The 144,179-nt window shown below is 40.9% G+C and overlaps 5 protein-coding genes across 8 annotated transcripts; 4 read left to right on the top strand and 1 right to left on the bottom strand.

Moving 5' to 3' along the window:
- Positions 1–21,148: 21,148 nt before the first annotated feature.
- On the top strand, positions 21,149–43,562 carry LOC135478069 (uncharacterized). The gene is made up of 3 exons (XM_064758335.1): positions 21,149–21,306; positions 32,511–32,728; positions 43,512–43,562. Exons 1-3 carry the CDS (start codon positions 21,258–21,260, stop codon positions 43,545–43,547), a joined length of 303 nt encoding a protein of 100 aa, XP_064614405.1. The 5' UTR covers positions 21,149–21,257; the 3' UTR covers positions 43,548–43,562.
- Positions 43,563–46,886: 3,324 nt separating this feature from the next.
- Positions 46,887–74,654, bottom strand: LOC135478055 (transformer-2 protein homolog alpha-like). 3 transcript variants are annotated; one of them, XR_010445253.1, is made up of 11 exons: positions 74,550–74,654; positions 71,131–71,303; positions 70,631–70,723; positions 69,626–69,640; positions 68,928–69,033; positions 67,842–67,970; positions 65,119–65,178; positions 64,354–64,469; positions 63,331–63,410; positions 57,963–58,260; positions 46,887–46,994 (listed from the first exon to the last, which is right to left on the bottom strand). XR_010445253.1 is itself a non-coding variant. In XM_064758321.1 (10 exons), the coding sequence occupies exons 1-10, from the start codon at positions 74,562–74,564 to the stop codon at positions 58,223–58,225; spliced, it is 825 nt and encodes a 274-aa protein (XP_064614391.1). In that variant the 5' UTR covers positions 74,565–74,654; the 3' UTR covers positions 54,829–58,222. The 3 variants fall into 3 exon arrangements, 1 of the variants encoding a protein (XP_064614391.1); XR_010445252.1 differs by lacking the exon at positions 46,887–46,994 and adding an exon at positions 54,829–56,277; XM_064758321.1 differs by lacking the exon at positions 46,887–46,994 and having other exon boundaries at positions 54,829–58,260.
- Positions 74,655–74,944: 290 nt separating this feature from the next.
- LOC135478321 (little elongation complex subunit 2-like) lies at positions 74,945–86,788 on the top strand. Its single transcript, XM_064758597.1, has 9 exons — positions 74,945–74,999; positions 76,920–77,207; positions 78,481–78,635; positions 79,496–79,615; positions 81,022–81,159; positions 82,367–82,504; positions 84,850–85,009; positions 86,228–86,742; positions 86,780–86,788. The coding sequence occupies exons 2-9, from the start codon at positions 77,099–77,101 to the stop codon at positions 86,786–86,788; spliced, it is 1,344 nt and encodes a 447-aa protein (XP_064614667.1). The 5' UTR covers positions 74,945–74,999; positions 76,920–77,098.
- Positions 86,789–86,849: 61 nt separating this feature from the next.
- Positions 86,850–97,634, top strand: LOC135477670 (uncharacterized). Of its 2 annotated transcripts, none has more exons than XM_064757853.1 (5): positions 86,850–88,169; positions 90,393–90,808; positions 91,261–91,883; positions 92,559–92,687; positions 97,550–97,634. In XM_064757853.1, the coding sequence occupies exons 1-4, from the start codon at positions 86,866–86,868 to the stop codon at positions 92,679–92,681; spliced, it is 2,466 nt and encodes an 821-aa protein (XP_064613923.1). In that variant the 5' UTR covers positions 86,850–86,865; the 3' UTR covers positions 92,682–92,687; positions 97,550–97,634. The 2 variants fall into 2 exon arrangements, with proteins under 2 accessions (XP_064613923.1, XP_064613924.1); XM_064757854.1 differs by lacking the exon at positions 97,550–97,634 and adding an exon at positions 97,265–97,314.
- LOC135477671 (uncharacterized) lies at positions 96,480–103,457 on the top strand. The gene is made up of 5 exons (XM_064757855.1): positions 96,480–97,634; positions 99,021–99,071; positions 100,189–100,272; positions 102,133–102,284; positions 103,275–103,457. Exons 1-5 carry the CDS (start codon positions 96,913–96,915, stop codon positions 103,397–103,399), a joined length of 1,134 nt encoding a protein of 377 aa, XP_064613925.1. The 5' UTR covers positions 96,480–96,912; the 3' UTR covers positions 103,400–103,457.
- Positions 103,458–144,179: the final 40,722 nt, after the last annotated feature.

Below are 144,179 nucleotides of genomic sequence, written 5' to 3' on the forward strand. Positions count from 1 at the left end.
TTTGGTGTCTTCGGCATGATTACTTCCGTGTTCAATTGATGATTGTTCAATTGATTGATCAGAATGGCCTGAATTCACTTCCATGTCTCCTTGCGTCCGACTCCTCAAAGATATTTCTGACTTCAGTCAAAATTTGAAATGTAACCTTAACGCTCTTTTTACGGCTTCAGAAAAGAAAATTTTGTCCACCTTATCAATATTATCTTAGGACAAATGTGTCCAAATTTCAACTCCCACTACCAAATGTTAAGCGCTGTGAAGAGGTTTTAAATTTTGACTAAAATCAGGCATGGCTTTGTGGAATTGGTCCCTGGTCCTCCAGTATGACACTGACGAAAGGCACGTGAAGTGGTGTCTTGAGTCCTATACCTTACTTTGTATTGGGTTTCCTCCACATGTCGTTTCACTGAGGCGTCACAATAAAGATGGTGACATAAGGACTGTTGTGGTTGTTGACGATATAGTAAAAATTACGGAGCCTGCTGGCTAGGTTCTTATTCCTCTTTTTTATTATACACAAATGATCTTCTCTATGATTATGTTAATAAACTTCGTTTGTTTGCCGACAACACATGTCTGTATGCAATATCTGATAACTTGCACGATCCTGCTGTACAGTATGATTTGAATCAAGATTCTCCAAGAATTGAGCAGTAGTCTTAAGAGTGGCTCGTCGACTTTAATGCTGCCAAAACAAAAGCTATACTTGTTTCTAGGCAAAGGTGTGCGTGAGTCATGGTACAGTCGTGCAAAGCTGCAAATATCAAAACCCATACCTTATCCCATAAACATGTTGGCGTTACGTTTTCGCGTGAAGGGTCGTGCAATAATATTTAGAAAATATAATAGCTATACAACCACAAAAATGTCATCAATCTTTTCTGCTCGCAAGCACAAATTCGACGTAAGGCGTCCAGAAATAATGTATAGGACTTCTGTAAGACATTCAAATATGCAAATGTGGTATAGGATAACCTCATATGCTTGACAAAATTATTCGATCCCACCGTACTCATGGCTTATTCCACAGACTTCTACCATTAACATCTACACGTAATCATTCATTCCCACCGTAGCCTTCTCACGGGTTATTCCACAAACTTCTACCTTTAACACCTACACGTAATCATTCATTCCCACCGTAGCCTACTCACGGCTCGTTCCACAGACTTCCACGTATAACATCTACACGTAATCATTCATTCCCACCGTACACATGGTATGTTCCACAGACTTCTACTTTCAACATCTACACGTAACCATTCATTCCTACCGTATACACGGTTTGTTCCACAGACTTTTACCTTCAACAGCTAGACGTAATCATTCATTCCCACGGCACACACGGCTTGTTCCATAGACTTCTACCTTTAACATCTACATGCAATCCCTATCGGATAACAATATTACTCTACTTCTCTGCCGCACAGGCTTTTTTCATAAAAGTAATAGAATAAAATGGGTTTCCTGCCAATATAAAATGTGTACGACACTTAAACGGATTTACCAGAAAAATGACTACCGTCTGTTGCTCGACACCCACCCGCAAACCTCATATCCATGGTAGGCCTACTACAGCGGATCGTGCAGGCTTGCGAGTATTATACGCCTACTCACCCTGCTTCGCAACGGCTGCAGTTCCCTGAACGGGCATCTACTTTATCATTTTCGAAAAGAGAACCTAAAATACAGATGTTGCCACAATAATGCCTTCTTCATTTATCCTTATGCACAAACCAACGACAGCTTCACTTGGGCCCAAACTGAGATTTACCTCCTAACTGAAGAGTGAAAGCGCTCTGATTGGAGGAAACTGGCATACATTTTAGGCTGTTGATACACCGTAAATTTCTACTCGGTTATTTTGCGTTAGTTTTAGCTAAAATATGTCAAAATTGTGTCTCTTTGGATAGAGCTGAAAACTTTCTGCCCAGTGTTACTGACCAATCCCCTGGAGGTTACCAAGGTGAAAAAAACGGGTGGTCATGCTGAGATGATTTTTGATACGTTGTAGAGAACAGTACAAGCTGCTTGTGGTCGCATAAATGGTATCACGGAAACGTTAACGTATACATCGTTTTGGAATTGAAGTTGACTAATTTACTACAAAAATAGTCAGGAAAATCAATGCACTCGTGTAATCTACTATCCCAACAGCCCAACAGGCGAAGGTCCAGCCCATTCCCCAGAAGCTTTGGTCTATCAGATATCCAGAGACTTTAGACGATTTCTGGCGACTACAAAGGCTATGAGAGGAACCTAGTATAAACTGTAATTCGTTTTGTTTTTTTTTTCATATTATTACCTTTTACTTTAATTATTAAAACTGATGACTGGCGTCGAGCGTTTTTTGTTATCTCCTTGTCTATTATGACATTCATCAGAATCAGTGTCTCCAAACGTAGAGGCCTCGCTGCGGGAAGCTGTAAATATCTTCTAGGGACAAAATGTTCTCATCGAAAAAGCATACAGTGTATCTCTTTATGTGACAGATCACGTTGGTGGCAGAATGGTTAGAGCGTCCACCTCGAAGTTTGGAGACCTGGAAGCAAACCTTGCTCCGGTCATACCAAAAATGACACAGGGAATGCCAAGGAAACAGGACTTGTTAGCCTGGTGTTAATATAATGTGACTGTCGTGTGTCCGGTGTCTCCAGCATGATACTTCAGTTGCTATAGCAATTTGGTGGCATGAACTCGACGTGCCATAAAAAGACACAATATATTTTATTTATTTAATTGGTGCTATATACGCCCTACGAGAAGAGTATTTCTCTTATGCGACGGGGGCCAGCATTATGGTGGGAGGAAGCCAGCAGAGCTTCCTACGTACGGCCGGAGAATGACTCTTCGTCGTCATATGACTGATATGAAATTGTTAAATATGGTATTAAAAAAAACCAAACACAGACAGGCTACATAATTACTGTTACGGTATTGACCATAAGATCGGGACTAAAACCTGGGTTAAATCCCGGACCTCCTGAACATGAAGTTCTAGTCAGTTCGCCCTCAGCATATCGGACAGCTCACGGTTTTCTTTGATTCCTCTTGTTTCTCTCCCACTCCCTCTCTCTCTTTCATTCTCCTTTATTTTTTGCTCACCGAAAAATGATGATTCTTCGGACCTGGCGACCCCGAATTTCCCGCCTTTGTATATAATATTATTTAAATATATAATTTAAATAATTAGCTACAGCATCGCTCTGCATCAACAGTGTCAACAAAATGAAATGTCTACCAAACAATGTCTACAGGGTCGGCAAGGATATGTTTGAGATGCTACATTTTTGAAGTACATATGGAACCCAATCGAGGAGAAAATTATGTTTCCAAAGAGAAAGAGCTTACCTGTTCACCCAGACACGTGCGAGTTGCATTTCAGTCGATTTTTTTAACACCAGGATAGATGTTTCTTCTTTTCAGTTCAAAAGAGGCCTCGTGGGGATAAACAAGACAATGCAGAATCTTTGACAAGTTCCACATACAGTATTGGCATACATATAGCGATGGCAATATATTACACTCGCCCATAAATGCAACAGTTAACTGACAACTTGATAGTGATTTAATATAAAGGGTATTGACTATAAAACGCTAATACTTCATGACCTACGTGGTCTAGTGGTTAGCGTGCTAGCACAGAACAATGATCCAGGAGCCTCTCACCAATGCGATCGTGGCAGAGCGTCCGCTTCGGGAGCGGTAGATCCAGGAGTCACACCTAAGACTTTAAAAGAGGAAGTTGTGGCTTCCTCGCTTGTCGTTCAGCAGGGAGGGGATAGTGCAACGACTGGTAGACCGGTATCAGTATAATGGCTGGGGCGATTTACTTGCCTTCGGTAAGTCGTTTCAGTAAAGCAGCACTAGATAAAAGAGCGGTGGAAATCCGTCCTGCAACAAGGAGGTACATTACATACAGCCTAAGGATTCCTTCGTCGTCATATGACTGAAAAATTGTTGAGCACGCTGTTATACCCCAATCACTCACTCACTCACCCAATGCGATCGCTGTGAGTTCAAATCCAGCTCGTGCTGGCTTCTTCTTCGCTCGTACGTGAAATGGTCCTGCAGCAACCTGTGGATGGTCGTGGGTTTCTTCTGGGCTTCCTGGTTTCCTCTCAGCAAAATGCTGAAAGCCGTCATGTCTGTGAAATGTTCTTGAGTACTGCTTAAAACACTAATCAGATAAATAAAGAAATACATTTTTATTTTCTCACCGATTTCCATATTTTCCTATAAGATTCTCTGCACCCTCACTGTTTCTAGATTCTCTGCACCTCACTGTTTCTAGATTCTCTGCAACCTCACTGTTTCTAGATTTCCACCGCTCTGTTTGTTTGTAGAGCCGCCACACTGATCCGATTGTTTCCACATTCCATACCCAGTAAGGATCTCTTTGCTTCTAGATTCAGCCCCCGCGCCCGTTTTAGTTTTCAGACCCCCCAGTTTTTATTGTCCTGCCACTGCCACTGTGTTTAGATTCCATCGCTCTCACTGTTCCTAGACTCCCCAGTCTTATTTTTTCTAGGTTTCCCTGCTCTCATTGTTTCTATACTCGTCCGCTCTCATTGTTTCTAGAATCACCCGCTCTCATTGTTTCTAGACTCCCACGCTCTCATTGTTTCTAGGTTCGCCCGTGCCTATTGTTTCTAGACTGGTCCTATCTCATTGTTTCTAGACTGGCCCGCTCTCATTCTTTCTAGACTGGTCCTCTCTCATCGTTCCTAGACTCGCCCGATCTAATTTTTCTAGTCTGGCCCTCTTTCATTATCTCTAGACTCGTCCACTCTCATTGTTTCTAGATTCGTCTGCTCTCATTGTTTCCAATCTGGCCCGCTCTCATTGTATCTAGACCGGCCCATTCTTATTGTTTCTAGACTCGACCGCTCTCATTGTTTCTAGACTGGCCCGCTCTCATTTTATTTAGACTGGCCCTCTTTCAATGTTTCTAGATTCGTCCGCTCTCATTGTTTTCAGACTGGTGCCCTCTCATTGTTTCTAGACTCGTCCGCTCTCACTGTTTCTAGACTCGACCGCTCTCATTGTTTCTAGACTCGTCCACTCTCATTGTTTCTAGTCTGGTCCGCTCTCACTGTTTCTAGACTGGCCCGCTCTCATTGTTTCTAGACTCGTCCACTCTCATTGTTTCTAGTCTGGTCCGCTCTCACTGTTTCTAGACTGGCCCGCTCTCATTGTTTCTAGGCTGGTCCGCCCTCATTGTTTCTAGACTGGCCCGCTCTCATTTTCTAGACTGGCCCTCTTTCAATGTTTTCAGATTCGTCCGCTGTCATTGTTTCTAGACTCGTCTGTTTTCATTGTTTCTAGTCTGGCCCGGTCTCATTGTTTCTAGACTTGACCGCTCTCATTGTTTCTAGACTAGCCGGCTCTCATTGTTTCTACACTCGCCCGCTCACATTGTTTCTACAATGGATCGCTCTCATTGTTCCTTGACTGGCCCGCTCTCATTGTTTCTAGATTTCCCCGCTTTCAATGTTTCTACACTCCTATGCTCTCATTGTTTCTAGATCTCCCCTCTCTCATTGTTTCTAGGGTCGTCTACTCTCATTGTTTCTAAACTCTCTCGGTCTCATTGTTTCTAGACTGGCCCGCTCTCATTGTTTCTACAATCGCCCTCTCACGCTTTTTCTAGAATCGATCGCTCTCATTGTTCCTTGACTGGCCCGCTCTCATTGTTTCTAGATTTCCCCGCTGTCATTGTTTCTAGCCTCACGCGCGCGCATTGTTTCTGCAGTCGATCGCTCTCATTGTTTCTATAATCGCCCGCTCCCTTTGTTTCTAGATTTCTTCGCTCTAGTTGTTTCTACACTCCCATGCTCTCATTGTTTCCAGACTCCCACGCTCCCATTGTTTCTAAACTCTCTCGGTCTCATTGTTTCTAGACTGGGCCTGTCTAATTGTTTCTAGGCTTCCCCGCTCACATTGTTTCTAGACTAGCCCGTTCTCATTTTTTCTAGACTGTCATGCTTGTTTCTAGGCTCGCCCCCTCACATTGTTTCCAGATTCTCCCCGCTATTGCGTAATCTTATAATCATTGAAGATTACATAATTGTCTTCCGCTATTACAGTGTGCAGTCTGAACAGGACTAATGAGAAGTTTCGCCAGTTTAGATTATTGTGATTCCTGACCTGGAGCGCCCATATTGGTTGACGGCTGGTACACGAATGTCTGTTTCGACGCATAGATCCCCCATTTATAAACTAACCGCTGTGGTATATTTCAAACATTGACTATGACTTTAAAGAACATTCAAATCAATATCCTGTGCAGTTTTAGAGCTGTATCGTGGAGATATAGTTTTCGTGCGAATGGATAGTTGGGTGAGTATGACTATATACTATAACCATCAACAAAAACAACACTGTTGTGACAATATATTTGTGTGTTATGTGACTGGGTTGGCATTGTCAGTGTCAGGTCTGGTATCAGTGTACTGTGACTGGGTGGGGTGTCATGTCTGGTGTCAATGTAATGTTACTGGGTGGGTGTCGTGTCTGGTGTCAGTGTAATGTGATTGGGTGGGATGTCGTGTCTGGTGTCAGTGTAATGTGACAAAGTGTGGAGTCATGCCTGGTGTCAGTGTAATGCGACTGGGTGGGTTTCATGTCTGTTTTTTTTGAATGAATGAATGAATGGATGAAAGGATACGGGAATTTCGTCACGTTAGCAATACTTTACTTGCGCATTGTCTGCGCATGTGCATGTGGTTATAAGCTGCAATCCTCAGTTCAAGCTAACCTTTTATATAAATTGTTTTCCATATATGCGAGGATCCAAAGTCGCTGAATAAAGTCAGTCGGTGTCTGAATAAATATAAATATCGAGTGAAATCCACCAGAGCCGTAAATTGGCTAAACACTTTCTAACACGAAGTGAGAAGTTAAACATCAGCAATTACTGTGTACCAAAAAGTAAACAAATAACACCAGAGGCACTCTGCCTGATTTCTCTGTAGACACGTGGACAAGAAGAAATCGGATTTATTGAAATTTCATGTATGCCCATAAAAGCAATAGATTCCCTACGCGCTCACTAACAAGCCGGTGCCTTTCGCACTCTCTTCTACAGCAGTCGCAGATCTCCATGTGCACTGCTCGTTTTAACATAATCTTTACATTAACCTTTTGATGCTTCCATTTTTGTAACTGTTACTGTAAAAGCCGTTAAACCAACATGTGTTAAGACTTGTGAAATGATGTGTGCGGATTCCATGTAAAATACTTTTATGATTTAAATAAACAAAAAAGGTATGCATAAGCTATATCTGTTTATTTTTGGTGTTAATTGTTTGACACATGACCACAGTCCCGATCTCTTCAATTAGCCCCGGCCGTGTCTACTGTACGATAGTAAGTGAATCAACCCAGGAAACATGTTCGGAAAGTTCGGAAACATGTTTTTTCCATTGTGGATTTTAACACGAAGCGATGAGCGATGAATTCATGAAAGCTAATCATTATCCAACACAACATAGTTCTGAACTTTGGGCATCTCGTAGAAGTTCTGCTACGGTATCTAACGTGTCTTCTTCGCAGATCACCAGTTAATGAGGTCATGTGGTCGGAGGTTCGATACCTAGGTTAAGAAGTACTCTTATGGCGCTCTCATGGATTGATTGGTTTATTTATTTATATATTTGATTGATGATTAACGCCGTACTCAAGAACATTTCCACTTATACGACGGTCGGCAGCATTATGGTGCGAGAAAACCTGGCAAAGCCCGTGGGGATCCCACACCCATCGCAGGTTGTCACACCTTTTCAGGTGTGTCCGGAGAGGAAGCCAGCATGAGCTAGATTTGAACCCACAGCGACCGCATTGGTGGGAGGCTCCTGGGTCATGGCGCTCCCATTGATGGATTGGACTTTCATTAGTCCTATGCAATTATACTCAAAATCCATAAAATATTATACATGACTAGATATGAGTATAATAAAATATGCATGGAAGTTGAGTCAGGGACATCATTTCACGTTTTTGCAATTACTCAGGAGCTCACGGGGATTCCTCTCCAGTCAAAAATTGGAAGGTCCGTCAGCAGTCTTGTGATAGTCGTGGGTTTCCCCAGATCTCTGTTCGTTCTCCTCCCACCATAATGCTCGCAGTCGTCTTCATTAAATAAAACACCAAATAAATAAATAAATAGGTGCCAGATATGTCCCTAGATGGCTCATAAATATGAGGCGTCCTCGCTGGAGACCACAGATTCACTTCACTAATATGGTGAGCTGGAATGCCTCTGATTTCGTCTACCTGTTCATACATGGTCATAGTCATCCAAGTGAAATGATATTAACCGCATGGGTGAGCATTAGGACGCGTGAGATTAACCGAGATTAACCGAGACTAGTAGCTGTAAGGCATGCTGTGTTTTGTGTGATCACAACAGTTGTATTAGGCGTCCAGTAAGCTGTGCGTATGGGTATGTGGGTATGTGGGTGTGTGGGTGTGTGGAGGGCTGGAGGTGTTTCTTACACGGTGATGCCTCTTTAGGGCGTTGACCATAAAGGGTGAAGTTTTCCTGTGTTCAGAAAAGACAGAGATAGAGTCGGATGCCGCTTCAATCGGCTTGGATGTGATACAGGGATGTCATACACGTTATATCAATAACTCCATTTATTTATTTGCAGCCTCTGAGTCGAACCAATTAACGTGTTATTGATATACTAGAATTGGAATGCATCGAAAACTATTGATTGATTATTTAAAATCAAACACAAATAAATTCACTATGGTTGACTGTGCCTACGACGTTAAAAGATCTTGTCATATTTACCTCCTACAAACAATGAAATGTCTAAGCATTTGGTTATGTGAGTACATACCGTGATACTGCATGGGTTGGAGAAGCTTGATCTGTTCGACACTACGTTCCAGTGATACGGTACTATAAATATGTCGGCATTGCGACCGGTTTATTGCAGTCGGACTGACATATGTAACTGACTGTATTTTAAATGTGATGACAACACAGCATGTTGTGTAATTCTAAACGAGCGACGTCTGATAAATTTCAATTAACATCACTGCATTTTTTTACCTAATTTTTATTTTACTTTCTTCTCAAGCCATGGTTCTAGGGGGTGGGGGTGGGGGTGGGGGTGGGGGGTGGATGGCGTTTTGGGGTCATAAATCACTATTTATACATTTACATGAGCAGCTAAAATAAAACTCTGACAGAGGTAAATTGACAAACGGTCGTATTTCACCGGTTTGGTCTTTCCTAGCCCTCACACTGTCGACATTGATCTGCCTTTACTCTCCATATGCTGTATGTCTTTAATTATGCATTATGCTAAAGCGAAATTAAACAAAAGACATACAAATTCAGGTAAGAAGTCTTTACAAAATTGACCAGGTAACAGTGTAGTTTTAATTCTATGCGCTGATGTTTGTCAGAAAACCTTTGGCTAACTCAACAGTAAAATAGGAACGTGTGTGAATACGGCCTAAGGAAATCAAACGGGCCGAGCTCATATCCTTAAAGTGCATAAACCGGTCATTAAAGTCACAGAAAGGGCATTCATTATTTCATGACAAAGGGTTTGAAATGCTTATACCTTCCACTACATTAATTTCGAGATTATGTTTCAAACTGAACATTTGTCCCCGAGAATAACGCGGGAAAAGCTCCAGTAGAAGGCCCTCTGTATGGCTTATTACTAACCAATACCATCAGGCAGTAAATGTCGAATGCGTGCAGAGGTTTGCCTTCGTCTTTGTAGATTATCCAACATGACTGGATTAAAGGTGTTTGAAGTAGATTCGTTGGCGTGGAATATAGGTTCCTTTCATAGTTGAAAAGGAATAGTTGGTTTCACAAGACGATTGATTTCAGCTTCGATCTAATACGTACTTAGAAAGTCACTCACTAGGTTATATATTTTTTAAGGTTCTGAAAGTGTTTTTGGAATTTGGGTTCCCGGTATTATTGATTTGAAAACCAGATATTAAATATCGGAGATCCATGAAATAGCCAATGTTAGATTATTCGTAATCGAATTACAATATTCAATAAAACGTTATTCATGCTTGTCATTCACGTTACTTCGTACTTTTTCTTCCAAGAAAAGATCGCCACGATATGGCCGAGGCATTGTGGTGTTAAGCCATAAACATTCATTCCAATGAAAGAGGTTAAAGAACTTCGCTGTGGACGTCTTATACTTAGGGGGTAAGGAGAGGTGCCGTTAGTATGACTGCAGGGAAGTGTGCAGACATGTTTTCTGAAAATCGTTTTTCCTGATTTGCCCCTAATTTTGGTCTCCAAAGACACAAGAATAAAAAATCATGGCCCATTTTTATCAAATGTCTTAACAATCAAGTATAAAATTCAAACACAGCTACAATAAAACTATTTTTTTCCAAGGAAGTCTGAAACTTGTACACTAATTCTTTGTATAAACACAATGTATAAAGTAAAATTTTAGTTCTTTCCTGTTCCTTCCTAGAGTAAAGAATTTCATCCGCGGCCGCACGTGGAAAAGTCTTCCAGCAACCTGCGCATGGTCGTAGGTTTCCTCCTGTACTCTCCTGCCATCATAATGCCGGCGTATAAGTGAAATATTCTGGAGTACGGTGTAAAATACCAATGAAATAATTCAAATAATAAAAAAAAAACATTTATTTCGTGGCAGTGTTTGAATCATACCACATTTGATAAGAAAGTGGACCCTGACACCCTTAAGTAAGTTTGTTCTGATTGTGTTTTTTAATGTTATCATTCTCATGTCTAAAGTCATTAGTTTCCTGGTTCTCACATACTCTCGCCAACATCGAGAAACACTTCCCATCTGTCGTTAAACCTTGTGATCATTCATTTATTTCTATCTGAGTTGACGTCAGCGGGCTTGTGCGCTGATCTTGTTGGTGTTATGGCGCCAACTGAGAACGGGTTGTTACATCTACAGAACCGACATACAGGTTCGACCTGGCGTGATTAGCCGGGGCTTATCCCTGTCGCCCGCGAAGGTGAGAAGGATAAACAGACGTCGATATTTCCACCAACAGTTCCTTTATTGATGGCTGGCAGTTATTTCGCATCGGGAACTCTCAATGTACCCGCAAGATCTCCCCGAGGATAGATGGCAGGCAAGCTCTCTCTACCTCTCTACCCAGACTCTTTCACAAAGCGGCTTATATCTATCCCATCCGCTGGAATACGAATTTTGGAATGTTCACTGTGCGGCCAATCTTACCTTCTAGGCATTAAAACAAATAGCAATGTTTTCGATACATGTACTACCAATCCATTGTCCCCAAGCCATCTACCAAAAACAGTACAGTTCTTCATGTAAACTAGTTCGGGTGACATGCATCATTGTTTGACTTAAGGCACGCAGCCCGAGCGAGAGTGGCATTTTCAGAATTGACAGCAAACAACGAACCGAGCGTTTGTATGTTTACAAACATAGCGAGGCATGCAATGAACGTTATGCAGCTATAACAATCGCCATACATTTACAGATAAAACATAAGGGATTGAAGTGACACGTAATCCACTTGTAGCTTCTACTGTCCAGACTCGTAAAGCAGTGTTTGTTGTACGTCGTTAGTGAACGTTGGCCTTGGGCATACCTACACTTCTACTTTTTACTGCCCAAACTCTGTTTACACGTAAAGCAGTCTTTGTTGTACGCCGTTGGTGAACGTTGGCCTTAGGCATACCTACACTTATACCCTCTACTGCCCAGACCCTGTTTACACGTAAAGCAGTGCTTGTTGTACGGCGTTAGTGAATGTTGGCCTTGGGCATACCTACACTTGTACCTTCTACTGCCCAGACTCTGTTTACACGTAAAGCAGTGTTTGTTGTACGGTGTTAGTGAATGTTGGCCTTGAACATACCTACACTTGTACCTTCTACTGCCCAGGCTCTGTTTACACGTAAAGCAGTGTTTGTTGTACGCCGTTAGTGAACGTTGGCCTTGGGCATACCTACACTTGTACCTTCTACTGCCCAGACTCTGTTTACACGTAAAGCAGTGTTTGTTGTACGGCGTTAGTAAATGTTGGCCTTGGATATACCTACACTTGTATCTTCTACTGCCCAGGCTCTGTTTACACGTAAAGCAGTGCTTGTTGTACGGCGTTAGTAAATGTTGGCCTTGGTTATACCTACACTTGTATCTTCTACTGCCCAGGCTCTGTTTACACGTAAAGCAGTGTTTGTTGTACGGCGTTAGTGAATGTTGGCCTTGAACATACCTACACTTGTACCTTCTACTGCCCAGGCTCTGTTTACACGTAAAGCAGTGTTTGTTGTACGCCGTTAGTGAACGTTGGCCTTGGGCATACCTACACTTGTACCTTCTACTGCCCAGACTCTGTTTACACGTAAAGCAGTGTTTGTTGTACGGCGTTAGTGAATGTTGGCCTTGGATATACCTACACTTGTATCTTCTACTGCCCAGGCTCTGTTTACACGTAAAGCAGTGTTTGTTGTACGCCGTTAGTGAACGTTGGCCTTGGGCATACCTACACTTGTACCTTCTACTGCCCAGACTCTGTTTACACGTAAAGCAGTGTTTGTTGTACGGCGTTAGTAAATGTTGGCCTTGGATATACCTACACTTGTACCTTCTACTGCCCAGGCTCTGTTTACACGTAAAGCAGTGTTTGTTGTACGCCGTTAGTGAACGTTGGCCTTGGGCATACCTACACTTGTATCTTCTACTGTCCAGACTCTGTTTACACGTAAAGCAGTGCTTGTTGTACGGCGTTAGTAAATGTTGGCCTTGGACAAACTTACATATGTTCCTTCTTCTGCCCAGACTATCTGTCTACAGGTGAAGCAGTGTTTGTTGTACGACGTTAGTGAATGTTGGCCTTAGGCATACCTACACTTGTACCTTCTACTGCCCAAACTCTGTTTACACGTAAAGCAGTGTTTGTTGTACGGCGTTAGTGAATGTTGGCCTTGGATATACCTACACTTGTATCTTCTAATGCCCAGGCTCTGTTTACACGTAAAGCAGTGCTTGTTGTACGGCGTTAGTGAATGTTGGCCTTAGGCATACCTACACTTGTATCTTCTACTGCCCAGACTCTGTTTACACGTAAAGCAGTGTTTGTTGTACGGCGTTAGTGAACGTTTGCCTTGGGCATACCTACACTTGTACCTCCGACTGCCAAGATTCTGTTTACACGTAAAGCAGTGTTTGTTGTACGGCGTCAGTGAACCGACGCCTCCAGTTTTCTTTGTCTCTCTATAACTATAAGTTTGTTACATAACTCTTGCATTATTGAATACATGATGAAGACTTAATACCATAGCGGCAATTACCAACCATTGAAACCGTAATTAAACCGTTTGTATGCTTGCAGCAGAATAGATAGGTCCACTCGGGATTCGGCTTGGGAACCTCTCAAGAATTTGGTCGCTGGGATTTTAAGTCCAGCGTATGTTGGCTTCCCCTCCCGCCGTACGTGGGAAGGCCTCTCAGCAAACTGCGGATGATTGTGTGTTTCTGGCAATACAGCGTAAAATATCAGTCAAATGAAACAAGTAATTAAAGTATGTCGGAGGCGTAATATTAATAATTACTTGTGGTATTTTGATTGAATATATGGTGCTCGGAGTCCTGGAACAGAAAAAATACGTTTTTACCCATGTCCAGTTTCTTTGTTGAGTTAGTATAGGTTAGGGGATTTGGGGCAGGAGAAGGACTGGATGGAATTCCACCATTGAGGTTAGGTGTTCGAATCTCCATCTGGCTTATTTAAGTGATCACGTTTCAACACCCGGGATGTTAATGTTGTTATGTATAGTCTAAAATATAAATAAAAATGTTTTCTATCACAGCTTTTAAATGTCTGTCAAATATTCTAACATATGTGCCATGTACTCAGCATTTTACAGCTGTGGCAGATAAAGGCATAGAAACTCCAACATTTTATGGAAGAACGGCCAAAGTATTAACTGGAACCATAACCATAGACGACATCTCTGTAGCCATTCCCACATGTGTCTGATGCAAAGTAGTGAAACACATACGAGCTCCTTGATTTGCTGTGTGTTGAGCCGTATGTTCAGGCTTATTCTTGGGTAGAGGAAAGCTGAGTGTCTGGAGTAAACAACCGATATTAGGAACCTGACAAACCTCCAGACTTAAAGTCACAACCAAAACGTCGAGAGCTGGTTTCGATCACGCGACCTCACTGGTTAAACGTCTCATGCTACCACCGGTGCTAGCAACGCAATCCAACCATAGTGTCGTAAGCTCTTGTACGTGCTAAAATAACGACACGACTGAACTAAAATCGACGCCAGTTGTACTCAATCGTAGTATTCTGACAATGTCAGAAATCTAAGACTCGGTCCAACTGAGTCGAGTCGGGTTCTAACCACACACATCCGTCAGTTTTCAGTTGGAAGGAATGCACCGAGTCGGTATTCAATGTTTGGTCACGTGACACTTCATCAAAATAACAAGGGCCGAGAAGCTTTGATGCTTAACTATATGGAACTGGAAAGACAACGTTGCTTTCATGAATCTCCAGGTGTTTGGTGTATGCAAATTCCATCTTAAAGTCGTATGATCATAAGTGACTGATTGGGACCATCTCTTTGTACGACCAGTTGAAATGATTTAAGTCAGGATGGGTTGCATCTTTTGCGCTCATGTATGTGGAGATTTATTCAGACTATACCACTGAGATACCTGTCAAAGGGTTGTGGTTTAACTTTCCCGCATCCCGCAAACCACCTGAGCGCCATCGTGTAAACCCGAGACGGAAATCAGGTAAATAAGTAGTTAACTACGTAAAACGTATGACCTATGACATCAAACAAAAAGCAATCTACAGGTAACGGCTTCATACATGGCTTCCACCAGCCCGGATGCGTTACTATTTACGCTATGTAGGATGTCTGGCCTTTGTAAGTGGGGGTAAAGATTGTATGGGTTATTTGAAAACACAAAAAATTAACAAAGAATTAAAACTGTATCTTAAAGTACTGTGGCTTATTTTCTGTTAAGATTTTTTTCAATGATTTATGTATGTTAAAGCTGGTGGGTCTGAGTAATCTTCTCTACGCTTTAATGTTCTGAATAAAATTCAGGTGAATGTTTTTTTTTTTTTTTTGATTGGTGTTTTACGCCATACTCTAGAATATTTCACTTATACGACGGCGGCCAGCATTATGGTGGGTGGAAACCGGGCAGAGCCCGGCGGAAACCCACGACCATCCGCAGGTTGCTGTCAGACCTTCCCACAGTGTGATAGACGTACGGCATAGAGAGAAAGACCAGATCAGTTACGACAGTGTGACAGGCTTACAGCGTAGACAGTAAAACTAGAGCATCGATGACAGTGTGATAGACGTACGGCATAGAGAGTAAGACCAGACTAGCGACGACAGTGTGACAGACTTCTAGCGTGTAGAGTAAGACTCGAGCAAGGACGAAAGTGTGAAAGACATACAGCATAGAGAGTAAGACCTGACCAGTGACGGCAGCGTGATAACGTTCAAATGGTCATGACTGATGAAACAGGGTCTCTTGTCAATTTACCTCACGCAGGGTTTTAATGTAACTCTTTATGTAAATGCATAATTAGTAATGAATTAACCCCCCCCCCCTAGCATCATGACCTAAGCAAGAATTATTTATACGTGGATAAAAATGAACTAAATGCAATTCATAAGACGTCACTGGTGTAGAATTCCTCGAGATGCTGTGTTGTCCTCACATTTAACAAACAATAACATTACATACAATCCCAATCACAACGAATAGGACAGACCTATTTTAGAGCCAGAGAAAAGTCGGTGACATGCCATGAACTGGATTTATTAGGAATATGGTCTCAAAAGCTAAAACATCTGATTCTTTTATTCAGTGAAAAAGAAATGGGTATGAGAAACACTTTTCAATAAACTTTCTCACGATTTTCACTTCATTTTTTCGCTGTTTTTTTCCTTTCAAGTAAATGTACCGTTTATTAGTTTTTGTATGTGATTCAGTTTCAATCGGGGGGATTTGTATTATGGAATATATAATGCCCGACGACGATTAACTTATGCCTTGCATGCAATATCCAGGTGACATCTGGTCGAGGTCTGACCATTGTATATAGTTAGAATAGCTAATAAGTCTCATGATTGAAAATTTTTCACCTGAAAAATAACGGTCGACACTCGACACCCATTGTCTGAGGCGGACGGTCATTAACTTTCCAGTTTGGAGACTCGAGTATCAGCGCGGGCACATGCGGAGTCTAAACAATAGGCAAATTTCAAATTACAATGTTGAATTTCATTCTGTCTGTATATTTCTGTGTTGTTCGTGTTTTATAGTTTGAAATGATCACAGTGAGACAAGACATGCTTGTGTGGGCTAGCTGTTGTATTCGCCACCCCACCGTGGTACGAGGTTATCCCTGCCTTAATATAACCCGTTGCTGGCTCCTCGGGATTTTAATCGTGAACTTCTATTGTTTTCGCAGTAATATAACAGGACATTATCAAGGCAGACAGGGTTGGGTTTGATATCTAAGTATCAGCTGTCCTCAATTACTGTATATGCGTGTCAGTCACTTATTAAACTGTGTAAATGTGATGTCAGAATTCCTCGTTATTCAACTAAAAATAAATGCCGTGTCATTGTTTTATTTTTTATTACAAGCGGCCCGGCATCACGGCTGGCATCTTCAAGCTGGTGTAGCCTGTATGCCTGGGGCGTAGCAGAACGATTTCAAGTGTGTGTAATCTCCCGTGCAGATGCCCAATCCTCCTATACCCTGGCTCCTAAACCCCGTACTCCTTATAGCGCATGCTTCGCGCTCTATCTTTCGCTTTACATCACTGACATCACTAGTAAATTTGGTACGGAAGTCTTGAACAACGAAGGGGTCACTGGGGTCATGGTGATGAGGCTGGCAGTGATGTCAGAAAACACAAACAATCCGTCTCAACCTTTGTCTTTAACAATACGCTATACACATGCATTTTTTTTATCTAGAGTATGTAGCACATGATTCTAACCAAAGCCTTAACAATTTTATTGATGAATGCTGATAAAATAGTTCCGCGGGATGACACACATGATGAGGCTAAGCCTAAACAAGCCTATGTGTGGCTCCAAAGGTCAACCTAGTCTAGTTGTGGCAGTGATGTAAAGCGAAAGGTAGAGAGCGACGCATGCGCTGTACGGAATATGCCACAACGCTTGCAAACAATTTCTGAGTCTAGCATATAAGCGATAATTCTGTCTGCGTTTCTTAATTTATTAGACGTTATGACATTTTAACGGAAGTTGAACAGAAAAAATGTCGCTCCTCCGGGTACCTTCGGATAACATCCGTGTGTGTGACATTCTGCTTGTTTGGCAGGATGTACAAACACAAGATAACCTATCAATTGGTTACATTGTTTTCATGAAAACACATTGAAGAACCGCAGCTATTTGATAAGGGTAACAACAGCTCGGGAGTCTGAGCGCGGGTAGGGTGAAGCTAAGGACGGGGAAGATTTTGGGGATGTGGTTGGGCTGTGTCTCAGCGCAGATAGGGTGAGGCTAAGGACGGGGAATGGGTTTTGGGGGGGGGGGAGCTCAAGTCATCACTGTTTTCAGATAGCACCACACCCTACATGAATGACATGCTAACAATATAACCAGAAGCGCTTCATGACTGAGCTGACATGCTCATATAACTCAGTTTTATTAGCTCGATTGTATAACTCAGATTTGTTAGTCAGTTGACCCAAACTTTTCTCCCAGTATAAAGGCTGGTGTTAAACCCGCACCCATTCCGTCAAAGGTAACTCTTTTAATCACTACACCAGACTCGCTCCCTTTTGGAAACAACGTTCCAATGAACATTGGGGTCACGCCAGGGCACTGGTGACGCGCCAGGAACATTGATGACACCAGAATTGTGGTGGCACGCCAGTACACTGGGGACACGACAGGGAACTGGTGACACGCCAGGAACATTGGCGACACGCGGGCATCATTGATGAGACGCCAGGACACTGGTGACACGCCAGGACAACGGTAACACGCCAAGAACATTAATGACACGCAAGGACATTGATGACATGCCAGGACACTGATAACACGCCAGGAACATTGGTGACACACCAGGACATGGGTGACACGCCAGGAACATTGGTGACACACCAGGAACATTGATGACACGCCAGAACACTGGTGACACGCCAGGAACATTGGTGACACACCAGGACATGGGTGACACGCCAGTAACATTGGTGACACGCCAGTAACATTGGTGACACTCCAGGACACTGGTGACACGCCAGGAACATTGGTGACACGCCAGGACATGGGTGACACGCCAGGAACATTGGTGACACGCCAGAACATTGGTGACACGTCAGGAACATTGGTGACACGCCAGGACATTGGTGACACGCCAGGACATTGTTGGAATTGCGCATATTATCCTTAGATCCTCACAGTAAATGTGAGAACTAATCCCAGATCCACACATAACTTCACTTCACCGTTAAACCATCCTTACCCTCTACTCATACACACATTCTATAACGATCTGTTAGTTGTGCCATTTACCGGTTACTAGGAAAAGCCGTTTTGTATAATTTCTGCTGATAAAAGGATGGGTATGCAAAATTAATACAGTAGACGACACTGATGGAGAGGTAGACGCCGAGTTACAAATCATCTTTTAGGTTTATCAATTCTCAGAGGGTATATTGTTCACGGTACACTGCCGTATTGGCGCGGTTTTAGGGCCTGCTATACCCATGGAGATAGCTGATTTGCGAAAAATATTATGTCCGTAGGAGTTTTTTTTTTGGTTTAATCACATACAAATTAATGCAGCTGATAGGTTTATACTCGTGAACCACAATAATGAGACTTTTCTCTTCTGATCAGTACCGAACTGTTTGATTTTCATATCTCCATTCGCAATTACCGGTCGATATCGTATATGAAAAGTAGTACTTGATATTACGTATGTATGTATGCTTACCTTTAACGCCGTTTAAACGTCGTACTTAACGTTTAACGTCGATAACTGCTCTAGTTTTACTATTTATGCACTAATCTTTTATATCATATTCTGTTCACTTTTCTGCCACAGAGATTCATAATGTACGTATAAAACAGCACACAAATAAATAAATCAATCAATCAATCTTACAACTGAAGTCTTATAAAGAACCTCTAATCTAACATACTGGCAGGACGAGATGGACAAATGAAAGCATTTAAAATGTTGGGTTACCAGTTAGTTATAATTTTACTCATTTAACATTTTACAGCATTTAACATGTTGTATCATTTAACACGTGGAAAATGTTAAGATTTTAAGAATGACGTTTCAAGAGAATATCCCTACGCTAGTATGGACTTTGGACGAGTTACATGCAAAAGGTGTTAAAATGTGTAATAGCATATAACGCGTGTATAGAGGCGGACTGACCCTTGTAAGGTGTCAAACAATAACATATTCAACAATTGTTCTCTCACATAAAGATTCTGCTCATTAATAGATTGGCTTCCACATCTCGCGAGGATGGCGCATCAATGACTTGATTTGTCAGCAGGGACAACGAGCTCATTCCGATAAAGGCAATGACTAATTATTGGCCATATCTGATGAAAGGTCAATCGGCGGTACTCGTCCATGGTTGGCAGCCATGTTTGCTGTTGGGAAAGTTCAAGGATCGCTAATGTAACACATATAATACAATCTATCAGTCATAGGCGTCTGTCGGTGTCAGTCTGTATACTGGGCACAGGCACACGTTGTCCAGAATTATAAGGTAGGAAACCCGCCATTTTGCAATGCAAACAACGTTTAGAAGAAATTGTAGTCTTCGAAAATATACTCTGCACCTGTCGATACAGTTGTGTAAACAGTACTCATGTCTTTGGTTAAGTGTTTTGCCGTCATATGGCTACCAAGTATTTTGATCAACTCAGACACGCACATTTAAGAAAGAAGCCAGTACATATATTTAAGAAGGAAACCAGTACATATATTCAAGAAGGAAACCAGTGCATATATTCAAGAAGGAAACCAGTACAAATATTCAAGAAGGAAACCAGTGCACATATTTAAGAAAGAAACCAGTATATACATTTAAGAAGGAAACCAGTGCATATGTTTAAGCAAGAATCCAGTAAATATATTTAAGTATGAAAAGAGTACATATATTTAGGTAAAAAAAACAGCACATATGTTTAAGTAGAAAGACAGTAGATATAATAAAGTAAAAAAGCAGTAGATATATTTAAGTAAGAAATCAGTTCATGTATTTAAGTAAGAAAGCAGTGAATATATTAAGAAAAAAAGCGACCAAACCATTTACAAATGTATTTGCTGATCGCGAATGTCAAGAGTACATTTATAACACTGGTGTAAATTTTCATGCAATTGTCAAGGTACAGGTCAATTCACATTTAATAGGGAGAAAATGGTGCACGTGTTCTTTGAGAAACAGAAGGACCTATAACCGCATAGTTATATGGACTTTTATTGTCATGGGGGGAATCGCTTTGTCCATCATTTACGCTAACAACCATTTGAAAACTCTATCGGGTCGTTTCAAGTGTAAAACCATTTGTACAATTACCGTAATCCAATGCTATTGATGAAAAATGCATGTATTTAATTTCCTGTCTACCCTGCCTCCGGCCACGAGAACCCTGCGGAGGGTGACTTGTAAAACCCTTTATGATGTACCCGATGTGGTGTGGAGCCCATAAGTACATATGTCCTTATTAGCAATGCATACGGCATCCCACGGGGTACATGTACAGGGTAGGCCTTAGGGATGTTGACTGTACAGTGGAATGCTATTACACCTTCATGAGGATCGTAACTTTAGTCGATATACCACGATATTCTAACAAAGCCCCTTCCACCCCTACCCCCGCTCTTGGTGGTTTATCTCGACACAGGCTCTTAGTCTAAAGCCAACATTACAGTTTAATGTACATTAATAATGAATCTAACAGCCGTGGATATTGCTATCCAATCTGCGCAGTCAGCGGACGCTGATTGGCTGTCCTAATAATCCGAAGGCTATATGATTGGACAAACGGGCTGCGCTAATCGCTGGAGGATTGGATTCAAGATGGTATAACAACTATAGCTGACCATCATATAGTGAAGGCCACATCATTTTATAAGCAGAAGCCGTGTTCCATTGTGTGTAGTCTGTACAGCTTACTCGCAGTAACTCACCCAGCTCACCTTCCACGATCCGCCCCGAGTCTCCTAACCAGTCCTACACGATGCTGAAGGTGGCCTTTCTAGTTTCTCTACTAGTAATCGTCCTAGCTGGTAAGTAGTTTGAATTTCTTTTTATTTGTAAAATATGATTTATTTCATTTCGTACAGACGTAGATCTAAATTTCCGAACTTTTTTTTTTTACAAAATAACTAAAACAATATGACTTCCTTTATCTCAAAACCTCACTGAGAAAGTTTTAAGAAAAATGAAGAAAACCAAAATGACACCATTGCGATTCGATCTCACTATTCTGGACAATCCAGGGGCGTGGCATGGTTTGCTGTTCATATTTCATACATAGATCAGACATAGCCGCAGAGCACTCTGTCTAAATTTCTAAAACGTCAATCTAAAACGATAAACAGTAAATAGGGTTAATACTGAACGTACACCTGACATCGTTTTTCTCATCTTTCATCATCATTACTTGGATATAATTTCGGAAATCTAGAAAAGTACTCAACGAAGTGCTCCTGTGTTATTTCAGATTAAATAATGTATGACATGAATCTACAGGGTTAAGTTATATCTGCCTATAATAACCATGTGTCCCAGACAAATTTGTTTCAATTGACTAGTCTTTAGAGACTACTCCCCTACAATCAGATCCCCGCATCGGCATCGGGCGGTCCGAGCCTTCAGAAATACATCAAATCAATATACAAATCTTTTTTAACGTCAGCCACAATGATATCCCATATACATGTTGAGATATAAGATTATTTTTGCTCTCCTTTTGAATTTTTTTTGTTTTGTTTTTAACACCACCAAACCAACTGTATGTGACAACTGCGTTCTGTTACAAACTATGTATTAGGTTTATTCAGAGTATACGTATTACGTTTCTCTGAGAACATATATGTTAGGATTCTCAGAAAAGACATGTATTAGGTATTAGGTATTAGGTAATCGAACACTTTCGTTAGGTTTACCTGAGAACCTTTGTATTGAGTTTCCCCGATAACACATTTATCATATTCCTTTGAGGGCAACTTTATTAGCCTAATGTTTGTCAGTTTAAGAGGCAGAGTACTTAAGCGCCGTCTGAACTCTTTCATGCCGAGTAAAATAAGGTCTCATTCAGAAAGTCGAGCATCACTGAGCCACATTTACCGCCCAAATTCACTGTCCATATTGTGTCAGATACTATTTATATTATATTAGTGATAATGATAACTTTTAATTGTTAAGGTTTCTCCAAGATAACAGCTCGCTACCACTCTAAGATTTGCAATGTTTGTCTTCATAACAGTTTAACAAATACATAAATAGAAATTTCCCGGCTGGTGGAGACTTTGTGATAATGTCGACGACGCTTGTGTGACCGTATGCACAAATCGTGTATAAATTCTTCTTTTTTGCTCATTTTGCAGTTAAACATTTGGCTCAATTTTACTAACAAAAATAGAATCAGCGATAAGACAACAGTTTTTTTTACTGTTCTTGTCATTATAATGTAAAACTATCTCACTGATGTCTATCATGGTTGATATCACTTTTCACACACACGTGAATATCAATTAAACACACACGTGAATATCAATTGCACACACATGAATATCAATTGCACACACACACGTGAATATTAATTGCACACACACACACACACACATGTGAATATCAATTGCACACACAAGTAAATATCATTTACACACACACGTGAATATCAATTGCACACACACGGGAATATCAATTGCACACACACACGTCAATATCAATTGCACAAACACACGTGAATATCATTTGCACACACACATGTGGATATCAATTGCACACAAACACGTGAGTATCAATTGCACACATACACGTGAAAATTAATTGCACACACACGTGAAAGGTGCGTTTACAACGGTTTGCACATCACATAGATCGCACAAGGTGAGGGCGCATCGGTATACAAAATCGTATATAACTGACGTTGCGAAACCACTCTGATACATGAGTGTAACAATTCCGTCACAAAAAAACTCCATACCTTTTTCTCGATCTGCTTTTCGTCCAGATTCAGTTAGCACTGTATAATTCACAGCACATTACTCAGCATCGGCTTTCAGTATACAACTGCAATGTGGCAATAGCATTAGGCAATTGTACTCGATTTATCTTGGACTGAAAAAATAATCTGTTACTTTTAACAGAAAATCTCTTGTTTGAGTGATGCTAGAATGTATTCTGTTATTGCAGCAGATTGTTCTGTTAAATATGACACACGTATTCTATTAACTTGACATAAATATTCTATTAGACTTACAGGATGTTATGTTGAATATGGCAGAATATTGTGTTAAGAATAACAGAATAGATTCTAGCATCACTCAGACAACAGACTTTCTGCTAAAAGTAACACATTCATTTTTTCAGTGTGCCACTGCATTAAGCTGGATTGTACGGTAATCCAGTAGCGAACGCGTTGTTACAGCTGCCTTTGCCAGAGTCTATGGTTGCGGTGTTTGAAGTAAAACCGTACCAGTGTAGGCTGGTATATTGCGGCGTTTTGTGGTAAAGTTTATAATACGCGATTTGCGATCTGACAGAGTATAGGTTGCACAATTTCAGCAGTTAATACTATATGCCGCAGTTCGGTCTTCAGGGGCCACATCAATTATAGTTATCAGGTGGCGACAACATAAGAAGTACTGATAATTGATCAAAGTGTCCATACCGCAAACCAGGCCGGAAAATGCTGAAATGAATGAATGGTTTATTTGATTCATTTGATTGATGTTTTACGCCGGATTCAACAATATCTCTCTTGTACAAGGGCGACCGTCATTATAGCGGGATAAACCCGGACCGGGCCTGGGGGAAACCCACGACCAATCGCATGTTGCTGGCATCTCTTCCCACGTGCGACAGACACAAAATTAGCCAGCACGAGGCTAGACTTTATGAACTCGCAGCAATAGGATTGGTGACAGGTTTCTGGGTCATTCTTCTGCGCCAGCACGCTAACCACTCGACCAAAGAGGCCCCGAATGAATTAATGAATGAATGATTATGGCTTTACTACCAGCAATATGTGTCATTGCCACATGGCAATATTACAACCATTGGCACATGGCCATATTACAGTCCTTCCCACATGGGAATATTACAGCCATCGCCACATGGGAATATTACAGTCCTTCCCACAGGGCAATATTACAGCCATTGGCACATGGCAATATTATAGTCCTTCCCACATGGCAATATTACAGCCATTGCCACATGACAACATTACAGTCATTCCCATACGGCAGTATTACAGCCATTGCCACATGGGAATATTACAGCCATTGTCACATGGCAATATTACAGCCATTGTCACATGGCAATATTATAGTCCTTCCCACATGGCAATATTGCAGCCATTGCCACATGACAACATTACAGGCATTCCCATACGGCAGTATTACAGCCATTGCCACATGAGAATATTACAGCCATTGTCACATGGCAATATTACAGCCATTGTCACATGGCAATATTATAGTCCTTCCCACATGGCAATATTGCAGCCATTGCCACATGATAATATTACAGTCATATTATGGTGAGAACAACCGCAGGAAAATAAGAAGGGTTTAAATTATCAGTTTCATAAAAACAATTACATCAAAGTCTCCAGCGATTCGATGGGAAACTATGTATGTGAAAGACGGGGCAGTCAACAGTTTCATTATTGTCTCACAGTCATTTTGGTAACGTCTTTAAATCCGATTCCAGTGGTTGTTAACAATATAGAGGGATAGACAGTCAACTGGACGGACTGATTTGTTGTAAACCCGAATAGTGATGACCCACCACAGATTTCGGTATAACAACATATGATTGTGCCATGATTCCGAGATTACTTACAAAACATCCCCTAAACAATGAAACTTAAATATAGGATGAACTAATACCTTTGGCCATTTCATCAACAAAACGCTCCGTCCAGGATTCTCGTGATCAAAAGACAATTTTGGGTAATTATTATGTGAAGCACAGGGTCGTTATTAGTGTTTATTTTACTACACTATGATCCCTAATCAGGTAGAATAAGGGAATTAACACCTACACCACGCATCCACTATTCTGACTAAAAGTTTCTATGACAAACATGACTCATAAGAATATATTCACCCATGTTCGTAGAAACGCCGCTATATGCAAATGTCATGGATAAATACACCTATACACGGCCATCAGTGATATTGTTGTTCATGAGGTGTTTATTAATCATATCCAAACGATCTTCAATATCCTTTACGTATGACCTCTGCAATTTGAACCAAATGATTAACGTCCCTTACATGGGCTATTTCAATAGTCCTTAATACTTCATTGTACATATGCAATGGGGTTTGTGCCACTATGGAACACATGCACCACCGATCAATAAAGCATTTTTAGACTGAAAACGACATTAATGGTTAATTGTCCAGAGTGCTTGGAATTTGATGGGAAGGATAATTTCTTGACTCCAAAATATCTACACTCATGCAAGCAGTAAATTTATATAGAGCTGTGTTTTTTAACCATTAACGCGCATTTCAGAATTTATGATTGTCTGTTGTAAATACTCTCTCACGATTGACTTTTATACCACGTCTGTCTAACTGACTAAAAAAAAAACTTGATATCACATACAATAAAAGCCCGTCGTGTGATTCAGGTAACTTTTGCAAACGTTCGTTCCTCTTCGAGATAATATATTGGTTTCAAATGTTGAAATAAATGTTTTGAGAGGAATATAAGGGTTGAGCAATTAGTCGTACTCTTGAAGGCAGTTGGTGATTTGTAAGTTCTCTTTACATTTGAAAGCCGTTATAAGAAGTTTGCTTCCACACAACAGCTGTGAAACTGTGTATTTAGATGTTTCATTTGTCCCTCCCGCCAATGAGTTTACCAGACTTTCTGTCCAGTCATCAAATTATAAGCTTTTAGTCGTAATGCATTTCCAAACGTTGTCATAAGATCCGAGTTTTAACACAGCTGCGGAACTGGGGACAACATGGAGTGGACGAGAGCTTGGACAGTGCGGTGAGAGTTGGGGCAAATGGGGACCAGATGCAAAGATGGCATTAATGAAAAGCTGCTTTTGTACAATTCCACTCTTTACTTTAGCTAATAGACCGATCGACGTAAAAGAAAATGAAAATGGAGTCCGGCATTCCTCCCAAAGGGAGTCCGTCCTGCCGAAATAACAGTTTGCCGACAACCTCGGGGAGTGTGTGTAAGAGACAATGTTAATGGACCCGTCATTTGTGTATGTCGTCTCAGTAAGTGTCAACATTTGGCGAGGAAACGTCAGTGACTGAACTACCTGCTTCTGCATTCAACCAGAAATGTCTCCGTGGAGACGACAGAGGGCGCCTCAGTTCGAGTCGTCTACGCCGTTCGCGCGTCCCTTGCGCCCTCTTTGTCTAAAAGCCTGTATATAGTGCTCTTCGTTCGAGCTTTCTTGTAATCCACGTACATTGAAACATACATCTTCATCTTATATCATATACGGACAGCATAATCCAGCGATAATCAAAATAACAGAGGGATTATCCCGGACACCCTGATTCATGTAGTCCCCCAGTCCCCAAATCTAAAAGATTCACATATCAGCTTCCCTTGACGGATCCCAAAATCACCGACTTTTACACTTATGGCTAATCATGATGTGTCATTATTGTAAAAACTGTTGCCCAAATCGAGTTATTGTTTCTAAAAGGCAGTTGGCTCTAGGCTAAATGACGCTATTTGATCACGTTTATGTGCCTGCTAGGTAGTGCAGCGACGGTCTTAACTGACCGTTATCCATTGCCCTAGCAATTCATGTCATCAAGCTGAAATATACTTGAACCTCACTAGACGATGTAATATAGCTTTACCAGTGAAATAAATAAATAAATAATGACATCACTTTGTCAATCCTTTTTGACAATGTTTTCGTTTATAACCATGACAGAAGTTGATGATAATTGTCGATCAACATTCTGCTAGACCATGTGATGAATACAACGTTCCTCAACCATTAGAATGAGGATCAGCTGGCCGTTGTTTCAGTCCGTCGCTTCAACTTACAGTCTAACAGGAATGTATCACGCGATAATGTTCCTTCGTTTTAAAATACGATGGATAGAGATATCTTGCGAGAAAGAAGGCGTGTCTTTTAAACTTCATCAGTTACTATGGTCTATAAATCTGACCGCCCCCCAAATAACTCAAATAATCTTTAAGTCCGCGTAAAAAGGAAATGAAGAAAGAAAGAATCGAAAATAAAGACATTTCTATATTCCTGTGAAATAGATAACTATTGAAAGATTTCAGAAAACAACATAATAGGACTGTCTCGCTTTTCTTTTTAAAACAGAATCTGTTTGAATCGAATATAAGATTCACAGAAAACCCAAACTGTCATAGACACAGTGTCCGACAACGTGAAATATCTTCCTGCCTTTTCCTATCTCAAGTCGCACTATCCCGCAATACGTCACACGCCTGTGTCCCATATACCATTCAATACAAAAAACACCTGGCTTCACAACATGCCACCCAGTGATTTATTGTGCTTTGGACGCCTTTGCGAATACTTACGTACTCTTCTTAAGTAAGTACCAAGGGTCATTCATCCGCGTTGAATTTAAATGAAACACCACGCGCAGACATTTCCATTTTTTTAAGTTTCATTTTCGCTTTAAGCGTTGTATATGTTTTTTTCGTAGCACCAAGCGAGGAAATACCAAAACTGCGTATTTTATAACATATAAAATTTATACCGACTCTAGCTTCGATAGGGGATTTCTGCTTACGGTCGAGCGAAAGCCGTAAACAACAATAGCCTGTGGCTAATTCGATGTACCAACGGGTTTTCATGTTTCATGAGAATACAGAATAGTTCCATTGGCCTATTGTAATGTGGATGTACCTGTGCATGGTGCGTGTAAGCTGATGTCACATAACGTCTTTATCGGTGACTGCAATGTGAAGCCGTTAATATATACAAGGACACTTCATGAGGTTAAATTGGGTTAATGAGCGCATAACTTCAGCTGCTTGATAAATACGAGTCATGGGATTAATTCTATAGAGATAATCACTGCTATATAACACATTAGGTTAAATGGTGTTAATGTACACATAATGAACAGTTCATTATGTTAAACGGTGTTAACGGGACCGATAGTTGTACGACGAACATTAGAACATGCGGCTATAAGAAGGACAAAGCCTGTTTTTTGCGGCACATGGATTTGAAGACTGGGTGATTAACAGCTTTTGGCTTGTAAATGACTATGTTGGAACACGGGTGGTCCCGCGGGCGAAAGAATACAATAATGAAAAGTGGGCATTAATGAGATAGCCTCGAACACAGGTCTTCTCACCTGACGCTGTTAACAAATGCTGTTGACTTTTGTCAGTCATAGAGCAAGTACATAACTATTTATAGACTTATCATCCGCCCTTCTGAATTGTTCTAAAGATGCAGTTTTCATTTCCATTCATTCGTCCCGACACGCCAACTGGATAACTCGCTGCATAAAGTTGCATTAAGGCATGCGATTATACATTATTTAGTTATATGAATGGTGTTTCGTTATTTATTTATTTATCTGTTTGCTCGTTGCTTACCGCCATGCGCAAGATCTATTCACTTATAGAATAGCGGTCGGACGTCAGAGTGGAGGAAACAGGCGAGTTGGAAGTAAACCACCGACCTTTAGCAAGTCATTGCCGAACTTCCCTACCTGTGACGTTCATATTGGTGAAAGAGACGTGGCTTTCAACAAACGCGACGGTGTGAATATGTCCCCACGAGGGCCTTGTACCTCGTTGTTTGAGCTACGCCCCGCTCCTCATTCTAAGGAATTCAGAAAGGCCTACACTAATTTTCATTTACATTTTCACCGCATTGTTTGTTTTAAAGAAAAGGTAACAAATGATACAACCTTAGTTATTTCGGTTTGGAGGGATGGAAACAGACCTGTGATGATATCTTTCATTAATATTCATGAATACTCCACACCTACCTGGAGAAAGGCTTGGAATCTTACCGCAACCGAATCACTCGTACATTGTACTCACATGGCTAAACGGCAAAACAGTGTCCGTGTTACGACAGCGGAAACGGGTGCGTCCACAGATTACAGACATAAGTAGTGCATGGTTGGTTAAAATTGAAAACATCGCTTCCCTTTGATTTTCTAAATGTGTATGATTTTGCTTTTTTATACTGTGATATGTCGGTTATGCAACATCACCAAAAAATAAGAAAATTATGGCTATTAAACTTAATGTGGGATATTTTATCGATGCATGTATAAATTTGGTCTAGCATTGTCTTTTCGTTTTAAAGATTACATATCCGCACAAGCTTGTACACGCGTTTTTGAGTGCCCTGGACACCAATTCCACAACGATCACTGTTACGAAGAGGTGAAGGGACTCTAGGCGTAATATTCAAATCAATACACTTACGATGCGTGTACAAGTTTGCAGAAGTCAGGCTATGAAACGGTTGCCGGCATTCTGTATATAACAGACTTACGCTTGTCAAGTATTTGTGTATCAGGTGCTGGAAAAATGATGTAGATTATGGATTTCGGTGCCACAAGGGGAAATACAATTGGCCACAGACTATGCACCGTACAACTAACGTTCGGTATATTGAATTATCGCTGTGCTTAATACATGTAGCTTACTACTCCACTTTCACGCTCTTAGGCCTATATATACTATACACATTCTTATATCTTTAACATATTCATAAATATTATCATAACTCAGACTAAATACATGTGTTTGAATATGAACAGCAAATTTACATTAAAATAAATATATGAGACGTGCATCATATCCTTACATAGAACATTATTATGCAACCAAAATAAAGACTTAGATGGTAATCTCAAATAACCACCATGGAAAATAATTTCTCTGACCCTTTTTTCCTGACAGGAAAATTCGAACAAAAAATAAAGACCATATTAGCAAATAAGTTTTTGATATCATTTTTATGTTGACACCACTTTCCTTAGGGAACAGCTCAAGTTCACAAAAGTTTGTCTTCTCAGTTTTTCCATCGTTCAACTATACTGCAAATTATTTTTCGTGAAACTGTTTTCAGACACCCGTATTATAGTAAATGTGATGTAATTGGCCAGGACACATGATACTGTAGGACTTTAATACCTTTAATAGCGATAAAAGAATATTTAAGAACTCGAAAATTCAGGATTGTCAGCTGGAGAGAAGTGATGCTCAGCGTGTGCAGAGCAGGAGTTTAACGTCACTTGTTTTATGATACGGAAAAACAGTGTACCTACACCTTCAGTTGGTACTTCAAATCGTTTTTGAAATTTGTGTCCATACAGGAGTGAGAGATTGTCCAGTAGATGCCAGAGAGCAAACAAAGGGAAATAACTGCAGTATAGACGAGATCGTTGAATATTAGGGGGAGATCGCTGGTTATTAGAGTTAGATCGCTGGCTATTTCCTCGTGAACATGAGATATTACTTGAGCGTGAACTTGCTTTGCTCGATCGCGTTATCATTGTACATCCTGTTTTAAAGAATATCTTGCGATCGCATAGTGACCAATAGAAACCAAGAATAACTCTATGAGGTATCACATTAAATGTTTATTAAAGGCTGCGTTATATATTTATATGATGATGATCTTTACAGCGCATGCGCCGCTCTCTAGGCACAATTTAAACTACTGCATCCACTTGACAAGTGTGACCTCTTCAGGCTTAGGACGTCTTCAGGCTTAGCCTCACTACTTATATCCTTGCGCGAAACAATAGCAACATTGTTTTGGGTTTCCATTGGAATGATAATGTGCGTGTTTGAGATAAAGAGAATTCATATTTATTACTAGAAATAAAGGTCGATGCTCTTTATCTGACCTCACATCCTGCGTCACCACCATGGTCTCAATGAACTTTGTGTCGTTCAAAATGTCTGCACAGAATTAGCTAGTATGCTTCATGGCTGTGTTGTAGAGCGAGGGTAGAGAGCGGCGCATGCGCTGTAAGGGCTACCCTGGCGGCAATGACACGGCCTTCGGAAATATCGTCGTCACATGATCGAAATAGTATGCTACTGAAAGCGACGCAAACATATCAAGCTGTCAGAGACCCTATTTTTGTGTATATTGCCAGCTCTGAGACTTGGGGTTGGGAAACGTCTAAAGGTATTTCTCCATGAAATACTTACCACAAAAAGACGAAACAGTTGTACAAATGCTGTATTTCCCGTATGCACAATCCTTCGGTGTGCACGCGAACTGAGCTACCTATTTGGTTTGGTAAAAGTGATGCGGCGACCCTTAAATACATCAAGCAGACAATGAAAATAAATACCGTATGCATGAAGAGAATGTACAGACATGTTCTACAAAGTGGATGATATTGCACAAAAGGAAACATTTCATTCTTGTGAGGTTACGAAAAAAACAAAAAAACGTCTGGGGGAAATCAGAACTTTTTGTCGAGAAAGCTGCGAGTATTTAGAGGCTAGAGCCAGATTTTAGGGAGAAATGCAAATTAACAGTCCTGCGGGATGAGCGCAAATGTCGATCGTATAAGCCAGTGAGATGATAATGATCTAGTCATGTCGGGTAGAGTCTAGTGAGAACGTGACCACGACGAAACTGGTCCGGTGTGCATATGGAGGGTGTCAACGTGACATAGCCAATCCAAGGACCTCGCCATGTTAAGCACGTAATTAACTGGCTACTGGGAAGGGAAAATATCATCTGACACCTGAAAACGACAAACGCTTGTCTAGGAGTGTCCAATTCGCCACACAGATCAGAAGCTGAATTAGCAGATGTGCACTCAACAATGACGAAGAAACAGAATTAGCTGCAGTCAACAATTTGTGTGACGAAGAAGGTGAATTAGCTGGTGTGCACTCAACTTTCACGAAGAAGCTGAATTAGCTGATGTGCACTCAACAATGACGAAGAAGCTGAATTAGCTGGTGTGCACTCAACTGTCATGAAGAAGCTGAATGTGCATGCCTTGTCCAAAATGTTAGACAACTAGATTTTGATCACATTGACTATAACATGTGCGTCAGAAAAGTTTCATAAAAAGTAATTTAGACTAGACAAATATGGAGAAAACTGAGGTGTTGAACGTTTGTCAGCTTGAAAAGTTCCTTAAGGAAAGAGGTGTCATTCGTGCCTGTTTGGTCCGTGGTTTGAAATCATAATACGTTAAGAAAAGTTTATTTCCATTTCCTTGAGCAAAACACCAACCAAATAAAATAATATTTGCATTTCCCGTTACAGTGCTCTCAGAGGCGTACTTTGACCCGGAAGACAACGAGCTGGAGGACAAGGAGCGAGAAATCCAGACAATGCACAAGATAGACAATCCATTCCCCGCTATTCGGGACTACAGAGTCTGGAGATCAGATACGGAAAGACCTCGACCCATGAAGAGAACGTTTTGTCCACGCGGATTTGTCCATAATCCCGTCACTGCAGGCTGTGTACCTTCCCTTGGCGTAAGTATAGATCATTTATTGCAAAACCCCGGCCATTTATTATCAGGCCATTTAGCATGTACCATACAAAATGTCGACTCCGGTACAAGCTGGACTAAGTTTGTTGTGTTGTAATACACGAGTACCATACGTTGAGAGTTTCCCGCAAATCGTCATTACAAAGGCAGCAACGAGCAAATAGTCTACACAGCTTTGGTCCGAAAGAGTTTAAGGATGAAACGTTCGCCATTGTTGGATCCACCCTCCAACGAGTTGATTATCGACATGGGTACCCTATAATGACGGACGGGAGTCTGCAGGACGTAGAAATTATAGTGCTCCAGTAATTGGAACAGGATGTTTCCAATTTAAGAGGATCTTTCAAAATGGAAGAATTACTTCGTATACCGGTAAACCCAAAGTTACCGAGGTATAGCACATTCATGGCACAGGGCCTCCATGCTATATGAGAGTTGTGTGCGCCGTTAAGATGCCTCTGTATCCATGTCCCAATCCATCAGACACCGATTGTGTGTGCTATCCTTAATACACAACTCCATGTCCCAATCCATCAGACACCGATTGTGTGTGCTATCCTTAATACACAACCCCATGTCCCAACCGATCACACCGACCTACGTGTGTAAAGCTTAATACACAACTCCATGTCCCAACCGATCAGGCCCACCTGTGTGTATGGAAACCTATCCTTAATACACAACCCCATGTCCCAACCGATCACACCGACCTACGTGTGTAAAGCTTAATACACAACTCCATTTCCCAACCGATCAGCCCCACCTGTGTGTGTGGAAACCTATCCTTAATACACAACTCCATGTCCCAACCGATCACACCGACCTACGTGTGTAAAGCTTAATACACAACTCCATGTCCCAACCGATCACACCTACCTGTGTGTGTAGAAACCTATCCTTAATACACAACTCCATGTCCCAACCGATCATGCCCAACTGTGTGTGTATCAAGCTATCCTTAATAGACAACTCCATGTCCCAACCGATCAGGCCCAACTGTGTGTGTATCAAGCTATCCTTAATAGACAACTCCATGTCCCAACCGATCACACCTACCTGTGTGTGTAGAAACCTATCCTTAATACACAACTCCATGTCCCAACCGATCAGGCCCAACTGTGTGTGTATCAAGCTATCCTTAATAGACGACTCCATGTCCCAACCGATCAGGCCCAACTGTGCGTGTATCAAGCTATCCTTAATAGACAACTCCATGTCCCAACCGATCACACCTACCTGTGTGTGTAGAAACCTATCCTTAATACACAACTCCATGTCCCAACCGATCATGCCCAACTGTGTGTGTATCAAGCTATCCTTAATACACAACTCCATGTTCAATCAATTAGACCCAACTGTGTGTGTATGAAGCTGTCCTAAATACACAACTCCATGTCCCAATCTATTAGATCCAATGATATGTGTATAAAGCAATGCTAAATACACATTTCACTGATTGACTATATCTGTTAAGAGAGGCCATTCACGATGTCATCGTCGTTTTGTCACAGCTAAGGCGTAGTTGACGTTTTGCAGAATGTCACAGCTAAGGTGTAGTTGACGTTTTGCGGAATGTCACAGCTAAGGTGTAGTTGACGTTTTGCGGAATGTCACAGCTAAGGTGTAGTTGACGTTTTGCGGAATGTCACAGCTAAGGTGTAGTTGACGTTTTGCGGAATGTCACAGCTAAGGTGTAGTTGACGTTTTGCGGAATGTCACAGCTAAGGCCTAGTTGACGTTTTGCAGAATGTCACAGCTAAGGCGTAGTTGACGTTTTTCGGAATGTTGACGTTTTGCGGAATGTCACAGCTAAGGCGTAGTTGACGTTTTGCGGGATGTCACAGCTAAGGCGTAGTTGACGTTTTGCGGAATGTCACAGCTAAGGTGTAGTTGACGTTTTGCGGAATGTCACAGCTAAGGTGTAGTTGACGTTTTGCAGAATGTCACAGCTAAGGCGTAGCTGACGTTTTGCGGAATGTCACAGCTAAGGCGTAGTTGACGTTTTGCGGAATGTCACAGCTAAGGCGTAGTTGACGTTTTGCGGAATGTCACAGCTAAGGTGTAGTTGACGTTTTGCGGAATGTCACAGCTAAGGTGTAGTTGACGTTTTGCCGGATGTCACAGCTAAGGCGTAGTTGACGTTTTGCGGGATGTCACACCTAAGGCGTAGTTGACGTTTTGCGGAATGTCGCACCTAAGGCGTAGTTGACGTTTTGCGGAATGTCACAGCTAAGGTGTAGTTGACGTTTTGCCGGATGTCACAGGTAAGGCATAGTTGACGTTTTGCGGAATGTCACAGCTAAGGCGTAGTTGACGTTTTGCGGAATGTCGCAGCTAAGGTGTAGTTGACCTTGTTTGGAGAAAAGGAAGCTGATATGTTCCAAGCATAAAATCGACACGATTTATCTCAGCCTAGTGTGCATGGTACTCTCAGTTTGAATCAATAGATAAAACGCTGAACCACGCAGTGAACACTTTCTGTAACAGTTTCATAAAACCGACAAACACGAAGCTAACACGAAGCCAACATGAAGCAAACGCGAAGCCAAAACGTTACTGGAGGTTGTCATGCTTCATTCTCCACGACAAACAGACGTCCCACTTGAAATATTATCTCCTTTGCCGAAATAAACCCAGGGGGATGTCTAAGCATTTCAAACCCATCACCAAGCCTTCATCAAATCTTCTCGATTTGAACCTTGGGGTATTTGCCTTGAGAAATCACAAATGCTGTTTAGATGATAATATATACTGGAAGGCGCAATGGGGATAGACAAGAGTGAAAACCTGAGCACGGTGACCTCTGCTGGTTTCATTTCCCACGTATTCTCGCCAACATTCCTCCATAGATCATATATCTATTATGCTCTACGTTCCTGTTTTCTCATATATATGAAAACTCCAGGAGAGCCAATATATGATTATTACCAGTGTATGGCACCGCTTCTGCGTATATACACACTCAAGTTTCCCGACAGACAAAAGGCTGTGGAATGAAAACCAGATCGCAGATTTTGTGGATGATATTTATGATTTACCTTGTTTTGTCATATCACGAAGTGCCTCCTTGTAGCTTTATGACGATTACTAAGCCATACAACAGGCGTCGACTAATACAACGTTTAATGGTTTACACCTGTGACTTTCCTAAGCAAACGCAGTACTCCCGGGTGGCGGGGCTATCAACCCGTGTTACACATCAAACATCCTGATTAAAGTGGACACCACTTTATCTAAATTATGCTCATCCCATAAACGACTCACCGTCACATTAGTGATCAATATGGTATTATAAGGCCCCATCAGATTTCCATCGGGTGTTGTCACATGTATAATAAATAACTGCAGTTACCTTTATTTCTAGTGGTATATTATTACACACCGGTATTACTGGCTAAGTGGTATAATAGGTCCGCCCTACAAGAGGCCTTGTGCATTAAGACTACCAGATCATCATTCCAGCTGCACAAAATGAGCCCTTGCACGGCACGTCTGTAAATTAGCGGTGCCGTTCCCTTCTGTCACTAATTAGTTAATATTAATCCCTGGCTTTATAATAGGCCCTTTTAAACCGTTTCACTATGTTATTATCGCCTGACTTTATCAGTGGGTCGGTCACAGCCAGTCAATCACAAAGTGTTAATGCATAAAACAGGATTAAGACTTGGGATGAAGTCTTTATGGCCCTTTGTGGCCCCGTATATGGCGTGCTACATATATTATGAAGGGTTTAGAATGCACCGGTGGGCCCTCTGGGATCAAATATTGGTGACCCGTTGTTTTATCACACCATTATAATAGAGGGGGGGGTCACAAGCCCCACTTGTCGCAATGGAAAGCAATTTATTTCGCCCATGTCTTATCATTAAAAATTCTAACACACCTCTGAGAACTTTAACATTTAAACCAATTATGAGCGAGAGGTGCTCAAGTCTCATCACGGTTTAGACGATGCCATTTCGCATTTACGACGAGGGATTTTGATTGTGACTTGTGGACAACTGCTGTATTTAAAACTGACATTAAACATTTTTCGGATTGAAAAATAAAATTTTGATACTGATCACCCGGTTAGATTCAAAGACTAATGTTTTACGATCACTATCCCTTTTCCTGTGTATCACATATCGTGACAGGGTATAAAAACATGAAGGTTTGCGGATCTATTTTTGCCTAAAATCATGACGATAAAACCCTAGAACTAGTAAAACGAGCCTTTGTTTTCGGCACAGCCAATTTTAAATTTCGCTATCCGAAGTCCCCAATATTTCCTGATAATATGCGAGAATAGAAATGAATGTAGCTTGCACCTGTGTACTCGGTGGCATGCGACCCCTCATTCTCAACCTGTGGACAGTTTCAGTTTGCTGTGCGTTATGTTGGTGATTTGGACCTGGGATTAAGAAATCTTGGAACCTGGCAAATGCTTTAAGGTGCTTGCCGTTCATTTGCATGGAGGAGCGGGTTAAAACTCGGGCTTGTAAAGGGCATTGGTGGATTTCACTGCTCAAACTGTGTGGGGCTTTGGTGACAAAGAGCCGTTCACGACGCTGCAGTGACTGTTTACGCAATCAGACGTTCATTAAAGACAATTTATCTTCAATCAATACGCGTGGATATCTGTTCGTCATATGTAGGAAACGCACATAAGCAGCATACCAAAGGTCAATGGTTTATACCGGGCATTCTGGCTTCCTTATAAAATTGACGTCCATCGTGTATGTGAAAATTCCTAAGGGACGTTAAACGATGGTTAACTAAATAAATAAAAGAATGGGCACGTTTTATATATTTAAATAGACTTAATTTGTTTCTTGCCGAAAATGTATTTTTATGCGACCAATTATAAAAATAACAACTGTTTTTGAAGTAACAGCTCATGTGTGTACAAGGGTTATATAGACTGTACCGTGTCGAGCAGTTTACGCCGCACTTTAGGTCACTGACATTACCCCGATTCTCAATGTCCCGATCAATTGATCAGGTTGTTTTGAGCACGGTGTGTCGGACAGAAGGCTTTTGATTGATTGATTGATTGATTGATTGATTGCTGGATCCTATACCATCAAAGACGTTATCTTAGCTACCAATTCAGGCGTATGTGCTATTCAATTTGAACAGGAGCCTCAGGGGAATTCAGCGGCTTTCTAGGCGGAAGTGATGGCTGCGTTTCACTTAATCAATGGTGAAAGAGGCTTTTATCAAGCGCTATTGCTCAACAGAAAATTTTGTGAAATCTGTCCCCCCTCTCGAATCAGAGAAACGGTTACAACTAATAGTTACAGCGTTATGCCGTAAATACTGAACTCTCTGTTAAATGCTAAACAATATTTGAGTGATGAATTTATTTATATTTCATTGTGATTCAGGAATTCACACGAATTCAAGGATGGTGACCATTTTTATTGGTGGCGGACATGTGAGCATGTGAGCTACTAACGAACTTCCCCACGTGTATCGTAATACATACAAATACCATATTGGCGGGAGACAAGTTTTCTGCAACGAACTTTAGACTGTGCAAATGGCAGTCTACAGTGAGACAGAAGAATCTGCAAAATCCTTGACCGTGGCCGGGTTTGAACCCTCACCTTAACTGTGTGTCCTAATTAAGAACTCACAGGCAGTATATAGTACCTGTGGGTTCGGATGAGTCTTAAAGCGGTTTGTTAGTTGTACCCGATGAAGACTGGTAGTTTGCTGGCGACATTCCTGGATTTTGTTTATTTGATTGATGTTTTACGGCGTACTCCACTTATAATATTCCACTTATACCGTGGCGGCCAGCATTATGGTGGGAGGAACCAATCAGAGCCAGGAGGAAACTCACCACCATTTGCAGGTTGCCGCCAGTTCTTCTCAAGCACGATCATAGAGGAAGTCAGCATGAGCTGGACTTGAACTCACAGCGATCGCATTGGTGAGAGTCATTGTGCTAAGCCCCCATTCTAAGCCCTAGGTCACGAAGAAGTTGAACTCCACCTCCTCGTGTTATGCTATGTATTTACACTAAAATAAAAACGGTTAAATTTAACGTCTCTTGTCAGCATTGGTGATGCGAGAATGTATTCTGTTACTATAACACAATAGTGTATAATATTAAACATCCTGTTGGTCTAATATAATTTTTATGTTCAACTGCTAAATTTAACAGAATAATCTGCTGGAATAATAATACATTCTAACCTCACTCAAACAGCAGACTTTCTGTTATATTTAACAGAATAACCTGGTGGAATAATAATACATTCTAACCTCACTCAAACAACAAGACTTTCTGTTATATTTAACAGAATAATCTGCTGGAATAAAAATACATTCTAGCCTCACTCAAACAGCAGACTTTCTGTTATATTTAACAGAATAACCTGCTGGAATAACAATACATTCTAGCCTCACTCAAACAACAAGACTTTCTGTTATATTTAACAGAATAATCTGCTGGAATAACAATACATTCTAGCCTCACTCAAACAGCAGACTTTCTCTTATATTTAACAGAATAACCTGCTGGAATAACAATACATTCTAACCTCACTCAAACAACAAGACTTTCTGTTATATTTAACAGAATAATCTGCTGGAATAAAAATACATTCTAGCCTCACTCAAACAGCAGACTTTCTGTTATATTTAACAGAATAACCTGCTGGAATAAAAATACATTCTAGCCTCACTCAAACAGCAGACTTTCTGTTATATTTAACAGAATAACCTGCTGGAATAACAATACATTCTAACCTCACTCAAACAACAAGACTTTCTGTTATATTTAACAGAATAATCTGCTGGAATAAAAATACATTCTAGCCTCACTCAAACAGCAGACTTTCTGTTATATTTAACAGAATAACCTACTGGAATAACAATACATTCTAACCTCACTCAAACAACAAGACTTTCTGTTATATTTAACAGAATAATCTGCTGGAATAACAATACATTCTAGCCTCACTCAAACAGCAGACTTTCTGTTATATTTAACAGAATAACCTGCTGGAATAACAATACATTCTAACCTCATTCAAACAACAAGACTTTCTGTTATATTTAACAGAATAATCTGCTGGAATAACAATACATTCTAGCCTCACTCAAACAGCAGACTTTCTGTTATATTTAACAGAATAACCCGCTGGAATAACAATACATTCTAACCTCACTCAAACAACAAGACTTTCTGTTATATTTAACAGAATAATCTGCTGGAATAAAAATACATTCTAGCCTCACTCAGACAGCAGACTTTCTGTTATATTTAACAGAATAACCTGCTGGAATAAAAATACATTCTAGCCTCACTCAAACAGCAGACTTTCTGTTATATTTAACAGAATAACCTGCTGGAATAACAATACATTCTAACCTCACTCAAACAGCAGACTTTCTGTTATACTTAACAGAATAACCTGCTGGAATAACAATACATTCTAACCTCACTCAAACAACAAGACTTTCTGTTATATTTAACAGAATAATCTGCTGGAATAAAAATACATTCTAACCTCACTCAAACAGCAGACTTTCTCTTATATTTAACAGAATAACCTGCTGGAATAATAATACATTCTAGCCTCACTCAAACAACAAGACTTTCTGTTATATTTAACAGAATAATCTGCTGGAATAAAAATACATTCTAGCCTCACTCAAACAGCAGACTTTCTGTTATATTTAACAGAATAACCTGCTGGAATAACAATACATTCTAGCCTCACTCAAACAACAAGACTTTCTGTTATATTTAACAGAATAATCTGCTGGAATAAAAATACATTCTAGCCTCACTCAAACAGCAGACTTTCTCTTATATTTAACAGAATAACCTGCTGGAATAAAAATACATTCTAGCCTCACTCAAACAGCAGACTTTCTGTTATATTTAACAGAATAACCTGCTGGAATAACAATACATTCTAACCTCACTCAAACAACAAGACTTTCTGTTATATTTAACAGAATAATCTGCTGGAATAACAATACATTCTAGCCTCACTCAAACAGCAGACTTTCTGTTATATTTAACAGAATAACCTGCTGGAATAACAATACATTCTAACCTCACTCAAACAACAAGACTTTCTGTTATATTTAACAGAATAATCTGCTGGAATAACAATACATTCTAGCCTCACTCAAACAAGAGATTTTCTGTTATATCCAACAGATTATTTCTTGAGAGTATATGTGTACGGCCTGAATATGCGACATGTTTGAGACTGACACCTATCTGTTCCTCCGAGATGTCTTTGAAGAGGATAACATGTAGTGGATGTTCAAACCATATACCTAGAATCACAATGGAGTGAAGTAGTTCCATAAAAGCCTAGTGCGATATCACAAACGTTTGTGAGCGAAGGGAGTTGAAATTGACTTGCTACTACAGTGATTACATACCCTAGGCTCGGCCGAGAATTAAATATGCATGCATGTGACTCGAGACTCGAATCCCTTTGCGAAATATCGTGTGCAACAATATTTAATATCGATCGTCCTCATCAATCACATATCAGTGATAATACTGAAATTTGAGGGATTGGCCATCATTTACATTGTGTTTTGACCTTGAACAATTTTCAAAATTAACCCAGAGCTGTCAATTTTGTTATACCAGTTAAGTCCCATGGTTCGAGATGGCTCCCAATATCAGCAGAGGCGCTATCTCCATTCAGCCATTCCTAATTATAGTGTGCGATTATATCAGAACGACACATTGGGACCCCTGAACAAAATAGCAATACCGGTACATAAATACGCTGGAAGTGCTCCCGTAGTTAATGAAAACCGAATTAACCAGAAAACTTTTAATTATTTACCAGTGTAAAATTTACAGATAATATTTTCAAAAAAAAGACAAGACACGTCTACTGAACTGCAAACGTTAGGAAAAAATATCAACGTTAGCTGGTTAGTTTATGTCGGAGGCGAGAGTGTAGGCTGTTTAATTTGCAGATTGCTATTATCAATATTAGCTTATCAAGCAAACATACAAAAGAGTCAATTGTACCTCATCATTTATTTAAGAACTGCCTCAGGAAGGCAGGATTCCGTGAATCTTTGTTCTCCATAGATGTGGATTTCAATGAGATTCCGTTAGTACTCTAAGCGATAATCCTCTTTAGCCGCTAGAATAAGTTCTCCAGAGGATTATTCAAGCAAAATCCAAGTCTCTTCTACGGTAAGGCTATGGGGATTGTTTGAAGTCTACAGTAGAGCTTCATTGTTTCATGTAGAGGCTCAGATTTGCTCTGTGCATTGACATCGTAGACTCATTCTGATCGACCACCATTGTCACAGACACATTTCTGGGCAAATGTATTTCTCTGCTATAGATGAAAAAAGAAGTGGAACAAGTTTCTCCGCGGTCAGGGGCCTTGTGTAACGTTTAGGTGGTTATTGAGGATGGCTCTGTACTAAGTGGTTATTAGGCCCGTTCACGTATTAGGTGATTATTAGGAGCGTTTATGCATTAAGTGGTTATTGAGGATGGCTCTGTACTAAGTGGTTATTAGGCCCGTTCACGTATTAGGTGATTATTAGGAGCGTTTATGCATTAAGTGGTTATTGAGGATGGCTCTGTACTAAGTGGTTATTGGGGCACGTTATGTATTAAGTGGTTATTGGGGCACGTTATGTATTAAGTGATTATTGGGGCGGTTTATGCATTAAGTGGTTATTGAGGATGTTTCTGTATTAAGTGGCTATTGGGGCACGTTATGTATTAAGTGGTTATTGGGGCACGTTATGTATTAAGTGATTATTGGGGCGGTTTATGTATTAAGTGGTTATTGGGGTACGTTATGTATTAAGTGGTTATTGGGGCGGATTATGTATTAAGTGGTTATTGGGGCACGTATTGTATTAGGTGGTTATTGAAGATGAATTTGAAGATGAACAACCAAGTTGTTATAGAAATACTCTTTCCCTTTTCTCACACAGGATAAACTGCTCGAACTCCGGCGCTGATTCCAAACACCTTTGTTCTGTCAATCATTGCTAGATATACACACAGATGTGCACAAGCGCGTGGTTGTGACAAACGTATAATATTATGTTTTCTGAACGATACTTAATAAATTATGTTATTGCACTGCAACATACATGTAATAATAACCTATTAGATTATAACAATAACAATCTACTCAGCCATCACACATTTCATACGTAGGCCTATTTATATGTACCTGTACGTTTGTATGCTTTGGCGTTTAGCGTGGTACTTAGCAATTTTCCGGTACTACGACGACGAGGAACCATTAGGGATGTGCACATATGGTCTTCTTGTGGCAGGTCGAGTCCATGCCGCCAAAGTGCTTCCGCCACTGAAGTATCATGCCAAAGACATCAGACACGACAACAGTCACACCCAGTCACATTATACTCACACCGGGCCAACCAGTCCTTTTTCATTGCTCTAACCTCTGTTATGAGGCAGCAACAAGCACCATTTTTGAAGTCTAGCACATGTACTTGTATGACCGGACCCGAGTTTGATCCCTGATCTCCCGACTTTGAGGCGGACGCTCTGGCCATTAAGCCACAAAAGCGGTTTTCATATGTTAGCACATTAGGTTTTACCCCGCCACATCTGATCTGGCGCCAACATAGATACTTGTAAAAGCTTGTGTACAAGATGGTGTCAAGGTGGTAACATTTGTGTATGACTGAAAAACATCTCCCGAATATAGCACCAAGTGCGCTGGACATATGTATGAAATAAAAAACTGAGTGATTCATAAAAATTACTTTTCTTCCCTTTGTTTCAGTTCATGAAAGGTCAGAGACGCTGGAGTAGAAGGTGATTGGACTGTAGATGAAAAGCTCTACGGAGTAGGACAACGTAACCCACAATACTATAGCAGAATAATGATTGTACGTCGGACAAAGACAGAGAAAAAAATCATCAAATCAGTATACCAGTATCCAACTTTAAGTTCATAGCCACTGTATGCCATGCCAAAAGAGAATTAATTTGTGGGGTTTGCTCACAAAAAACCTGCACGGAGTGTCAACGAATAAAGATATGATGAGAAATCATGTTCCACATGAGCAAGCATGATATTTGGGTAGTCCAACACTCCACACTTCACGCAGGCATGTAGTCCTACATTTGTTCCCGTTGTTAACCTCAGACCAATGTAACAATTAAGTTTAACTTACCATACTTTAGTTGAGTTAGTGGTCACTTAGTTAACAGTACCAATATGCCAACTCCTTTCCTGGTTCAGTCAGAAGATGTCACTCCCACAAGTCTTGTCAGGTGTCATTTAGTAATAAAATCTGTCGAAACTTACTGTCTTATTTGTTTCCTTTATGATACATTCATTTGTTTATTTCATTGGTGTTTTACGCCGTATTCGGGAATATTTCTGTTATACGACGGCGGCCAGCATTGTGGTGGGAGGAAACCGGATAGTCTGGAGGAAATCCGTGACCATCTGCAGGTTGCTGGAGACCTTCCCACGCACAGGAGGACAGCATGAGCCGTTTCTTTTATAATAGTGTGGGGAAGATCACTCAATCTGTTTTTTTGCTGTCTGCGACGTAAACCGAAGTGCCAAGTTTAAATCTCTGCATCTTTGGTGTTTGCTCATACAGTTGAACGAGTTTTAACACTGAGACAGTACATATACAGGCTTGTCATTTCACCAATTCTCAGCTTTAAAGGTGATGGTTGACTGTCACGTGACTTGCAAATATCAGAAAAAATTAAACTGTTCCGGCTTGATCGCAATGTCCAACAAAAGTATGCACCATTTTAAGAGAATCATGCGCAAGGTTATTTGCTACCGGTTTTCAATTACCAGTATGCCCGATCTTTATCAGCAACTTTTCCCCATCGGTAAATTTGTCAACAGTTCTGAATTATCAACTTCAACCGAAGTTTGCGTACAGTTTCCAAACATCAGGTAAACGGACATAGCAATTAACAAAATAGTTTTCCATCTTCAGATACACTCGATCAGTTGCAATTAGTTTTGCACGAAAGGGGTACGATACACCTGGTAATTGCCGCCAGTTTTCCAATATCACGTATACGTAGTAACAACTTCCAGTCATCAAGTAAACTGGGACTTGCAAACATCTTTCCGACATCAAGTAAAACTGGGACTTGCAAACGGCTTTCCGACATCAAGTAAAACTGGGACTTGCAAACGGCTTTCCGACATCAAGTAAAACTGGGACTTGCAAACGGCTTTACGACATTAAGTAAAACTGGGACTTGCAAACGGCTTTACGACATCAAGTAAAACTGAGGCTTGCAAACGGCTTTACGACATCAAGTAAAACTGAGGCTTGCAAACGGCTTTACGACATCAAGTAAAAATGAGGCTTGCAAACGGCTTTCCGACATCAAGTAAAACTGGGACTTGCAAACATCTTTCCGACATCAAGTAAAACTGGGACTTGCAAACGGCTTTCCGACATCAAGTAAAACTGGGACTTGCAAACGGCTTTCCGACATCAAGTAAAACTGGGACTTGCAAACGGCTTTACGATATCAAGTAAAACTGAAGCTTGCAAAAAGCTTTCTGTCCTCAAGTAAACCTGGGACTTGCATACAGCTTTCCGTCATCAAATAAAGCTGGGGCTTACAAACATATATCCCTCATCAGGTATATACAGCTGATAGTTTGCCAACATTTTGCCAATTTGGTGCAAAAATGGACGAGTTTCAAACGCCAGGTCACCTGATAATTTGCCATTAGATTTTGATCATCAGGTACACCATCACAACATACTAACAAATTTGGTAAACATAACCATGTGTAAACAGCTTTCCATCTTCATGTAAATCCGGGGCCTCCGTGACTCAGTTGGTTAGCGCGCTAGCGCAGCGTAATGACCCAGGAGTCTCTCACCAATGCGGTCGCTGTGAGTTCAAGTCCAGCTCATGCTGGCTTCCACTCCGGCCGTAAGTGGGAAGGTCTTTCAGGAACCTGCGGATGGTCGTGCGTATCCCCCGGGCTCTGTCCGATTTCCTCCCACCATAATGCTGGCCGCTGTCGTATAAGTGAAATATTCTTGAGTACGGCGTAAAACACCAATCAAACAAATAAATAAACAGAGTGATGATAGAATCCTGCACAAAATTTTCACTGCCGCAATATTTAATATATCATCGCCGAATGTACGCGTGGGTTAAATTTATCCAACTATGGCCTTCGTGAACAGACTCTCATTGAATGGCTTCATTTTACATCTGCACGCGAATTTGTTATACCAGAATATTTGTTAAATGAGGCTTTCAATATGTAAAACTGAACTGATTCCTATTTGTTTGAGATTACATGCTTGTGTCTGGTGTCAGATTGCTTGGACCATGACGTGTATTAGAGGAGTCAGTTTTATTTCATCTGCGGCTGAGTTTGGCTTGTTGTCAGCAGGTTATTGTGGATCACAGACTCGTAAAAAGCACGTGGCTTATTCTCTTTATTATCTACATGTACTAACGACAGGCCTAACTCAACAACAGGTGGAAAATAAGGGACAGGTATAATATACCACGTGGTCCACACTGGTTCACCACAGGCCTAACTCAACAGGTGGAAAATAACGGACACGTGGTCCACACCGGTTCACTCCCTTTATCTACAACCTACATGTACTAACGACAGGCCTTACTCAACAACACGAGGAATAACATAATAGAATTTCTCATCTTTCTTCATGGGCTAAAAATGACATTATAGATTTCCCCAAGACTGCAACGATCAGTCCAAAAATTTAGTAGCCAGCTCTGATGACGTCGTGACGATGATGTCAGAGGAAAAAATCTCCAAATGCATTGCGAAGTCATATCGCTAAAGAGAACGTGACGTGTTTTCACGTCGTGCCAGTCTCGTCAGGGCATAATACGTTCATGTGATCAGGTTCATAACCCATACTCCTCACAGCGCATGTGCCGCTCTTCATGTTCACTTAATATCTCTGCCGCCACTATAAAAAGACTGACCTTCGTAGCATGTCCAACTCACCACTTTTGTCCTCGCGCGGAATCAGTATTCATCAAGACGGCATGAGTGGTGGTGGTGGTGGTGTGTGTGTGTGTTGGGGGGGGGGGGGGGGGAGGGAGATGCAGTTACCAATGCGATCGCAGTGAGTTCAAGGCCAGCCATGTGCCGTGAGTTCATGTTCGCTCCCCCCTCCCTACACACACACTTTTCCGGTTGCAGCAACCTAGCTGCGGATAGTCGTGGGTTTCCCCCATCGATTATAAGTGAAATATTCCTGAGTGCGGCATAAACCTGCGATGAAATAAATAAATAAATAAATATTTTCCATTAGCTATGAAGTAATGTAGCGGGCAGCAAGTACCCGAGATTTCTGATGTACAAAATATTCTCCTCAGATTACTGGATGACATTTACCAACATTGGCGGCCATGGCACTCATTTCGCTATAGACTATAGATCTGCTATTCCGGTCCGCTACGCAGTAAAATTTCCTCCCCATAAAACAGTGCGATGATACAAGTTGACAAAATACTGAGCTAAACATGTATGCTTCACGAGGAACATATCCATTATGGCCGTTTGGGAATTGAAACTATATCAGTTCTAAAGACAGAGAGAGGGAGAGAGAGAGAGAGAGAAATTGCGCCAACAAATCAACGGCAATGCCCAATAGCCAATCCAATGCTTCAGACAATTGATTTTCAATTGGCGGACATCACGTGAGCATTCCCTTTTCTCCGTGGGCCGTCTACTGTTTCAGCGCCAAACCATTCCATGAATAAATTTCGTCACGCCTTGATGTAGGAGGGACCCAATTCGTCCCTGGGGTGAGGATATATGGCAAGTATATAATTCACGATAGAATTCTGAAAACTAAGAGATACACACTCGCGTAATTGAATGTTCACTTGTATAATCAATCAGTATATACCTTCGTTCCTGACAGGCTGCTGCGTAATGCAATGATGCATGCAAGCCCATTAATTCAAAATGCCATCAAACCACCATAAATTCTACTGGTCAAAATACAAAAATCATCTGGTTAACTTCCTATTAGTATAGATAAATTTGATCAAAAGCAACCTACATATTCCAACCTTTTACAAGACAGAAGGCTAATGGCCATTGATACATTAATTACATATTGTCAGACCTTAAATCACTGTGATAATGGTATACAGTTAATTGCCATTACACCTTAAATGGGGATCTATTCCAATAAAACTAACAGCGTAGAATTCTACTATTTAATATAACTTGCTAATAAGTACTCCAAAAATGATTGCCTGAGAATCGCTTAAAATTCCATTATAGCCAAAATGAGGACGTCGCCCCGTGGTTACATTAATCTTCTTATACTTCCCAATTCTGTGTAGTCATGTACCGTTTACAATTCCATTATAGCCAAAATGAGGACGTCACCGCGTCGTTACATTAGTCTTCTTACACGTCCCAACTCTGTGTAGTCATGTACCGTTTACAATTCCATTATAGCCAAACTGAGGACGTTACCTTGTCGTTACATTACTCTTCTTACACGTCCCAATTCTGTGTAGGCATCTACCATTTGCAATTCCATAATAGCCAAACTAAGGACGTTACCTCGTCGTTATATTAATCTCCTTACACGTCCCAATTCTGTGTAGTCATGTACCGTTTACAATTCCATTATAGCCAAACTGAGGACGTTACCTTGTCGTTACATTAATCTTCTTACACGTCCCAATTCTGTGTAGTCATCTACCATTTACAATTCCATAATAGCCAAACTAAGGACGTTACCTCGTCGTTATATTAATCTTCTTACACGTCCCAACTCTGTGTAGTCATCTACCATTTACAATTCCATTATAGCCAAACTGAGGACGTTACCTTGTCGTTACATTAGTCTTCTTACACGTCCCAACTCTGTGTAGTCATGTACCATTTACAATTCCATTATAGCCAAAATGAGGGCGTCGCCCGGTCGTTACATTAGTCTTCTTACACGTCCCAATTCTGTGTAGCCTTGTACCGTTTACAATTCCATAATAGCCAAACTAAGGACGTTACCTCGTCGTTACATTAGTCTTCTTACACGTCTCAAGTCTGTGTAGTCATGTACCGTTTACAATTCCATTATAGCCAAACTGAGGACGTTACCTTGTCGTTACATTAGTCTTCTTACACGCCCCAACTATGTGTAGTCATGTACCGTTTACAATTCCATTATAGCCAAAATGAGGGCGTCGCCCGGTCGTTACATTAGTCTTCTTACACGTCCCAACTCTGTGTAGTCATCTATCATTTACAATTCCATTATAGCCAAACTAAGAACGTTACCTCGTCGTTACATTAATCTTCTTACACGTCCCAACTATGTGTAGTCATGTACCGTTTACAATTCCATTATAGCCAAAATGAGGGCGTCGCCCGGTCGTTACATTAGTCTTCTTACACGTCCCAATTCTGTGTAGTCATGCACGGTTTACAATTCCATTATAGCCAAAATGAGGGCGTCGCCCAGTGGTTACATTAATCTTCTTACACGTCCCAATTCTGTGTAGTCATGCGCGGTTTACAATTCCATTATAGCCAAAATGAGGGCGTCGCCCCGGCGTTACATTAGTCTTCTTACACGTCCCAATTCTGTGTAGTCATGCACGGTTTGCAATTCCAGGAACTTTTCTTCTGCTGCAGAATACTAAGAAATCTTTTTGCTTGAGCGTTCGGACAGTGTAATCTATGCGTAGAAACAGACGTCCGTATACCAGCCGTCAACCAGTAAGGACGTTCAATGTCAGTTATCGCATAGCCTATTCCCAAACGGACAGTGTAATCTATGCGTAGAAACAGACGTCCGTATACCAGCCGTCAACCAGTAAGGACGTTCAATGTCAGTTATCGCATAGCCTATTCCCAAACGGACAGTGTCATCTATGCGTAGAAACAGACGTCCGTATACCAGCCGTCAACCAGTAAGGACATTCAATGTCAGTTATCGCATAGCCTATTCCCAAACGGACAGTGTAATCTATGCGTAGAAACAGACGTCCGTATACCAGCCGTCAACCAGTAAGGACATTCAATGTCAGTTATCGCATAGCCTATTCCCAAACGGACAGTGTAATCTATGCGTAGAAACAGACGTCCGTATACCAGCCGTCAACCAGTAAGGACGTTCAATGTCAGTTATCGCATAGCCTATTCCCAAAACGACGTTTAAGACGAACCATCAAAGAAATAAGAAAGTATATGAAGTACGAAAATAGGAAGAGAGGCAGTTACAATTTTCAATGATGTTGGGAAGACCGTAGATGCGGTAAATGACCTAAAGTTTCGCACGTGAGATACTGTCGTTTACTTTCGCACGCTCTGAGTTGACGTCCGTTTTATTTTTCCGTATGGCATTTAGCAGCTCTGGTTGCTAATCTTCGCCACATAGGGATCAAACAACTGACAGTGAGGTGTGCAGGTCTTCCGATTAGCAGGCCTAAACCTACACCTCTATATATACTCATGAATCAAATTGAAGAAAGTGTTAAGACAGGTCTATTACAAACCTTTACATTCCTAACACTGTCTGAAAGCATGACCACGCCAAACAAGGAATGTAAATGCACAATGCACGCTGCAGACAAGGCGATTATTTGGGTTAGGGCTACGTGAAAGTCACCGCATACCGTTATTTTGTGAACGGTAGTCTGCAGAGAGCCCTCATTATGCAACGAATATGTGTATAAATGTATTTCTCCTAAAAAACGAACTGAGAAATATCGGTCATCAGCTTCCCATGTCAGCCCACATGCCCATTTTATTTCTTTACAGTTGGAAATGTTCTCCTGTTGCAGAAGTTCCTATTCCCGCGTTTATATCTCGGGGAAACTTCCATTAAACACAGAAAACATATTCCACGAGAGGCTTTCGAAAACTACAGATTTAACTAAACTAAAACTAAAGATTTACTTTGACACCGTTTCGGTAGCACTGTGTGAGAGCCCGGCCTATCGGGAGACAGGACTTGTTTGTTACCACATTAGGAGTTCGCACACCACCACCACCACTGTCTTTATAAACAAGACGTTCTATGATTTCCTGTATACAGTTTGATTTATGTGTCGCCAGCGACAGATAAGATTGTTGTTTTGCTTTTCGCCAGCAAATATCACGTGATCGTTATGGCTAAACACGTGGAAGATTCGAGTCCCTCAATTGTTATTGGCTTGTAGGCCTATCTAGATGTAGATAAAAGATAAAATTTCATCTGAGGGGACTCGATTCATGTCTACGAAATATGGACGGAAGGTGACGCGTGAGAGTAGGAGTCGCTTTGATATGTTCATCTTGTCTGCTGGTAGGACCAGTTTGCAAGTTTAACCCTTATTCTCCACACAGCTTTCTCCCAAATTCCCATTCATCTTAATATGATATTAATAATGCAATCAACCTGTTGCGAAGTGCAAGTACTGAAATCATTATAATTAAAACTGAGGAAAACGTGAACTGCTGGTGGTAGTAGCATAGCCTAGCAGCTCAGTGAAGCATTAGCTAGTTTATTACATTCTTGAACTATCGATAAAGCCTAGTCCACCTGATGCTCTCCCGCGGCGCTCAGTCAGCAACAACCAAAATCAACGCTGTGAATCCTGGGATACACTTTCCGAGTCCCAGGATGAAATTTTAGGCCATTTACCTTATGTTCTGGGCGACAAAGTGAAATCAGTAATCAGCATAAAGCTCAACACATACATTTCGTGAAATGACAAAATCCGCTGGAACCAAACACTACTTTAGCATCACGTTTTCATATTTACCATTTCTTTTGAAAGACTGACTGACGTAATTCAGAAGTTTTAATTAAAACAGAAAAAAACCCAAAACAGCTCCCCTTTTGCATAGACCAACATTCAGAGGCATTTTTAAAAAGTAGTTACCTTTTGGGAGAGTGGATGAGTGGAGACTGGCGATTTTACATCTACATGGCAGATCAATTGCATTCGAGCTATACTTGATCACCACGATGTCGATTATTTTTCATACTTACATGGATAAGGCTACTAATGGTGTAGATAAATGGAAGCGGATTCATTTATTTCTCTGTTCCGTCTTAAAATGGGAGGGTTGGAAGATTTGTGCGCTTTCTGGTGGCCTGAAGTCTTCAGATTTGTCAGGTGACTGCACGGCGTACATTACACCAACAAAATAAATATATAACCAAACATCCGCGCCCGTTTTTTGAATGGAGGAAGTAGGTGTGCTCACTATAAACTTTCGGGTGGAGGTGGCCGGTCCCCGCGTGTTCAAGTCCAGCTTATACTGGCTTCATCTCCGGCCGTACGTTGTAAAGTCTTGCAGCAACCTACTGATTGGTCGTGGCCATCCGCTGGACTCTACCCGGCTAGGCCTACCTCCCACCATTATGCTGCCGTCGTCTTATAGTGAACTGTTTTTTTTAGTACAGCGTTAAACACGAATCAAATATATATAAATGTTGTAGAATCTACTGCTGAAGACATGGGATTCGACATACATGCAGATCTAATCACAGCCTCCATGGGCATCCCCACATCAACGTTTTAGGTCTACCCAGCACTAATTAGCAAGGCTGAAGTAATAGGCTTTTAGCAGAAATTAGTAGCTCTGTTTATCACACATTTGACATCCTATTATCCTATTAACACGTTCAATTGAATTAATGAGGGACAGAAGTCCTACACAGCGACAGTTTGCAGGATGATCTCGCATCTATTGCGAATTAAATAGCGTTTGGTATGGAAGCCCATTATGGTGACGAAAAAAAAACAAAAAACAATTGGGGTTCTCGAGGTTTCGACTTACCTATCTCGAAAGCTGGTATCGCGATCAGTAGCAAACCATGAACACACCTTGTCCATTACTGTCTACGATGTCTCCATGTGTCATCAGAGTGCGATTGACCAAACAGGAAGTAGAAATTCGACGAAACTAAATTTCGAGAAGACCTCTAAAGTTAGACTATCTTACGTCATTGTGTTGGTGTCGTGATTAGAAGCAAACTATGCACACATATCTTGCGTATTACTATATACGATGTCTCCGTGTGTCCTCAGGGTGTGTCATTGATTCGATGTCGAAATTTGAAGAAAAAATGTCTCAATCTTTTTTCTTCCACCCTGACACTAATGGGCTTCCGTAGTTTGTTAACGACAAGTCTTTGGCATTTGTAAACTGTTGATTATGGGGCCTATCTACCACGGGTATTCCCCTTTTTGCTTAAAGTTTTGCTCAGGAACTCTTCGATTATTAGATGGCGTGGAGGCCTATTTGTGGTGGAGGGAACCGAGTACCCGTTGTAAATAATAAGAGCGACGCCGAACGCTTACAGGGTCACCATGGCCCAACAAATGTAGTGGCAATCCACTACTCCCTGTCGCACGCCAGGGTCTGAACCCACAACTCGTGTACCATTGGCCCAGTTGTTCGAAAGAGTAGTAGCTAATTCTGGCAAGTCCTATTTCATACTTAAAATTTTAGCCGAACTCGGCTGCCAATGCGGTTATCTATGGACAAAGATTAACAGCAGCAGGTTTAGTTCATATTTAGTATACTGGTACATAAATTTTGTTTAGAGCCCGGTGCATATGTTTAATCTGGCATGAATCTATCTTGAACCAGTTTTGAACAACCAGGCCTTGAGCCTTGAAAAAAAAAAAAGAAAAAAAAGAGGCTTCGTTTAACCACTTGGTCACGACCTGCTCCCTGTTCCTTTGTGATGGCCGAACTACATGAAACTGCATGGCTGCAGGTGGATCATGGGGCCACACAACTTTGTTTATTTATTTTTTGTTTTGTTTTGAACAGAAAGTGCATTCTTAGTATTCAATCAACAATTCACAAAGAACAATCCAAAAGCCTGCGGTAAGACTGTAATACCAAATCCTCTATTAAAGTTTAATGACTAAACACCAACTAGAACAAGCAGAAGAAAAATTGCAAAAATCCAGACACGTTTTTTTTGGCCCCAGGAGTTCTTGGTATTTTTTTTTAATTCCCAATAAATTTGTTTGGTACAATAGGTAGTAAAAATGCAGTCATGTTATAGCCATTTATCAGCCGGACTACAATCCTACAAAAACAGTGACATGTAAACAATGCAAAGGAACCAGGCCTCGTGGATGCTTACACTTCAAAACCCCTGAAGAATCCCGCGGTTTAAGTCCCCTTTAGTTTCTGTAGTTCTTTTTCGCTTTGATGCCGCAGAAACTTTGACTGGGTTGAACAATGCAGATATACCAGCCTATTACAGATTAGTCTAAACTGAATCATGATTCATCTAATGAAATCACTCAGCACATATCTCCAGTCACATGATGTTCCCATACAAATCCCAGGGCGCTAACGATTAGGTGGTAACACCCGTGTCGCCAGCCCTAAAGGACACAGGAAAGGGAACTTTTAAACAGTGCTATGTATGGTCTTAAGTATCTTAATGATGATTCCAATGGTGTTTTGCGCCGTTCTCAGGAATATTTCACTTATACGACGACGGCCGGCATTATGGTGGGAGGAAACCCACGACCATCCGCAGCTTGTTGGAAGACCTTCCCACATACAGCCAGAATTTTGAGGCATATTTCACAATAACCCCTCTGTTTTAAGCATATTTTCTGTTAGTGATCGCAAATATCCGAAAAATGACGTCATCGATGAACATACTGGGAAGGAGGGATAAGCTTAGCACATGGCACGATTTTCTAGGCTAGACTTGCGACAGCAGTTTCCGTCTACTTCGATCAATCACGGTGCACACTCAAGACGGATACTCCACCTCGTCACCTCAGCCCCTTGGTTCTATACCACTGCAACTGTCGAAACGTGTTACATGTATTTGAATTGTACTCGAATTACTCACCAAAGATGCCAGAATCAAGCGTGAAGGGATGGAAGGACGAATTCTGATTAAGCGAGAATGTGTTAAGCAGGCATACAATAAAGCAATCCACAAAGTACATTAACAATAACGGGTAACAGCTGAGGCAGCACTGATGAAGTTTGTTTTGGACGAGCAGAACAAGTGGCGCGTTTTTCCAGTTCTCCTGCCATCTTACAGATAGACCCAAAGATGAATTGGTGTTCACGTTATCACCAGACAAATTCCACGTTCCACCTCCATTTCCTATCCACTTAAACTGAACAGCAATTGAACCGAGTAACTTACGGACGGAGGCCAACATGTCCGTCGAATTTCATCATATTTGAATGCAAATGTAACCACTTACCATATATACAGCATTTTTCATAACACTTTTCGTAAATAATAACTATTAAATGTAAAACGACAGACAAATAAATGAACAAGACACAAATACCAGGTTTATCAAAGCGCACTATCATAATCAGTATTCGTGGCACAGAAAAGCCTTCGGTCCTGTGATAAACGTGACAGGTTCAACTAAATATTCTTAAGGTAGATCACTTACCGTATCTCTTAAATATATACGCCTCTTGGTGTTTGGGTCGGGAGTGCATGTATGTATGCAGGTATGCTTGGCGGGGGAGGGAGGACAGAGGGTAGGTGTGTGTAGCGAATTCGTATTTTTCTTTTTAATATAACATTGCTTCCTTTCGTAAAAGTACGGTCCCTGGCCCCGGAATCACGAAGCGATCTTAGACTTAAGTCAAAATTTTAATAAAATTTATGTTCCTTTCCCTTATTTTAGCTACAAAAACTTGCCCAGAGTTTACATTACCCAGCAAACTTCTGACCTTGTTACATAAGAAATAATTTTTCAAGTAATTTAAGTAACCCACGACTATTACCACTTACGACCAGAGAGGAGGCCAGCATGACTTGAACACACACAGCGATCGCATTAGTGAGAGGCACCTTGGTCTTTGCGTCGTGCTAATCCCCTCACACACTGAGGTTCCCTTAAGTGATATGAAATTTTGAATTAGGATTACTTCGTGGCGTTCTAAAGCTGGTTTGTGGAGATTTGTGACGATCAAAAGTACATCCTAGACAACCGTAATACCTCAAATCTAGCGATCAGATCACCATTGCCGCACTTTTTTCTTGACCAAAGACATTTTTTTCTTGATCGTGTCATGCATATTTGTTTTAAAACAATGGCGATCTGATTTGAAGGTTTAGATGGGTTATTGCATGCAATCTATCTAAAATTCCATCTTTATATCTAGTAGCGGTATTTATTCCACTAGTTAGTCGCTAGGTGTTCATGTATCTGACGAAACAACTATCCTAATTCCTCAACATTTTTGCACATGGAATAACTTTCAGTGCAATTTATGCACATTTTTAATTTTATACTGAAGAGAAAACTACATTGCAGGGCTTCGAAAAAAAAAATGTAATTTTATCAAACACCTTGCAAACATGCGAATAGGTTGAAGAATTACAGTACACTCTGTATCCGTCTGATATTAACTGTCCAATCACATTTTGCGTCCGTATTTAGGGTAGGGAAGTGAAGTCGGCTCTTCCAATCATATGAGGACTGAAACGCCGATTTTGACTGGTACCTATGTCGGACAGCTTCAAACAAAGAATGTAACCGACGGCACTGTGATTAGAAGATTCTTCACATCACCTTAACTGAAAGTGAAAACAGATCCTTTTAAATCTCACTTCAGTGAGATGGCGTGTCATACCACCCAGACTGCAGTCAACAGAATGGAATGTGACACGGTTTTCAACGTCGCCATTTTTTCTTCTTTTCTTCATGCATTTGTGCTGTAAAAAGGTAAATCTGCACAAAGACATCGTAGTACACACTGAAGTTTCGTAAGTCAAGGTTCCTGATGTTGAAAGAGAATGTTTTTCAAGGATTTCCAAGGGCTTGATATCTAAAGAATATTTCATTCGTATCACGGAAGTCGGTTTTACAGGTGCACGCAACTACCCCACCCACAAAGCCACAGTCAACACAGCATGAGCTGGATTCGAACATGTGACCACATTGGTCAAATGCTGGTTGTCTTACATACATCGAAGTTTCAGCCAGAGAGAAATTTAGTCAGGCAAACTTGAAACCTTGTCTGCCATTCTTAGCCTAAGACCTGACAGAAAATTTCTTCCTCAGTCAATGGGACAGACAACTAAACCTTTTACCAACAACACTTTTCACTTGTCCTCCACTTCCTATTGTTCTCTCCTTTTTTCTTCTCATTCCTTACACTTACTGAAACAAATCTATTCAAAATTACAGCGCGATTGAGCAGCTCGGTGACAAGAGACAAATCAATGCACAACTTCAGCTAGATAAACGAAGTACTTTTTGGGATATCAACTTTACATTTACCATGATTTGGATTCTAATGCTTGAAAGAGACTGTCATGTATTTTGTAATTTTAACACGTAATTCAGCTAAGATGGAACATCCCTCCCATGTCATTGTATGCAAAACCCGAGTTCAACACATGCAGTACTATTTGACATATCACCCTTAGCATTTACCGAAAAGCTGCCTCTTGCAAACCACAGAGACTAAATGAATAATTTTGTAATTTATGATAATTGTTGTGTACACGCGCTGGCGTGCTAACCGCCTCAGCCACGGAGGCCCCCTATAAACTACGGAATGTCCTATTTGTGTTTCTCTGCTTCACGTATGCAAACCATGAGCTCAGCACAAGCTGTATTTTGAAAGATGCCACCACTGCAGATGCTGGTAATGTAATAAAATCCTGTAATGTTATAATTATTACACTGTGAGTTGTATTAGTTACGAGCTACGAGAATGACAATTACATTACTGGTAGCAAGTGTTACGTGTAGTGTCGTGATTGTAACACCTCGGGATTTGATTACACTACACACCATTACCATTAATAACCGTTATCGGACGCCCAAGCTGACACTAATGAGAAAAGGCACTCCTGCTGTACTTTGTAAAGCTGCGTTGAGGAAAAGTCTATCTTACACATAAAACTTGAAGAATTGAGGAAGTTTGCTTAATTCAATCCCGAAAAAAATTTCCACACAAATGGTGATTCGCGGCTGGAGCTGGGTCATTTTATCTGCAAGTTATCTAAATTAGCAGCCATGCAGAGTAGGTTTTTAACGCTTTTAGCCTTTTTTTAAAAAATTTCACAGTTTAGCACTATTCAAGTTGTATTAATTGTGGCAATATTTTTGGTTGTAGGCATTAAAATTATTACAATGAAGAATTTATATATTTGATAGGGAAACAGACTACTCATCCCTCAGAATTCGCACTGCACCTAGAAACAAAATTGACGAGGCCTTCAAGGGGATCAATGACGGTACATTTACAAACCTGTTTTCAATTTGCCAAATTTTATCTTCATAGATGCCTTTTCTTCGCTCGTTGTTACCATTCCGCTTCTAATCTTCATTTTTCAATGCACGTATTCTTCCGTTTTCAATAACTTCGATAACGGTTTTCTCAGCGGAGGGCCATTTCTTTCCGTTTTGACCATCATCACTACATCTGTAACCTTTCAACCACTTCTTTCTTCAAAAACTTCAATATTCGAACAAGATTTCTTCGATTTTTCAAACATGGACTTCAAATCTTCAATTTTCTATCTTCATTTTTCTTTCTTCCTCCCAACCTTCACAAATCACAAGAACGAAGAAAACTGATTAGAACATAAAAGACAATCTTTATTAGCATTGCTCCACCCACTGCATGTCATCAGTGCATTGGTTTCATACAGGAAAAATATACAAAAGCTGTGGAGGAATCGGTGACTTCTAGGGACATTCAATAGCATAAAACTGACTTAAGGAACCAAGGACTCAATACAAAGACTTTAACATGTACAAAAGCGACAGAGTTTGATAGGTCAATATTAACCACCTAAAAGTGTGTTCCAATCAAAATTATCACCACTTCTTTCTAGAAATACAGCCTCTTGGCTGTGAAATTTTACACAAACAGCCTTGATGCACTTAGCTGAGAAAATCTGAAATGGATATCTTATAAATATATCATTTCTAATAAAAAATGGCAACAAAAATGGGAATGATGGTGAAAAAAAAAAACAAACACAGAAAAAAGAAACCCCCGAAAACAGAATTGATCTATCAGTAGGAGAAATTGCGACTATTCTAGTAAGATATCTCAAAGGACAACAGTTGAATACAAGCCAACATTTAACTGTAAATCTGGACTGGCTGACAACTGAGTTAGGTCAGCTATAAGAAGCGAAACCGGTGCTTGCTCCAAACAGTTTGCTGTACATACATAGGCTAAGATAAAATTTAAAAAAAAACTGATCATATAGAAAATTTCGTGAAAATTGTGCCTAGGATTTCCACTACACTCTGATAAATAGGGTGTGATGAAGTGCATGAGCATCAAACAGAGGCTGCAATATAGGCGTTGCCACGATAAAACATCATGGTGACGTCCCCTTGTGGTGGGACCTTATGGCTGTGGCAGGTCCCTGAACATAAACAGGAGTTGGCATATACACTAATGCACATTATCCACTATAAATGACATTTTTCCTGAAAATGTACAATAGAGGATTGGCTAGGTAGGTTAGGTAATAGATGACATCTTTATTAGATAATTTACATTACTGTACGTTTTGCTATGTTAAAATGCCCTGATTTGGCCCATCATGCCAAAATGTGACAACCATGATGTGGTATTGTTAGAACTCCAGTATTATAATGACAATAATGCCCACAAACCAGAACATTCTGGACACATGCCCAGAATTTGGCAGACAAGTCAGTACCAGTACCAGGGCAGAAGTCCATTTCACAGCACACTCCTGACCGGGGCAATTTTAGGTTAAACAATGCAATTGTTTCTGCTTGTTATTTTCTATTTCTCTCAAACAGAGAAGTACTGTGAGACTCAAAACGTTTTGAGAAGAGCTTCAATCTTAAATTAGAGCAGACAAATTTTAAGAGTAAAACAACTGGTGCTGTAACAAATGCATCCAGCTTAGCAATATATACAGAGGGGCAATGGGATCCTAATCAAACAATAAATGGGTAATTTATGATGACATCAACAAATTTAAAAAAAAAACATCCCCGCTGTCAGTCTCACCGAGCATTTCCTCCACAAAACGAAGAAAAAGAAACCCAAGAAGCCAAAAAAAAAAAAAAAAAAGCTGATACTGATACAGTGGATATACTCAATAAAAAACACAAAAGCCGTAAAATGAATGAAGTATTTGACAGCAAAGACGACAAAACACCTGTATCTTACTCTCTGTCAATCCTATCCTATACACACCTCAGTCTGCATTCATATTTACATCTTCACTGTAAAGCTTCTCAATGTCTACAACATTACACCCAGTTGTGTCTCCGCAGACATGTGTTAATCAATGTACAACTCTACAACTGAACTCAATGTCCAAGAATGGCTATCAGGATTATGGTATAGTATAACAGTAAACCCTACCGATGAGTACAATTTCCGTTTATAGCTGTCACAAACAAACGGTTACTGAATTACGGGTAATGAGGGAACAAACACCTTATAAGCTTGATCGAAATTGTACAATTGTTCATGGGAAGTTTTCAGCATGTCGTGCATCAGTAGTGACCTGCAGAGGGGTGAGAACATAGTGACTCGCAGTTACAATTTGGCAGTAACATCACAACATCTACACTGAGCATATAGTCCATGGAAGCAACAGATTTTCTTGAATACAATGGAATTTTATTGAAATCAGCCAGTGTCATTATAACCAATCACCAACAAATCTGACCCAAGTCACAGTGCATGATTTGGCATTTTAGATCAATACTATCAAATCTGAACAAATTATCATAGGATTCCTGTAAAATTCATATGTACCTGAACAGCACACTTTATGAAAATGCTTTCATAATTTATTAAATTTATACTCTACTGATCAAATTTGTTGAGGGTATAGGGTAGCCAACATCAAGCGAGTGAATCGTATCAGACTTGTTCAACAACTTCTCAATGTACTTCAGATCAGAAAATAAAATAAATCATGTTTGATGCAGTGTAATCTGGCCAAAAGGGAGAAATTGATGGAACTGAACATGACAGAAGTTGTGGGTTGAGAACAGGCTGCGTGCAGCATGATGTACTCTAGGTGCAGCTTCCCAGGTCTTCTCAGTGCTCAACACACAACTCTCACAAATCCTCACGGTGAAAACAAGACACACCTCCCCCTCATGACCACATGTGGTTCAATACATCCTGGTCACGAAGTGAGTGACCCAAATTTTCCCACAAATATGTCAATATACGTACAATCAAGCTTTCAATACAGAGAAAATCTTCAGTTCTGAACTTTTCTTTTTGGAAACTGGTCAGGTTTATGGGCACAGGAAAATGGAGTGCCATAAGTAAACTACCGGTCATCACTGGATGTGGGGTATTATATCGATTAGGCTTACAATTAACACCAATCAATTTATCTTGAGGGAGAGGTGAACTCGTAGGACACCACATGAAGAATCACTCTGAGGTCAATAAAACATGGCCCACCTTCACAAAACTTCTGAAGTTTTTTGCTTTAAAATCAGAGAAAACATTAAAATGAAGCTTAAGTCAGATGAAAGCCCACTGAAAACTGTCCACAACATATATATATAGATATATATATATATACATATATATCTATATATATATATTTTTTTAAAAAGAATTCTTTTTACCCACTTAAGATTCTACTGATACCTTATCTGACCATATTAGTACTAGTCATGTCATATCATGTTTTTGCCACTTAACACACGTGCAACATGAGGTATTATTTTAAATGCATATGTCACATAGATCTATAAATGCACTCGTCGAATGGACCCTGAAACGGACTATTCAAAGAAAATACATGGATGTGACATCAATGATAGCCTCTTGGTCACACAGACCGATGTTTTAAAACAATTTTTACTTAGTAAAACATCAAACTATTTTCAAGGACAGTGTTTAATGGTCTTTGACCTGATATACACTTTATTTTAGTGTTTTCTTTGCTTTAAAGCAAAAATATAAAAACATAATACTACATGTATGTAGTATTACTCATTTTTTTCTGGAAAGATTTTTTTTTAGAAAACTGATGGACATACTATTGACTTAAGCACTTGACTGAACTTGGGACATTTTGTCAAACCTTGCCATTACACTGAAAGCACAGAGAAGGGAAAATGAGACAGCACTTCTACAACTGGTGGTTAAGTCAAATCTGAATTATCATTCATTTATCTGAAGACTTCACACACAGAAACTGCATGGGCAAAGCATGATTGCTGCTTTGGATGTCTTCACATCATCAAGGATGTGATACAAAGTTTGAACAAAACCACAAAGCTAGCAAGATCTGACCAACTTTGATAGTACATACTGTACAGATTTCTTTGCTTAAATTGAGATTGCAGATCTTATCACCTTGTCACAGTGGAGGACTGTTGCCTTTTATCCTGACCATAAAAGTGTGAAGCTGAAATATTTACTGGAATAATAACCCTTCCTTCTGAGCAGAATACACTATCAGGTTTTAGAAGGGTTGAACACTGAATCCTGTGTTCATTAAAAAGACAATCAAATGACCAAAATTCATAAAAATCGAAATATTTGATGGTTTTGCCCTTTCAAACTAAAGACATAAAACTGTAAAGAAACAACACATTTTCAAGGTTTAACTCGCCTGATCTTTTCATGTCATTTGATTACTTCTTAAAATCAAATAAAAACTATATTCAACATTGGTCAAGTATCAATCTATTGCATTTTAACTGGCCTTATCACTTATTCAGAGTTGCCTCCCTTTGCTTCAAAGCGTTCTCTAGCTATGTTTTCAAAACCACACTGTGGCTTTAACATGACGGGGGAAATGCCTTGGTCATGATGGTCGACTTGAATGACAGTGTTAAACTGCTTCAGAAAATGTCACAATCTACCATTCTTAGTAGACTGGCTCAGAGTAACTTGGTCTGCTCATACAACCCGCACAAGTGAGCCAAATTTTTAAATATCTGCATGATTTAACGTGACAAAAAATGGCAGTATGGCAGTTAAAAAGCACCTATGGTTATAACTGGAGGGGTCAAAATGTTACATATCTGAGGTTTTCAGACTGATGATCTTGACAAAACAAAACAAAACAAAACAAAAAAAAACCCCCAAATACCTCAAAATCATCCATTTTGTTTTAAAGGTGTAAATGTATCAATACTCCACTTTTATCACAGTAAATTCCAGAAGTGGATCAACTGCATCAAACGATCATTTATACGTCTGTACCTTGCAAATATTATAATTATTGTAAATCTTCAACCTTTTCAACCTCTAAAGCACTCTTTCCAGTGGATTTTATGCATAATATCGTAAAGAAAATCACACCGAATTTGATATGTTTGTGTCATTAAAGATGTAAGCTTCAAAACTTTGAGCAAATTATTCTCTACACTGCATAGTTCTTTAAGAATGTTCCAGACTATTGGTTCAACAGGCGGTTGAAGAGGTTGAGGAATTAGGGTATGTTTTTGTTGCCCTGGGCTAAATTCGAGATAATTTTTATTTAGAGTTCTTAAAACTGAACTAACATTTTGACCCCTAAATTATTTTCTGATAACGGGCCATGAACAAGAGAATAACAGACTGTCAGTCAGATCCTGCTGGCAATGTGACAACAGTTATCAGAGATGTGGAAGGTTTTACAGGTACTTACGTGGGGAGTACGATCTTGAGCGAGAACGGGAGTATGAGTAGCGAGCATAGCGCTGGGGAGGGGAAGGTGAGCGCCTCCGTCTGAAATGTACACCAAGATTTACCTATTTTATTTCATTGCCGTTAGCAATAACAGACCAAGAATACACCATCCTAAAGGTCATTAAGTTTAAATTTCAAAGAACATGTTCTTGACTCTTCATATGTTTTCTTTAACAGCAATTAAAAATGCAAATCAAGTCTGAGGCACTATGTCAGTCTTTATGGACCATATGTTTGGAAGACTAAATAGAACATCAATGTGCTTTAGTCTATCCAATATGGCCTAAAAAGTGCAGTCTACTGAACCAAGCATTCTGGCTTGAGGGGACCACAGTGCAGTCTACTGAACCAAGCATTCTGGCTGGAGGGGACCACAATAGTCTACTGAACCAAGCATTCTGGCTGGAGGGGACCACAGTGCAGTCTACTGAACCAAGCATTCTGGCTGGAGGGGACCACAGTGCAGTCTACTGAACCAAGCATTCTGGCTGGAGGGGACCATAGTGCAGTCTACTGAACCAAGCATTCGGGCTGTATTCCTTCTGCAGCACATGGGCCCGACCACTTTGAGTCGTCAGAATAACGGCTACATCAAAGCCCACAACACAACGAGAATGGTCTTAATTTAGAATCAAGAAAGCTTTTTTTAAAAAAGGAAGAAAGTCAAGAAACTAGGAAATGAATTCCACAATTTTCTGTAAATGGACAAAACAGCAACTGACTCAAACTGGATCTGTAACTTGTTACAATAAAGCCATGTACCTGTACAAAGTTACAATTCAGTACGATATAAAGTTTTGAAAAAAACACAAAAAAGAAATCTGGCAAACTGCTCTGTGACAGAGAGGACGAACCTATGGCTCCCTTCAGTACCAGCAGGGAAAAGATATTTTGGGCCAAATTTTCGTCACAAAATGTGACACACAATCAAACATGCCAGAGCTAAAGACAAAGACTGGCAAATCTGTAGAGGCTGACTTACGTGGTAGGTTTGCCGAGGTATATTCCCGGTGTAGGCGTGTGGGCACGCTCTGTGATGGAGTAGTCCACACGGATTCGCCGACCGTCTATCTCTATACCATTACATCGCTCTTTGGCCTACAACCACACAGGAAAAAAGTTACTGTTTGAGGAAGGGGGGGTAACTTTCACACAATTCAAGGAAATAACACGTTAAAGATAGGTATGGACTAAGGTCGTTCAAACTACAGCACAACTATTAACTTGGCTCGTTACTCTAATTTCAGCACTTCTTTCACATTTTTCTTAGCTTTGAACCTACGCTAGCACCATCTTACTGTTGCAGCATCAAACTGTTAGACACTGCTCTACAAGAACTGATTTCTAGGAACTTTAAAATGGAATGTTCAAAAACTGAACAGTGACATACAGGAAGCTCAAATACATTTTATGCAGCATATGCCATAAATACTTTACTTGATTTAGACTCTATGGCATGTTCACAGTGTTCTAACTTGTCGGGTTCAAATCAAACTACTAATTCTTCAACCTTTTTGCACATGAAAGATCGACTTTCAATGCAATCGATGCCTATTTTTAATTTGATTTTGGACACAAAATACATTGTTTGGACTGGCCAATTTTAGGGCTTCACAAAAAGTATCATATTATTTTAAAAGTCTACACAGAATAATTCCCTCAGCATATATGCCTGAATAAACACCTTGCACACATGCGAAAAGGTTGAAGAATTACAGTATGTAGCATAAGGAATCTACCTGCTTACCTCAATTGAATCATCAGTTGATCGAAAATATATGAATGCAAATCCCCTGGATCTTCCACTCTGAAAATGAGGAACAGAAATGTGTAAGATTGCACGTCATTTAACTTTACATCTTAAAGGCAAAGGCCACGGTAAAATGAAGAATCCGATCAAAAAGCATTAAAAACTGTCCCGGAAAATAGTTGGGTTGTTAATTTGCTATTTGTCTAACCCAGTAAAATGTATTTGAATATTATTCTATGGTGGCCTTTCCTGACCACAATAGGACCAATGACGTCACATAACTTGAGGTTTTTGCTACTTAACACACAAACTGCTATATTATCATCATTAAAATGCGTATCGATCTATAAATGCATTCGCTGATTTGACCTTGAAACAAATTATTTCAGGCAAAATATATAAATGAGGTAATTGATACCTTCTGGGTCATAACAGACCACTGTAGAATTTGATCCTTTTACATGATCTAATAAACACTAAATCCAACTATTTAGTTGGACAGTTTTCAATGGTCTTTCCCCTGATATATATTTTGGAGTGGTCTTTAATTGTAAGAGATGGTGTAATGATTTTTTTTATCATTTAAACGATATATTGTGGAGTGGTCTTTAATTGTAAGAGATGGTGTAATGATTTTTTTTATCATTTAAACGATTTATTTTGGAGTGGTCTTTAATTGTAAGAGATGGTGTAATGCTTTTTTTTATCATTTAAACGATTATTAAACTACGTTTAAGCAACCTGCATGAGGGGAAAATAAAGAATAGCAAGGCATAGAAATCAACTGCATGAGGGGAAAATAAAGAATAGCAAGGCATAGAAATCACCTGCATGGGAGGAAAATACAGAACAACAAGGCATAGAAACCACCTGCATGAGGGGAAAATAAAGAATAGCAAGGCATAGAAATCACCTGCATGAGGGGAAAATAAAGAATAGCAAGGCATAGAAATCACCTGCATGGGAGGAAAATACAGAACAACAAGGCATAGAAATCACCTGCACGAGGGGAAAATAAAGAATAGCAAGGCATAGAAATCACCTGCATGGGAGGAAAATAGAGAACAACAAGGCATAGAAACCACCTGACTGGGGGGCGAAAATAAAGAACAAGGCATAGAAACCACCTGACGGGGGGTGGGGTGAATAAAGAACAAGGCGCAGAAACCACCTGCATGGGAGGAAAATAGAGAACAACAAGGCATAGAAACCATCTGCATGGAAGGAAAATAGAGAACAACAAGGCACAGAAACCACCTGATGGGGTGAATAAAGAACAACGCGTAGAAACCACCTGCATGGGAGGAAAATAGAGAACAAGGCATAGAAACCACCTGACTGGGGGGCGAAAATAAAGAACAAGGCACAGAAACCACCTGCATGGGGGGAAATATATTTATTTGACTTGTATTTTACGTCGTACTCCAGAATATTTCGCTTAAATGATGGCGGCCAGCATTATGGTGGGAGGAAACTGGACAGAGCCCGGAGCAAATCCACAACCATCCACAGGTTGCTGCCAGACCTTCCCAAGTATGGCCGGAGAGGAAGCTAGCACTGGACTTGAACTCACAGCGACCGCATAGGTGAAAGGCTCCTGGGTCATTATGCTGCGCTAGTGCGCTAACCAACTGAGCCACGGAGGCCTCCTGGGCAAAATAGAGAACGTCAAGGCATAGAAACTAATATAAATCCCCTTGACAGTTTTTTGTAACAAAATGTGGTGCATGACATATTATAACAAAACTACAAATATTAGGATCATGCTGATCTGCTTGATACGGTCATTTGCCATTTTCTCTTGCCTAACTGCAAGTTGTGCGCCAACTTCAGGGATAATTGAGCCAGCGCATCTGAGTAGATGTAATTAATACACATCAAATCTTCATCTCACCTTACAATTTATATGCTTGCTTATGTATATACAGTGAGATTAATTTCACCAGTAAATTGGAATAAAATGGCTTAAAAGATACATGAAAAGGAATTATGAAAGACTATATTTCTATGCCAAATAAAGAAAATTATGGCCCGGAATTTTTGTTAAAAAAGGTAATTTAATACATGTTAATTACCCTTCTATATTACGTGTATTGGTCATCAATGGTTAGATTTTTTTCAGAAAATCGTTGTTGATATTGCTTGGAACTCGGTGAACACTGCCGAAGTGCCCTGAGCTCAGTGAACCGTGTTGGCAAGGTGACATGTACATGGATACTGCATGGCTTCTTCGGGCCAGCTAAGCGCCCCTTCCGCGCCCCTACACAAGAATCTATTCTGTCTGTTTCCCACACACCCGCCCCCATTCAGCCAGAACTGTCTGTCCCACATAGTTCCTTTCAAACAGGGATCATCATCAAAAAGGTTTACACAACACAGATGCAAAACCCCTAATTATACAGGTAATTAACATGCACTAAATTAGAAAGAATACAATACTCCCTTCCCTGGATGTTGTGCATGTGAAAAATGGACCAGTACATCAGAGAAAACCTAACAGGCCATCTCCCACTATCCTGTGTCGCCTGTGGGTTGGGACAGTTGTGGGGGCAGTAGTCACACTATTTAACTGTTTCTATGTATTGTTTTGATTTTGTTTATGAATGCCTTGGGAAAGAGCTGTTTTGTATAAATTGATTGAGTTGCCTTCAATAAATAAAGATATTGTTATTATTAGGCCCTTAAAGCCATGTCTGGCTAAGGCCAAACTGTCTTCTCACCTGTCGGTCGTAGACGACCTGTACCTCCTCCAGGGCGCCAAACTTGGAGAAAACGTCCCTCAGCTCACGCTCCTGTGTGTACAGACTCAGCCCAAATATACCCAGACATCGTGTCGGCTCTGGATTCTCCTGGTACACAAAAATACATCTGTAAATGTAAGCAGCTTATCCTTGTGAGGGTGTTCAGGAATTGTTCACAAGATTACTCAGAGACTGCACAGGTAAACACAGGTAGCCAACAGTCCACAGAAGATCTTGTCAGACTATAAGGGACAAGGAAACTTATGTGATATTCCAGCAAACACAGACCCTAACACCAAAGACTGAAATATTAACCCAGCATCACAGGTATCAATCTCAAATTCTTCACAAATTTCATTTAGATTCTTATTTATGCCATTTATTTAACTGCTGTTCAATGACATACTGAAGAATTTTTTTTACATGTACAAGGCAGTCAACTTAATGAGTAGAAGAAACTGGAATGTCTGGCGGAAAAACCACAGCCATTCGGCAGGTGACTCAAAGCTTTTCCCACAGGTTACTTAATACACTGCACATGTACATGCCACACTGGTGGACAACATGTGGTCTCCCTGCAAATGCAAGAATGGCCACAAGACAGGTATCAACCAACTTTATAACCAAGGACCCAAAAATATTGAAGAAAGGCAGTCCAGCAATTGCTGTATAAGGTTGGAGTTGAACTAGCAACAAATGTACCAACAATTGGGAGTCCCTCGCCTTACCAATATGCCAGGCCCTGCTCCCCTTAATGGGGTTTTATACTGAAAAATTTGCTCCAACATTCTTCTGTTCTGGCAAGCAATACATATGCAAATTATCACATGGCCTAATTTCTCAATCTTTTGGGTAAGAAAGAGCATCTTTTAGTGTAATTTATGTGCATTTTTACTTACAATTTGGAGACAAAACTACTTGGCTTGACCACATTCAGGGCATAAAAATAATTTTATCAGGTTCAACAGAATAATGCCCTCAGAATATGCCTTGTGGAAAGATCTTCAGAAATGTGGCAAATGTTGAGACACTGCACTAGACCATGTCATAAAGATGTCCTCTCACCCTGTTTCCCTGGTGTCTGCGTCGGCCAGACATGGGTGATCGGCTATGGCTGCGGTAATACCCTCTCCTCCTGTCACTGTACCCATCACGCCGCCTGTACTCGTTGCTGAAACACACACGGCAAAACACAATTATCAAAGGCTTCCAAAAACTGAGCTATGGAAAGTTCTACGTCGCATTGTTAACCTCATTGGAATGAGGCAGACACTGGGATGAAAAAGAGGAAACTTTACATCATACACATAATTTGGACGTTTTTAGTATTACTAAATTAAATTATCACTCGTACGCATAATATTTATAAGAGGCAAAATGATTCTGAAGTTAGGAAAGGTGACCTACATTTTACCAACTTTAATACTGATTTTGAACCACTGCATATGCAAAGATGAGGTTGATCATTTGTGAAACGTATCTATTTCGAATATTGGAAAATAATAGCAAAAATATGACTGGATTTGAACTTATCGGCTGGTATAATCTCTTAAAGTTTATGAGACCTTCTGGGATCCTGAGGCAATACATACATGCAATGCATAAGCAATTTTCACAAGGCTGTGTGTGTGTGTAGCAAATACTTCAATCCCGATGAGCCTTGGTAGCCTCCAAAAATAAATGACAAATGCACATTTAAATAAATGCTTTCTCATGTTGTATAACATGGTAATCTACACTAAGTTTCACTATGGAAGTCCTACCTTCTGCTGCGAGAGCTGAAAACAGAAGGGAAAGAAGAAACATAAATTTGGCAGCTTACTGTAAGTCAGCATCACAAACTGTAAAAACTATACAAATAATTTAACATGACATCTTGTATAGTCAGCATGTGAACTGAATTCTAAATAATCACAACAATATAAAAGTGCAACTTTCAGTTTAATTTATGCGCATTTTTAACTTGATTTTGGAGACAAAAAACACCATTGTTTGGATCAGCAAATTTCAGGGCTTCACAAAAAGTATAATTTTATCAGTCTACACCCAATATTACCTTCAGAATATGCCTGAATGAACACTTTAAAGACATGCGAACATATTGAAGAATTACATTATTTACCATGATCAAACTGATGCTACTGTGTAACACCCTGTAACCTAAAATCAATAAATGGCCCAAAATTTCCCTTCCACTCTATTATACCTAAACTGCCATTGGTTTGGTTAATGGTATACTCTTCAGGTGCTGATTTCATGAAGCCAAATCTGTCTTAAATCAGAATTTGAAACAATTTCAGCTTGTTTTTTTTAAAAATTAAGAATACCTCATCAATGTTGTCTTCAAATGATCAGTCAAAATTCCAATACCAAAATTTATGCACTGTGAATTAAGCATTAAGTTGTTGCCTTAAGTTAGAAATGGCTTCGAGGAAACAGCCCCAGAAACAGAAAAAAGCAAGAAATGAAGACCAGCATATAGAAAGTTAGTGATAAATTCCTGCCATATTCCTCTACAGAGGCTATACTGAGATTTTTGGCAAAAAATGCATATTCCCTAATCAAATCATTATGTCTTGACAAAGATTTACAAAAAGCTAAAATTAATGCCCAAAATTTTGTGAAAAATAATTATATGGGCTACCCTAAAATAACAGCCAAAATTTGATTGGATTTGCAATGATTGATATTTTTTGGTAAAAATCTCTGATATGGCCATTTTAATATTGTGAGTGTTGAGAAATGTCTATGTGATGTACAGCACGTACTGTCTGCTGCGGCGCCTGTACCGGCTGCGATTCCTCGAGCCTGATCTAGAGCGAGAGTGATGGTGACGCCTCCGTCTACTGTAACTCCGGGACCTGCCAGGACACAAAAGTTTATCTTTAGTGAATTTTTAACATGGTGATCTTCACTGACCTGAAAAACTGGGCCGTTCTCACCACAGAGAAATCAGCCAAAATCTGTTGTACATACAGCTATACAGTTTACACAAATTTTATTAAAATATCATCAATATGAAGCCGCTATCCACCATGGAATATTTTTACATTGTGAAGTAACACACATCATTTATTATTTTACCACAGGGATATACATGTAGTACTGAAGTGCCAGGAACAATTATGTAATAAGGGTGCTGTAATCTACAACTGACCAGGCCAGACAATGCAAAGCTTAAACCTGGCAATTCTCATCACAGTCTGAAAGCAAGAGTCCCAAATCGTCTGTGAAGAACAGAAAGCTTGCAATACTAAAGGCATCAAACCTTGATCTGGAGTAGGAGCGTCTGTATCTGCGACCTCGAGACCTGGATCGTGAGCGGGAAGGGGACCGTGAGTACGATCGTGATCGCTTGGACTTTGACATCTTCGAGTGTTTGGATCCTTCTGATGGAGGTGATCCCCTGGATTCCATTGAAGGGGAGCGAGATCGGCTGACCTGTAGGAAGAGGAAACGGTCAACGTTTGGTTTATTCAAAGGATTGTTTCCATCATCCTCCACATAATTTCATTTAAATGAGAGAGGTCTAACCATCAAAATAACAACTGAAGAGCATTAACTTTTAGCATTAACATAAAGACTGGTGCATGTACATCTAAATGTGACTCGTGGATGATTTTAAAATTGTGCCATTCACTGAGACACTGTGAATACGTATCTCTGAAATAAAGCGTACTGCACAAATCCAAATGTTAACATGCCCGAAAAACATTCTCCACTTGATATAACCACTGTACTGGCTGGTCACAAAAACATCATAGTTTTCTGGATGTTTATAATGCCACAAATTGGCTGGAAGAAAATCAGAAAGACAGCCACATTACTTCCAAAATGCCTGCACTCAGATGCAGAGACCACCGTAAACTATTTGGCTTTTCAAAAATGTTGGCATAGATCCGCTCTGTACTACTTAAGTTCTAATAATAATGTGACAACAAAATTATGAGTTAAATATTATCGTTTGATGAGGGCTGTAAACTGTAAATGTAGTAGGAGTGTGTCCTTTTATTCAGGATACTTTCTCAGAAATATTGATGAACTAATGATGTCAGAATTAGCATGACTAGAAACCAGATTGCATGTTTAGACATCAACACTTGTCAGACAGTAGTTGGTTTACCAGTTTCAACGCATTTCTGCTTTAGTTCACGCCACGACAGAATGCCTAATGACCTCAAGACCAATATTTTTTAAATTACTCTGCAAATATGATCTGTTCACAATTGATTTCACTTTTAGTTAGGCTAAATTTTGCAGTTTTGAAGGTCTAATAGGTCATTCACCAGAAATGGTTGAACAAGAATAACAGTAGTCAATCTAGATGGACACAGTACGCTCTTTTAAAATCCTGACATTCATCGTAACACCGAGTCCATGGGTGCCTCTCAACAAACATGGCGTTGAATTAAACCTCCCATCTTCTTCCCACTCATGACAATCTAACTCACCTCCTTTGCTCATTTATAATGTATGTAATTTTCCGTGGAATCTCTAACACTATCCTTGTAATTTACAACCCTCGCTAATGAAACTACTGAGCTTGCTGCCCTGGGGTCATATTGGCTTTTTATTTTTTGGCTTTTTTGGGGGGAGAGGGGTGGAGGGGAGATATGCATTCCCCATATTGTAAACTCCAAAGGTAAATCGCATAAACTGTCCAATGTTTTTCGAATTCTGGCAGTACACATTATTCCCAATTTCATGCCTAAATTTGTAATCTTTGAAGTAAAAAAATCTGCAAACAAGACAAAAGTCAACATTAAAAATTTAAAACTGGTTTTCAGTCAGTGTTTGTAATGCATGTAGTGAGAAATCGGTCTCTGGAGTGCATTATTTTGAGTTTACACACATGTACTGTTGTACATGAAGACCTGTATGTAAATACGTTAACCTTTTGTTCGAGCAGATATCCAAAATTCATTTCTGTCGCTCTTTCTATTTATTTTGTAAAAAGATACAAAAATATACAAAGCTTGTCCCTTGGTCCCAAAGCCGAAGTGAGAAAGTGATATGATGCATGATTTCATCTTGGATGTTTGTTCGTCCTGTAAACCTAGTTGGTGTGGCTGTCACAAACATGTAGTTCAAGTGAGACGCGACAGGACAAGTCACCGTCGGAAATGGGCATTGCATATCACATAGTACAACACTTCCGGTGCTCAGTCAGGTCACAGGCACGTGCTAGGGTTACAGATTGCCATAACTAGGTCAGCGATACCAGCAGTGATCTTTTACATCAGGACCAGCTACGAAATGACACCCAGCTGTCCAATGACAATTCAGAGCAGTTTACAGCTTTACTTTGCTGTGGATAAGCTTGATAAGCCAGCAGTATGTGAACAAATACCTGCCGGAGCTCCACTGACTACCAGCTTGAAATGAAAACCCTGCCACTGCAGTCTGCAATAATTACTTCAACCTTCTTAATTCAAAGGCATAAACAAAACTTTGTATTTTTAGTTCAGATAAGCTTAGGTGTCATAGGCTTGGATTTCAAGGAGACCAATTTCATCGAGTAGTAGTTTGGAAATGTGCGGCAATTGTTTTGAGAGGCAACGATGGGCAGTATTAAGATGAATGTCAGAATTTAAACACTGCACGAGTCCATCTAGAAAACAGGAGCTGACTGTGATCCAACAATAGTTTGATCCCTTTTTCCTTTGCAGATTGACAAATTTTCACATAAGGAACTCACTACACAACGTCTAAAGGAGGATAGGAGAATACCCATTGTTTTCGGAAAGGTCATCTGTTGGACTTTGCACCATTAGCATACAACGTGTGATTCAAAACGTGTGCAAAAGCCAAGTTGAGGTAGCCCGAGTCCTTGGTCTAAGTGTGGCTTATATGTACTGAAACGCGGTGACCGATGGCAACCCTTGGTGCGAGTGTTATGTGGACCCAAATCCGGTATAATGTTTACAAAGAGCTACCCCCTCATTCAATAAAGATGCATGCGCATTAGATTTGTCCTGAATACACATAAAGTTTGTCCATTCTGAAAGCTAAAATATTTACGCACATTTTGCCACAATCATTACTTGCCTTTACACCCTCAATCTCCTGTAAATCTTAGCCTAAGTCGAGAACGTGCTTGTAGTTAGCAGGTCCTGCACACATGTGAATTATCTTGGATTTAACAGGTCTAAAGGCTACAGAAATTGGCAAAAATTGGCAGAGGAACAGAAAATGTCTTGGTGAATAAATTTTAGTGGAGTTGTGCCCGATAAATGCATGTATTGGTTCATTTGGCACAGATTTTTGTGGCACAGAGTTTCTACGCGCTCAGCTTTGTTTTTAAATACCATTATTTTAACCTGGATGACTCCTCGGCTGTGATCTACGACTAACCCCAAATTAAAAGATCTCAGCCGAGATCCTTGGCTAAAGTTGAGGTTGCTATCACATGGTAAAGTGATGTCAATTCATTAAAGAAGAAACTTTTCACAATGAGCGTCTAAAATATCTATCTATTCGTTCTTTTCAGACCTTAATTGAAGCTTCTCCCCATAAATCTTACAAAGGAGATACTCAAAAAGATTACCTCACTTCACAACTTCACGCAGATGTTGCCAACCGATAAATGAAATGTACGGTAAGGGTAAATGTAATTGGTTATTTGGTTCAAACCTTCTGATCAATTCGAAAACACTGAACTCTTACATAAACTATGGCTAATCTCACCTCTCTGTCACTCATTTTTAAACCGTCTGATCAACTGGGAATTAAGAAAACGTATTTCGCGTAACCAAGGAAGGCCACTTTGTGTCCCTTTGAACGAAAATGGCGGCAGGAAACACCGGATGTACGGTAGATCAGTCTATTTTTAACAGGAATTTAGATGTTACGTGTTGTTTTTATATTTTAAAATACTTCTAAAATTTCAAATATTCAATGAATTAATATATGACATTTTCAATTTTTTATGTAACAGTAGATGTTTTCGTTGCAAAAAGCTTGTAAGCAAAAATATTAAAAAGTTTTTCTTCGATTTTAATTTGCTCTTATACCCCCTAATACTTCTTTGGTTTAGTATATTCCATTCAAGGGGAGACAATCAGTGCTACATGTGCTCTCACGTGGAAAACGAACATGAAACGATTTGATGATGGTTGAATGTCAAGAGTTGAACTGGTGAGACTTGTTCCGAGGAACTGTTGGGCAATGTTTTTATTTGAAGCTGTTCCTGTGTGCAAGCCAGATCAGAGAGAGAGAGAGAGACCAATACTACAGACACACTGCCATTTCATTCCCACTGCAGAATGTGCCGTAGCTATTTATGCAATATATTTATTTATTAACATGAAGCATGTCTGGGCTTTGAAGAGGGGAGAATATTTTCCCGGAATTTTCATGGTTTAGTGCCAAAGTCCTTTGGGAAAAAAGTCCACAGAACAGAAGCCCACAGCACATAAATATAACAGAAATGATTAAAAATAGATGTTAATGTTTATTTTATTTCAAATCAATTGAACTACCTCAAGGTAACAAATAGGATAACCAGTTACAACAGTCTGTACTTTTTCCTTATCCAGTCAATGTTTATTCAACTCCTTCTGTGTCAAGGTGATACCAGAAAACTGAATTATGGGAATTAGTCATGTAAATTGCAAGAGGAAAGAATTACTGTGGAATTCTACATGTAATTCAAGTTAATTGTAATACAAGGCAGGTATTTGGAAAGCTGTAATAAAACCGTCAAAAAATGGTGCTATATAAAAATGTGTTAGTCAACATAATATAATATAAGATAATGAAATGATTTGTTTTTATTTTGTAATATTCTGCTAAGGGTGTGCTCTAAAATATATAGTAAAGTTTCCTAGCTTTCTACTTGGGGCCCCAAGATGACTTCAAACTACAGTTTTCCCAAGACCCCAGTGGTCAGTCCAGGAATTATGTAGCCTGCATTTGGTCAATTCCAAGTAACTTGTTCACTTATGCTAATTTTTTGAACCTGAATCCTGCTATATAAATTGTGTACTGTCTAAAAGAAAAAGGTATGTTCACATAACTGATCCAGGAGTGTTCCAAAAAATACTTTTGAAGACAGAGTAGTCCCTGCAATGAGGACTGATATTGGGGGTGCTAAGTTCAAGAAATTCACTAAAATTCAAACACCGGGTTATACAAGACACTTGTGCGTATATTTCCAAACATTTGTCACTTTGTTTTAGGTCTGTTTGTGTAATCAATCTCTGCTGCAACACCTTCTGTTAGTAGCTAATCTATCACAGATCACATGGTCTGTCCTGTTCAGTCAGCTCATTTGCATGAGAGCTAATTAAAATTTAGTGTAAATATTAACAACACTTTGAAATTACTTCTTGTTGCTACCGATCATTTAGAACATATAAAGTATGCTACCTGTATATTTCATGACACAATCTTCATTGAAGTTTTAATAGCTATCATATATTCACTGAAGGTCCCACATGATATTCTGAGTTCGACTGTACTGATTCATACACAGTATTCACTCATCTAATCTTCATCCACAAAATTAAGGCTCAGTCTTACAGGAAATCACAGGATCTGTAAAGATGTCAAAGTGATGCGCCAACAATGATTTTTGTCTGTAGCATCCATCGCACTATACAAATTAACCTCTACTATGAATGGTTGATATCCCTGACTAACTTTGGCTCTCTTGATATATTCCCAGGCCATTTCTTACTGTGGTAAGAATAGCAGTGTCTTTAAAATATTTAACTGTGTATTTGATACCTGAATAATAAAATCAAAATAATATTTATTTATGTATTTATTTGATTTGTGTTTTACGTCGTACTGAAGAATATTGCACTTATACGACAGCAGCCAGCATTATGGTGGGAGGAGACCAGGCTTAAAATAATAAAAAAATTTTTTTTTACATTTCCTTTAAAAGCATAAGCGTTATTTTAGCCATCCTTTAAGTAAGCACACCTGTACATATCATCATAGTTTATATGGTACCTAGCGATATAATGCTTGAATGAAACAAATTTGATTAAACATAAATATATAGGCTATATCTAACATGTGTGACTGACATTTTTTTTCCAAATTTAGGAATGTGCCGCCCATCAATGGAACGTCTGTATTTTTTACACCTGAAAGTTTTGAGCGCTTTAGTTACACGCGGACATATGATGACGACTCTGACTTTGAGGCTTTTCTACGGAGAAAGAATGAAGAGCTAACTGGGGGCTTACAGAGTCGAGATCAGGGCAGTAGCAAAGCACATCAGGATGGCAGTGCGCTTGAGAAGCGCTTCCCTGTGTCAACGGGCCAAGGACATGAGCACGGACAGGGGAAGAAATTGGCTGATGAGAAAGCATCAGGTGTGTCGAAGGCAGGGTAGGTGTCAGGAGCCACAGTGAAGAGAGAGATGTATAGATGTATTTTGACCACTAGATATCACAGTAGTTGGAGTCAGTGCATTGAGATTTTTGTGGCGGCTCCTGCACATACGTGAAATAACTGAGAGCTGATAAAGAAAACAGAGTGTAATATGTTAGTGAGGCATTCTTGAATATGAAGCCTCTTTAGCTGAGTGCTTAGCGCCCTCAGTGGCTGAGTGTTCAGTGCCCTCAGTGGCTGAGTGTTCAGTGCCCTCAGTGGCTGAGTGTTCAGTGCCCTCAGTGGCTGAGGGCTTAGTGCCCTCAGTGGCTGAGTGCTTAGCACCCTCAGTGGCTGAGTGTTTAGTGTCCTCAGTCGCTGAGTACTTATTTTCCTCAGTGGCTGAGTGCTTAATGTCTTCAGTGGCTGAGTGTTTAGTGTCCTCAGTGGCTGAGTGCTTAGTGCCCTTAGTGGCTGAGTGCTTAACGTCCTCAGTGGCTGAGTGCTTAGCACCCTCAGTGGCTGAGTGCTTAGCGTCCTCAGTGGCTGAGTGCTTATTACCCTCAGTGGCTGAGTGCTTAACGTCCTCAGTGGCCGAGTGCTTAACACCCTCAGTGGCCGAGTGCTTATTGCCCTCAGTGGCTGAGTGCTAAGCACCCTCAGTGGCTGAGTGCTTAGTGTCCTCAGTGGCTGAGTGCTTAACGTCCTCAGTGGCTGAGTGCTTAGCACCCTCAGTGGCTGAGTGCTTAGGCACCCTCAGTGGCTGAGTGCGTAGCATCCTCAGTGGCTGAGTACTTATTGCCCCTCAGTGGCTGAGTGATTAACGTCCTCAGTGGCTGAGTGCTTAGTGTCCTCAGTGGCTGAGTGCTTAGTGTCCTCAGTGGCTAAGTGCTTAGCATCCTCAGTGGCTAAGTGCTTAGCATTCTAGTGTAGAGTAGTAACTTGAGAGGCACTCTCATCGGTTCATGCGATAATGAAAGTTACCTGTAAAGCATTAATTCTATTTCCTGACTTACATCGGATCTCCTTCAGAGTAAATATTTCAGGAAATAAAGTTGATGGGTCATGAATAATACTTGATATTGTGTATAAGCTGCCCATGTTAAAATGCTCTGATTTTCTGCACCATGTCTGACACTGCAAACATTACAGCCCAAAATGGCCTTACCACAATTTTGTAACATCTCAGCTTGTATTTAAGTGTCTCATTTCAATGTATAGTTCATCCAGCTAGTGCCAGCCGTTTGCCAGTTTGCAGATAGTTTCAGTGGTGTATGTGTGCTCATTTCAGGGTCATGTGTCAGAAAACAGCCAGTGTGGCGTACCCGCGGAAATCTGGCTAAACCTCGGGGAGCAGAGGCGATACCTGGAGCTCTACACTCGCTACCACAATTGTCCTCCGCTCCATCCCACGGAGGAGAAAGGATAGAGATGAACATCCTCAAGGTAGATTTATGTCCCCTGTTCCTCACAAACTGTCCCTTGCTCAATCCCTCAGAGGAGGAGAGGATAGAGATGAACATGGTCAGGGTAGATCATCACAACTGTCCTCCCGCTCCATCCCATGGAGGAGGATTGGGTGGTGTGGGCAGGGTTATGTCCCTTGATATCCATAGAGCCATGCAACATACAACCTTCGATTTGAAATGCTTTTGGTTAACAATTGTGAAATGAATTTCAATGAAATGCAATGTGATTTGAGAAATTGAAGTGAAGTATGGTGCTGCTTTCAAGTGAAGAATGACACATAACATGAAACTTCTGTTTATGTTCTTGGTGTTACTGTAGTTAGTTGAAGAAGAAACAAGGCCTGGTTTACCAGTTTTCAGTAGACATTGGGATGTGAATTCTGGCCAGTATGACCAGCTTCATTTAGTCAACAATTCAGAGCCAGCACAATAATGCTGGCTGCCTTTGTATAAGATAAATATTTTTGACCATGGCACAAAACTCAAGTATATAAATAAATATATAAGTACAGTGTCTGGTATTGTCGTGGCATAAAAGTAAAAATGAATTTCCCAAAATCACTGGCCAATAGGTCCTGTGTGTTTTTGAGAAATGCTAATACTCCTCGAATGTTAGCTAGTCCTTCCATCAATTAAAGAAAAACAAATGTATAACATCTGTAATAGAGGCCATGGTTGTTTTTTACAGACATGATAGGACAAGTTTTTCAGCATTTATCAGGAATGCATTGGAGAATGTTTTCTAAAGTAGGCGTATAATTTTGTCATACCTGGATTTTTAGCATTTCTTCTCTTTCATCTATGGTTATCATGAATATCTCTGATTGGTCAACATAGGAGCTACATACAACGGTGAGCTGTGAACAAGAGGAGTTCCAAAATTATCTGCGACACCTGGCTGAGTGCAATGTATCCAGTTATAACTTTTTACAGCCAGCAGCCAAGACGTACATCCAGGTGAGTGCAATGTTTGGAGTTATAACATCTTACAGCCAACAGCCAAGACGTACATCCAGGTGAGTGCAGTGTATCAGGTTATAACATCTTACAGCCAGCAGCCAAGACTTACATCCAGGTGAGTGCAATGTTTGGAGTTATAACATCTTACAGCCAGCAGCCAAGACTTACATCCAGGTGAGTGCAATGTTTGGAGTTATAACATCTTACAGCCAGCAGCCAAGACTTACATCCAGGTGAGTGCAATGTTTGGAGTTATAACATCTTACAGCCAGCAGCCAAGAGGTACATCCAGGTGAGTGCAATGTTTGGAGTTATAACATCTTACAGCCAGCAGCCAAGACGTACATCCAGGTGAGTGCAATGTTTGGAGTTATAACATCTTACAGCCAGCAGCCAAGACGTACATCCAGGTGAGTGCAATGTTTGGAGTTATAACATCTTACAGCCAGCAGCCAAGACGTACATCCAGGTGAGTGCAATGTTTGGAGTTATAACATCTTACAGCCAGCAGCCCAGACTTACATCCAGGTGAGTGCAATGTTTGGAGTTATAACATCTTACAGCCAGCAGCCAAGACTTACATCCAGGTGAGTGCAATGTTTGGAGTTATAACATCTTACAGCCAGCAGCCAAGACTTACATCCAGGTGAGTGCAATGTTTGGAGTTATAACATCTTACAGCCAGCAGCCAAGACTTACATCCAGGTGAGTGCAATGTTTGGAGTTATAACATCTTACAGCCAGCAACCAAGACTTACATCCAGGTGGGTGTAATCTGCATGGTTAGAATCTTCATTTTTCGTCCAAAGATTAGTTTGTTTAAAATCTCTACCATTTCTTCATTAAGCAACACAATTGTCCTGATTTTCTAGGCTTTCCGGTCATGCCAATATATCGTCAATGTGAAAAATTACCTGGTCCATATTTTTCAGAAACTAAATGATTATTAATTTTTTTATACCATCCTCCAACATTTATGCTGCCCGTAAAAGCACCAGTTTAAGTTGGTGTAGCCTGTAATAACCAAAATTCCCCACTGACCTTGGCTATTTTTTCTGTTAGTCTAGTTCCATGGAACAAAGTATTTTTTGAGGATAGCCAAACCTCACCTATCCACAATCAGCACATGCTTCTGTACAGACACGGAGTATTTATACGGTGTTACAATCTCAAAGATCGTCTGATGAAGAACCAAAGTGGTTCTTTTATTTATTTGTGTGGAACATAAAGTATTCACCAAAAGATTTTGAGCTGTAACGGTTCAATATGTTTTGGTTGTTTATTCACAATCTTTTCACAGAGATTTAGAATGTATGCTGAGTACATTTACTGAAGTATGGCCAAATATTTACCTGTTTTATTTGACTGTTTCTGTTTAAAACAAAAATGTTTTATGATTCCAGGAGAAAATCAGCCATGCTTGCAAAAGGGTCCGTCAATATCCTCGATTCTATGAGACCATTGATGCAGTCTCCTTAACGGTCCCAGTGGAGCAGAAAGAGTTTCCTCCCTTGGTATATGTCCGTCCACTCTTGGAATTGGTGAGCACTTTTAGATTTGATAAGCAGCTTTATTTGTCAATCTTTGGATTGGTCATTTAGTAAAACTGTTGACATCCTGTCCTTTCACATGGTCGCTTTACTTTACAGTCAATACTGTAAAGTAATTGTTTTATATTCTGGAATTTAGTTTTGTGGATTTTCTCCAAAAATATGTTCATGGGAATTAATTTTCACATATTTAAGAGAATACTGAGAAAGAAATCTTAAAATTTTCCAAGATATAGTATGGCCGACATTATTCAAGCACGTCAGACAGGTATCATCATGGGTGGCTTTAATCCTCCTTTGTTTCCTGCGGTGTCGCTAATCCTCGTGATCAGAGATTAAAACAATGGGGGATGGATTATCACAACGTAAGATGATTACCTTCACATTTACCGTGAGCAGTACTCAAACAGGTGTCACTTCTTTTCGAATCATTGATGTGTACTTTTAAACACCTGGCAAAGTGACCTGTCACCTTTTGAGCAATTCAGCGAAAAACATATGAATTCACCATTATCAGCACCAGTCACTCATTCTTTATCAAGCAACACAGAAAGTTTTGCATTATTTTCAGTTTTAATCGTCCTCTGTAGCAGGTCAGAAACTGCAAACATTGCCGTAGCTGTCAAATGGCCATTGTATTGTTGTACACACTTCACAGTTTGTTAGAAGCTCACTGATTGGACTTCCACCAATGCAATGTTTGTACATGTACGTCATTCATGGGAAAGCTTGTTAGTAACTTGCCAAAGGTCAGCGGTTTACCATGGGCACTCCGGTTTGCCCCACCCATAAAACTTGCCAAAGGTCAGTGGTTTACCATGGGCACTCCGGTTTGCCCCACCCATAAAACTTGCCAAAGGTCAGTGGTTTACCATGGGCACTCCGGTTTGCCCCACCCATAAAACTTGCCAAAGGTCAGTGGTTTACCATGGGCACTCCTGGTTGCCCCATCCATGGCATTCCGGTTTGCCGCACCCATAAAACTTGTCAAAGGTCAGTGGTTTACCATTGGCACACAGGTTGGCCCCACCCATAAAATTTGCCAATGATCAGTGGTTTACCATGGGCACTCCAATTTGCCCCATCCATAAAATAACTGCCATTGTGTGCATGAAACATTCTTGAGTATGGTGTGAAATAAAATGAAATTAATGAATAAATAAATATACGTGTGTTTGTTATGAATCCTTGTTGACAGGGCCAGGTCCCTAAGGTGATCCTGCCTAACATGTCATGTGGAGCCAAACCTGTTCTGCCTACAGACCACGACAAAGTATCAGAGCATTGTCCTCCGGCGGGACGGAAAACCACTGCCTCAAATACATGGAACAAACAGGTAACAGTCTAGTGTAATATACATCTACTGTCAAAGTCTGTAGTTGGAATAATTTAGGAAATTTTGAAAATCATAGTGATAATTTAATATTAATGTGGTGTACTCTGTATGATCACTCCTTGGCCTCTAGGTTGATGGTTGTAATATTAATGTGGTGTACTCTGTATGATCACTCCTTGGCCTCTGGGTTGATGGTTGTAATATTAATGTGGTGTACTCTGTATGATCACTCCTTGGCCTCTAGGTTGATGGTTGTAATATTAATGTGGTGTACTCTGTATGATCACTCCTTGGCCTCTGGGTTGATGGTTGTAATATTAATGTGGTGTACTGTGTATGATCACTCCTTGGCCTCTGGGTTGATGGTTGTAATATTAATGTGGTGTACTCTGTATGATCACTCCTTGGCCTCTGGGTTGATGGTTGTAATATTAATGTGGTGTACTGTGTATGATCACTCCTTGGCCTCTAGGTTGATGGTTGTAATATTAATGTGGTGTACTGTGTATGATCACTCCTTGGCCTCTAGGTTGATGGTTGTAATATTAATGTGGTGTACTGTGTATGATCACTCCTTGGCCTCTAGGTTGATGGTTGTAATATTAATGTGGTGTACCCTGTATGATCACTCCTTGGCCTCTAGGTTGATGGTTGTAATATTAATGTGGTGTACTGTGTATGATCACTCCTTGGCCTCTAGGTTGATGGTTGTAATATTAATGTGGTGTACCCTGTATGATCACTCCTTGGCCTCTAGGTTGATGGTTGTAATATTAATGTGGTGTACTGTGTATGATCACTCCTTGGCCTCTAGGTTGATGGTTGTAATATTAATGTGATGTACTGTGTATGATCACTCCTTGGCCTCTAGGTTGATGGTTGTAATATTAATGTGGTGTACCCTGTATGATCACTCCTTGGCCTCTAGGTTGATGGTTGTAATATTAATGTGGTGTACCCTGTATGATCACTCCTTGGCCTCTAGGTTGATGGTTGTAATATTAATGTGGTGTACTGTGTATGATCACTCCTTGGCCTCTAGGTTGATGGTTGTAATATTAATGTGGTGTACTCTGTATGATCACTCCTTGGCCTCTAGGTTGATGGTTGTAATATTAATGTGGTGTACTGTGTATGATCACTCCTTGGCCTCTTGGTTGATAGTTGTAATATTAATGTGATGTACTGTGTATGATCACTCCTTGGCCTCTGGGTTGATGGTTGTAATATTAATGTGGTGTACTGTGTATGATCACTCCTTGGCCTCTGGGTTGATGGTTGTAATATTAATGTGGTGTACTCTGTATGATCACTCCTTGGCCTCTAGGTTGATGGTTGTAATATTAATGTGGTGTACTCTGTATGATCACTCCTTGGCCTCTAGGTTGATGGTTGTAATATTAATGTGGTGTACTGTGTATGATCACTCCTTGGCCTCTAGGTTGATGGTTATTGCACTTTGCACACTGTAAGTGTCATGCCTTTGACAGCATAAATATCTTGCATCCTGCTCACTCTGGCGTTCTCCACCAGTTAACCCAAACACTGTCGTATAAGTGAAAAACTCCTGAGTGCATTCAGGTAAATACCAGTAATTATTTTATATTTATTACTACATAATCCTGGCGGCCATCGTATAAGTGAAATATTCTGGAGTATGGCGTAAAACACCAATCAAATGAATAAATGAATGAATGTATTTTTGCTTGACTGATGTTTTATGCTGTACTCAAGAATATTTCACTTATACGGTGGTAGCCGGCATATTTGTGGGAGGACACTGGGCAGAGCAGGGGGAAACCGATTAAACAAATAAAATGTTAGAAATGTTATTGCTGCAGGAAATGATGATTCCTCTTGTCATCCTTCACCAGGATTTAGGCAGATTGAATATCTGTCAGTGTATTCATTGTTTTTTTTTCATCTGTAAAGAAACTTTTGTAACAGTTTGTTCTATTTTAAAGGTAAGTTTATGATACCATACTTAATCAAGTGTTTACAGTATGTTAATTCATGCACACCTGTCTGGGAATTTTCGGCCTTACTTTGGACGCATCCAAACAACTTCGGGCATATTTGTACTCATTTGGAGGTCATTTAATAAATCCCTGGGATTAATCTTGTTAGGCTATGGAAGTCTGTTCTTACGTTCAGTGCAGTGAAAGATCATCAGTTTGTTGCTTTTTGATTATGCCAGCAGTCTTTACCGTAACTCTAAAGGTGTAATCTGAAATCCTGATGTGGTGAGTTCCTGTAATTATCAATATCTGCATGAAATTTTGTTTGGCACAGCTGATTATTTACAGCATTGTTGGTATTTAGTATATTTATCTCACTTTTTGCAGGCCTGTAGTCAGGATTGGAATGCTGAAGTTCTAGCACAGAAGTATGGCTGTCAAATAGTGCTGTCATCAGGCGGACTGAAATGTCTCCTTGACAACCAGTCACCAGGATACCAGCGTGATTGGCAGCTGCCTGTCATCGTCAAAGAATATCCTGTAGTGGGTCAGTTGTACATGTTTGTGTTGTATGTGTTGATTTCATGGACCGATTTTTACTGTGACAGAATTTATTGATTTATTTATTTGGTTGGTGTTTAATGCTGTACTCAATAATATTTCTCTTACGCGATGGCAGCTAGCATTATGACTGGAGGAATTTTGTCAAAAAGTTGCACGAATCGTAAGTAAATGAAGTACATTTGTTATTGTAATTTCAATTAAATAAATCTTTCGCATGGCTGAAAGCAGTCTTCCAAAGCATGGTATTTATCAACCATTTATTCAAGATCGACAGTTCCCTGTTTAGTGACCTGTAACATCAGCCTGTTTTTAAAAGTATAATAGCGAAGCACTGACCGATGGGTTTGCATGCTCAGATCTAGCTAGCCAGGAGGCATAAGATGTAGGATCAGTTGCAAGGATTCCCCTGGTCTCACTAATTGGGGGTGCCTTGGTGACAAGAAACCACCAGTGGCACTCACAGTTCCTTATTTGCAGCCTTATGTTAACTGAATGTCACTTGTCATCTATCAATATGGCAAGCAAATCTGTACATATAACAAGGAAAAGTGTGTTGTTCACCAATTGTGCTCCGATTTTCTTCACCCATAAAAATTGCCACCGTCTTATGAGCGAAAGCTTATTAAACAACAATAAGTCAGTCAGTCAAAGCCATCTGTTGCTTGGCTTGTTTTTGGCATTTAATCTAACAATCCTCTCCAGGCTCTGCCTGGTTTTCTCTGAGCATAAACGCAGATGCCTTGATGTATGCAAAATATTCCTGAACATCTTGTTATACCTCAGTGAAATTAATAAATGAAGTACATAAATAAAACTGTATAAATGAAAGTGTATGAAGTGAGTTTGACCTGGAAATTATTCACGGACTTCTAGTTTGAAATTTGAATTTTGAATTCGATGACATAACTGTAGAATATTGCCTGTCCTCTCTGTGTCACTGAGACCTGAGGACGGCTTGTCTCTTACACATTAGATCTTCAGTTACTCTTTATATGTAGGGACTACAGTAATTTCTCACATATTTCTTTGAGGACCAGTTTTCTAGGTTATTTTGGAAATGAAGATTATTGACCTTTTCTGTTTTTCGATTGGTATATGAACATCAAACTTGGCACTAAGATTTGACCTGTACAGTGCCATGTACAAGTACATATTGGTGTAAATGGATGACCTGTTTCTGTTTTTATGGCTTTGCTTTCAGATAATGGAAAAACCTTCCTTCACAAGGTCGTTTACATTGACAAACCTCTTGTGAACCAGAAGATGACTGTGAGAGAGAAGAATAGCAAATTCCACAAAGCTGCTTTGAAAACTCTGGTGTGTAACATTCTAAAGTCTCACAGGTTGGGGTCAAAGAGGTCAGAGGTCATTGGTGAAATCAAACCAATGATTAACGTCAAGAAGGAGAAAGGCAAGACTAAGTCATCCAATCAGAGTGTTTGTAAAAAGACAAACTCCAGTAAGGTGTCAGATGATTTCTTCAGCTCTGGAGATATTGAAATGGACAGCTTGGAAACATTTGGAATGTCAGCGGGACTGACAAGGCAAAGTAAAAAGACTGACACAAAAATGGCTGAGGACGATGGTATCAAACCCAAGTCTGCTGATGTAACGAAAATGTCTTCTCATGAAATTTCCACTGAATTTACTGCAGAGCCTGTTGTTAAAGTGGAAGTGGATAACATAACAACAGATAACATTGCAACTGGCAAGGTGGCAAGAGATAACACGGCATCAGGCAATATGGCAACAGATAACATGACTCGAGTCGATATAGCTACAGATAACATAGCACTAGTCGATATAGCCACAGATAACATTGTATCGGTAACAAATAACATGGCAACTGGCAAGGTGACAACAGATAACATGGCACCAGTTCACATAGCTCCAGATAACATGGCAACTGGCAAGGTGACAACAGATAACATGGCAATAGACAATGAGCCAACTGAAATAAAAGCAGATTTAATTGATGTCAAGAAAAGTTCCAGCACTGTCAGTGATGAAGCTGCACACAGCAATGTGATGGACAAACAGGGCCTAGAGGAATGTGATGTAAAGATCATTCCTGGGAAGAAACTAGCAGAGAGACCAATGTTGGGTGTTAAACTGGAGAAAGATGGAGGAGAAAAGAATTGGCAAGGCCTAGTCTTAAAAACAGTGGAAACTGTACGCAGTCATCAAGATGGAGTCCCAGCTCTGGAGAAAGGTTTAAATGGTGTGAATCAAACTGAGGTTTCCAAGGACCTGTCGTTGGCTGTGGTGGCTCAAACATCAGAGGTTGAAAGAAAATCTGTTTCTGTAGAATCACATGTGAGTGTTCTGGACGATGAGTTTGAAGAAGAAGTTATTGTTATTCGCAGACGAAGAGGACGGCCTAGAAAAGCACCAGCCTCCCCAGTGATTGTCAAAAGAGAAAGTGTGAATTCTAGGATTGATCTGGTTGAACCGGTCGAGGAGGCTAAAACTTCACCTGTCAAAGATGTAAAACAGGAGAAGACTACATCTGTAGTCATGGTGGCACCAGAAGCCGGATCTAGGGGTAAAATGTGTTTGAGGAGAAGCCCAAGAGTTCTGCAGAGAAAAACATCGACTCTGTGTAACATACAAGGTTTTCCTGTGTCACAAGTGGCTGAAAGCCCTGTTCAACCTGAATTGCAAGGAGATGACCCAGTTGCAAAGCTGTTTGTCTCTGATGGTCAGTCCACTGAAACCAGTGACGATGACAAGTTGGTGATAGCTGAGCCATGTTCTACACCTACACATCCAGCAAAGACTTCCACCAAGGGGGCTAAGTCTGCTGAGCTTTCTGTGAGCAAAGATCAGATTGGTAGACATAAATCCGTTGTGTCGACAGAGTCATCTGACGACGAATCCCATTTGATCATTGACGCCCCTGAGCCAGTGGAATCTGAAAAGTCTGTGACACGACGCCGGTCCTTGCGCATCTCGGCTATGAGTGCCGCAGATTCGGCCGATGCTGACACGGAAGCTGATACACCTAAGCCACCACAAAAACGGGCCCGTAAAACAAGAGGTAAGAAGGCTGAAACAAAGGCTGTACCTCTGCCAACAGAATCACCTCGTGTAAGGACAGAGCGCCGGCGCTCTGGACGACTGGCTGCCAAGGACAAGGTCAGGTGAGTGGTCAATGTCAGGTGAGGGTTCAAGGTCAGGTCACGGTTATCCAGCAATGCTTTTATAATTTTCTGCCTGATGAATAACTGGAACAGTAATGATTGTAATTTGGGGTCTGTTTTGTGAAAGGAGTCAGGCATCTACATGTACACATGGCCTACTTGGCATGACAATGTTTGCAGTGCAAGCCAGCCAAAACTCTAGCCTGTGGTGTGGTGGCTCAGCAGTGTGGCACCAGACTGCCAGTGCTTTGCCTGTAGAATGATGATAGACTGGCAATAGGTAGGTATGGTTTCAGTCGTCTGGTCGCCATGTGTCAGATCAATGGAATAAATCATAACCTGTGGTGGAATGGTCGTGGAATGCTGGAAGTGTGCCCCTGGCGAGCTAGCAATGAGCTAGTGGTCAACACGTGGTACACTAGTGATGGGCTGGCAGTGAGCTAGCGGTCAACACGTGGTACACTAGTGGTGGGCTGGCAGTGAGCTAATGGTCAACATGTGGTACACTAGTGGTGGGCTGGCAGTGAGCTAGTGGTCAACACGTGGTACACTAGTGGTTAAGTGGCAGTGAGCTAATGGTCAACACGTGGTACACTAGTGATGGGCTGGCAGTGAGCTAGCGGTCAACACGTGGTACACTAGTGGTGGGCTGGCAGTGAGCTAATGGTCAACATGTGGTACACTAGTGGTGGGCTGGCAGTGAGCTAGTGGTCAACACGTGGTACACTAGTGGTTAAGTGGCAGTGAGGTAATGGTCAACACGTGGTACACTAGTGGTGGGCTGGCAGTGAGCTAGTGGTCAACACGTGGTACACTAGTGGTTAAGTGGCAGTGAGCTAGTGGTCAACACGTGGTACACTAGTGGTTAAGTGGCAGTGAGCTAATGGTCAACATGTGGTACACTAGTGATGGGCTGGCAGTGAGCTAGCGGTCAACACGTGGTACACTAGTGGTTAAGTGGCAGTGAGCTAATGGTCAACGCGTGGTACACTAGTGATGGGCTGGCAGTTAGCTAGCGGTCAACACGTGGTACACTAGTGGTTAAGTGGCAGTGAGCTAATGGTCAACACGTGCTACACTAGTGGTGGGCTGGATGTGAACTAGTGGTCAACACGTGGTACACTAGAGGTGAGCTGGCTGTGAGCTAGTGGTCAACACGTGGTACACTAGTGGTGAGCGGGCAGTGAGCTAGTGGTCAACACGTGGTACACTAGAGGTGAGCTGGCTGTGAGCTAGTGGTCAACACGGGGTACACTAGTGGTGAGCGGGCAGTGAGCTAGTGGTCAACACATGGTACACGAGTGGTGAGCTGGTGGTGAGCTAATGGTCAACATGTGGTACACTAGTGGTGAGCTGGCAGTGAGATAATGGTCAACACGTGGTACTCTAGTGGTGAGCGGGCAGTGAGCTAGTGGTCAACACATGGTACACTAGTGGTTAAGTGGCAGTGAACTAGTGGTGAACATGTGGTACACTAGTGGTGAGTGGGCAGTGAGCTAGTGGTCAACACATGGTACACGAGTGGTGAGCTGGTGGTGAGCTAATGGTCAACATGTGGTACACTAGTGGTGAGCTGGCAGTGAACTAATGGTCAACATGTGGTACACTATTGGTGTGCGGGCAGTGAGCCAGTGGTCAACACGTGGTACACAAGTGGTGAGCTGGCAGTGAACTAGTGGTCAACATGTGGTACACTAGTGGTGAGCTGGCAGTGAGCTAGTGGTACACAAGTGGTGAGCTGGCAGTGAACTAGTGGTCAACACGTGGTACACTAGTGGTGTGCTGGCAGTGAGCTAGTGGTCAACATGTGGTACACGAGTGCTGAGCTGGATGTGAGTTAGTGGTCAACACGTGGTACACCAGTGGTGAGCTGGCAGTGAGCTAGTGGTCAACACGTGGTACACTAGTGGTTAACACATGGTACACGAGTGGTGAGCTGGCTGTGAACTAATGGTCAACACGTGGTACACTAATGGTGTGCCTCTAACAACCCTCAAGCGACAGAAACATACAGGGTTTAATACTAACTGAAAATATAGTACCTGTAGCCTTTAGTATGTCATATTTAAAGCCGTGTGGAAATAAGACTTTAGACTAAGGAATTCGAAATATTTCAAGATGATGTACAATGCAATGAATGATCTCTTTTGCTTCTCTGATGTAATTGTGGACTTTTAATTTCCTTATTTCCTTATTTCCTTATGCTACATTTGTTATTGAAAGCATCAAGGTTGAACCCAGTGATCAGGAAACTCAGAAGGAGACCAATAGCAGACAAACACTGAAGCGACAGAAAGATGACAGCGCCAAAGCTACCTCCCATGAAACAGAGAGACATGATTTAGAAATGGACAACCGGAATGATGTTGCTGCTGATGTAGAGAGTAAAGTGGACCCAGGTGTAATCACAGACGTAGCCTTGGCTACAGGTGGTCCAGGAAACATCGACAATTCTCTGTCACCAGAGAAGATCGAGAGACATTTGTCAGAGATTGAGGAAATTCAAGAGCCGAGTGACATGAGTGAGGCAGACGCTGACAGCTTTCATCCTCTCATCATACCACTGAGCCCCGTGTACACCAGCAATGTTACCATGGCGATGACGGATATATCCATGCAGCCAGCTCAGCCAGAGCTAGGTCAGTTATAATCCTGTTTTTGATACATGTACCCCTGCTGTTAAGGTGTATGTATGTGTGCCCGTCTGTCTGTTTGTACTTTCTGTCTGTGAGCAACTTCATGGAAGAAGTTTTGTGGGAATTTAGGTGAAATATTATGCACTGGTGAACTTGGAATATATAAGGACCATTTTGTTACATTTTGGTGGTGATCCATACCATCCTGGGATTTTTGAAGTGATTCTGTGCGAAGATAGGACAGAAATACAAAGTGTTGTCCTTTTGTTTGCAGTCTGAATTTGTACATGGTATCTATGGCAGACGTTTTTGCTGTGTGAGTGTCTTCTAGTTTATGATAGTGGTCAGGTTGTTTCCGTCTGAAATGATGGTGAAGTGCTACAAAGTGAGCTTGAAACTTAATGTTATCTGAGATTTTGCACACTGAAACATATCTGAGATCTTTCTGTCTCCAGGCATCCAACAGAAACATGGCGTGAATGATGATACAGGCTCAGGATTCACAAGTCCTAAGGCAAGAGTGCGAAGGTCAAGCTCCAGGAAGACCCTTGACCCACTGAATACCATCCTGAGCCTCCAAGACAAGATGTTACACTCCACACCTGTCCACAACTTCTCTTCTTCTGCCTCTCCCAGTCACCCTACAGGCCCGTCTTGTCTTGCCCAGTCAGCACCTCACCTTTCAAACCAATCCAGATTTCCTCCCCACCAATCCCAAGCTCCGCCTCATAACTCCCAAGCTCATCCCCAATTCTCTCAAGCTCCAGCCCACCAGTTCCAAGCTCCACCCCAAGCTCCGGCCCACCAGTTCCAAGCTCCACCCCAAGCTCCAGCCCATCAGTTCCAAGCTCCACCCCAAGCTCCGGCCCAAGCTCCAGCCCACCAGTTCCAAGCTCCGGCCCACCAGTTCCAAGCTCCACCCCAGCAGCCCCAAGCCCCTGCTGTGAAGGAAAACCCTTCAGACTATCAACAACCCCAGGATCCTCTGAACGTCACGTATCACCTCTGGTCGTTTGGTGGTAGAATGGTCCTTATACGCTGCAGTTGTCATGGTTATCGCAGGGATGGTAACCAGAGGGTGAGTCAGAAATATGATTGGTCATGGTCATATTTCTGCTGGATGGAATGAGAATTTACTGTGTTTATTTGTCAGATACAATCAGGTGCTAGGCGTTCTGCATTAAGGGATAGTGGTTGACTGGTATCAGTATAATGACTCAGTATAATGGGGCGGTTTGCTTGCCTTTGGTAAGTCATCTCTGTGAAGCATCACTAGATAAAAGAGCCGTGGAAATCCGTCCTGCAACAATGAGGCATATTACATGCCATCTAAGGACTTTTTCTTCATCATTTGATTGAAAAATTGTTAGGTACGACATTAAACCCAAGCATTCACTCACTCTAAATTGTTCATGCTGCAGAAAATAAGCCCCTGATGAATGGGGTCACAGAATTCCAGCCCTTGCTTTCAGCATGTTCATTTGCTGGAACATGCGTGGGTTCAAACTCAGCCTTTGACAGGAAGTTTATGGATTGCTAAACTCTTTCTACATTTTCTTGTGGAGTCCTGGATGGAATCGGTGGTAGACTATCATCATTTAACCACTCTCAAACACTCATTGGAGTTTAGCCTTTTCCAAGTAGACATCATTATGACATAAATGAAAGAGTGTTGAAAGCAATCAGTGGAATATAGAAATAAAAAATGGTATTGTTAATATGTCAGTTCTGTATTCATTTCATGTTCCCTTAGATGTCCTTCCTGACAATAGCCACAAAGTTGGAATATCAGACAAACTACGGAATGGAGCAGATGACCAGTGGCGAGCTGGTCAGGATTGGATTAGCTGTTACATCCGGCAGAACTGTCCATTGATTAGAGGTAAGTGTTCCTTCTGTCACCTTCTGATTGTCAGGCATACTACATGTATTTCCGGGATTGTATTAGCTGTTACATCCGGCAGAACTGTCCATTGATTAGAGGTAAGTGTTCCTTCTGTAACCTGCTGATTGTCAGACAAACTATGTCAGGGATTGGATTAGCTGGTACATCCGGCAGAACTATCCATGGATTAGAGGTAAGTGTTTCTTCTGTCACCTTCTTATTGTCAGGCATACTATGTCCAGGATTGTATTAGCTGTTACATCCGGCAATACTGTCCATTGATTAGAGGTAAGTGTTCCTTCTGTAACCTGCTGATTGTCAGACAAACTATGTCAGCGATTGGATTAGCTGTTACATCCGGCAGAACTATCCATTGATTAGAGGTAAGTGTTTCTTCTGTCACCTTCTTATTGTCAGGCATACTACATGTATGTCCGGGATTGTATTAGCTGTTACATCTGGCAGAACTGTCCATTGATTAGAGATAATCGTTCCTTTTGTCACCTCATTGTCAGACAAACTGTTTCAGGGATTGGATTAGCTATTACATCTGGCAGAACTGTCCATTGATTAGAGGTAATTGTTCCTTCTGTCACCTTTTGATTGTCAGACAAACTATGTCAGGGATTGAATTAGCTGGTACATCTGGCAGAACTGTCCATTGATTAGAGGTAATTGTTCCTTCTGTCACCTTTTGATTGTCAGACAAACTATGTCAGGGATTGGATTAGCTGGTACATCTGGCAGAACTGTCCCTTGATTAGAGGTAAGTGTTCCTTCTGTCACCCGCTGATTGTCAGACAAACTATGTCAGGGACTGGATTACCTGTTACATTTGGCAGAACTGTCCATTGATTAGAGGTAATTGTTCCTTCTGTCACCCGCTGATTGTCAGACAAACTATGTCAGGGACTGGATTACCTGGTACATCTGGCAGAACTGTCCATTGATTAGAGGTAAGTGTTCCTTCTGTCACCTTCTCATTGTCAGACAAATTATGTCAGGGACTGGATTAGCTGTTACTTCCTGCAGAACTGTTTGTTGATTAGAGGTAAGTGTTCCTTCTGTCATCTGCTGATTGTCAGACAAATTATGTCAAGGATTGGATTAGCTTTTACATCTGGGAGATCTGTCCACTGATTAGAGGTAAATGTTCCTTCTGTCACCTTCTGATTGTCGGACAAACTATGTCAGGGATAAGATTACCTGTTACATCTGGCAGATCTAATTAGAGGTAAATGTTCCTTCTGTCATCTGCTGATTGTCAGACAAACTATGTCAGGGATTGGATTAGCTGGTACATCCGGCAGAACTGTCCATTGATTAGAGGTAAGTGTTTCTTCTGTAACCTGCTGATTGTCAGACAAACTATGTCAAGGATTGGATTAGCTGATACATCCGGCAGAACTGTCCATTGATTAGAGGTAAGTGTTTCTGCTCTCACCTGCTGTTTGGACAGCATATCCCTGTCAGACAAACTGTGTCAGGGATTGGATTAGCTGGTACATCTGGCAGAACTGTCCATTGATTAGAGGTAAGTGTTTCTTCTGTCACTTGCTGATTGTCAGACAAACTATGTCAGGGATTGGATTAGCTGGTACATCCGGCAAAAGTGTCCATTGATTAGAGGTAAGTGTTTCTTCTGTCACCTGCCGATTGTCAGACAAACTATGTCAGGGATTGGATTAGCTGATACATCCGGCAGAACTGTCCATTGATTACAGGTAAGTGTTTCTGCTCTCACCTGCTGTTTGGACAGCATATCCCTGTCAGCAACAGGCAACAAATTGTGTCAGCTGGTTAGCAAGTTTAATCCTGATCACCAGATTTTTCTTTCATTTTGTTTTTAATGTCATCTCCTTTTGTTATTTTTCCTGTTCAGTCTGAAGGTGTATCTGTACTCTCTCTGCAGTATGTGTTCTCTCTCTGCAGTATGTGTCCTCTCTCTGCAGTATCTGTACTCCCTCTGCAGTATCTGTACTCTGTCTGCAGTATCTGTACTGTCTCTGCAGTATGTGTACTCTCTCTGCAGTATCTGCACTCTCTCTGCAGTATCTGTACTCTCTCTGCAGTATGTGTACTCTCTCTGCAGTATCTGTACTCTCTTCTGCAGTATCTGTACTCTCTCTGCAGTATGTGTACTCTCTCTGCAGTATCTGTACTCTCTTCTGCAGTATCTGTACTCTCTCTGCAGTGTGTGTACTCTCTCTGCAGTATCTGTACTGTCTCTGCAGTATGTGTACTCTCTCTGCAGTATCTGCACTCTCTCTGCAGTATCTGTACTCTCTCTGCAGTGTGTGTACTCTCTCTACTCCCTCTGCAGTATCTGTACTCTCTCTGCAGTATGTGTACTCTCTCTGCATTATCTGTACTCTCTCTGCAGTATCTGTACTCCCTCTGCAGTATCTGTACTCTCTCTGCAGTATCTGTACTCCCTCTGCAGTATCTGTTCTCTCTCTGCAGTATCTGTACTCCCTCTGCAGTATCTGTACTCTCTGCAGTATCTGTACTCCCTCTGCAGTATCTGTACTCTCTCTGCAGTATCTGTACTCCCTCTGCAGTATCTGTACTCCCTCTGCAGTATCTGTACTCTCTCTGCAGTATCTGTACTCCCTCTGCAGTATCTGTACTCTCTCTGCAGTATCTGTACTCCCTCTGCAGTATGTGTACTCTCTCTGCAGTATCTGTACTCTCTCTGCAGTATCCGTACTCTCTCTGCAGTATTTGTACTCTCTGCAGTATCCATACTCTCTCTGCAGTATGTGTACCCTCTCTGCAGTATGTGTACTCCTTCTGCAGTATCTGTACTCTCTCTGCAGTATCTGTACTCTCTCTGCAGTATCTGTACTCTCTCTGCAGTATCTGCACTCCCTCTGCAGTATGTGTACTCTCTCTGCAGTATCTGCACTCTCTCTGCAGTATGTGTACTCTCTCTGCAGTATGTGTACTCCCTCTGCAGTATCTGTACTCTCTCTGCAGTATCTGTACTCCCTCTGCAGTATCTGTACTCTCTCTGCAGTATCTGTACTCTCTCTGCAGTATCTGTACTCCCTCTGCAGTATCTGTACTCTCTCTGCAGTATCTGTACTCTCTTCTGCAGTATCTGTACTCTCTCTGCAGTATCTGTACTCTCTCTGCAGTATCTGTACTCCCTCTGCAGTATCTGTACTCTCTCTGCAGTATCTGTACTCTCTTCTGTAGTATCTGTACTCCCTCTGCAGTATGTGTACTCTCTCTGCAGTATCTGTACTCTCTTCTGCAGTGTCTGTACTTCCTCTGCAGTATCTGTACTCTCTCTGCAGTATCTGTACTCTCTCTGCAGATGAAATCAGTCCATTCTTCTTAATTTGATACATTGTTTGTGATGTGATGGACAAGTTATTGCAATGGCAATATCCAGAATCCAGAATTTAAAGCTAGGATCATGAAAATAAGTGTAAAATCACTTCTGATTCAGTAGTTATACAGAGTTTTACTGAAGGTTTGCAAAGGTAGTGTCATTTTTAAAAAAGTTGCATGCTTGTATAGGATACAATTGTTGTAATTGTTCCACTCCAGTGCAGACAGATGTAGAGACAAATTTTCAGCTGTTTTTCACCACCAGCAGTATTTGAGACCCATTCCACTCCAGTGCAGACAGATGTAGAGACAAATTTTCAGCTGTTTTTCACCACCAGCAGGATTAGAGACCCATTCCACTCCAGTGCAGACAGATGTAGAGACAAATTTTCAGCTGTTTTTCACCACCAGCAGTATTAGAGACCCATTCCACTCCAGTGCAGACAGATGTAGAGACAAATTTTCAGCTGTTTTTCACCACCAGCAGGATTAGAGACCCATTCCACTCCAGTGCAGACAGATGTAGAGACAAATTTTTAGCTGTTTTTCACCACCAGCAGTATTAGAGACCCATTCCACTCCAGTGCAGACAGATGTAGAGACAAATTTTCAGCTGTTTTTCACCACCAGTAGGATTAGAGATCCCAATGTGAACATCTCCGCTATTTATATTAGGAAGTAACCGAACTTTTAGTGAGGTCCTGTCGTGAGCCAGGAACATACAAATGAAATCCAGTTACACCAACTGAACCCTCCTACGCTTAATCTTCAGCCAGAGTTGAGCTGGTTACTGTAAGGAGTGGATATCAGCTAGACTTACATTGTACATGAGCCTCTTGATTTGTTTTCAGCCAGAGTTAATGCGTTGACATCAGAGCTGGTCATGTTGGAAGAAGTGTATGCCAGCAAGACTTACATTGTACATGAACCTCTTGTTTTGTTTTCAGCCAGAGTTAATGCGTTGACATCAGAGCTGGTCATGTTGGAAGAAGTGGATGCCAGCAAGACTTACATTGTACATGAACCTCTTGTTTTGTTTTCAGCCAGAGTTAATGCGTTGACATCAGAGCTGGTCATGTTGGAAGAAGTGGATGCCAGCAAGACTAACATTGTACATGAACCTCTTGATTTGTTTTCAGCCAGAGTTAATGCGTTGACATCAGAGCTGGTCATGTTGGAAGAAGTGTATGCCAGCAAGACTTACATTGTACATGAACCTCTTGTTTTGTTTTCAGCCAGAGTTAATGGGTTGACATCAGAGCTGGTCATGTTGGAAGAAGTGGATGCCAGCAAGACTTACATTGTACATGAACCTCTTGTTTTGTTTTCAGCCAGAGTTAATGGGTTGACATCAGAGCTGGTCATGTTGGAAGAAGTGGATGTGAGCAAGACTTACATTGTACATGAACCTCTTGTTTTGTTTTCAGCCAGAGTTAATGGGTTGACAGAGCTGGTCATGTTGGAAGAAGTGGATGCCAGCAAGACTTACATTGTACATGAACCTCTTGTTTTGTTTTCAGCCAGAGTTAATGCGTTGACATCAGAGCTGGTCATGTTGGAAGAAGTGGATGCCATGAGGATTATACCACAATGTCAAAGTCATTTGTAAGCTATTACATCAGATAGGTTTAATCGTGCAATCTATTCCTTAAAGGCAAATAAAACACTAAAAGGAAGGGTATGAATATATTATAAGAAGAGAGACGATTGAACACTGGTCACGAAAATAGTTTGATTTTTAATTTCCATTGTGGGTATATAGGGTTCTGTGGTGGTATGTTGAGACCCAGAGGGTATCAGTGACATCCCGGCCCTGTGTGGTGGTCTACTGAGACCCAGAGGGTATCAGTGACGTTCTGATCCGCTGTGGTGGTCTGTTGAGACCCAGAGGGTATCAGTGACGTCCTGGCCCTCTGTGGTGGTCTATTGAGACCCAGAGGGTATCTGGGTCTCAGCTGGGGATATCGGGGACCTCCCGGCCCTCTGTGGTGGCCTGCTGAGACCCAGGGGGTATCGGGCATGTCCCGGCCCTCTCTGGTGGTTTGTTGAGACCCAGAGGGTATCAGGGACGTCCCGGCCCTATGTTTGGCTTCAAGGTCCATGTCATGAGTTCATTGTTCTAAATGTAGATGTATTTTGCATGATGAAATCTGGCAGTCTGTGTGTCTCCAGTGGTAAAAACCTTATGTGACATCACTGCTCCCAATATGGTCAGAAAAGGCCACCGCAGAATTCAATGTTCCAAATGATTTTTTCTAAAGTCAAAAAGAATTCTAAAAAAAACAAATAAATTAAACTGTTTTCCTAGACAGTATTTAATGATCTTTTATCTGACATATAATTCATGCTGGTGTTTTATTTGCCTTTAAAATGTTCAGGTGACAGTTATTCTCCAAACTCCACACACCACATGAGTTGTTTCAATTAGTGAGTCATGCAGGTAGTAAATCAAATCAAGTTTAAGTGAGAAGTTATTTTATTTTTGTTTATGGTGTGAACTTAACAGGAAGGACATCAAAACTAACGTTGTGGTATTGTGGTTTTAATTATCTAGTGTGTCTAGTAGTTAAAGGTGATTGCCTTTCAATCGCTAGGACACAGGAGTTTAGGGTTCAGACCCAACCTTGGACAGGGAATTTGTAGATTTACCTGCTCTCACTGCTTGTGGGGTCATGGTGACAATAACAGTGCTGGTTGTGGCCATTTGCGCATTGTTACAACGTGCAAAGAGCACCTGTTTTTCACCAATATGATGAGCAGGTCTGTGCATCACAAGTGGGAATGTTTGTCAGTAACTTGTCTAATGTCAAATGTTTCCTCTGTGCTTTCCCCACTGTCAAAAATGACATAGAAGTGAAAAATTCTTAAATATCATGTTACGAATCAGTTAAATAAATTATACAGTAGTACATTTTAATTATAAATAAAATGTATTTGATACCTATATGTCAAAATCTATGTAATGTCAAACCCTTGCTGCTCTTCTTGCAGACCCCCTCAAGGCCTTCAACGTATGAACAAAGTGTTGTCAAAGTTAGATACGTAAGTTGACTGTCTTTGGTTCAGTAGACTTTCCTTGGTTCGGTGGACTCTGCCGGTTTGGTGGATTTCCCTGGATTGGTGGATTTCCTTGGTTGGTTGGAATTCAAATTGGGTTAGTGGACTTTAAAGGTTTGGTGGATTTCCTGGGTTCTCTGGATTTCCTTGCTTTGGTGGACTTTCCTTGCTTTGGTGGACTTTCCTTGCTTTGGTGGACTTTCCTTGGTTCAGTGGACTTTTCTTGGTTCAGTGGACTTTTCTTGGTTCAGTGGACTTTCCTTGGTTCAGTGGATTTTCCTTGGTTCAGTGAACTTTCCTTGGTTCAGTGGACTTTCCTTGGTTCAGTGAACTTTCCTTGGTTCAGTGGATTTTCCTTGGTTCAGTGGATTTTCCTTGGTTCAGTGGACTTTCCTTGGTTCAGTGGACTTTCCTTGCTTTGGTGGACTTTCCTTGGTTCAGTGGATTTTCCTTGGTTCAGTGGACTTTCCTTGATCCAGTGGACTTTCCTTGGTTCAATGGACTTTCCTTGCTTTGGTGGACTTTCCTTGGTTCAGTGGACTGTCCTTGATTCAGTGGACTTTCCTTGGTTCAGTGGACTTTCCTTGGTTCAGTGGACTTTCCTTGGTTCAGTGGACTTTTTCCTTGGTTCAGTGGACTTTCCTTGATTCAGTGGACTTTCCTTGGTTCAGTGGACTTTCCTTGGTTCAGTGGACTTTCCTTGGTTCCTGGACACAGTGGATTTCCTGGGCACAGTGGATTTCCTGGGCACAGTGGATTTCCTGGACAGTGGATTTCCCAGGCCAGACAGTAGATTTTCCATGTCCAGTGGGTTTCCCAGGACTGGTTCTGTTGTGGACTTCAGAGTTATTAATGAAATGACACATTGTAGTTCAGTCTACATGTACAGTAAATCTGCCAAGACCAGTCAAATAAATAAATAAGTAAATACATAAATACATATACTAAAAAGTTTAAACCGTGTAACTGTATATTTGCTCATGGCATAAATAGTAAATACCTTGTTTTCATAAAGATTTACCCAGCAGTTTCATCCAGTGTTAAATATCATCTTACAAATATAATGTCAATTTACCTGTAATGAGGTGTTTAAACATTTTAGGTTAGAAGTGGGCAGTTACTTATTGAGTCATTCACCTGGCGACAGCCACTGTAAGCTAAGGAAGGCTGTGGAAGGTAACAAAAGGTGAGCCTAAAAACACATCTCTGCTTCACCTCTGACCTTGATGTACTGGTACCTTGTTTTTCCTAGTGTCTGGTGTAAGTGAAACTGGCCAGGAAACTGGACAGTACACCAATCTGACTGCTGTGAGTTCAAGTCCAGCTCATGCTGGCTTCCTCGCCGGCCGTTTGAAGGTCTGCCAGCAAACTGCAGATGGTCATGGGTTTCCCCTGGGCTCTGCAGAGTTTCCTCCAACCATAATGCTAATGACCATATTTAGGTGCTCTGAGTTACTCCAGGTGCCTAGATTTACTCCAGGCGCTCAGATTTACTCCAGGCACTCAGATTTACTCCAGGCGCTCAGATTTACCCCAGGCACTCTGGTTTACTCCAGGCACTCTAGCTTACTGCAGACACTCTTGTTTACTCCAGATGCTCAGAATTACTCCAGGCACTCTGTTTTACTCCAGGTGTTCTGGTTTACTCCAGGTCCTCTGGTGTACTCCAGGCACTCTGGTTTACTCCAGGTGCTGTGGTTTACTCCAGGCACTCTGGTGTACTCCAGGCACTTTGGTTTACTCCAGGCACTCTGGTTTACTCCAGGTCTTCTGGTGTACTGCAAGCACTCTGATTTACTCTGGTGCTCTGATTTACTCCAGGCACTCTGGTTTACTCCTGACACTCTGGTTTACTCGGGGTCCTCTGTTGTACTCCAAGCGCTCTGGTTTACTCCAGGTGCTCTGGTTTACTTCAGGTGCTCTGGTTTACTTCAGGTGCTCTGGTGTACTCCAGGCGCTCTGGTGTACTCCAGGCACTCTGGTTTACTCCATGTCCTCTGGTGTACTGCAAGCACTCTTTACTCCAGGCACTCTGGTTTACTCCAGACACTCTGGTTTACTTCCTGCACTCTGCTTTACTTTACACATAAAAATGTTTGGTACTGTATGTAAGTGAAATATTCTTGAGCAAGGTGTAAAGGACCGTCAATGTAAAGAGTGGCACATTTCATAATGTTAATTAGCTGATCTGAAACCGTTGGGCTTAAAACATGATATAGATTTGTGAAAAAATTTGCCTTCATTTGTCTTATTATAAAATAATGTAAAATTTGTTATTAATTGTTGTAATGCAAGAAAAGGATAAGTAAGGTTTATTGCTGTGTTGTTGTTAAGCTACCATTGTGTACTCCTCAGTAGAATGAGTATGCATTGTACCACTGATTCCGCTATGCTAAAATCTGTATTTTGACATTCGTACCCCCATACTGCATCAACTAAATACAGCCTTTTCTCATGACCAACGCAGGCCTGGGATCAAACCCGCGTCGGGTCATACCAAGACTTTTAAAAATGGTGTACGCTTTTGCCTTGCTTCGTGCTCAGCTGAGAGGCTTGAGCAAGGAAACAGGACTCGTTGGCCTGATGCCAGTGTAATGTGACTGGGTGGGGTATCATGTCTGCTGGCGGCAGCACTTTGGCGGCAGGACTTTGCGGCAAGACACAGTATATGTACACACACCTATATGATTCTTCATTGACATATGACTGAAAAATTGTTAAGTATGACCTTGAACCCCAAGCATACATACATACATTACAAGGTTTGGGACAGGCAATGTACTTGCAGTGGGGGTTTTTTCTGAAGTTTTGTTGGCGACAGTGACCTCGACCAGACATTTAAAAAAAAAAAAAAGAACCAAAAAGCGGTTTGTTTCCAATAAGAGGGAGGAATTTTTACAAATTTTACCCAGAAAATACAGTGTAATTGTTTCTGGAGAAATACAGTGAGGGAAGCATGTTAGACTTTACAGACTTCTTATGTGACTTTATCAAAGTCATATTCAATTTCTAAAAACTGGATTAAAATGCCATCTTATGTCAACAGAGGTGCATATGACCTTCATTTCACCTACACCGGGTTCACGTGTACCGACTCCGACCTCCCCGCAGTGCCGCCTTGGATTCCTATAGACCCTGCCATCATTTTGCCCTCCCACTGGAAAAAGAGTCGCATACCTGCTACATTTGATCCTCCGGGTGAGTTTACAGTTCTTGTTTATCCTGCATTTCCAGAAAGTTGCAAACATACACTGAACAGATCTATGTATTTGAATGATGTTTGACGCCATACTCAAGGATATTTCACTTACTCCAAGGCGGTCAGGTTGTTTAGAACAGATTAGGAAGGAGTCTTCAAACGGGGTTTGGAGGCAATATATTCCTTGGTGGTTATGTTAAATTGGTCATTGGAATGTCCATTATGGGCGATGGCTAGGAAAGTGATGTCTGTGTAACGCGTAGATTTTATATTGCGTTAAAAATTAAAATTATCATGAGTTATAAGATTGATTGATAAGAATGATGTCCAGAAAGGAGAGATAAAGAGGGTTGAAGATCAATATCTTCTTGTCTTATCTTTGTCGATGGAACTTCCCAGAACAGTAGTTAAAAAGTCTGTTAATAGTTATTAAAACAGGATTTAAATCTTTTAATAAGTCATCAGCTTTGTACAGTTTTCTGCAGTGTTGTGCTGTGGATAAATTTGGATTAAGGAACTAAACAGTTCATGAAAATAACTTGTTGCTTTCGATCTACGATGTTTTGTTACTCTTTTTTGGAAAAAAAACGTAGCAATGTATATATTTCAATATTGCTGAAGGACACTAGAGATCTTTAGTTAGTAATTACAAATTCAACTTGTAACTTCTGACTTCCATTCAGAATAAATAACCTTTTTCTGGCTTGAAATTACAAGTTCGTACTTGCAACTTGTAACTGATGATCTCTAGTAACTGTCTTACTCGTTGAAGGACTCGTGGAAGTACAGATGTATATCACGAATAACACGTTACGAAGATTACACAGTTTCAACCTGACTGTTTCAGCAGATAAGATTCCCAACAGCATCACTATCGTGTATTCAGGTTGATCAGCATGTTTCCTTAAGAGAATTATTTCCGAAGAAGCTTTATGGCGGTATAATGCTGGCTTGTAAACTAAACTCTTACCTCTTGTTTCTAACACCAGATTTCACAGCAGGTCCCAATGTGGGTCAGAAGAGACGGCACTTCCAGGCGTGTCATCACCAAGGCCATCACAACACTGGCAAGGCCAAGAAGAACAAGGGCAAGAAGAAACAGTTCAAGAAGTGAAAAATCTCTTGTGTTCTTTAATGTTCCCGATCTGTACAATAAACACGACATTGGCAATGAAGCCTCATGAGCCTGGGTTTGTTGATTGTTTCACAGGATGCTATTTATCACACTGACGTCCACAATTCAAGAAAATATACACGTGTGAAGTTTCAGTCGTTTTAGTCGAAGCAGAGCCTGTCTTATTTTCATCGGAGATATTTCATTCAGATTGCTCAAATTGCGCTTTAATTTTCTTACAATTGGTGGACATTGACCAGTGTGTCAAGTTTCATATTCATTCGCATTATGTCCGAAATGGGCCGATGTATAAGCTACAAAATTACTATCCCTAAATCTTCACATGACGAATTTGTAGTTCAGCTAAATTGTCCTTGATAGTACTGGAAAACAGAAGGCATGAATATTGACCATCAACGTCCATTGACAGATCTGGTCCTTCATGACCGGTACCGGTACATGTAACTGAAGAATCCTGCATCTGCTGGGTTAATTTCGGTTAATGTCTGTTCACAGTTTGTAGCATACGTTTCCGTTAACGTTTTTAAATGCGGACGCGCACTAGTATATGCCAAGCCGTTTTCACCTTTCACGTTTTCACGCACAAGATTTCCGTCCCCAGTAAGCCGGGTCATGCTGATAGGTTCTATAAAATTCCTGTCTTATCTTATTTGTTCTTCTGCGTATTTGGGCGCCGGTATAACCTGTCGTCTGGGTTGCAGCTCCTGAAAGCACGCCTTTGGTGCAGGAATGACAAATGGAGTCTAGTTTTTTGGAAACCCGACCTGGGTGGCCAGACCGAGTCTCTACGGCAATGAGGCTTTACGATATGAGGGTGCTTTACGACATGAGGCTTTACGACATGAGGAGATGACATATTTGGCCAAGAGCGGTGGTTCACTCTGGGCTCGGTTTGGTTCGCTGTACGGATACTCAAAAAACTCACCTGGAGACTTCATCCCACCACGATATTTTTACGGTGTGTTGTCATCCCCAATAAGGTTGTCTAGAATCATCGTTCACCCGTCGCCTGCCTTAATTCATGAGGTTACACCTTGTCAAGACAGGTGGTTGTTCGGTCGAAGAAATCGGTTTCCTCAACCTAAGCATTAAAAAACTACAGCCATCGAAGCAAGAAAAGTCTTGATTACACGGAATTGGTGTTGAGGAATTAAATTGATGGGAGACAACTTATGTAGGGATTCGAGAAGCGAACAGTTGTAGTTTGCTTAAGAGTTGTCTACCCTTGGAAGAAGCAGTACTGCGCATGAGAAAAGTCCACGACTCTGCAGCTTTAGAGCGCAGGTGATCGTGATATGAATCAGCGCATGTGTCGCTTCGTACGCTCGCTTGACATCATTGCTACCACTAACAATTTTGTGCATAAATCTTGAACAACGTTAAGTCACTGAGGTGGCGATGATATGGAAAAATAACTCTCATTAAAACCTTCGTTTCTGTTAATACATGATGTATATCCATTCTCTGTATGCAGTATGCACAAATGATTCTAATAGATACCTGAAACAATTTCATTCATGATTCTCCTCCAGGGGACATCAGTGGTGAGGCTGTCATAAACAGGAGGCGTTCCAAAGGTAACACGTCTCTAGTGGTGGCAGCTAAGTTAAGCCAGCCCAGAGAGTGACTGGTGTGGTGTAAGGAGTAAGTGACAAAAACATTGATTTGATTTATTTATTTGATGCCTTACTCACTTATTTTATTTATTTCACTTAGATGCTGGCAGTCAGCATTATGTTGGAAGGGAACCAGAGCCCCAGGGAAACTCACTATCATCCGCAGGTTTCTGGCAAACCTTCCCACGGATACGACTGGAGAGAAAGCCAGCATGAAACTTGTTTATAATGAGGGAATGAGACGCCAGAAGTTGCGTCCATCTGTCCATCTGTCCGTGTAGACGATTTGTTCGCTATATAAGCCATGCCACAAGAGATAGGGCTTCAAATTTGGTGTTTATGTTCAGTTGATGAATCCGGAAACTCAAGAATTTCACTTTTATTTATGCCAACCATACAAAGAAGCCAGGTCACATGATCTGCTTTACAGCCGACGTGGAACAATACCAACAACTTCAGAATGCAAGACGACATAGTGTCGGTCTTGCATTCACCTGCGTGCATTTTTCTCTGTCTAGGGACCGTATAGTCGTCGTGTTGAATTACATCGCCACGTAGGATATATCAACTGGTTTACTGATTATCGACACGATTTGGATAGTGATTTTATTCATTCGCCTCCTTGCGTCTTTCAGTCATCACAAAAACTGTATACTACTTTTCTTTGTAGGAATCCGTCTTATGTTTTCATACCTTATATCCTTTTTTTTAAAGTTCTTTAGTGGTTCGGCGATTATTACCGGAAAAGCCCACTTTGGTTGACGGATGCATACGAATGTCTGTTTTGACCACTAGACACCAACTTCTGGTTCATTTGATACAAATGTCATGACTGATGCTTACATATAATGGTGTAAACTAAACCTACCAGAATTCTGGACGATTACAGTATATGTTTTTGTTACCGAGTACAGCAGTCCTGCTATACAAACAAGGATTACGGCATGTCGCCATGTGAAAGGCCAACCCAGCCCCACGTGTGTTATATAATACACACAGGCTGTCCTGAAGAGTGGACCGTGTACATCCCCACTGATATTGCTCAGAACAGCTCGTGGGACACTTAACTGACGAGACTAGCTGGTTTAAGGAGATTCTCCTCGGCTCCTCCGTGTCTAATTAGTCATCCTCCAGAGGCACTCAAACCAGAGGCAGTCTCAACATAGGAAACGTGCCAACACCGAGCTCACGGCGCAAATAATGGTCTCTGGTGTTAATAGCCGCCGTTTTGGGCCAACTCTGTATGCTGTCAACGTCAATACAAGGTCAGACGCCATCCATGTCTTCAGAGTGTAAAAGGTTTCGATTTACGATTCAAAGTTAATTCACTAAGCTACATGGGTTGAGTAACATGGATGCAATTAGCAACAGCAAAGGGAAAAGCTGTAGAAGGACAGAGTTCAGCGAATTGATGGTGTCATGTGCATGCCAATTATCGTCTGCCGGAAAAATAGTCTGAAAAAAGTCTAAAAAAAAACAGGAGGCAAAGTGAGCGAAATTGAGAGGGTTTATTAAAAAGCAGAAAGCAATTAACATTGATTGTGAAGACAGCGTCTTCTGTGAAGAACTGAACGGGGTTTGATGGATGTGTGTGAAGACAAGAATTCGTTCAGCTTAACATCAAGCGGTGGCGGAGCCACTGGTGCTAAGTGGCTCCTAAATTAACATTTATCTCTATATCTTTTCTTGCATCGGTTGTCACAATGTTGGTGGTCACCTGTTTATTGTAACTGTGGTTCATTTAAAAAGAGTAACCATTATTCTTTTAAGGATATAATCCTTTGCCCGCTCACTTAGTTTCCAAATCCTTATCTCTACGCATTGATTCAAACTGACCATTTGATTCTTTGGAGGAGTCGGCTATTCCTCTTGGCCAATATACATGTCCATATAATTGTAACAGGAATAGACGCGGTCTCTTTTTTCACATTATTAGTCCATCATTTCAATTTGCCTTTCCGAAACAAATGAAAGACAAATGTAATGTTTTGCATTCAGCATTACCAATATCCCTCGTAAAGAATTACATCAGTATTTTTAATGATACAATCCCTTGCCTGCTTTCACACCCTCATCCCAATGCATTGATTCAAACTGACCATTTACAGAGGTATTGTCAATGATACAGCTGTTAAACTCACTATTACTGATAAAATTTCCATTCCAAACCGTCTAGAGGATAATACAGCGTTAAACACTAATACATTGTGACACAGGCGGTCCCTCGAGGAAATAAAAGGCGAGCATGGTGGCAACGACCAGCCGTTATCCCCACCCATTCATGGTTTAGATCCCCGTTCTCTGCAATTCAATTTTCCGAATGATCAAATACAGTCAAGTTCGTGGTTCGCGCGAGGAAATGAAAAGTTTATGAGAATTCTTTAGTGGTGGAAATTACCAACCCTACAGGATTGTTTCCGTGAGGCAGTAAATAACAATTTGGGCAGCAAGTGAGATATCCCGGGGGAGAGATCGATGATTATTTCCCGCCACTACCCGGACATCCAGGCACAGTCGGAGAAACTCCTCACCCGTGGCCCCCATTCGTCTTACGGCGGTATTTGTCGACAACTGTAATGAGAGCCGTCATCAAGTTAAAATGACTCCGGTCTAGATACCTGACATCAGGACACCACTAAACCTGTTTTTTAGCCATGGCTATTTCGTTTAAATCAGGGAATTCTGGAAGGTGCCAACCTTGTGTTGTAATGTGTGGCCATCTTGGATAGGTGAGAAAAAAAATCCGATACGAAACCGCATGTTCTGCTGTAAAAATGCAACAATCCTAATTTTTAGGCAGTGCCATCTTCCAGAGTCATATCCCAAACACCCCGAGATTCATATGGATACGAATCCGCGTATTCTGACATAAAATTCGTTGTCATTCCATTACCGTTTTTGCCAGATTTTACATCCTCCCTATAACAACAAAGTCACGCACTCGAATCCAACCCCAAGTGGAAGTTCAACTGCTCAAATCGGGGAATTTTATTGCCAGTCACCGTACCTGGCAAAAGGTAGTAGCTTTCTCCTCCCTGTCCGGTTCTTGTTAACTTGACCGCCGCCGTATGAGCAAAATTATGACGTATAGGCTACGAGAAGTAATCACATATACGTTCGCTGCTAAAGAATAGTGAATTAAATATTTTATGCCAAAGTATCCATGGATATAAAGTACTAACTGTACTATATGGGTCGTATAATCCAGTCCAGAATGAAAGTTTGTGCTCTCAAACATGTTTAAAACTCGCTACACCTGGATGGCAGTGATGTTTCTGCCATGTATATACGATGTATGCAAAGGATACACTGGCTACCAAACCTCAGCGGCCATTGGTGGTGAACAACCATAGTAATAACTTTCAACCGAGTTCAGCTGATGACGACAAATTCACAAGGCTTGGAGGCCAACTCTTGACTAGCCTTGAAAAAGGCGAATGACGTTCTGGTTATCTGTTCCAAATAGCTAATGGGAGGCTGGGTGTCAAGCTTAACACCAGCAGTGTTACACTTCATATATTTCAAAGAGAAAACAAATGTGAGAACGGAACCACGTTATTCTGTCCCAATGGTATTCAAGTGTATCTGGATTTGAAAGATATGGCTTGTGCGGATAATAAGATTTTAGAAATTGTCAGAGGGTTGTGAGAGGTCCTTAGCAGAGAAAATTATCCCACACCAGAGATTTTATGGTTGGCAGTTCTGTAAACTACGTCTCCGTCTCACGGGGATACAACTTTGAAAAGTCGCCCGCGTCTTTATTTCGCAGGAAGACGTTAAGAATGTCTAATGTTCTAAGAAAACACGGCTCGCCGAGACGTTCATTTACCGCATAGACGAAGAGAGAGTGAGTTAAAGACTTAACGAGAAGTCGAATTTTTTTTATTTCGCTCACAATGAATATAAAATCCAAATCGAATTTGGATGACAGTGTGGTAATTGGTAAAGCAGAGAAGTTACAGACAACTGATATACTCTGTCAGCTCAGCCACAGGTTTATGTGATCCTTTCACCTCATAGCTGTACCACAGGGCACTCTTCCTTATACCACCACAGTTAGGACAGAAGAAAAATAAAGTAATATACTAATAAACAAGATGCTCCTTATTTCCAACGACCAGACTGGTAAAATCAAAGCATCACATCCTCACACCCAGATTGATGAATAAGGTGATGGCAGGTATGCCGCAGACGCCAAATGTCAATATTTTAATATCTCAGCAACCCAGATAATGTCGGCATGAATTTCTGATGACAAAAAGACCAGGTTGTCTCCAAAACACTGCGTATCATTTACAAATAAAATATAAATGTACCTGTAGAGTAAGAGAAAGTGTCTGGATAATTCAACTCTGTACAAATATCTGCGCTAACACCTCTTTCACGAAACCAGAGCGAGTGATGTCTAACCGCAAGTACAACCACAATAACGAAATTTTTAAAGAAATCTTGTTCACATATAATTACACTTTGACTTGGTGTCTTATTATGTGATAATTAACAAAACAAAGATTGATAATAGCCTGTTTGGAATCGTCATCGTATAATACATCGACATAATTTTATTGTAACATAATTCTAATCGAGGATAAAAATTACTGTAAGTTTTGCAAGCATCCGTGATGTGTACCAGTACATGGACAAATTAGTTTGTGTGTGATGAATGGAGTAATGTTCCTACCAATGTTACAAGAGCTATTGACTATTGTGACAAGCCAGATGGAGTTGAAATGTAATGACAGGAAACCATTTCTAAGCAAACACAAGGGCCTACTAATTTTCCACTCTAAGCCACAAGCTTCCTTTTTACCTATCTCCACACTGGACACACTCTGAACTGTATCCTTATCTGGTCATGCGCAAGGTTCCCGGGACACACGGGAACAGCCCAACAAGGTCATCTTTAATGTCACGTAGTTTGTTTTATGACATGCTCTTCCTGACTCAACGCGATAAGACAAGCTTAGCCCGAAAAACGCAATATACGACGTCCAGATAACCGGAAGTTATAAGATTGGAGTTTTGGCCTAGACGCAGTATTGCAGGTTCATGTTATTCAAGACAAACGTTTTCCCCGGAGACGTTATCAGAGCTGGCCAAATCCCATGTCATGGTCACCGAAGACCGAACGATATATTACAGAAGTCTCGCTCTGAATAGATTTCTCATAAAGCTGTCAAATGGCCTCTAACATGACTTGATGCTATCGTGATCAATCCAAATATTCAATTATCTTCCGTGCGACGGTGAAGTTGAACAAAGACCAAAGATTTAAACCGTAGTCAGCAGCTACTGATGGAGATGTCCTACATTAGCCGGAGTATAACCTGTCGGAATTCTTTCCTGGTTGTCGGATGGAAAGGGTAGTGGTGTGCCTGTTTCAGCGTGAGTTCCCATCCTCGAGCACTACTGGGTAACTGTGAACAGAAGGATTCAGTCGAAGCTACGACGATAATTAAAAAGTGTTATTTTTAATACAGTGACTAAGAAGACAGCCAACTGCTACATGTGCCACTCATGCCAGGTTTAGACTTTTTTCGTTGACATACTGTAGGTTTTAGCAGAAAACATGAAAATATTAGAACTATCCAGGCCTTGGGGATGCTTAGTCCATCAGAATGGCCCGGGCCTTGTGGATGCTTAGTCCACCAGAATGGCCCAGTTTTTGAGGATGCTCAGTCCACCAGCAGGGTCCAGGCCTTTGGGATTCTTAGTCCAAAAGCAGAATCCTGGTTTGTGCAGAAACACTGTACTATAAAAGATAGAGGACAGTATAGAGAGTAAATCCAAGTCATATTCACGTCATTTAAAAATGTTTTCCATGTTTTTTTATGAACTTAGTGGGCGATGATTTGACGGGCTGATTCATTTCATTATTTAATTGATTGGTGTTTTACGCCGTTCTCAAGAATATTTGACCTAATCGACGGTCGAAATAATTTGTGATGTGAACAAGAATGACAAACCCCACAGTGAAATGCCAGGAAGGTAAACTCTGACACTTAACAAGGTACACCAAAAAGGAGAACCTTCAAATATCCGCAGTGCTATTATACTATCGGACAACCCATCGAAGAATTGGCCAGCAAAATCCTGAAATAGAGCACTGGACAATTGTCAATAGATATTATATATGAGGTGGGCCTGAAGGAGGCCGGAAATTACAACTCAAGCTGTAACCTGGGCAAATTTATCTGTGGTGATAATATCTACCTTCACGTCTGATCGTGTGGGACAAATTAGTTTTAACGAGTAGAGTCTGTTCAAAAAATATGCTCTTAAACAAAAAACGAGACGATTAAAAAAATTGTTTTCGGATGGGCGCTTGGAAGCAGACATTCCGGAATGGGGATGAGGGCAAACAGTTAGACACAATTTAACATCTGTCCGTCGTGAAGGTTTTCCTCCCACGCACGAAACCTATCTATCAGTCTTGACAGAGAGGCTTGTCCTGCCTCAAACAAGCACTTATGCCGCCAGAGAGATCCTTCTGTTTGTCACACATCACGCATCTTAAAGCCATCAAAACGCAGACATAATCGCTTCTCCCCAACGTTTATTGGAAACAAATGAGGTTTTCATTCTATCATGCTGATGGACATCTCCATTCGTCCTCCGCTCACTGCTCGTCACTGGGACCCCAGAGAATAACGTATTGCAGACAAACAATCGCCATTACAGCCTCTCTGTGGCCTCTAACATGACTTGATGCTATCGTCATCAATCCGAATATTCAATTATCTTCCGTGCGACGGTGAAGTCGAACAAAGACCAAAGATCTAAACCGTAGTCAGCAGCTACTGATGGAGATGTCCTACATTAGCCGGAGTATAACCTGTCGGAATTCTTTCCTGGTTGTCGGATGGAAAGGGTAGTGGTGTGCCTGTTTCAGCGTCAGTTCCCATCCTCGAGCACTACTGGGTAACTGTGAACAGAAGGATTCAGCCGAAGCTACGACGATAATTAAAAAGTGTTATTTTTAATACAGTGACTAAGAAGACAGCCAACTGCTACATGTGCCACTCATGCCAGGTTTAGACTTTTTTCGTTGACATACTGTAGGTTTTAGCAGAAAACATGAAAATATTAGAACTATCCAGGCCTTGGGGATGCTTAGTCCATCAGAATGGCCCGGGCCTTGTGGATGCTTAGTCCACCAGAATGGCCCAGTTTTTGAGGATGCTCAGTCCACCAGCAGGGTCCAGGCCTTTGGGATTCTTAGTCCAAAAGCAGAATCCTGGTTTGTGCAGAAACACTGTACTATAAAAGATAGAGGACAGTATAGAGAGTAAATCCAAGTCATATTCACGTCATTTAAAAATGTTTTCCATGTTTTTTTATGAACTTAGTGGGCGATGATTTGACGGGCTGATTCGTTTAATTATTTATTTGATTGGTGTTTTACGCCGTTCTCAAGAATATTTGACCTAATCGACGGTCGAAATAATTTGTGATGTGAACAAGAATGACAAACCCCACAGTGAAATGCCAGGAAGGTAAACTCTGACACTTAACAAGGTACACCAAAAAGGAGAACCTTCAAATATCCGCAGTGCTATTATACTATCGGACAACCCATCGAAGAATTGGCCAGCAAAATCCTGAAATAGAGCACCGGACAATTGTCAATAGATAATATAAATGAGGTGGGCCTGAAGCAGAGCTGAAATTACAACTCAAGCTGTAACGTGGGCAGAAGACGTCAACTGGACGTCAGACAATTCCTTACTCATGCCAGGTTTAGACTTTTTTCGCTGACATACTGTAGGTTTTAGCATGAAACATGAATATATTACAAGGGCCCAGGTCTTGGGGATGCTTAGTCCACTAGAAGGGTCCAGGCCTTGAGGATGCTTAGCCTACCAGCAGAACCCAGTCCCTGTAGATGCTTAGTCCACCAGAAGGGCCCAGTCCCTGTAGATGCTTAGTCCACCAGCAGGGCCCAGGCCTTGGGGATGCTTAGTCCAAAAGCAGAATCATGGATTGTGCAGGAATACTATACTACAAAAGATAGAGTACAGCATAGAGAGTAAATCCAAGTCAGACTCATGTCATTTAAATATGTTTTCCATGTTTTTTATGACCTTTGTGGGCGATGATTTGACAGTCTGATTGATTTAATTATTTATTTAATTCGTGTTTTACGCCGTTCTCAAGAATATTTAGGTTCATTTTTTGGAGGAAATGTCACCAAATAATAAAGACATTATCATGGCTGCTGTACACGGTCAAGTTTATTCGGTGAGAGTGAAACATGGGAAAAGTGTCCAGTGGTGGGTACCTCATGGAACCTGTATAATGACAAAACAATTTAATTAGTTCTCTGCAAAGACACTTCACCTCGAACTCAGAACCTATCAGTATACCCAATGTATCAGTACAACTTTATCGGGAGCTATTAAAACCAATTAATCAAAATCAATCACAACATAGTGGTTAACCGAAAAAACCATTCATATACATTAAATATTGCGCAGTATTATCGAATGACAAGGGGATTATCAGAAACTTAATTCACTTATAACCTTATTAACTTATAGCCATGTGTTTACTGGTGTCACATCTCAAAATATCATTGAACCTGCACATTAGTGCTGCCATGCAATATCAGCATTTAATGAAATAACTCCATTTAATGAAATTAACTCCAAATCTACATTTATATCAGGTAAAGATTTCAAGAAATTTTCAAATAAAAGAAAATATTTTCAGCTACACGATAGCAAAGCATTAATGAAAATGAAACCCTTATGGCACTCGGTCATTAACAGGAACACCTCAGTATCTATTAGAACTAACTGTAACCTATAGTAGGTTATAATGAACGCTAAATATATGGACCAATACTTTCTAACCGAACGGAGTGGTCCTGATTGAAACATCATGGTTCCACAACAGTTTAACTATCTGCACTAAATGCTATACTACATCACTATTGCACCAACACTTCACACACATCTGCATTACAGCTAAACCCTAATGAGTGTACATTCACTTAACTCAGAGAAATGAACATGTACAGTATACATGTTAAACATAAATGCATCATTATGCAATACATTGAACTGTACATTTGGTCTCTTAATTAGAAATAATCATCAAATACTGGCAAAATTACCTGGCTGCTCATCATGCAGACTGATCAAACCCAGCCAGGTCTACACCAGCCGTAACAAATATTTCCTTGTCAGTTATATACTGTAACGTGTTCAGCTCATGCTAATATTTACAGGTACATAGTTCTTTGATCTCCGCATTCATGACATGTTACAAGATTTCCTTCCCTCAACAAAACTTTTACAACATGGAAGTAGTCCCGAACTACTTTATCGCTCTCTCCCACTACACTTTGTCAATGAAATCCGATAATGCCTCGCACCATCAACAGTTCCTTTCAAATACCACAATGGTGTTTAGAGCTAGAAAAACTGGAAACATTAGGAAACAACAAAACAAGAAACCTTCAAACACCAATCTGCATCGCTGAACTATGCCGCATCAGCATCTCTATCTTCCACGAGCAGAGCTAAGAAGTCACACCAAGAAAGTAAACTCTGAAAACTAAACAAGGTACACCAAGAAGGAGAAGCTTCAAATAATCGCAGTGCTATGATACCATCGGAGAATCCATCGAAGAATTGGCCAGCAAAATCCTGAAATAGAGCACCGGACAATTGTCAATATATATTATAAATGAGGTCCGCCTGAAGCAGAACGGAAATTACAACTCAAGATGTAACGTGGGCAGAAGACGTCAACTGGACGTCAGACAATTGCTGAGGTGATATCAGCCCAAATCGCCATGATGATTGCCTCGTGTGGGACAAATTAGTTTTAACGAGTAGAGTCTGTTTGAAAAGAAATCTCTTAAACAAAAACGAGACGATTAAAATTATTGTTTTCGGAAGGGCGTTTGGAAGCAGACATTCCGGAATGGGGATGAGGGCAAACAGTTAGACACAATTTAACATCTCCCCGCACGAAACCTATTCATCAGTCTTGATAGAGAGGCTTGTCCTGCTTCAAACAAGCACTTATGCCGCCAGAGAGATCGTTCTGTTTGTCACACATCACACATCATAAAGCCATCAAAACCCAGACATAATCGCTTCTCCACAAGGTTTATTGGAAACAAATGAGGTTTTCATTCTATCATGCCGATGGACATCTCCCTTCGTCCTCCGCTCACTGCTCGTCACTGGGACCCCAGAGAATAACGTATTGCAGACAAATAATCGCCATTACAGCCTCTCTGTGTCCACTAGAGCTGGCAGGATGACCAAGATCACCACTCATTCCACCTTTAACGGGTTGAATGTTTGCAATCAGCGATTATCCCATATTCGATCACTCGTACTTTTGACAACATATGGAATAATGTCCGGTCTGTTTTATTTTTATTTGGTTCAAATTCCACGCCGGTCTAGTTTGCCCAAGAAGCTCTAAGAGTTATGATTTATTTCCACAACATAATTTGTTAGGTGTGATTGCCTTTTCTGTGTTGTGTGGTTTGTCAGTCTTTGTCAAAAAACAGAATTCTGGCATAGTGCGCTGTAGAGCTGTGGCATTGTGCATGGGCTGAAGCTTTCGTCTATGAAATTTGATCATGATCAGTTGTAATTTTGAGAGGGTATGTCACCCATGAACATACATGTTATTCAGTTTCACAGAAGCCGTGCAAACGAACAGTTAGAATGAAACCTTGACAGATGTAAACTTATAAGAGACCGGATTCTATCGGTTACATGAGAAGAGTTGCCGATTATGACTCGGTCGTCATTGCTGTGCTTTTGCTCTCTATCCTCAAGTATTTTGTAACCTAAAGAACTGACTAAAATGTGGAACATGTTGAACACACGTCAGAAACTCAAAACGTAACTGTTGCGATGTCTTGTTCTTCACTGGAACACAAGTAACCTCAGGAAAGATGTAAGCCCTAGCAGTATCACCCCAGTCTAGGGTGTCAGTATTAGGTCTATACCCTGTTACGATAAGCCAGTGCGGTGCTCACCCTAATGACCGTCTTACATCTGCCCAAGGGGAGGCATGAAGTCATCTTAGTCACAATATATCCCGACTCAATTATCATTACACAATCCCGGGCTCAAGCGGATGTAATTCTCATTCTCTCGGCTATAACACGACTGTTTCTATTGGTTGACACCAATCCTGTTCACCTTTAGACGAGAAGGGAGAGAGTAAAGGAGTAATTGGCTTCTTTAAGAGTCCGTTTTTCAGGACTGCAGATATCCTGGGAGATTTCTTACAGTGGGGGATGTCTGCAGACTTTAAGACAGCTGGGGGAATGTTAGAAAAGCAGACATGGAAATAACATCACTTTCTTTAATGGAGTTTTCCGTATCGCTATTGAGAAGAGAAAGACGAGATGTGAATATGCTCTGCCCTTAGAACCAAGTGTCCATCCTGTCGAACCTCCTTGGCCGATGGGGACAGCACGCCAGTGCGGCGCAATGACCCACCAGTAATTATTGAAATTATTCTCACGTGTTTAATTAGGAAATGATAAAATTAAGAGAAAGTTTAACTACAAAAACCTCAGGTGTTTCATTATGAACCAGAAACCCCGTAGACCCCATCTTGGTGATCTTATCATGAAATGAGTACAAAGATAAACATATAATCCACATGAACGTCCACGAGGTTACGAGTTGCTGACGACAAATTTACAAGGCTTGGATGCAAACTCTTGACATTTCTTGAAAAAGGCGAAACCGTATTGTTGAAGAAAATGTAGTTACGTGTTGTATACAAATAACACCAGACTAGGTGTCAAGCCTTATATTACCAGCGGTACAGTTCATTTAGCTTTCATGAAGAAGAAATGTGGCATTTCCCAATGGCATTCAATTTTAACTGGATTTGAAAGATATGGCCTGCGTGGATAATGGGATTTTAGGAATTGTCAGACAAAGCAAGGTGTGTTCGTGACAAAACGAATACATTATGAAGCGTCGTTATCAGACAAAATCACCTCACACCAGAGTTTTCTCTGGGTGCCAATTCTGTAAACTGCCTCGTAGTCTCACCGGAAGCTCCACACTGAAAGATTTTAAGCATGTCTAATGGTCTATAAAGATATCACTCGCCGAGACGTTCATTTACGCCATAGACGAAGAGGGAATAGGTTATAGATTTTATGTTTGAAGTGAAACGGATTTGTTTTTATTCCTGTCGTTATGGAAATAAAATCCAAATTGAAGAGAACAAAACGACAGACGAGGCGACAGTGTGGTCATTGGTATTTAGTCACGCATGAGCAGAGATGTTACAGACAATTGACATTCTCTCTCATCTGAGTCACAGCTTTATGTGTTCTTTTTAGGTCATGTCATAACTGTAGCCGTGGTCATCACACCTGAGACATAACTAAGGTAAAATTAATAAAATAATAAAGAAGATTTTGTACTTTTCTTTCCGGTGACCACACAATAAGATTAGAGTGCTCACCTGCTGTTAACAAGTCGACTTTGTGGGGAGTGAAGACCTCGAATAAGCTGTAGCAGTGGGCATTGCTCTATTTAACTACATTTATTATTGTGATAAGACAATGCAATATTTCACCAGCTGTCAGATTTGTTTCAACAGCGTGATGTTATTATCGGATAACTGTAAACGATCGTGAAAATCATTGTAAATTTTACAAGTCTGAAATGTGCCCAATCACTGGGACAGTAGTTTGTGGTTAAATGTACAAGAGAATTTTCAATCAAGACAATGTTAATACAGACTCTAACCCTGTGTTAAGCTTCATTGGATACTGATGAAACTGTAGCAGAGTATCTTTACACTCCGTCTATATTAGCTCAAAATAAAATCACACGCATTCGAAGGCCTTACATCGTATATCACTTAAATAGTCATACATTGATTATATCAATCAAATCGAGCTAAAACATGATACCAGGAGCCCATTTCTACTGATTTTTTTCGGTCATAACGTTATAGGCCAAAATCTAGCTTTCTATGAAATAATCAGAAAGGAAACTTTAGAAACACTTGCCCCACCCTGGCCTATCGGAGGTCTTTTAACATCAAATCTGTTTTCCCGGGACCCACGGAAGCAGAATAAAACAAGAAGGTCAGCTTTGATGATCACGAAGCTTCGTCTATGACATGACGCTTTTCCTGATTCAACACGGTCAAATACTGCGAGACAGTCTAAGGCTGGGGAATGCAATAAACACCGTCGTGTTATTCAAGACAAACGTTATCAGAGCTGGCCAAATCCCCTGCTAGCGTCACCGGCAATATATTACAGAAGTCTAACTCCCAAAACATTCCTCATAAAGCTGTCAAATGGCTTCTAGCATGACTCGATGCTATCGTGATCAATTCAAAAATTCAATTATCTTGCGCACGATGGTAAAGTCGGACAAAGACCAGAGATTTAAACCCTAGTCAGCAGCTACTGATGGAGATGTCCAACGTTAGCCGGAGTATAGCCTGTCGGAATTCTTTCTTGGTTGTCGGAAAGAAATGGTAGCAACATGCCTGTTTCAGCGTCGGTTCCCGGTTTCTAGATAATCGTGAAAAGAACCATTGAACTGAAGCTACGGCGATAATTAAAATCGGTTGCATACGAACAACTTTGGGTGACGGATGCATGCGAATGTCTGTTTTGACCACTAGACACCAACTTCTGGTTCATTTGATACAAATGTCATGACTAACGCTTACATATAATGGTGTAAACTAAACCTACCAGAATTCTGGACGATTACAGTATATGTTTTTGTTACCGAGTACAGCAGTCCTGCTATACAAACAAGGATTACGTCATGTCGCCATGTGAAAGCCCACCCCAGCCCCACGCGTGTTATACAACACACACAGGCTGTCCTGAAGAGTGGACCGTGTACATCCCCACTGATATTGCTCAGAACAGTCCGTGGAACACTTAACTGACGAGACTAGCTGGTTTAAGGAGATCTTTTCAACTCCTCCGTGTCTAATTAGTCATCCTCCAGAGGCACTCAATCCAGAGGCAGTCTCAACATGGGAACCGTTTCAACACAAGCTGACGGCGCAAATAATGGTTTCTGGTTTGAATAGCCTCCATTTTGGACCAACTTTCAATGCTCTGGGCGTCAACGCAATGTTAGACACCATCCATGCCTTCAGAGTGTAAAAGAAATCGACTTACTATTTAAAAGGTGTACATGGAGATATATGCTTTGAGTAACATGGTAATGTAAATATCAGTCGAATACCATTGAGAAGAGTATGCATTTTCTCGCAGGAGCATGCCATAAAAAATAAGTTGATAAATTATAAATAAAGTCAGCGCCCAAATCCGCTGTGGGCGATTCCATTTTGCCTGGTCATTTTAACTGTTACTGATATGTAGAGTAACCCTTATAATTTTAATGATACAATCCCTTATCCCCGCACACAGTTTCCAGATCCTGATCTCTATCTATGGGCGTTGATTTAAACTGACCATTTGGAGTCCTGCGTGGCCGAGTGGGGTTTTGGTCGTGTTGATGGTCGTGGATTTCTTCCGGAATCTGCCCCGTTTCCTCCCACTATAAAGCTGGCCGCGTCATATAAGTGAAGTATTCTTGAGTAGGGCGTAAAACACCAATCAAATAAATAAAATAAACGGACCATTTGATTTTTGGGAGATGTTGTCCGCTTCTTTTAGCCAATACACATGTACATGTAATGGTAACAGAAATACACGCATTCTCTTTTGTGGCATGATTAGTCCACCAAGTGAAGAACATGTAGACATCCTTGATTTTCCTAAAACACCGAGAGACAAATGTAAACTTTTGATTTCAGTACTCCTAATATCTGTCCTACATTACATTAGTATTTTCATGGTATAGCCCCTTACCCAAGGACTCAATTCACGACCTGGTCTCTACGTAATGATTTTTCAGTACGGCTTAAAACACCAATAAAATAAAAAGAGAATAATCAGTTTGTATCAGCGGCAGATTGGCTTCAGGACGTTTGGACCAATGGAGGCTTTCTGCTTCCCTCAGGCAAGAAGAATTTTCTTGAATTGTCCATTGTATATAAATGGTACCCATATATTATAAGTAATAATCAAACATACAAAAGGACCGCTAATTAAAATCCCTTGAGATATTCATTTTGCGTTACACACAAATGATTTTCATTGACATCATACGAACAAGTGTAAACATTCTGCTTTGAAAAAGCTAATCTCTGCGCGTTGACTTAAGCTGACCATTGTCGGGATAATTCTCACTCATACAGCTGTCTGACCGTTTTGCTAATGAATCTACCAAACCGTCTGGAGGATAATACACCAATACATTGTGACATGGGCCGCCCCCCAAGGCTGGCAGGATGACAATGACCAGCAGTTATGCCCCGCCCATTCACGGTTTCTATACCTGTCTTCAGCAATTCAATTTTCGGAACGGTCAAAATACAATCAAGTCCGAGGTTCGTGTGAGGAAATGTCAAGTTTATGAGAATTCCTTAGTGGTGGAAATTACCAGCCCTACAGGATTGTTTCCTTGGGACAGTAAATAACAACCTCAGCAGCAAGTGAGATATCCCGGGGGATAGGTTCGATGTTCATTTCCCGCAACTACCCGGAGAGTCATTGACAGTCGGAAAAACTCCACCCATTCGTCTTACAGTGGTATTGGTCGACTACGTCAGTTAAACTTGAATGCCACTGGGACAGAATATTGTGCTTCCGTTGTCACATTTGTTTTCTAATTAAAGTCTGTGGACTGTAGCATTGCTGCTTTTAAGCTTGACACCCGATGGTGACATCTGCAGATGTCAATATGTTAGCGAGTCAGAAAATGACGGCATGAATTCCTGATGACAAAAAGACCAGATTGTCTTCCGAAACACAGTGGATAGCTTACAACCAATCTGTTAATGTTCAGAGCAGGAGAAATAGGCCGTGTAAGATTGATGTACCGCTATACAGGCATATGTGTTAGTAGCTCACGTCTTAGCGGCTCAGTTGATTAGCGCGCCAGCGCAGTGTAATGACCCAGGTGTCTCTCACCCAGGAGTCGCTGCGAGTGCAAGTCCAGCTTATGCTGGCTTCCTTTCCAGTCGTACGTGGATAGGCCTGCAGCAACCAGCGGATTGTCGTGTGTTTCCCCCGAGCTCTGTCCGGTTTCCACCCACTATAATGCTGGCGTAAAACACCAATCAATAAAATAAATAAATAAATAAAATAACTTTTGCCTTACTCTGGCCGGCATTATTTTCTGGTCAAGCGGAAGGCTTTTTTTAAAACCAAATTTGCTTTCGCGGGACACACGGAAGCAGACTAAAACAACAAGATCGTCTTTAATGTCACGTAGTTTGTTTTATGACATGATGCTTTTCCTGATCCAACACGATAAGACAAGCTTAGCCCGAAAAACGCAATATACGACGTCCAGATGACGAGAAGCGAGAGAGTAAAGGAGTAATTGGCTTCTTTAAGAGTCCGTTTTTTAGGACTGCAGATATCCTGGGAGATTTCTTACAGTGGGGGATGTCTCCTGACTTTAAGACAGGATTTCCAGCTGGGGGAATGTTAGAAAAGCAGACATGGACATAACATCACTTTCTTTAATGGAGTTTTCCGTATCGCTATTGAGAAGAGAGCGACAAGATGTGAATGTGCCTCTGCCCTTTGAACCAAGTTTCTTACGGTGTCTTACAGCTCGTAGCAGACTAACGGGATCTAGTGTTCGAATCCAGCTCAAGTTCAGGTCGGACCTCTTTGGAAGATGGGGATAGCACGCCAGTGCGGCGCAATGACCCACCAGTCTCCCACAAATGCGGTCTAGCTCATGCTGCCTTCCTCTCCGGCCGTGCGTGGGTTTGGTCGTGGGTTTCCACAGGGTTCAACCCTGTTTTCACCTATTATATAAGTGAAATATTCTTGAGTACACCAATGCGGTCCCTGTGAGTTTCAGTCCAGCTCGCGCTGGCTTCCTCTCCGGCTGTACGTGGGAAGGTCTGGTAGTAGCCAGACGATGGTCGCGGGTTTTCCTCTATTACTCTTTCCGGTTTCCTCCCACCATAATGCTGGTCGCCGTCTTGCAAGTGAAGTATTCTTGAGTATGGCGTAAAACTATGTAGCAGTCGAGGCTTTCTACTTTCCCCATGCGTTAAAAATATTCTTTATTGTCCATTGTATATAAATGACACCGCCATTTTATAACCAATGACCAAAGAAATAAACCACCTGACAAGCATGGGTCGATCCCCAGGACCTTAGACCTTAAAAGAGGAAGTTGTAACTTCCTCGCGTGATGTTCAGCCTAAAGGGGACAGTGCCACGACTGATTGAACTGTATCAGTATAATGGCTCGGGCGGAGCGTCTTACTTGCCTTCTGTAAGGCATCTCGGTGAAGGAACACTGGAAATCCGTCCTGCAACAAGGAGACACATTACATGCACTCTAAGGATTTTTTCGTTGTTATGTGACTGAAAAATTGTTAAGTGTTAAATCCCAAGCACTCACTCACTCACTCAAAGAAATGAAAACAATGAAAACACATTTGACACATTTATTCTGCCTTACATTCAAATAACTTTGACATCTTATGAACAAGTTTAAACTTTCTGCTTTGAAAAGCTGATCTCTACGCATTGATTTAAACTGACCATTCACAAGACAATGGTCAGTGACACAGCTGTCTGACTGTCTTACTGATACATCTACCGAACAGCCTACAGAATAATTAAACGCTGAACACCAATACCAGGTGACACGGACGGTCCATCAAGGAAATTGAAGGCGGGCACGGTGACAATGACAAGCAGTTATCCCCGCCCATTCATTTACATACCCGTTTTCAGCAGATGAATTTTCCGAATTTGTAGTGGTGGAAATCATCGGCTTTATGAGATTGCTTCCTTGGGGCAGTGAAGAACAAGTGAGGTATCCCTGGGAAACGATGGACGTTCATTTCTCGCCACAGCCCGAACAGCCAAGGACAGTCGGAGAAACTCAACACCCATAGCCGCGACTCCTCTTACGACTGTAATTGTCGACATCTTCAGTTAGAGCCGAGATGAAGTTAAAACGACTTGGCCTAGGTACCCATCACTAAACCTGCTTTTTAGCTTTCCATTGTTTGAATCTAACCCCAAGATTGCTGTACGAGTCGTTATTCTCATGTGGTGTAGGCTAATTGAAATAATCAGTGCAGCTCTCTGCTCTAAAGCTCACCAGTTTTAAAACTAGTTTTTAAAACTCGTCGTGAGAATGTTCTCACATGTGTATTTAGGAAATGATGAAGTTAAGGGAAAGTTTAACTACAAAAACCTCAGGTGTTTTATTATGAACCAGAAACCCCGTAGACCCCATCTTGGTGATCTTATCATGAAATGAGTACAAAGATAAACATATAATCCACATAAACGTCCACGAGGTTACGAGTTGCTGACGATAAATTTACAAGGCTTGGATGCAAACTCTTGACATTTCTAAAAAAAAGGCGAAACCGTATTGTTGAGAAATGTAGTTACGTGTTGTATACACATATCTCCAGACTAGGTGTCAAGCCTAATATTACCAGCGGTACAGTTCATTTAGCTTACATGAAGAAGAAATGTGGAATTTCCCAATGGCATTCAATTTTTAACTGGATTTGAAAGATATGGCCTGTGTGGATAATGGGATTTTAGGAATTGCCAGATAAAGCAAGGTGTGTTCGTGACAAAACGAATACTTTATGAGCGTCGTTATCAGACAAAATCACCTCACACCAGAGTTTTCTCTGGGTGCCAATTCTGTAAACTGCCTCGTAGTCTCACCGGAAGCTCCACACTGAAAGATTTTAAGCATGTCTAATGGTCTATATAGATATCACTCGCCGAGACGTTCATTTACGCCATGGACGAAGATGGAATAGGTTTTGTTTTTATTCCTGTCGTTATGGAAATAAAATCAAATCGAAGAGAACAAAACGAGAGACGAGGCGAGAGTGTGGTCATTGGTATTTGGTCACGCATGAGCAGAGACGTTACAGACAATTGACATTCTCTCTCATCTGAGTCCACAGTTTTATGTGTTCTTTTTATGTCATAACTGTAGCTGTGGGCATCACTCTTGGGACATAACTAAGGGTAAAATTAATAAAATTATAAAGAAGATGTTGTACCTTTGTTTCCGATGACCACACAGTAAGATTAGAGTGCTCACCTGCTGCTAACAAGCGGACTCTGTGGGGAATGAAGACCACGAGTAAACTGTAGCAGTGGGCACTGGATGGGAAAATCAAGGCATCACATCCTTACACCCAGACTGATGTGTACGGTAAAAGTGTTTATGCTTCAGACATCAAATGTCAGACCTTGCCGATACCAATATGTCAGCAAGCCAGAAAATGTCGGCATGATTTTCTGATAATAAGAAGACCAGTTTGTCTTGAAACAAACAGGGGAGACAACTACTCTATAAATGTTCAGAGAAGGAGAGACAGTCTGTGCAAGATTGATGTAACTCTGTGCAGACAAATGTGTTAATAGCTCTTCCCAGACGTGGTTTGGAAAATATAACTGGGGAAGACGTTTATGGCCAACAACAATAATACTTAACAAGTCTTGTTCGCTGATCAGTCTTCTATTCAAACTACATTTAGTATTGTGATAAGAGATTGCAATATTTCACCAGCTGTCAGATTTGTTTCAACAGTCTGATGTTATTATCGGATAACTGTAAACGATCATGAAAATTATTGTCAATTTTACAAGTCTGAAATGTACCCAACCTCTGGGACAGTAGTTTGTGGTTAAATGTACAAGAGAATTTTCAATCAAGACAATGTTAATACAGCCACTAACCCTGTATTTAGCTTCATCGGATACTGATGAAACTGTAGTAGAGTATCTTTATACTCCGTCTTATATTAACTCAAAATAAAATCACTCGCATTCGAAGGCCTTACATCGTATATCACTTAAATAGACATACATTGATTATATCAATCAAATCGAGCTAAAACATGATACCAGGAGCCCATTTCTACTGATTTTTTTCGGTCATAACGTTATAGGCTACACTCTTGCTTTCTATGAAATAATCAGAAAGGAAACTGTGGAAACACTTGCCCCACCCTGGCCTATCGAAGGGCTTTTAACATCAAATCTGTTTTCCCGGGACCCACGGAAGCAGAATAAAACAAGAAGGTCAGCTTTGATGGTCACGGAGCTTGGTCTCTGACATGACGCTTTTCCTTATTCAACACGGTGAGATACTGCGAGACAGTCTAAGGTTGGGGAATGCAATAAACACCGTCCAGATGACCTAAGGTGATAGGGTTGGAGCTCTGCACTCAGACCCAACACTGCAGGTCCCAATCGTGTTATTCAAGACAAACGTTATCAGAGCTGGCCAAATCCCCTCCCAGCGTCAGCGGAGATATATTTTAGAAGTCTAACTCCCAAAACATTCCTCATAAAGCTATCAAATGGCCTCTAGCATGACTCGATGCTATCGTGATCAATTCAAAAATTCAATTATCTTCGCACGATGGTAAAGTCGGACAAAGACCAGAGATTTAAACCCTAGTCAGCAGCTACTGATGGAGATGTCCAACTTTAGCCGGAGTTAGCCTGTCGGAATTCTTTCTTGGTTGTCGGAAAGAAATGGTAGCAACATGCCTGTTTTAGCGTCGGTTCCCGGTTTCTAGATAATCGTGAAAGAACGACTGAACTGAAGCTACGGCGATAACGATAATCTGTTATTTCAGTATGGTAACTGAGAAGGCGGTTTACTGTTATATTTGCAACTCATGACTGTTTTGGATATTTGCCGTTTCCTGACATATTGTAGATCTTAGTTTGGATGATCGTAGAGAAGGTGCACGGTGTTCAATTTATAACGTTATACACAATTAAAACAACTTCTGTTACAAATTGTAAATGACACGAGAATGCAATTATAGCACAATTGCAATACTTACTAAGCCATGCATAAATTCTAATTTTGTGTTTTATGTACTTTCTTGGCATGGGATGGTGGATGGTGGTATTTTCTCTGGGCTCTGCCCGGTTTCCTCCCACCACAATGCTGGCCTTGAATACGACGTAACATACCAATCAAATAAACAAATAAATAAGTATTTTCTTAAATTTTTTTGCACTGGTGATTTAAGATGAATGTTGTTCTGGGAATTGCCCTTGCGATTATTGACCAGGAAACTGCATTGTGATTGACGGCTGGTATATGAATGTCTGTTTGGACGACCAGATTGTCATCTTGATATATATCTCTGCTTCACTTTAAGGTTATAGCAGTGACAGTGGTATCTCCGTACAATATGTAGTATGTAGGAACAATAAGTAATACCAAAAATTTCAGACTGCAAGACCGACACCTGTCTCCAGCTCTTTTCTAGCTCTAGGGACCGTGCATTCGTCGCGTTTAGTCTGATAGCCTCACTGGACGTATGAACTGCGATACATATTTAAATCATCGACACGATTTGGATAATGATTTCATTGATTCGCCTAGAACTTTCCTTGAGTCTTTCAGTGATCACGTAAACTGCTGACTGCGTGTCTTTCCATGAATCTGTCTTAATGTTTCATACTTTATACACTGTCTTAGTTCTTTGATGGTTTGTGTTTGGTTTGTTTTTGCAAATGGGCCATGTGATTATTGACCTGGAACGTCCATTTTGGTTGACGGATGTATAGGAATGTCAGCTTCTAGTTCCCTAGATGTAAATGTGAGGACAAATACTTAAATATTCCGGTGTAAACTAAAATTTCTATTTATTTGTTTATTTAAATGATTGGTAATTTAGCCCTACTCGATAATATTTCAGTCATTGGTATTTTACGGGGTAAATCATAACCATCCGCAGGTTGCTGGATGACTTTCCCATCTGCGGCCGGGGAGGAAGTCTTGCACCATGAGCTAAACTGAACTCAAAGCGATCACAATGGTGAGAGGCTTCAGGGTCATTGTACCGCGCTAGCACGGTAACCACCTCGGCCACGGAGACGCCCAGAAAGCTTCTAATATTTAGGTCTGTTGATGTTACGTTACCGGGTACAGCAGTCCTGCTATACAAACAAGGCGTGTCGTCATGTAAAAACCCACCTCAGCTCCACGCGTGTTATATAACACACAAAGGCTGTCCTGAAGAGCGGACTGTGTACATCTCCACTGATATTGCTCAGAACAGCCATTTACAGACAAATGTAAACTTTTGATTTCAGCACTGCTAATATCTGTCCTACATTACATTAGTATTTTCATGGTATAGGTCCTCTTCATTCACACCCTGGTCTCTACGTAATGATTCTTCAGTACGGCATAAACACCAATAAAATAAAAAGAGAATGAATCAATTTGGATCAGCGGCAGATTAGCTTCAGGACGTTTGGACCAATGGAGGCTTTCTGCTTTCCCCAGGCAAGAAGAATTTTCTGGAATTGTCCATTGTATATAAATGGTACCGGCTTTTATAAATAATCATCAAACGTATAAAATACCGCTAATGAAAAGCCCACGATACGCCTCATTCTACTTTACACGCGAACAATTTTCATTGACATCATGTGAACAAACGTGAACGTTGTGCTTTGACAAGCAAACCTCAACGCATTGATCTGAGCTAATCATTTACAGATAATAGTCAGTAATACAGCTGTCTGATCGTCTTGATAAGGAATATACCAAACCGTCTAGAGGATAATAAAGCGTTAAACACAAATACGAGATGACGTGGGCGGTCCCCCAAAGGAAATTAAAGACGAGGACGATGAAAATGACAAGCAGTTATGCCCGCCCATTTCCGATTTCTATACCTGTCTTCAGCTATTCTTTTTCCGGAATGGTCAAAATACAATCAAGTCCGTAATTCGCGTGAGGAAATGTAAAGTTTATGAGAATTCTTTAGTGGTGGAAATTACCAACCCTACAGGATTGTTTCTGTGAGGCAGTAAATAACAATTTGGGCAGCAAGTGAGATATCCCAGAGGAGAGGATCGACGATCACCGCCACAGTCAGAGGAGCCCCACACCCGTAGCCTCAGCCTCAGACACAGTTGGATGAACTCCACACCCATAGCCTCAGCCTCAGACACAGTCGGATGAACTCCACACCGTAGCCTCAGCCTCAGACACAGTCGGATGAACTCCACACCCGTAGCCTCAGCCTCAGACACAGTCGGATGAACTCCACACCCGTAGCCTCAGCCTCAGACACAGTCGGATGAACTCCACACCCGTAGCCCCTATTCGTCTTACGGCGGTATTAGCCGACACTTTAATGAGAGCCGAGATCAAGTTAGACTGTCTCGAGCTTAGGTACATTACATCCGGGATTCAATAAACCTCTTTTTCCACCATGGCTACTTTGCTTAACGTCAAAGTTTCCTACAAACGTTGACGTTAAGCTAGAAGGTGTGAAATTTGTGTAACATACTGTGGCCATCTTGGACAGGTGCTGAATTGAAGTGTTTAGAGCAATTACAAACACCGCAGAAAACCATTTATTCTGATGTGTAGGTTGAGCAATCGTTACCTGTTACATATAGCTGACGGGAGACTGGGTGTCAAGCTTAACACTAGCAGTGTTAGACTTCATAAATTTCACAGAGAAACCAAATATGACAAAGGAACCACGTAATTATGTCCCAATGGCAATCAAGTTTAACTGGTTTAAAAAGATATGGCCTGTGTGGATTATAGGCTTTTAGAAATTGTCTGATAAAACAAGCTGTGTGCGTGACAAAACGGATACTTTGTGAGACGTTCTTAGAGAAAATTGCCCCACACCAGAGTTTTCTCTGGGCGCCAATTCTGTAAACTACATCACTGTCCCAACGGGATACAACTTTGAGAAGTCACGGCGTCTTTATTTCGCAGAAAGACGTTAAGAATGTCTAATGTTCAAAGAAAACACCGTTCGGCGAAACGTTATTTACCTCGTAGACGAAGAGGAACTGGATTTTTGGAAATCTAAAATATGAAGTGAGGTTCATCATAAACACAACTGAAAACTATGCGTAAAAATACCTACATTTATTTTTCAGATGTTCTTGAGAGTGTTGAAAGGCATTTTAATATTTAACAGCTATGGTGAGCCTTATGAGCCATACTGACGGTATCTAGGAACTCTGACGTCACATCACCTTTTTTCCTCATGTTCACCACAAGGATGGAATTTGGGGAACATTTTTTCAGTAATCTTTCACTCATGGGTAAATCGAGTTATTCCAACATTCAGTGTGGTAATTAGAGCTTAATAAACTTTCTGTGACGTCAGAGTTCCTAACCTGTGACAGTGTGGTCCATAAAGCTCATTCTAGAAGTCAAATGTTTGAGCATAAAAATCCAAAGAAAAATAAATGAAAGTACATGTATGCAGTTTGAAGTTGTCTACATAGTGATGCCTACTTTGATTTTTAGAGTCTTTTCCTTTAACGTAAAACCGATTTGTTTTTATTCCTCTCACAATGAAAATAAAAATCCAAATCGAACAGAACAAAACGAGAGATGAGCCGATAGTGTGGTCATTGAATATGTCTGCACGAATTTCTGATAACAAAAAGACCAGGTTGTTCCGCAACAAACAGGGGAGACAACTACTCTACAAATTTTCAGGGAACAGTCTGTGCAAGACTGATGTATCTGTCCAGACATATGTGTTCATAGTTCTTCCCAGACGTGGTTTCGGAATTTAATCTGAGGAAGGCGTTTATGGCCAGAGATATGCATTTTTAACATAAGTACAATCTAAACAACAAAAATACTTAACAAGGTTTGTTCGCAGATCAGTCTTCTATTTAACCATATTTACTATTGTGACACGACGATGAAACATTTTCACCAGGTTTCAGATTTGTTTCAACAGCCTGATGTTACTACTGGATAACGGTAAACGATGGTGAAAACTATTGTAAATTTTACAAATGTATGGAAATGGTAGCAACATGCCTGTTTCGGCGTCAGTTCCCGGTTTCTAGATAACCGTGAAAAGAACGATTCAACTGAAGCTACGGCGATAATTAAAATCTGCTATTTCAGTATGGTAACTGAGAAGGTGGCCTACTGCTACATTTGCAACTCATGACAGGCGTGGACTTTTGCCGCTTCCTTGTAGACTTTAGTTTGAAGGATGAACATCTTAGAAAAGCTCTTCGGTGTTCAATTTGTAAAAGCCATACACAATTAAAACAACTTATGTGACGAATTGTGAATGACACGAGAAGAATACCATGTTTTCAGATTATACACTTGTGCCAAATCCTACATTTTGGGAAAGAAGAGCTTGAGTAAGATTCAGGTCATTTGAATATCTGTTCCATGGTTTTGATCAATTTTGTAGGAAATGATTTCACAGGTTCGTAGATGCAAATAGTGAGTGAATTTTCAGCTCAAATGATACTTTTCAAGTTAACACAACCGATAGACTGCTAAACTGTTATCGCGTTGAAGAAGGTTGCCACATCGAACATAGGAATATTCATATCGGAAATATGAATAATTACAATCATAAGGCAAATGAGTTACTTACTAAACCATGAATAAATTCTAATTTCGTGTTTTATATACTTTCTTAGCGTGGGAAGACATGGCACCAAGCTGTGGATGGTGGCGAGTTATCTTTGGGCTTTGCACGGTTTTCTCCCACCACAATGCTGGCCGAAATAAATATTTTCTTAATTTTTTGCACTGGTGATTTAGGTTGAATGTTGTTTTGAAAATTGCCCTTGTTATTATTGACCAGGAAACTGCATTGTGATTGACGGTTGGTATATGAATGTCTGAACGACCAGACTATCATTGGCATCGTGATATATATCTCTGCTTCACTTTTATGTCATGTAACTTTCACTTTTAACAGTGACAGAGATATCTTCGTACAATATGTAGTGAGTAGGAACAACAAGTAATACCAAAAATTTCAGAATGCAAGACCGACACCTGTCTCCAGCTCTTTTCTAGCTCTAGGGACCGTGTATTCGTCGCGTTTAATCAGATAGCCACACTGGACATATGAACTGCGATATATATTTAAATGATGGACACGATTTGGATAATGATTTCATTGTTCACTGTCTTAGTTCTTTGATGGTTTGTGTTTGGTTTGTTTTTGCAAATGGGCCATGTGATTATTGACCTGGAACGTCCATTTTGGTTGACGGATGTATAGGAATGTCAGCTTCTAGTTCCCTAGATGTAAATGTGAGGACAAATACTTAAATATTCCGGTGTAAACTAAAATTTCTATTTATTTGTTTATTTAATTGATTGGTGTTTTACTCAAGAGTATTTCAGTCATACGACGCCGGCCAGTACCGGTAATATAGTGGGAGAAAATCGGGCAGACCTCAGGGGAAAATCATAACCATCCACAGGTTGCTGTCATACCTTCCCAGGAAGTCCTGCACCATGAGTTAAACTTTAACTCAAAGCGATCACATTGGTGAGATGCTTTTGGGTCTTTGCGCCGTGCTAGCACGCCATTCACCTCGGCCATGGAGAAAGCTTCTAAAATTCAGGGCTGTTGATGTTACGTTACCGGATACAGCACTCCTGCTATACAAACAAGGATTACGTTATGTAAAAGCCCACCCCAGCCCCACGCGTGTTATATAACACACAAAGGCTGCCCTGAAGAGTGGACCGTGTACATCTTCCACTGATATTGCTCAGAACAGCCATTTACTCGTCGGACACTTAACAGACGAGAATAGCTGGTTTAAGGGGATTCTCCTCAGCTCCTCCGTGTCTAATTAGTCATCCTCCAGAGGCACTCAAACCAGAGGCAGTCTCAACATGGGAAGCGTTCCAACACCGAGCTCACGGCACAAATAATAGCCTCTGGTGTCAATAGCCGCCATTTGGACCAACTCTCAATGCAGTCAACGCAAGGTCCGGCACCATCTATGCCTTTAGAGTGTAAAAGTAATCGATTTACAGTTTAAAGTTTGTCCACGGAGCTACATAGTTTGAGTAACATGGCTGCAATTAGCTACAGCAGAGGTAAACGCTGTAGATAGACGAACAGAGTTCAGCGAATTGATGGTGTCACGTGTATGCCGATTATTGTCTGCCAGAAAAAAAAAGACTGAAGAAAGGCCTGAAAAAAAGCACAATCCAAAAAACAGGAGGCAAAGTGAGCAAAAATATTGAACAAAAAGTGATAGAGAAGATATATTAAAAAGTAGAAGGCAATTAACAGCGATTGTGAAGACAGCGTCCTCTGTGAAGAATTGAACGGGGTTTGATGGATGTGTGTGAGGACAAGAACTCGTTCAGCCGACGATCAAGGCGGTGGCGGAGCCATTGTGGCTAAGCAGCCCCTAAATTGAAGTCAGCATGATGGACGTTGTTGGCACACTTGCTTAAAGGGGTTGACCATGCCTCAGCGCAATGAGTCGCTACTCCTGCCATAATGCTGGCCGCCGTCGTATAAGTGAAATATTCTTGAATACTGCGTAAAACACCAGTCAAATAAATAAATCCCTGTATCTTTTCCAGCATCAAATGTCACAACGTTGACGGGACCCTGATCATTATAACTGTTACTGATATACAGAGTAACCCTTATATTTTTAATGATACAATGCTTGGCCCCTGCATACACTTTTCAAATCCTGATCTCTATCTCTACGCATTAATTTAAACTGACCATTTGATATTTGGTAGATGTGGTCCTCTGAATTTAGCCTATATACATGTCCATGTAATTGTAACAGAAATACTGGCTTTTGCTTTGGTGACATGATTAATAAATAGAATGAACACCATGTAGATATCCTTGACGTTCCTAACACTTGGAGAGAGAAATGTGCGCTTTTGACGTCAGCACTCTTAACATCTGTCCTTAAAGTAGAAGAATTACATTAGTGTTTTAATGGTATAGCCTCCCGAGGCCTCCACTCATACCCTGGTCTCTACACACTGATTTGAACTGACCGTTTACAAAAGTATTGTCGGCGATACGGCTGCTTAACTCACTGTTACTGATGAACCTTCCATTCCAAACGTCTACAGGACAATAAAACGTTAAATATCAATAAAATGTGACGAGGGTGCTGTCGTATTAGTCATATATTCTTCAGTACGACGTAAAACACCAATCAAACAAAAAGAAGTTAAATCAGTTTGGATCAGCGGCAGATTGGCTTCAGGACGTTTGGACCAATCGGGGCTTTGTGCTTTCCCCTGCCAAGAAGAATTTTCTGGAATTGTCCATGGTATATAAATTGTAGCGCCATGTTACAAACAATCATCAAACATATAAAATTACCGGTATTGAAAATCCCTGGACACAGTCATTCTGTGTTACACGCAAATAATTTTCATTGACATCGTATGAACAAGTGCAAACATTCTGCTTTGAAAAAGCTAATCTCTGCGCGTTGATTTAAGCTGACCATTTACAGGAAAATTGTCAGTGATACAGCTGTCTGATCGTCTTGCTAATAAATCTACCAAACTACAAATGTACAGAATAATAAAGCGTTAAACACAAATACGAGGTGACATGGGCGGTCCCCCAAAGGAAATTAAAGGCGAGGACGATGACAATGACAAGCAGTTATGCCCGACCATTTCCGATTTCTATACCTGTCTTCAGCAATTCTATTTCCGGAATGGTCAAAATACAATCAAGTCTGTAATTCGCGTGAGGAAATGTAAAGTTTATGAGAATTCTTTAGTGGTGGAAATTACCAACCCTACAGGATTGTTTCCGTGAGGCAGTAAATAACAATTTGGGCAGCAAGTGAGATATCCCGGGGGAGAGGATCGATGATCATTTCCCGCCGGTACCCGGACAGCCAGGCACAGTCGGAGAAACTCCTCACCAGTGGCCGCCATTCGTCTTACGGCGGTATTTGTAGACAACTTCAAAGAGAGCCGAGATCAAGTTAGATCTACTCCAGCCACTTGATACCTAACATCCGGGCATCACTAAACTTGGTTTTCAGCCATGGTTATCTTGCTTAACACAGGGATGTCTGGAAAGTGTCAACCTTGTGTGATAAGTTGTGGCCATCTTGAGTAAGTTCCCTGCGGAAAGTCCTGTCTCTTCACGTCATAAATTGTTGGCGGTAGAAGATTTTCAGTGTTATAATTAAAGCTCAACGTTTATATAGATACCCCAGCGCATATTCTGAAGTAAAAACACGTCGTTGCTGCAATGTCGTTTATTTCACAATTCATCTGCCATTAAACATGAGGTCACGTGTTCGGATCCACCTCCCGCTGGTTTTTCTACGGCTTAAGGCACAGGGTCTGAAGCAGGGGCACGGGGCATGACAATACGATGGAAGTAAGGGAAGCTTTAAATGGTAAATATGTGGTTTTATAATGAAGAGAAAAACCCGGGGCCCCCATCTTGGTGATATTATCATGAAGAGAGTATGACGATAAACATATAATCCACACCAATGTCCTTGACGTCACGAGTTACTGACGACAAATTCATAAGCCTTAGATGCGAACTCTTGACTAACCTTGAGAAAGCCAAGAGTCATATTGGTTAAGAAAATAAAGTTACCTGTTGTATGCACATAACACAAGACTGGGTGTCTACCTTACTATCAGCAGAGGTACACTTAAGTTAACTTATATAAAAAACAAATGTGGACAATGATCCACGCTATCGTATCCCAGTGGCATTCAGTTTAAACTATATTTGAAAGACATGGCCTGCATGGATAATGGGGTTGCGAAATTTGTCAGACAAATAAGCTTAGTTCGTGAGAAAACGGATACTTTATGCAGAGAAAATTGCCCCACAAGTGAGTTTTCTCTTGGTGCCAATTCTGTAAACTTCCTCAGTCTCACGGGGATGTAACTTTGAGAAGTCACCGACGTCTCTATTTCCCAGAAAGACGTTAAGAATGTCTTATATCCTAAAGCCCCTCGCTCACTGAGAAGTTCATTTTCCGCACAGGCGAAGAGTGACTAAGCTTTATCTTTAATGTGAAATCGAATCTCTCTCAGAATGAAAAATACACAGCTGGAAGTGAACAAAACGAGACACTAGGCGACAGTGTGGTAATCGGTATCTGGTCACACATAAACAGGAAAGTTACAGACAAATGACATTTCATGTTACCTCAGTCAGAGTTTTATGAACTCCATAGCTGTACCAGAGGGCACTCTTCCTTGAAGCACCATAGTTAGGACATTTCATGTTACCTCAATCAGAGTTTTATGAACTCTATGTCACAGCTGTACCAGAGGGCACTCTTCCTTGAAGCACCATAGTTAGGACAGACGTAAGGTAAAAGTAATAAATTAATAAATAAGACTTTCCGATGACCGCTATGGAGGATTAGAGCGCTGGCCACGAAAGAGCTAGATCTGAATATACAGCTCGTATCATCGGATGGTAAAGTCTAGGTATCAAATTTTCCCACTCAAACTGATGTATATGGAGAAGGCGTGGATGCTTCAAACGTTCAATTTCAGACTCCGGCGATACCAATGTTTAGGCAAGCCATAAAATGTCGGCATAAATTCCTGATAACAAAAAGACCATGTTGTGCCACAAAAGTCATGGGAGACGACCAATCTATAAATTTTCAGAGAAGGAGAAACTGTCTGTATAAGACTGATGTACCTCTGTGCAGAAATATGTGTTGATAGCTCTCCTCAAAAAACTTCTTAGACGCTTGTTTTGAATTATAACTGAACTTGAACCTAAACAACAACAATATTTAACAAGACTGGGGGATTAGTCTTTTATCTAACTACATTTATTACAGTGATAATTACAAGAAACTACGATATTTCACCAGCTGGTCAGATTTGTTTCAACAGCCTGATGTTATTATTGTATAATTGTCAGCGATCATGAAATTTATTGAAAATTTTACAAATATGAAATGTACCCGGCAACTGGGACAGTAGACTGTTGTGGACAAACTTTATTGCTTTTCTACTAATGTTAAATGTACAAGAGAATTTTCAATCAAGACAAAGTTTATATAGCCTCTAACCCTGTATTAAGCTTGATCAGACACTGTTATGATTATCTTTACACTCCGTCTATATTAACTCAAAATAAAATCACACGCATTCGAAGGCCTTACATCGTATGTCACTTAAATAGTCATACATTGATTATATCAATCAAATCGAGCTAAAACATGATACCAGGAACCCATTTCTACAGATTTTTTTCGGTCATAACGTCATAGGCTATAAGCTTGCTTTCTATCAAATGATCAGAAGGGAAACTGTGGAAACACTTGCCCCACCCTGGCCTACATCGTCATCTGGTCCAGCGGAAGGCCTTTAACACCAAATCTATTTTCCGGGGATCCACCGAAGCAGAGTAAAACAACAAGATCACCTTTAATATCACGGAGCTTGGTCTATTACATGATGTTTTTCCTGATTCAACACGATGAGATACTGGGAGACAACCTAAGGCTGAGGAATGTAATATACGACGTCCAGATGACCGGAAGTGATAGGGTTGGAGTTCTTCCTTAAGACCCAACATTGCAGGTCGCAGTTATGTTTTCAAGACAAGCGGACCAAGAAGAGAGATTTAAAGGAAAGGTCTCTAAAAATCATACAAGTAGGCATCACTTCATAAACCGATTAAACGATACATAAATATACTTTCATTTATTTTTGTGAAAACTGTTAAAGGCGCTCAAACATTTGAATTCTATAGGGGTGAGGAGGGGGGGGGGGCTTTATGGACCATACTATCAGAGGTTAGGAACTCTGACGTCACAGGAAGCTTTTTCAATTCTAACCATGACACTGTATGTTGGAATAACTCTTTTCACCCATGAGTGAAAGATTACTGAAATAATGTTCCCAAAATAACTTCCTTCTGGTGAACATCAGGAAAAAAGGTGATGTAACGTCAGAGTTCCTTGATACCATCAGTATGGCTCATAAAGCCCACCATTGTAATCAGATATTTGAATGTTTTTCAATATTTTAAAAAAATGTGAGATTTTTTACTCAATGTTTTCAGTTGTCTGGATGATGAACCTAACTTCATATTTCAGTTTTTTTTTCTAATTTAAATCCTTTGTTTCATCATCGTGTTTGTTTCATCGTCACTTCCCATTCTCGAGCATTACTGGATAACTGTGAAAAGAAATGTTCAGACGAAGCTTTGACGATAAATAAAAAACTGTTATGTCCAATATGGTAAATAAGAAGGCAGCACACTGCTACATTTGCAACACATACCATGTTTGGACTGTTGTCGCTTGCTGACATTTTTCAGTACGATTTAGTAGATTTTAGTACAAACACGAGCATATTAGAATAGTCAATGATGCCTTCCGTTATATCCTTGTGGCCAATCCTACATTTGGAAACCGTAGAGTTTGGGTAAGCCCAGTCATTTAAATATGTTTTCCATGGAGTTTATCGCATTCGTTTGCGGTCGTTTAATCCGTTCATAAATGCAAATATTTAGTGGATATTTAGCGAGTTTTCAGCTGAAATAAAACTTTTAAAATTAAAAGCAACAGTTAGAATGCCAGAGAGTGATCGTGTTGAAGATTGTCGCCACGTTGGATGCAGGAAAAGTTGCAATCAAACCGCATCTGAGATCAATATTCCGATTACCAAATTATACAGGAGCATGGGAGAAGATTTGCCCACGGAGTATGGGAGTAGATTTGCACACGGATTGCACGGTAGTAGATTTACAGACGGATTGCACGGTAGTGGATTTGCACACGGATTGTATGGGAATAGAATTGCCCACTTAGCATGGGAGTAGATTTGCACACGGAGCATGGGAGTAGGTTTGCCCACGGAGCATGTGAATAGATTTGCACACATATTGCACGGGAGTAGATTTACACAGAGATTGCAGTGGAGTAGATTTGCACACTGAACATGGGAGTAGGTTTGCCCACAGAGTATGGTAGTAGATTTGCTCACGGATTGCACGGGAGTATAACATTCCTGGCTTGATGTAAGTGAAGCTAGTAAATCTCCCTCCGGATGTGCCTCAGTTTGAACCCGTGTAGGACAGATTTATTCCTAACTAGCTTTTCTGCCTAATCAAGTGTCAGTAGCATTTTAACAGCATTTTACTAACGTGACTTGCCTGTCGCGTGGCGTAATCAAAGCCCTCTGCACAGTTACACAATCCAGTTGCATGCTGCACCTGGCTCCTATATCAGTCTGCACAACCTCTCCGTTGCAAATGTTTTATTCAAGTACACGTATTGCCATATCTGTAATTACATCAATACAATCACATACAAAATCACTTCCTAATGATGCCTGACTCTGAGGGCACTGTTTTGAAACCCGAAACATTCTTAACCAATCTGCTAGAAGCTAAGATATACCAAGAGTTTTTGCGCAGGCCTACGAAAACAATAGTCTCAAGAAAGAAAGAAAAACCCCAAATAACTAGCATGCTGTATGACCCTGGAAGTCAAGTCCGTAATAACCAGTGCGCTGTATGACCGAGAAAGTCAAACCCCTAATGACCAGTGTGCTATATGACCGAGAAAGTCAAACCCCTTATAACCAGTACGCTATATGACTGAGAAAGTCAAACCCCTAATAACCGGTACGCTGTATGAGCGAAAAAGTCAAATCCCTAATAACCAGTATGCTATGACCAGGGAAAACAAGTCCATAAAAACCAGTATGCTATGTGACCAAGAAAGTAAAGTCCCTAATAACTAGTACGCTATATGACCAAGAAAGTTAAGTCCAAAATATACCTGAAGCAGACCGGAAATTACAACCTGAGCTGTAACATGGGCAGTAGACTGGACGCCAGACAATACCTGAGGTGATATCAGCGCAAACCGCCATGACGATTGTCTCCTGGTAAAATGCCACATCAAACCCTGGGCGCATTTATGTGTGCTGATAACATTCACCTTCGCAGCTGTGAATGTGAGGCAAATTCAGTTTAACGAAAGAATTTGTGGTGTATTTGAAAAGAAGGCTCTTGATCAAAAGCAAAGACGGTTGAAAAGTTTGTTATAGGTAAAAAACCATGCTAGCAGACATTCTACACCATGTCGTGGCGTGTAGTAACAGCGGCAGCCCGATTTGTTTGAATCACTTGAGACACTAGTGTGTAGGACTTCCTGGTTTTGCTTGGATCGCTTGCCGGTTAATTCTCAAGCCGCAGTAGAACAAACAGAGCTATGAGGGTACAGCCTGATTGGACAAACTGACCAGAAGAACAGTACAAAAGCTGGGATTTATTTATGCCATTTGAATCTATTGATACGCTAGTGTGGAAGCAAAGCTTAATGACTAAGGAGGCTCTCAGCAATGCGGTTGTCATCGTATTTGTGAAGTATTCTTGACTACGAGGTAAAACATCACTCAAAAACATAAATGCGCCCAATGATCTGTGTTGAACACTGAGGCGGCTGGTGTTTGCACTTTTCCTTTTTCTAGTTCTAGATCTCTGAAGTGTAAATTACTGAGATAAATAACTATCCTATGTTGGCGTAGATTACATTTACGCGGGATGTGCCCATCGTTGAAGAGAAGTAGTTGCAAACGCTCTGACGTGGCAGTTGTGAGTTTGGGATGGGAGAGAGAGCAAACTGTTAGACAAAATTTAACATCTGCCTGTCGTGAGCGTTTTCCTCCAATGCACGAAACCTATCCATCAGTCTTGACAGAGGGGGTTGTCCTGCCTCAAACCAGCACTTATGCCGACCGATAAATCGCTCTGTTTGTCACACATCACGCATCATAAAGCCATCAAAACCCAGACATAATCGCTTCTCCCCAACGTTTATTGGTAACAAATGACGTTTTCATTTTAGCATGCTGATGGACACGTCCCTTCGCCTTCCGCCCATTGCTCGTCACTAAGATTCCAGAAAGTGATTTATTTTAGACAAACTTGCTATTAGAGCTTTTCTTTGCTACGGGTACTAACATGATGATCAAGAAACATAAGTCATTCCACCTCTAGCGGGATGAATGTTCGCAAACAGCCATCATCCGAAATTCGATTGTTTGCGCTTTTGAAATCATATGCGATAACAGAACAAGTATCCAGTATGTTTTGTTTTCATCTGGTTGGCTGATCTAGTTTGACTGTGTAGTCTTCAGAGATATAATTTACTTTTCACGATATAATTTATCAGGGCTATGTGCCTTTCCAGAGTTGTGGGATCTATTCGACTTTGCCAAAGAACAGAATTCTGGCATAGTAAACTGTAGAGTTGTGACATTGTGCATGGGCTGCTTTCGTCTTTCAAATTTGTTGATGAAATTTTCTCATGATCAGTTCAGTTATAATTTCGTGTGGGTATGTCACCCATGAAGGCACAGGTATCGAACGTGTTAATCAGTTTCACAGAGTCCGTGATAACGAATTGTTAGAAGAAAATCTTGAGGTAAAATGAGAAAAGACCCCATTCCATTAGTTACGTGAGATCATTTGCCACCTATCACTCTGCCGTGCCTGCTTACTTAGCTGTCTATGCCCAAGTGTTTTTGCAACTAAAGAACTGACTAAAATATGGAACATGTTGGACACATTAATTAAGAGTCAAAAAACACAATACGTGGATGTTGTGATCTTTTGTTATTCACTGGAACACGAGTAACCTCAGTGACGTCGGGAGAAGTATTAGGTCTATACCCTGATACGATCAGCCACCGCGGAGCTCACCCTGATGACTGTCTTACATCTGTCCAGTGGGAGCCAATAGGATGAAGTCATCGTAGTCACAGTGTATCCCGACTCAATTATCATTACACAATCCCGGGCTCAAGCGGATGTAATTCTCATTCTCTCGGCTATAACACGACTGTTTCTATTGGCTGTCACAAGTCCTGTTCACCATTAGACGTGGAGGATGAGGGTTAAGGAGTAATTGGCTTCTCCAAGACTCCATTTTACAGGACTGCAGATATCCTGGGAGATTTCTTACAGTGGGGGATGTCTCCAGACTTTAAGACAGGATTTCCCGCTGGGGGAATGTTAGAAAGCCGACATGGAAATGACATCACCTTTTTTAATGGGGTTGTTCGTTTCGCTATCAATATACACCATACATTATTATTTTGCAGTCTCTTGATTTCTTCTGAGCTGTCCACTGGATAAATTACACCGGCCACCAGTGTATAAACATGTATAAAATACGCAAATAAATGAAGAAAAAAAATGAGTCGAGAATATTTTTATATTAAACAACCAACAAAGAAGGCTCCTCGGCATGTTCGCGTAATTAACCTGTCTTATCGGACATGACGCGTTGAGGGTGGGTGTCAAGGTAGCTTTTGTTATATCACCACTGTACATGCATGTTGGCGTGATTAACCTGTCTTATCGGACATGACGCGTTGAGGTTGGGTGTGAAGGTAGCTTTTGTTATATAACCGCCGTACATGCTGTACGGCACTGACAACACTTTGTTCCCCCATTTTTCGGGAGAGTGTTGACCTTTGAGAACCATAAAGGCGAGAGCACCAGCCAAATGAGAATGTTAGTAAAATTTGATGGTTGGGAAAGTCGATGTTTAGCCTTTATGGACAGTGGCGTTTACAAGGCCAGGTTCAGAGCAATAGCAATGCAACAACAGCCAGTGTGGCCAGTGTGATAAGAAGAAGTTCCTAAGCTAATGTTGAAACTAGGTTGAGTTGAAAATTTTAAATTCACAAAAATGATTCGTTTTTAAGAAAGGTATGTTCTTGTAAAACGCAAGGGGCGGGTAGGCGGGTTGGGGTGGGTTATATTTAGGGTACATACACATACTGCTAAGTTTCATATCCTCTGACGGGATGTCCGTCCGCACCATTATACCTTCAGTAGAACATTGTCTCTTAACGTATCGCATCTCCGTCTAACTGCCAGATGACGGCAATTATTCAGTTACAAATTCTTATTTGTAAGACTAGCGCTACCTTGTGGTTGGGGGAGAGAAATAGGGTAAGTAATAAAACTGACTGTCCTACAGTTCCTTGTCTAAATACAAAGATACATGGATTCATTGTCCCATCGTTTCTTGTCTAAGAACACAGATACGTGGACAATTGTCCCATAGTTCCTTGTCTAGGTAAACAGATACATAGACTATGTCCCATAGTTCCTTGTGTAAGTACACAGATACGTGGACTCATTGTCCCATAATTCCTTGTCTAACTACACAGATACGTGAACTCATTATCCCATAGTTCCTTGCCTAACTACACAGATACGTGGACTCATTGGCCCATAGTTAATGGCCTAACTACACAGATACGTGGACTCATTGGCCCATAGTTCCTTGCCTACGTACACAGATACGTGAACTCATTATCCCATAGTTCCTTGCCTAACTACACAGATACGTGGACTCATTGGCCCATAGTTCCTTGCCTAACTACACAGATACGTGGACTCATTATCCCATAGTTCCTTGCCTAACTACACAGATACGTGGACTCATTGGCCCATAGTTCCTTGTCTAACTACACAGATACGTGGACTCATTGGCCCATAGTTCCTTGCCCAGGTACACAGATACGTGGACTCATTATCCCATAGTTCCTTGCCTAACTACACAGATACGTGGACTCATTGGCCCATAGTTAATGGCCTAACTACACAGATACGTGGACTCATTGGCCCATAGTTCCTTGCCTAAGTACACAGATACGTGGACTCACTATCCCATAGTTCCTTGCCTAACTACACAGATACGTGGACTCATTGGCCCATAGTTCCTTGCCTAACTACACAGATACGTGGACTCATTGGCCCATAGTTCCTTGTCTAACTACACAGATACGTGGACTCATTGGCCCATAGTTCCTTGCCCAGGTACACAGATACGTGGACTCATTATCCCATAGTTCCTTGCCCAGGTACACAGATACGTGGACTCATTGGCCCATAGTTCCTTGCCTAAGTACATACATACGCGGACATGTGTGTGGTGATATGTTGCAGCTATCGCGACAAAATGTCCCACGAGACTCCTGGGAAATATCTCTAATTCCTCTTCGTAGGAGTGGACAAAGATCTTCCCAAGGGAATATATCATCACCAGAACGCCCGGCCGGCACTCTAGTGACAGGTATAAGCTAAGAGGCGGCAAATTTTGTAACAGATTTTAATGGAATATGAAAAAGTGACATGTACGTACCCGTAAATGTCATTTATTGTACTGTATATAAGGAGGGCTATAATGTCAGTTTGAATGATACCGGACAGGGAGTTGTACTGTCGACCGTTTGTGTGTAAGTATGTATGTAGGCTTGGACCGTAACAACATGCCAGTTATATGACTGCTACGAGCCATTAAGTGTACATTATGGTAGGCTGAGTCCATGCCATCAAAGTATCATGTCAAAGACACAAGGCATGACACCCCACACAGTCACATTATAATGACACTCGGTCGTTCAATCCTTTTTCAGAAATCTGGTGCTGAGCGCCAAGCGAGGTATCAACAAAGCCTATCTTTTTAAAGTCTTTGGTATAGCTAGGCCCGGGTTTAATCACCTGGTATCCCGACTTCGACGCGGAGGCTCCATCCATTAAGCCACTGAAGCGGCTCGTTTTATGAGTAAGACAGGAAGTCTCGACAACATTGTGCAATTCAAGTTGTTATGTTACTGTATCTGAATTAAATCTTTTTTTACATGTCGTTCACATTTCACTTCTTGTCAGCAGACCTGTGAATTCCACATTTGGGCCCGAGTTCCAAACGGGTAATCCATTCCAGCCATTTTTTTTATTCTAGACGCCTTGACACAAGTTTTTCCTCTGAAAGTTTAATAACTGGGATGAAGTGTTTCTTCGTAGAGAAAAATTCGCCTCTGCATCAGAAAATTTCCACTGATTAGATAATATCCTATGTTTAAGCTAATTTCTAATAAAAAATAATTTCTTTCGTAAAAATTTCAGAGAACTGCATGGTACTTTAAATCTATCGCAGTAGTCTGGCTTGAGATCGAAGGGAGAGGCAACATGTGTCTTTCAAATAAGATACATATCTGAATACGGATAAAAGGCTGTTTTCACGTTTGCAGATTCCATGATGACAGCGTAGTGACTGCAGGACGACAGACGAGGGCAAGACTGCCTACGACTAATGAATTATATTGACGTTCTTCTGTGATGTTCTATCAAGGAAAGGAAACCAACCTTGTAAAATTGGAAAAGGACATTTCCCCAAAGGCAGGTTTCCGCAAAGCAACATGAAATCATTCTCTAAAGTACATCGAACT

The sequence above is a fragment of the Liolophura sinensis genome, chromosome 11 (assembly GCF_032854445.1).
Source record: "Liolophura sinensis isolate JHLJ2023 chromosome 11, CUHK_Ljap_v2, whole genome shotgun sequence".
Classification (NCBI taxonomy): domain Eukaryota; kingdom Metazoa; phylum Mollusca; class Polyplacophora; order Chitonida; family Chitonidae; genus Liolophura; species Liolophura sinensis.

What these genes read in the sequence shown, in the direction of transcription:
- LOC135478321 (XM_064758597.1), top strand. Translation starts at nt 77,099, where the DNA reads ATGGCAGTGCGCTTGAGAAGCGCTTCCCTGTGTCAACGGGCCAAGGAC. An exon ending in TCAGGTGTGTCGAAGGCAGG is followed by an intron (nt 77,208 to 78,480) that starts GTAGGTGTCAGG and finishes TGCTCATTTCAG; the next exon opens with GGTCATGTGTCAGAAAACAG. An exon ending in TAGAGATGAACATCCTCAAG is followed by an intron (nt 78,636 to 79,495) that starts GTAGATTTATGT and finishes TGGTCAACATAG; the next exon opens with GAGCTACATACAACGGTGAG.
- LOC135478055 (XM_064758321.1), bottom strand. An exon ending in GCAGACACCAGGGAAACAGG is followed by an intron (nt 67,971 to 68,927) that starts GTGAGAGGACAT and finishes TTTGTGTACCAG; the next exon opens with GAGAATCCAGAGCCGACACG. An exon ending in AGGTCGTCTACGACCGACAG is followed by an intron (nt 65,179 to 67,841) that starts GTGAGAAGACAG and finishes CCTCATTTTCAG; the next exon opens with AGTGGAAGATCCAGGGGATT.
- LOC135477671 (XM_064757855.1), top strand. Translation starts at nt 96,913, where the DNA reads ATGTTGGAAGAAGTGTATGCCAGCAAGACTTACATTGTACATGAACCT. An exon ending in GTGTTGTCAAAGTTAGATAC is followed by an intron (nt 99,072 to 100,188) that starts GTAAGTTGACTG and finishes TAAACATTTTAG; the next exon opens with GTTAGAAGTGGGCAGTTACT. An exon ending in GCTGTGGAAGGTAACAAAAG is followed by an intron (nt 100,273 to 102,132) that starts GTGAGCCTAAAA and finishes TTATGTCAACAG; the next exon opens with AGGTGCATATGACCTTCATT.
- LOC135477670 (XM_064757853.1), top strand. Translation starts at nt 86,866, where the DNA reads ATGGCAACTGGCAAGGTGACAACAGATAACATGGCACCAGTTCACATA. An exon ending in GCTGCCAAGGACAAGGTCAG is followed by an intron (nt 88,170 to 90,392) that starts GTGAGTGGTCAA and finishes TGTTATTGAAAG; the next exon opens with CATCAAGGTTGAACCCAGTG. An exon ending in GCAGGGATGGTAACCAGAGG is followed by an intron (nt 91,884 to 92,558) that starts GTGAGTCAGAAA and finishes ATGTTCCCTTAG; the next exon opens with ATGTCCTTCCTGACAATAGC.
- LOC135478069 (XM_064758335.1), top strand. Translation starts at nt 21,258, where the DNA reads ATGCTGAAGGTGGCCTTTCTAGTTTCTCTACTAGTAATCGTCCTAGCT. An exon ending in ACTAGTAATCGTCCTAGCTG is followed by an intron (nt 21,307 to 32,510) that starts GTAAGTAGTTTG and finishes TTCCCGTTACAG; the next exon opens with TGCTCTCAGAGGCGTACTTT. An exon ending in GCTGTGTACCTTCCCTTGGC is followed by an intron (nt 32,729 to 43,511) that starts GTAAGTATAGAT and finishes CCTTTGTTTCAG; the next exon opens with TTCATGAAAGGTCAGAGACG.